The sequence below is a fragment of the Oncorhynchus keta genome, chromosome 13, assembly GCF_023373465.1.
Source record: "Oncorhynchus keta strain PuntledgeMale-10-30-2019 chromosome 13, Oket_V2, whole genome shotgun sequence".
NCBI classification, from domain to species: Eukaryota; Metazoa; Chordata; class Actinopteri; order Salmoniformes; family Salmonidae; genus Oncorhynchus; species Oncorhynchus keta.
Genome location: NC_068433.1, coordinates 50436069 through 50565933, shown reverse-complemented (window position 1 = coordinate 50565933; position 129865 = coordinate 50436069). Strand labels below are relative to the sequence as shown.

Here is a 129865-nt window from a genome sequence, read left to right as displayed (position 1 = left end):
TTTGGCATGGGTCCTCAGATCCTCAAAAGGTTCTACAGCAGCACCATCGAGAGCATCCTGACTGTTTGCATCACTGCCTGTTATGGCAACTGCCCGGCCTCCGACCGCAAGGCACTACAGAGGGTAGTGCGGACAACCCAATACATAACTGGGGCCAAGGTTCCTGCCATCCAAGACCTCTATATCAGGCGGTGTCAGAGGAAGGCCATAAAAATGGTCAAAGACTCCAGCCACCCTAGTCATAGATGTTCTCTCTGCTACAGCACTGCAAGCTGTACCGGAGTGCCAAGTCTAGGTCCAAGAGGCTTCTAAACAGCTTCTACCGTCTAGCCATAAGACTCCTGAACATCTAATAAAACGGCTACCCAGACTATTTGCATTGCAAATGACATATTACCCCAATTACCTCGACTAACCTCGACTCTGCACCGGTTCCCCCTGTATTTTACTGCTGCTCTTTATTTATTTATTTAATGTATTTTTTCTTAAAACTGCATTGTTGGTTAAGGGCTTGTAAGTAAGTGTTTCACTGTAAGGTCTACTACACCTGTTGTATTCAGCGCATGTGACATAACATTTGATTTCATTTGAACTACAGTGCTGACTGTCAGCTTTAATTTGAGGCTATTTTCATCCACATCGGCTGAACCCATTTAGAAACTACAGCACTTTTTGTACCATAGTCCCCCCATTTTAGGGGACCAAAAGTATTGGGATAAATGCAGTTATATGTATATTAAAGTAGTCAAAAGTTTTGTATTTGGTGCCATAGTCCTAGCACTCAATTATTACGTCATGCTTTTGACTTTACCAACTTGTTGGATATCATACCCTCAAGACATGCTAACCTCTCCACATTACAATAACAGGGAAGGTTGGCATTTTGGGGGGGTATGATATTTGTAACATTCTCATTCATCAATATTCACAATAAATTCAATACCTTTGGAGCTCAGTGTAGTTGCGTTGCCTTTTCACCATAGACAACATGACATTAAAACTCGTCTTCTCAAACAGTACAGTGCCCATTACAGGACTGGCCTTTCACTTCATATACCAGGCAATTTAGACAGTCTCCCCTGTAGTTATATTGCATGGCTATTATGGTCCCAAACAATCCATGTAACTACAAGGTTCCATAATTACTTAGCGTATGTATATGTAAACTTAATTGGGCCCCGCCCGGCCACTGACCACACTCATATTCACTTAAATAGAAGTTTATTGTTCATCAAAGTTCTTGTGGACTAATTATTTGGATTACTTCATACATTCTCCAGTAACTTGGTTGGGTAAAACATTTTGACATTCAACAATGCTGGATTGAATTGTGCCTATTTGGGGGGATTTCTTCTTTCTAGACATTGGATTTTGGGTGTCATCATTATCCCTGCAACGTTGAAGATCTTTGGCTGTTACCAAGGCTGTGTTTATTTAATAGCTACTGCGTTTACAGGCAACTCTATACCTTGTGCGCACTCTTAATAACTTAACCCTGATCAGTTTGTTATGTTACACAGACTGCCATGACTAGGTAAATAAAGGCTTGGCTACCCTGTACTTTTGTCTTCACATCCTCCACATCTTCCGCCTCTCTTTAACCCCTCCCCTTCTCTATTTAACCCCTCCCTTCCTCACTGTAACCCCTCCCTTTCTCGATTTAACCTCTCCCCTACTCTATTTAACCCCTCCCTCTCTTTCACCCTTCCCTTTGTGTTTTTAACCCCTATCTTTAACTCCTCCTCTCTCTCTTTCTTCCACGTCCACTTTCACCCACTGCTCTCCACTATTCTCTCACGCCCTTCATTATGTGTTACAGTTGCGGTCAAAGTGCACCCTTGCACTTTACAATGATGTGCAATGGAGAGGAATGTTACGTTTTGTCTTTTAGAAAGTGGTTGAATGGCTATTTTTACCCTGTAGGCATCTGAAATGTACCACTGGTGAGATAAGTTACACATAGATGAGAATCACTTATATCCAACCAAATTCATGATCATTTTTAATAGTTTAGTCCAGGCCATTTTATCACTCCTTTTTTTTCTTGGCCCTGTGCAGTTGCATATCAAACAAATACATACAGTATGTGAAATAAATAAAAATCAACTTGTTTAAAAATAAATAGTGAATTGTGCAAGGGTGCTCATATATTTAACCACAGCTATTTTTCTTATACCTCATCCCTCCATATCCCTCTCATCCAGTTTGTCTATCCTATTTTCCAATGTCCCTCTCCCTTCCTCTCTTCCTCCTCTTCCACTTTAACTTTAGACATTCTTACCATTTGTGCCTATTTATTTTCCCCCTAAAGTTTCTCTCCCTCTATCTACCTTCATTTCTTCTCATTCCTTCCCCTCCCTCCCTCCCTCAGATCATTATTTTATGAGGATTAACAGTCCTGCACGGTGGGGAGAATTCCAGGAAAACTGTCACCTTTAATAATCCAGTGTCCATGTTTGAGATGCCCTCGGTCAGATCGCTTAGTCCTGCCACTCTCGTGTGGCCTGCAATAGGAACATACCGTATGTAATGGAAACGTCTGGGTCATATTCACTAGGCACCAAGTGGAAGAAAACGGACGGAAACAGGGAGGCACTAACCTAAACATGTCCAATAAAAAACTTTAGTTTTCATTGCAAAATGTGTTCCGTTGCGGTGCGTTTTGCTACGGTTTGCACTAAATGACCCTGATGGACACAATCACAGACTAACTGGAGCAGTTCAGTTTCTCCCACTTCTGTTAACGTTTACACAAAGGTTGAACGTCGGATGTAGGGTTGTCTGACAGCGATTATTTGTTTGAGTTTGGACAACTGTTGTGATGACGGCCTGTCTCTCTAGTTCTGTTAGCGACAACTGCTGAAACGTTTTCATCAGCTATTTTGGAGATATCAGTGATGATCAGTTATTTTAGATATAACCGTTGAAATGTTATCATTAGCCTTTAGAGATATCAGTTATTATGATCAGCTATTTTAGTTACTTATAGCCTATACTGTACATGATAAGCTATTTCAGTATACCCCGTTTGATCTGTTTTGGTGGAGTTGAACGGTTTACTGCTCCTACGTCCTTTACTGGAAGTTGTTGTGTCACACACAAGTGGTGGTCAAGACCCTGTAAATGGCGATATGGTGAGAGAAGCAGCCACTTGGTGTGAGAGAGCAACCTTTGACCACCACCTCCACTCAGAATGACCATGATTCTGACCTCTCAGGAACCCTTCTTACCTGGTCAACATGTGATTGACAAATGGTCCAATCACAGAGACACAGGCTAAGGCGTAATGAGAAGCCATTGGCTTTTCTGAAGCCACGAGAGCCCATAGGCATTTTCCCGTCCCTGGGCTAAACAATCCTAAGAGCACTTCCATGACTATAGGCTACAGATATGTAGAAATAAAGTATTATTTGTGTATGAAAATCCAATGCGATGACATTGCCTCCAATGTTTACTGTTGACTGTTGCTAAACGAGTCTCACATGCATCAGACTCTGGAGGTCAAGGCAAACAAACCGGCTTGCTTTCCGTGTTTCTAAATTTAAGTACAACTCAAGTGGAACCGTGAATAAAGCAGGTTTGGGCAATGGCCTTGGAAACTAGGCTAGTTGGCCAATTCAATGCCACAGTCTTGACACCTGCAGGGCACCAGCTACCACCGGCCTGAGGAGAGACACATGAAACGAGCGGTTAATACGATAATAGGAAGGGAGTTGTAATCGATAACACACCTCGTTTATTCTCCTCAGGACTTTAAAGGGCCCTACACACTGCGGACCCAGCTTCCGGCAGGGCAAGCGGAGAGGTAAGTTTCGGGTCGAGAGCCAGACCCTGTCCCCCGGTACAAACACGGGGCCTCACTGCGGTGGCGGTCAGCACTCCTCTTCTGCCGTCCACTCGCTTGTCGTAGAGAATCCTTGACGGCCCTCCAGGTCTCCTTGGAGCGCTGTACCCATTCCTCCACCGCAGGAGCCTCGGTCTGGCTCGGATGCCATGGTGCCAGGACCGGCTGGTACCCCAACACACACTGAAAAGGGGACACGTTATTAGAGGAGTGGCGTAATGAGTTCTGAGCCATCTCAGCCCAGGGAATGTATCGTGCCCACTCCCCTGGCCGATCCTGGCAATACGACCGCAGAAACCTACCCACCTCCTGGTTCATTCTCTCCACCTGCCCATTACTCTCGGGGTGATAACCGGAGGTCAGGCTGACAGAGACCCCCAAACGTTCCATGAACGCTCTCCATACCCGAGACGTGAATTGGTGGCCCCGATCAGAAACAATGTCCTCGGCACCCCGTAGTGCCGAAAGACATGGGTGAATAAGGCCTCCGCAGTCTGTAGGGCTGTAGGGATACCGGGCAATGGGAGGAGACGGCAGGACTTAGAGAACCGATCCACAATCACTAGAACCGTGGTGTTCCCCTGAGACGGCGGAAGATCGGTCAGGAAATCTATGGACAGATGTGACCATGGCCGCTGTGGAACGGGGAGAGGTTGTAGCTTCCCTCTAGGAAGGTGCCTAGGAGCCTTACTCTGAGCGCACACTGAACAGGAGGAGACATAACCCTTAACGTCCTTAGCCAACGTAGGCCACCAATACCTCCCCTGAAGGCTCCCCACTGTCCTCGTCACCCCAGGGTGACCCGAGGAGGGTAGGACATGAGCCCACCGAATCAGTTTGTCCCGAACACCAAGCGGCACGTACCTTCGCCCCGCTGGACACTGGGGAGGCGCGGGTTCAGACCGTAACGCCCGCTCGATGTCTGAGTCCACCTCCCATACCACTGGGGCTACCAGCTTTGAGGCGGGAAGGATGGGAGTAGGTTCGGTGGACCCATCCTCCGTGTCGTAAAGGCGGGACAGTGCGTCAACCTTCACGTTCTGGGAGCCCGGTCTATAAGACAAAGTAAACCGGAAACGGGTGAAGAACATGGCCCACCTTGCCTGACGTGGGTTAAGTCTCCTAGCTGCCCGAATATACTCCAGATTCTGGTGGTCAGTCCAGATGCGAAAAGGGTGCTTAGCCCCCTCAAGCCAGTGTCTCCACACCTTCAGAGCTCTAACCACTGCTAGCAACTCCCGGTCCCCCACATCATAGTTACGCTTCGCTGGGCTGAGCTTCCTTGAGAAGAAAGCGCAGGGGCGGAGTTTTGGTGGCGTACCCGAGCGCTGTGATAGCACGGCACCCACCCCAGCCTCGGACGCGTCCACCTCCACTATGAATGCCAGAGAGGGGTCCGGATGCGCCAACACGAGCGCATCAGTGAACAACGCCTTCAACTTGTTGAATGCTCCGTCCGCCTCTGCTGACCACTGCAAATGCACCGGCCCCCCCTTCAGCAGTGAGGTAATGGGAGCCGCTATCTGGCCAAAACCCCGGATAAACCTCAGGTAGTAGTTGGCAAAACCCAAAAACCGCTGCACCTCCTTTACCGTGGACGGAGTCGGCCAATTACGCACGGCCCTAATGCGGTCACCCTCCATCACTACCCCCAAGGTGGAAATGCGATATCCCAGAAAAGAGACGGCTCGTTTAGAGAACACGCATTTCTTAGCCTTGACCTACAGGTCATGCTCCAGCAGTCTACCAAGCACCTTGCGCAACAAAGATACATGCGCGGTGTGAGTGGCCGAGTAGATCAGAATGTCATCGATATAAACAACCACTCCCTGCCCGCACAGGTCCCTGAGAATCTCGTCTACAAAAGATTGAAAAACGGCTGGAGCATTTTTTAACCCATACGGCATGACGAGGTACTCATAGTGGCCGGATGTAGTACTAAATGCGGTTTTCCACTCGTCTCCCTTCCAAATACGCACCAGACTATACCCGCTCCTGAGATCCAGTTTTGTGAAGAACTGCGGGTAGAGGGTAACTATACCCCACTGTGATGGCGTTTAGACCTCTATAATCGATACACGGACGCAAACCTCCCTCCTTTTTCCTCACAAAAAAGAAACTCGAGGAGACGGGTGAATTGGAGGGCCGAATGTACCCCTGTCCCAGCGACTCCGTGACATATGTCTCCATTGCCAACGTCTCCTCCTGGGACAGCGGGTACACGTGACTCTTGGGAAGCGCAGCGTCTACCTGGAGATCTATCTTACAATCCCTTCCCGGTCGATAAGGTGGTAATTTAGTCGCTTTCACTTTACTGAAAGCGATTGCCAAATCGGCATACTCGGGGGAATGCACACCGTGGAACCCTGGTCTGGACTCTCCACCGACGTGGCACCGATGGAAACTCCCAAACACCTTCCAGAACACTCCTCTGACCACCCCTGGAGAACCCCTGTCTCCACGAAATTTTAGGATTGTGCCGGGCCAGCCAGGGAGTCCCCAGCACCACTGGAAACGCAGGCGAATCAATAATAAAGAAACTGATATGCTCCCTATGATTCCCCTGCGTCACCATGTCAGTGGGACCGTGGTCTCCCTGACCATCCCTGACCCTAATGGCCGGCTATCTAGGGAGTGCACGGGGAAAGGAGAATCTATCAGCACCAGCGGAACCCCTAACTTAAGGGCGAGTCCGCGATCCATAAAGTTCCCAGCTGCGCCTGAATCGACTAGCACCCTATGCTGGGAAGAGGGGAAAAAGTGAAGGAAAAAGGTTAAGACAAACATGTGGCCAACAAGGGGTTCTGGGTGAGTTTGATGCTGACTCACCTGGGGTGACCGAGAAGCGTTCCGCCTGCCATCTCTACTCCCAGACGGACCCCCCCAGCACCGATCAGACGTGTGTCCTCTCCGACCACAGTTGGTGCAGGGAAGGCCTCCTCCTCCGGTACCCCTCGGCGCAGCCCCTCCCAACTCCATTGGAATGGGAGCTGAGGGGCTGGGTGGTGGAACGCACAGAACCCTCTCTGAACGCCCGTGGGCAGCCAGCAGATTATCCAGTCGAATGGACATGTCAATCAGTTGATCCAGTGACAGAGTGGTGTCCCGACACACTAGCTCCCGGCGGACGTCCTCTCGGAGACTACACCTGTAGTGGTCCATAAGGGCCCTGTCGTTCCACCCAGATCCGGCTGCCAAGGTCCGGAACTCCAGCGCGTAATCCTGGGCGCTCCTCTTCTCCTGCCTGAGATGAAATAGTCGTTCTCCCACCGCTCGGCCGTCTAGAGGGTGATCAAATACGGCACGGAAGCGGCAGGAAAACTCTGTGTAGTGCTCCCGCACTGAGTCTGGGCCATTCCAGACTGCGTTCGCCCACTCCAGAGCACGACCCGTGAGGCAGGAGATGAGGACACTCACCCTCTCTGCTCCTGAGGGAGTGGGTCTGATGGTGGCCAGGTATAGCTCCAGCTGAAGCAAAAACCCCTGGCAACCCGTCGCCGCTCCATCATAAGCCCTCGGTAGCGTCAAACGGAGGGTGCTGGAGTTGGGAGATGGGGAGTCCGGAACCGTGGGTGCCGAAGGTGGAGAGAGGAGACCCTTCCTCTCCCGTCTGTCCATTCTCTCCATCACTTGATCCATCGCGGATCCGATCCGATGGAGGACGGTGGTGTGGTGGAGAACCCGTTCCTCCATCGATGGGAGAGGGTTGGCTGCTGCTCCTGCTGACTCCATTTGATTTTTTGGTGCGGGATTCTGTAATGCTCCGGGTGTCGTGGGTGTGAAGTCAAATGCAGGAGACAGAGTTCAATGCTGTGCGTCTTTTAATAGCACCAACACACCACAGGGTGCTCACAAAAGTTACGTTCCCAAAACACAGGGAATCAAAAAAATACAATGGAAAAATACACAACCAGGCACTAACACGTACCTTACAACAGAGCCGAAGGTTACAATGAAATAATCCCTCACAACAACCAGGCGGGCCGGCTGACTAATAAAGACAATCGAATTAACATAAACAGGTGCTACCACTAAACATACAAGGAGGGGGAGGAAAAACAATCAGTGGCAGCTAATAGGCCGGTGACGAAGACCGCCGAGCTCCACCCGCCCGGGAAGGGGAAACACCCTCGGTCGAACTCGTGACAGTGTGTTTAGACTGATATGTTCATTATGGTTATGTAGGCTGAAGGGGAATGTTAATGCCAATAGGGAGGCTTGATAGCATTACGCTCTTTCACAGGATATGCAATGCTTGGTGCTGCCACATGGATCTTCCAGGAAAGTAGCAGTAAAGCAACTAGATGACTGTGGAACCAGGCCTATCTCTATATAATGCTGTGGTCGGAACCATGATGTTATAACATGAGGGTAACCTGTTTGTTGTGTTCCCAGACGCTACCGATTACTGTCCACTGTGCCAACCTCTAAGGAATTGCACTGTTGCGTCTTTGGCTATGCCGGATTAAGTGATATGACATGCTATTCTATAAAATAATTTATCTGTAATTAATATTACCTGATCAAGCTAATCATGTAAATGTAATTAACTAGAAAGTCGGGGCACCACAAAATAATGTTTATACAGATGTTATCTTCTGAATAAACTCTTAAAAGACCTGGTAATCTTTTACCTCAATAGCAGTCAATATTTCATCGTCACCTTATTCAGTCTCATCTGAAAGTTGTAAATTCTTAGTTATCTTCACGAACCCTGGCTAACAAGTTGAAAAAATGTTGGTTTAATTATTTATTGACTAAATACCTCAATAACCACACAGAATTACATTGACACAGAATGGATCATACATTGATTACAAATTATGTCATAAAGGAAAACGCCCCTTGTGGCCGGAACAGATATGACGGCTGGTTACACAAAGAAAGGGGTTTGGGTTCTGAATGAAAGAGCGGGAATACTAAGGAACAAAAAGGTTTTGTGTCTATATCGGGCCGTAGGCAGCTATGCTATTGTAAATACAGTATCTTATGCATTCTAAATAACTGCCCATTTGGAAAAGGAAAATGCAATAAATATTTACTCTGAGCTGCGCTTCGTTAGATTGGTCGTAGATAGAAGGCCTGGTTGCCCAGCAGGGCTCTCTTGTCCTCTGAAGAATTTATCTGGTGGTAACCTGGATACGTTGTAGTATCGTTATGTGTGTTAGACTAGATACTTTGTCCGTCCTTTCCTTGCCCACGTTTACAGCGGCTGCTGCTAACTCAACGGCTAGGAGGTATCACTTCTGGAGTACATAAGAGTTCAAAGTTCATACCAAGTTGCCATGCCTTTAAGCTCGTGCTATATTCTGGCTGGTATAGTCGAAATTCATCCTTTCGGCGTGTCGATCGTCACCTTTACATTGAACACGATGCTAATTTTGTTAGGTTATTATCTGAGCCCTTTAAACATAGGTCCGTCGTCCTCACGTCCTCGGAACAGAAAGTTGGATTTTCGTCAACGGGCTTATATCGGGGTGAAGAGAATGGTGCTTCATAGTTTACAACCAATGTCTGTTCACTTGGGCGGTGCCTCTGAGTGAGCAGAGTTTCTCTATGACAAACCGTTTTCTCATTTAAGAAGCTAAAATTACATTTAATCTTTTCACAAATAGTTTCATATTTAAACATTTAATTTGTACAACAATTCCATGTGATTCTGATAACTAGAATGTGTCAACTTTCCAAGATACATTTTATGTCATTCTGTCATTAGTAGTAATGTCTATGACAACAACTGATCTGAGATCATATTCATTAAGTACCAACGCATATTTTCAACTGGTTGGATTACTGAAATATGGTTCAGTTTCCCACCTTTTGATGTTACCAGACTCTCTATGTTACAAAGGCTTTACAAGAGTCAACTCTATAAAGTAGAGAGAGAGAAAGCGGGAAAGGTATTTATGGGGGTCATAAACCTCTCCAACCGGCCAACGTCATGACAGCACCAAAAGGGAAACATTTTAAGATATACTTGACTTTTCATCTTTACCCTCTACTATCATTTAAGTAACTGAATCCATCTTTGAAAGTAGCTAAAGTTTTTGCTTTTTGGGGAGGGAAAACTGCAGGTAGGGTCCCTATACTTGCTAGGTCATTCTGACAATCAATATGTTGTAATACTTCCGGCGCCGACAGAGATGGCCGCCTCGCTTCGCATTCCTAGGAAACTATCCAGTTTTTTGTTTTTTTACGTGTTATTTCTTACATTAGTACCCCAGGTCATCTTAGGTTTCATTACATACAGTCGAGAAGAACTACTGAATATAAGATCAGCGTCAACTCACCATCAGTACGACCAAGAATATGTTTTCCGCGACGCGGATCCTGTGTTCTGCCTTACAAACAGGTCAACGGAATTGATTCCATGCAGCGACCCCCCAAAAAAACGACTTCGTAAAAGAGGGAAACGTAGCGGCCTTCTGGTCAGACTCAGGACACGGGCACATCGCGCACCACTCCCTAGCATTCTTCTTGCCAATGTCCAGTCTCTTGACAACAAGGTTGATGAAATCCGAGCAAGGGTAGCATTCCAGAGGGACATCAGAGACTGTAACGTCCTCTGCTTCACGGAAACATGGCTCACTGGGAAGACGCTATCCGGGGCGGTGCAGCCAACGGGTTTCTCCACGCATCGCGCCGACAGAAACAAACATCTTTCTGGTAAGAAGAGTGGCGGGGGCGTATGCCTCATAACTAACGAGACATGGTGTGATGAAAGAAACATACAGGAACTCAAATCCTTCTGTTCACCTGATTTAGAATTCCTCACAATCAAATGCAGACCGCATTATCTACCAAGAGAATTCTCTTCGATTATAATCACAGCCATATATATCCCCCCCCAAGCAGACACATCGATGGCTCTGAACGAACTTTATTTAACTCTTTGCAAACTGGAAACCATTTATCCGGAGGCTGCATTCATTGTAGCTGGGGATTTTAACAAAGCTAATCTGAAAACAAGACTCCCTAAATTTTATCAGCATATCGATTGCGCAACCAGGGGTGGTAAAACCTTGGATCATTGTTACTCTAACTTCCGCGACGCATATAAGGCCCTGCCCCGCCCCCCTTTCGGAAAAGCTGACCATGACTCCATTTTGTTGATCCCTGCCTACAGACAGAAACTTAAACAAGAGGCTCCCACGCTGAGGTCTGTCCAACGCTGGTCCGACCAAGCTGACTCCACACTCCAAGACTGCTTCCATCACGTGGACTGGGACATGTTTCGTATTGCGTCAGATAAAAATATTGATGAATACGCTGATTCGTTGTGCGAGTTCATTAGAACGTGCGTTGAAGATGTCGTTCCCATAGCAACGATAAAAACATTCCCTAACCAGAAACCGTGGATTGATGGCAGCATTCGCGTGAAACTGAAAGCGCGAACCACTGCTTTTAATCAGGGAAAGGTGTCTGGTAACATGACCGAATATAAACAATGCAGCTATTCCCTCCGCAAGGCTATTAAACAAGCTAAGCGTCAGTACAGAGACAAAGTAGAATCTCAATTCAACGGCTCAGACACAAGAGGCATGTGGCAGGGTCTACAGTCAATCACGGACTACAAGAAGAAACCCAGCCCAGTCACGGACCAGGATGTCTTGCTCCCAGGCAGACTAAATAACTTGTTTGCCCGCTTTGAGGACAATACAGTGCCACTGACACGGCCTGCAACGAAAACATGCGGTCTCTCCTTCACTGCAGCCGAGGTGAGTAAGACATTTAAACGTGTTAACCCTCGCAAGGCTGCAGGCCCAGACGGCATCCCCAGCCACGCCCTCAGAGCATGCGCAGACCAGCTGGCCGGTGTGTTTACGGACATATTCAATCAATCCCTATACCAGTCTGCTGTTCCCACATGCTTCAAGAGGGCCACCATTGTTCCTGTTCCCAAGAAAGCTAAGGTAACTGAGCTAAACAACTACCGCCCGTAGCACTCACTTCCGTCATCATGAAGTGCTTTGAGAGACTAGTCAAGGACCATATCACCTCCACCCTACCTGACACCCTAGACCCACTCCAATTTGCTTACCGCCCAAATAGGTCCACAGACGACGTAATCTCAACCACACTGCACACTGCCCTAACCCACCTGGACAAGAAGAATACCTATGTGAGAATGCTGTTCATCGACTACAGCTCGGCATTCAACACCATAATACCCTCCAAGCTCGTCATCAAGCTCGAGACCATGGGTCTCGACCCCGCCCTGTGCAACTGGGTACTGGACTTCCTGACGGGCCGCCCCCAGGTGGTGAGGGTAGGCAACAACATCTCCTCCCCGCTGATCCTCAACACGGGGCCCCACAAGGGTGCGTTCTGAGCCCTCTCCTGTACTCCCTGTTCACCCACGACTGCGTGGCCACGCACGCCTCCAACTCAATCATCAAGTTTGCGGACGACACAACAGTGGTAGGCTTGATTACCAACAACGATGAGACGGCCTACAGGGAGGAGGTGAAGGCCCTCGGAGTGTGGTGTCAGGAAAATAACCTCACACTCAACGTCAACAAAACTAAGGAGATGATTGTGGACTTCAGGAAACAGCAGAGGGAACACCCCCCTATCCATATCGATGGAACAGTAGTGGAGAGGGTAGCAAGTTTTAAGTTCCTCGGCATACACATCACAGACAAACTGAATTGGTCCACTCACACTGACAGCATCGTGAAGAAGGCGCAGCAGCGCCTCTTCAACCTCAGGAGGCTGAAGAAATTCGGCTTGTCACCAAAAGCACTCACAAACTTCTACAGATGCACAATCGAGAGCATCCTGGCGGGCTGTATCACCGCCTGGTACGGCAACTGCTCTGCCCTCAACCGTAAGGCTCTCCAGAGGGTAGTGAGGTCTGCACAACGCATCACCGGGGGCAAACTACCTGCCCTCCAGGACACCTACACCACCCGATGTTACAGGAAGGCCATAAAGATCATCAAGGACATCAACCACCCGAGCCACTGCCTGTTCACCCCGCTATCATCCAGAAGGCGAGGTCAGTACAGGTGCATCAAAGCTGGGACCGAGAGACTGAAAAACAGCTTCTATTTCAAGGCCATCAAACTGTTAAACAGCCACCACTAACATTGAGTGGCTGCTGCCAACACACTGTCATTGACACTGACCCAACTCCAGCCACTTTAATAATGGGAATTGATGGGAAATGATGTAAATATATCACTAGCCACTTTAAACAATGCTACCTTATATAATGTTACTTACCCTACATTATTCATCTCATATGCATACGTATATACTGTACTCTATATCATCGACTGCATCCTTATGTAATACATGTATCACTAGCCACTTTAACTATGCCACTTTGTTTACTTTGTCTACATACTCATCTCATATGTATATACTGTACTCGATACCATCTACTGTATGCTGCCCTGTACCATCACTCATTCATATATCCTTATGTACATATTCTTTATCCCCTTACACTGTGTATAAGACAGTAGTTTTGGAATTGTTAGTTAGATTACTTGTTGGTTATCACTGCATTGTCGGAACTAGAAGCACAAGCATTTCGCTACACTCGCATTAACATCTGCTAACCATGTGTATGTGACAAATACAATTTGATTTGATTTGATTTGTTGTGAGAAAAACGATCCAAAGACTTGTGATGACAGCTAAGTTTGTGTGTGAACAAGTTTCTATTTTCCTACAGCACATACCAAGAACTTGAGTGAATGTGAGTGCCTATGTAATAATGAGACTGCACAAATAAACTGTTTCTACCCCCTGTACAGCGGTAGAGATCACTGGCAATATGTATCAGTATATCATATGCTCTATCTCAGTGGGTGGGTGAACGGACACCGTAGACTTATATAATCAACGTTGGACACAGAAACAGACAATCAGAGAGCCAGTGGGGTCTGAGGTAGAAGCGACTGAGTGGACAGAAAGCTCCAGGTTTTCATGGGTCCCTGACCCCTATCAGATTCCACAGCCTCTCCTGACCCTTCCATAACTGTGGCGACGGCCCCTTGCCACCTGGTAACCCACCTCTTCTTTCTCACCCCTCCAGAGGTTCACGCAACTCAAGGCAACCCAGTTCTCTTGGCTCATCTTGGTTTTAGAAGCACTTGATGGTCGTTGCAATCCATACTTTTTGGTTCTTCCAGACTATGTTCTGATTTTCATAGACTTCCTCAAGGCAGGTCATGAATAGTCACATATGGTATCCTCCATTTTGAACTAATAGCTACAGTCTCACTACCAAGTCTGCAAATGCTGCTGGAATCGGTTTGAACTTAACAATAATTTATGACTGAACAGCATTAGAAGTGAAGTTTTAGAATGAACCCCCAAGTAAAGAAACAATCATGAAATTCCAAACAAAACTCTTATCAAAGTATGGTCCACTGTAGAAGTTCAAAGATGCTAGCTATGGTAAGCCATGAAAATGCATAGTCACAATCATCTTTTTTACATTCTTTTAAAATTTTTACTCCTGAGCCCTTTTGTCAATTACATTTCTGCATAGAATTTTACTGTATCGTGCTTATCAGTCTTTCTACAATAAAATGGAAAAAAAGAAGTGGATAATGTAGCTTATATTAGAGTTTACTAGAGTTTAAATATGGCTGAAAGTGGGTTTAGGTCCCACCTGCCGTGTGGAAAGGAGGCAGGGTGGAGTGTCTGTGTGTGTCAGGAGCTCCGAGTGTGATGGCCTTGTGAGTAAAGTCCATAGAATCTCCTCTTGAAAACCATGAAGGTCAGAAACCAAGGAGAAGAAGAAACAACAAAGATGGGAACATGTCTTACATGGATCAACCTGAAGACACTAGGAGGTTGAAACAGTCTACACTGGGAGGTTGAAACAGTCTACACTGGGAGGTTGAAACAGTCTACACTGGGAGGTTGAAACAGTCTACACTGGGAGGTTGAAACAGTTTACACTGGGAGGTTGAAACAGCCTACACTGGGAGGTTGAAACAGTCTACACTGGGAGGTTGAAACAGTCTACACTAGGAGGTTGAAACAGTCTACACTGGGAGGTTGAAACAGTCTACACTAGGAGGTTGAAACAGTCTACACTGGGAGGTTGAAACAGTCTACACTGGGAAGTTAAAACAGTCTACACTGGGAGGTTGAAACAGTCTACACTAGGAGGTTGAAACAGTCTACACTGGGAGGTTGAAACAGTCTCCACTGGGAGGTTCAAACAGTCTACACTGGGAGGTTCAAGCAGTCTACACTGGGAGGTTCAAACAGTCTACACAGAGGTTCAAACAGTCTACGCTGGGAGGTTTAAACAGTTTACACTGGGAAATTCAATCAGTCTACACTGGGAAGTTCAAACAGTCTACATTGCCAGGTTCAAGCAGTCTACACTGGGAGGTTCAAACAGTCTACACAAGAGGTTCAAACGATCTACGCTGGGAGGTTTAAACAGTTTACACTGGGAAATTCAATCAGTTTACACTGGGAGGTTCAATCAGTTTACACTGGGAGGTTCAATCAGTTTACACTGGGAGGTTCAATCAGTCTACACTGGGAAGTTCAAACAGTCTACACTGGGAGGTTCAAACAGTCTACACTGGGAGGTTCAAGCAGTCTACACTGGGAGGTTCAAACAGTCTATACAGAGGTTCAAACGATCGACGCTGGGAGATTTAAACAGTTTACACTGGGAAATTCAATCAGTTTACACTGGGAGGTTCAATCAGTTTACACTGTGAGGTTCAATTAGTCTACACTGGGAAGTTCAATCAGTTTACACTGGGAGGTTCAATCAGTCTACACTGGGAAGTTCAAACAGTCTACACTGGGAGGTTCCAACAGTCTACACTGGGAGGTTCAAACCTACAATACATTCACACCACTCTGTAAGTAGGTCATTTTGGAATTATGACGGATATACTATCAGCATGCCGTCATGAATCTGCCTCCATGTTTTATGTAGGAAGTTGATGGTCATATTTTTTGGATGCAATTCACATTACTATGATTATTATTGTCCATTTACATTTCTTCACGTTTCTCAACAATAAAACATTAAATTGTCTTTTTTGTCACAATCCATCACCCACGTTACACAATTACTTTAACATTTATCATTAGAACTGTTGTGCAAACCACAAAGCAACCTTTTAAATGTTTTCTGTTCATATTTTGGAAGCAAAGTGAGCACTTAATATGGTTCAGATTGAATTACGGCATTAGACACTATGTTTAGAACATCATTGTTTTATACATAGATTTTTAGACAGGAAATGAATCCAACATGCCAATGTCCAGCTCTAGTAACACACTCACACAATTTACCCATGTCGGCTTGTCAACACGTCTTTTCCAAGAAAAGCTTGTCTACTCTAAAGGATTGTACTGCTCAAATAAAATAAAAGAGTTGTTCAACAAAAAAATGACATGTAAACAATGAGAGAACAGGAAGTGTTGTGGATTGAAATGTGTTCAGAAGTGATTTGAAACTAACCCCAGACTAATGTGGTGCTGTTTTCATTCTGTCTGATGTGGTTAGACACTGTCTGACTCTGTTGAAGAAAAGAGCACTAACCATTTGCAATGAGGAACTATTGGTCTACTAGTTGTAGAAATAGTAGTAGTCCGGTCTGATGTTTACGCCACCATTTTAGCCACTGTTTCAAGCAACATTTCAGCCACAATGAAAAATGTGCTTGATTAACATCACAACACCACATTTCCTTCCTCTTCCCAGAAGACACTTGAAAACACCTCTTACAGTTCTTCATGATCATTTTTTTTTAAAAATCTTCTCAAATGCTGATGCTATTTCAGACAGGAAGCTGTGTCATAATGCCCACCTCATATTGTCCCCTTAACCTCCTGTCCTCCACAGGAAATTGTCATGGAGATGGTATTTCACAGCACTTCCGGCATGGTGCACTGCGGCAAAGAGACCAAAATCATGCAACAACGACTGGAAGACAGGAACTTTGACTGCCGTTGCTGTGGCAGAGGGAAAACAGTGCACTCATCTGTAAGTAGACCGAGTCTGCATGTCTTCTTCACAGCCTTGTCTCAGTGTCTCTGTTGATGTTTCTTTCATGCTCTACCACTTGTTGAGTGTATCACTTCTGTGTACACCTCAGCGTATGCTGTTGGATCTTGTATTAGTGGTCTAATTGAGTCTCATCTTAAGCCTGTCTTTCTAGTGTCGTCTTATGCCTGTCTTTCTAGTGTCGTCTTAAGCCTGTCTTTCTAGTGTCGTCTGAAGCCTGTCGTTCTAGTGTCGTCTTAAGCCTGTCTTTCTAGTGTCGTCTTAAGCCTGTCTTTCTGGTGTCGTCTTAAGCCTGTCCGTCTGTCTCTCATTGAGTCTCATTGTACGCCTCTCTCTCTCTCTCTCTCTCTCTCTCTCTCTCTCTCTCTCTCTCTCTCTCTGTCTGTCTGTCTGTCTGTCTGTCTGTCTGTCTGTCTGTCTGTCTGTCTGTCTGTCTGTCTGTCTGTCTGTCTGTCTGTCTGTCTGTCTGTCTGTCTGTCTGTCTGTCTGTCTGTCTGTCTGTCTGTCTGTCTGTCTGTCTGTCTCATTGAGTCTCATTGAGTCTCATTGAGTCTCATTGAGTCTCATTGTCAGTGGTGTAGTGGTGCTTGGAGAAGTGGGTATACTCTAATTTTGCCTAACATTTTCCTATAGTTGTTTAATGTTTTCACTCTCAAAATTACACTTTTTAATAGAAAAACTTCAGAAATGTGAAGTTTGAAGTCTATAACCGGCTACTGATGTCTTTCAATTCTATGAGCTGCTCCATGCATCAACAACAAGTTGAGAGCTATGTGCTCTTGCTGCCTGATATTCTGCTAAAACTAGCTATGTGTACAGTGTGAATGTGAATAGCCTATATTCACATACTTTGCCATTGTGTAGGCTACTTTGTGCATGATTTCACAATTGTACTACATAATTGATATGGTGTTTACCTTCACTATACTACTTTGATACACATTAGTGCGGATTAAGAAGTAATATGCAATTCCCACTGAAAAGAAAGTGGGTATACATCGTATAGCCCCCACTACACCAATGCTCATCGTAAATCTGTCTCTCTATCTCTCTGTCTTTCCCCACCTAAGGACATCGTGTCCCAGCGTGGGCTGCAGAGAATGTTGCGACTGACATGCCCTGATTAGTTGTGTGTGTACATGTGTGTGTATACGCTTGTGTGAGTATATGTCTGTGTGTCTGGCCACCTTTCCTGCTCCTGATCCCCTTAATCCTCTCAGCCACCATGGCTCAAACAACCCTGCATTCCCGCGGCAACACCATTTCCCTGAGTTTCCCGTCCGGATTGAACCCAAACCACCCCCCACCACCCCGGCCCCCACCTCCCCTCGCTCCCTCCCTCCACCCCTCCACCCCTCCATCCCATCACATCACACACTGATGCAGAGATGTCAGCGGGTTCACTGCGATGCAGGAGGGCGATCCCATCCCAGGAAATCTTCGTGGAAAGTTTTGAAGAGCCTTAGAGGGAGTGGCCTACTCTTACCCAGGCCCCTCGGGGCAGTGATCCCCCCCCAATTTGTGCTGCTGTTATAAAGAATGCACCTCTAAACCACTTTCCCACCACTAAGAGGATTACCAAGGTAATGCTTCATATCAAAAAGATGCTACGGCCGATCTAGCCGCTGGGAGGCTGAATTTAATTATAAATATAGAAGATTGGTGTCAGACTTTTCGAACTGGACATGGACGCCACTGTCCTGTACTGTGATGAAAACCTAATGTAGTATGTCCACGTGACGGTCAAGACCATGTTGCAAACCATGTCAGTCCACAAACGTAACTGATACTATAGTAATCACTGTAAAAACACTTTAGCCTGCATAAGTATACCTTTTCAAATCACCCAAGTTTAGGTCACATGCTGGGAGAGATAAGATGGGTGGAAGCAAATTACAGTTATTAGCATAGAAATTGAACAGGATGGAAATGAATATTGAATATAGGATGCTTAGCCCTGAAGTCAACGGTCAAAAAGTCTAAATGTGTTCTATAATGTCCATGACCTAATGTACAGACCTTAACATTATCAATATACTACACATTGTTTTTAAAACTCTTTACTGTATTGCTGTTAAGTATCGACAACCAGTTGATGGTCCATTCTGAAAATCAAACTTTTCCACTGCGTCAAATGATTCTTCCTTCATTTTAGCCGTCATCCCACCTGGCAGACAGTAGTGTTGGTGTTGTGGGTCCCCTCATGCTTTGGTTTTCCACTCTTTGTAATGGTGTTGATGTAGGCAATGTTTACGCACTGTGTCCTGGCCGGCACAGACATCATGACCGATTAGGATCATCGTGCGTGCGTGCGTGCGTGCGTGCGTGCGTGCGTGCGTGCGTGTGTGTGTGTGTGTGTGTGTGTGTGTGTGTGTGTGTGTGTGTGTGAGATACCAAAACAAAACTCACTTCCTCTTTGGCGACATGTTTGCCTTTCAGTCTGATGGTTACTAGCCCTTTGTGTCTCCAATGTGGAATGCCACTCACTAACCTATTTTCTCCCCTCTAAACATGACAAACTTGACAAACGGTGTTCAAAGTAGTACATCCTAAATGCCTAACCTCATCACCTCATCACTGAAATGTACATGTTTTGGAAAGCATTGCTTCGGTCACCTGCAAATTAAATCAATGCTATGTCTGTTGTAGAATTATTTGAAAAATAATGAAAATTTTACAGAACAATTTGAGCTTCTACTTTTAAAAATCCACCTTTCCAGAAAGTCTCTCACCGTTGCCACTTGCTATAGATCACCTTCTGCCCCCAGCTGTGCCCTGGACACCATATGTGAATTGATTTCCACCCATCTATCTTCAGAGCTTGTGCTGTTGTTAAGTGACCTAAACTGGGACATGCTTAACACCCCGACCATCCTACAATCTAAGCTTGAAGCCCTCAATCTCACACAAATGATCAATGAACCTACCAAGTATACATTCTGTATACTTCTGGCCCTTCCGTGGACACTGTGTTAACTATCCTCAGATGAGCTTCAATGCCATACAACTCTCCTTCCGTGGCCTCTAACTGCTCTTAAACCGATCACTGCTCACCCGTCCAGCAACACTACTCTGGACGGCTCTGACTTAGAATACGTGGACAACTACAAATACCTAGGTGTCTGGTTAGACTGTAAACTCTCCTCCCAGACTCACATTAAGCATCTCCAATCCAAAATTAAATCTAGAATTGGCTTCCTATATCGCAACAACGCATCCTTCACTCATGCTGCCAAACATACCCTCGTAAAACTGACCATCCTACAGATCCTCAACTTCGGTGGTGTCATCTATAAAATAGCCTCCTTAACTCTACTCAACAAACTAGATGCAGTCTATCACAGTGCCATCCGTTCTGTCACCAAAGCCCCATACATGACCCACCATTACAACCTGTACGCTCTCGTTGGTTGGCCCTCGCTTCATACTCGTCGCCAAACCCACTGACTCCAGGTTATCTACAAGTCTCTGCTAGGTAAAGCCCCGCCTTATCTCAGCTCAGGTCACCATAGCAGCACCCACTCGTAGCACGCACTCCAGTAGGTTTATCTCACTGGTCACCCCCAAAGCCAATTCCTCCTTTGGTCGTCTTTCCTTCCAGTTCTCTGCTGCCAATGACTGGAACGAACTGCAAAAATCTCTGAAGCTGGAGACTCATATCTCCCTCACTAGCTTTAAGCACCAGCTGTCAGAGCAGCTCACAGATCACTGCACCTGTACATAGCCCATCTGTAAACAGCCCATCTATCTACCTACCTCATCCCCATACAGTATTTATTTATTTATATTGCTCCTTTGCACCCCAGTATCTCTACTTGCACATTCATCTTCTGCACATCTACCATTCCAGTGTTTGATTGCTATATTGTAATTACTTCATGTCCCTTATCTTACCTCATTTGCACTCACTGTATATAGACTTTTAGTTTTCTTTTGTTCTACTGTATTATTGACTATGTTTTGTTTATTCCATGTGTAACTCTGTGTTGTTGTATGTGTTGAATTGCTATGCTTTATCTTGGCCAGGTCGCAATTGCAAATGAGAACTTGTTCTCAACTAGCTTACCTGGTTAAATAAAGGTTAAATAAAAAAGTTAAAAAGTAAAAATGCAAAAATGAGAGGCATAGAAATAGCACACAGAACAGATCTGCCACTTCTTTTACTTGCTTTCAATGAGAATGGCAAATCTATAAGTCACATTTATATGTGAATTTGGTCAGGTCGCCCTAAAAGTTACATATTGCAGCATTAAGTAGATAAAAAACTGTCTTTGAACCGTTGTGCAGTGTAAAGGAACCTCAGCTGCTCTCAGTTGCGTTACCAACTCTGTGGTAGTGTCCTCAGTTACCCCATAAACATGGTGACCCCAGTAAATCTCCTGAAACTGCCTCTGGACGCCAACAAGAGCAACAAATCCCCTTTACTTGACAGGCAGAATTTATCGTCCTTAATTTACTTTCAAAAGGCATCCAAATTGAAATATCCCTTACTTAGATGAACCTTTTCGGAATCTGAGTTTTGGGAAGGTGGATAAAGGCTTGGAGTAGGAAAATCCTTAATTTAAATTAAAACCCAGGGAAAATGAAAAGTCTTTATAAAACAGAGAAGGAGGGGGCTCTCGTGCTAGCCAGCTATGTGCCAAGGTTAGCGATCGGACTTTGAAGCCAGTGAGTGTGTGTACGTGTGTAGAGAGGGGGGAAGGGGGGAGGGGGAAAGGGGGGTGCCATGAATGAGTCGGAGGCATTGAGAATAACTATTTATCTAGTATCCTTGTGGATAAATGGGTTACATGATAACGAAATGGGCCCTCTGCCAAGACAATGGGGAAATTATCAATGGCGTGGACATGGGGGTGACTGGTTCGAGGCTGTTCTACCCCTATTGGCTGCCATGAGGGTAACAAACACATTGCAACAAGTGGCACATAAATGATATGCCATTTTCCTCTGTGCGAATAAGGGGTTGGAACCGAAATGATTTCCCAATCGTTTCGTTCTGAACATAACCACATTATTTTTCTCGTTTCGTTCTACTATTCCGATCAGCAAATTAAAGTTCTGAACCGTTTCGAGCCCCAAACAGTTGTGGTTTATATGGTTCCTTTCTGTTCCTTGTTCAACCTGTGAAAAGCAACAGTTTTTTACATTTAGATCATTAAATTACTTCACAATCAGTGCGGATTGAGCAGGCGAGCTAGTTATTTACATGTGTGATGGACAGACAAGTGGAGCCTTATTTAGGGCGCAAAATGCAACTGAAATTTTGCAGGTGGGGAGAGAGTGAGAAAGGCTTTAGGAGGAGGCTTGAAGCGCCGGGCATCTTGTTATGACATGCATTATCTGAATTAGGTCCACAGAATTATACCTGGGAGGAGCTGATTTTATGGAGGGTCTTTGAATGTCATTTGATATAGCTAGCTAACAAGCTTGTGTGTGCAGAGCAGCAGCATAATTAAAAACACGTCTTACCTTTTTGTTGTTAATAAATCCTATGTGAAACGTGATGACTAGGCCTATAGTATCCTTAACTAGCACTGAAAAGTAAATTCATTCTTCTCTTGCTAATAAAAAATCCCTTTGCCTATCTTCTGAATCAAGCGTGTAACATCAGTACAGTAGCCTGGGGGAGGGGCAGGTAGACTGAACATTTTCAGCTTGCAAGATTTTCAGCTTGCAAGCAGGCACTAATATGTTCCTGAGTGGAATTAAACCAAAAGCATCTCTTACAGTAATATACTATATTTGCACTTCATGCAGATACTTTTAACAGTTGCGGTTTTATTTATATGATATTAATGTGTAATAATTCATATGAACCCATATTATTACAAAATATATATATATATATATACAGTACCAGTCAAAAGTGTTGACACACCTACTAATTCAAGGTTTTTCTTTCGTTTTTGCTATTTTCCTACATTTTAGAATAATAGTAAAGACATCAAAACTATGAAATACCACGTAGTAACCAAAAAAAGTGTTATAAAATATATTTTATATTTGAGATTCTTCAAAGTAGACACCCTTTGCCTTGATGACAGCTTTGCACACTCTTGGCATTCTCTCAACCAGCTTCATGAGGTAGTCACCTGAAATGCATTTCAATTAACAGGTGTCCCTTGTTAAAAGTTAATTTGTGGAATTTCTTTCCTTCATAATGCATTTGAGCCAATCAGTTGTATTGCGAAAAGGTTGTATACAGAAGAAAGCCCTATGTGGTAAAAGACCAAGTCCATATTATGTCAAGAACAGCTCAAATTGTCACGAATCCCGTTTCCTGAGTCTGTTTTTTGCCTGTGTTCTGTCCTGGAGTGTTTTTTTCCGGCGTCCTGGAACGCACCCTTTATGGTTGCCGGGCAATGTAGCCAGTTGGGAGTTCTGATTACCCGCACCTGTATCCCATCAGCTATCTGCACACCTGGTCCTGATAATCATCTCTCCTCTTCATAAGCCCGGACCTGACATCCATTCCCTGCCGGATCGTTAGCCATGAACAGTATGTTGTGCCATAGTATCAGCCTCAAGTTGGATAGAATTTGTTTTGTTGTTTTTTACGTATTGCTTGCCTTAAACTTACCTCCGTTTGTTCTGTCTTCAGTTACTCACCCGGATCATTTACCCCATTCCCGCCTGGTCGTCAGATTCCGCTACCCCATTGGATCCACCTATTTACCCCCATCAACTCACCACCGCTGCCCGCTACGCCATCTGGATATATCTACCCATTCACATTCACTTGTAAATAAATACTCACCTTCTTCCTACTCTCCTTGTCCTGGTCTGCTTCCGGGTTCGATTTTGAAAGAACGTGACACAAATAAGCAAAGAGAAACGACAGTCCATCATTACTTTAAGACATGAAGGTCAGTTAACCTCTCTGGGATATTCGGGACGGAGCGTCCCACTTCGCCAACAGCCAGTGAAATTACAGGGCGCCAAATTCAAAACAACAAAATTCCTCAAACATACAAGTATTTTACACCATTTTAAAGATAAACTTGTTGTAAATCCAGCCAGTGTATGGTTTCAAAAAGGCTTTACGATGAAAGCACACCAAACGATTATGTTAGGTCAGCACCTAGTCACAGAAAAACACAGCTATTTTACCAGCCAAAGAGAGGAGTCACAAAAAGCAGAAATAGAGAGAAAATGTATCACTAACCTTTGATCTTCATCAGATGACACTCATAGGACTTCATGTTACACAATACATGTATGTTTTGTTCAATAAAGTTCATATTTATATCCAAAGATCTCAGTTTACATTGGCGCTTTACGTTCAGTAGTTCCAAAACATCCGGTGATTTTGCAGAGAGCCACATCAATTTACAGAAATACTCATAATAAACATTGCTAAAAGATACAAGTGTTATGCATGGAGTTTTTCATCCACTTCTCCTTAATGCAACCGCTGTGTCAGATTTCAAAATAAATTTACTGAAAAAGCACACGATGTTGTGGAGTCAACAGAAGTCAGAAATAGCATTATAAATATTCACTTACCTTTGATAATCTTCATCAGAATGTAATCCCAGGAATCCCAGTTCCACAATAAATATTTGTTTTGTTCAATAAAGTCCATAATTTATGTCCAAATACGTTTAGTACACAAATCTAAACTCAGGAGGCGCGGGCAAGTCCAGGCGAAAGTTCAGACGAAAAGTCATATTACAGTTCATAGAAAGATGTTAAACAAAGTATAGAATCAATCTTTAGGATGTTTTTATCATAAATCTTCAATAATGTTTCAACCGGAGAATTCCGTCGTCTGTAGAAATGCAATGGAACGCAGCTAACTCTCACGGGAGCAGGCGAGACTGAGCTAATGGCACTCTGCCAGACCCCTGACTCAAACAGCTCTCATTCCCCCCTCCTTCACAGTAGAAGCATCAAACAAGGTTCTAAAGACTGTTGACATCTAGTGGAAGCCTTATGAATTGCAATATGACCCCATAGACACTGTAAATTCAATAGACAATGACTTGAAAAACTACAAACCTCAGATTACCCACTTCCTGGTTGGATTTTTTCTCAGGTTTTTGCCTGCCATATGGGTTCTGTTATACTCACAGACATCATTCAAACAGTTTTAGAAACTTCAGAGTGTTTTCTATCCAAATATACTAATAATATGCATATTCTAGCTTTTAGGCCTGAGTAGCAGGCAGTGTACTCTGGGCACCTTTTTATCCAAGCTACTCAATACTGCCCCCCCAGTCCCAAAGAAGTTAATGTGGAAGATTTCAATAACTTTAAAAGATTCTTCAAGTGCAGTCGCGAAAACCATCAAGCGCTATGATGAAACTGGCTCTCATAAGGACCGCCAAAGAAAAAGAAGACCCAGAGTTACCTCTGCAGCCCAAATAAAATCTTCACAGAGTTCAAGTAACAGACACATCTCAACATCAACTGTTCAGAGGAGACTGCGTGAATCAGAGCTTCATGGTTGAATTGCTGCAAAGAAACCACTATTAAAAGACACCAAAAATGGGCCTCCCGGGTGGCGCACTGCATTGCCGTGCTAGCTGTGCCACCAGAGACTCTGGGTTCGCGCCCTGGCTCTGTTGCGACCGGGAGGTCCGTGGGGCGACGCATAATTGGTCTAGGGCCGTTAGGGAGGGTTTGGCCGGTAGGGATATCCTTGTCTCATAGTGCACCATGACTCATGTGGTGGGCCGGGCGCAGTGCACACTAATCAGGTCACCAGGTGCACAGCTGGCTTCTGGGTTGGATGCACGCTGTGTTAAAGAAGCAGTGCAACTTGGTTGGGTTGTGTTTTGGAGGAAGCATGGCTTTCGACCTTCGTCTCTCCCGAGCACGTACGGGAGTTGTAGCGATGAGACAAGATAGTAACTACTAACAATTTGATACCATGAAAAGGGGGTAAAATTCAACAACAACAAAAAAGACACCAATAATAAGAAGAGACTTGCTTGGGCTAAGAAACACAAGCAATGGACATTAGACCGGTGGAAATCTGTCCTTTGGTCTGATGAGTCCAAATTGGAGATTTTTGGTTCCAACCGGCGTATCTTTGTGAGACGCAGAATAGGTGAACGGATGAGAGCCGCATGTCAAATTAAATCAAATCAAACTTTATTTGTCACGTGCCAAATACAACAAGTGTAGACTTTACTGTGAAATGCTTAACAAGCCCTTAACCAATAGTGCAGTTCAAGAAGAGATAAGAAAATATTTACCAAGTAGACTAAAATAAAAAGTTATAATAAAAAGTAACACAATAAGAATAACAATAACGAGGCTGTATACAGGGGACATGTGTGGTTCCCATCATTATGCATGGAGGACGAGGTGTGATGGTGTGGGTGTGCTTTGCTGGTGACATTGTCAGTGATTTATTTAGAATTCAAGGCATACATAACCAGCATGGCTACCACAGCATTCTGCAGTAATACGCCATCCCATCTGGTTTGCACTTTGTGGGACTATCATTTGTTTTTCAACAGGACGATGACCCAACAAACTTCCACGCTGTGTAATGTCTATTTAACCAAGAAGGAGAGTGATGGAGTGCTACATCAGATGACCTGGCCTCCACAATCACCCGACCCCAAATGCAATTGAGATGGTTTGGAATGAGTTGGACCGTAGGGTGAAGGAAAAGCAGCCAACAAGTGCTCAGCATATGTGGGAACTCCTTCAAGGCTGTTGGAAAAGCATTCCAGAGGAAGCTGGTTGAGAGAATTCCAAGCGTGTGCAAAGCTATCATCAAGGCAAAGGGTGTCTACTTTGAAGAATCTAAAATCTAAAATATATTTTGATTTGTTGAACACTTTTTTGGTTACTATATGATTCCATGTGTATTTTCATAGTTTTGATGTATTCACTATTATTCTACAATGTAGAAAATAGTTTTAAAAAGTTTAAAAGCCTTGAATTAGTAGGTGTGTCCAAAGCTTTTCACTGGTACTGTACATATACATATAAACTCAGCCAAAAAAGAAACGTCCTCTCACTGTCAACTGCGTTTATTTTCAGCAAACTTAACATGTGTAAATATTTGCATGATCATACGATTCAACAACTGAGACATAAACTGAACAAGTTCCACAGACATGTGATTAACAGAAATGGAATAATGTGTCCCTGAACAAGGGGAGGATCAAAATCAAAAGTAACAGTTAGTATCTGGTGTGGCCACCAGGTGCATTAAGTACTGCAGTGCATCTCCTCCTCATGGACTGCACCAGATTTGCCAGTTCTTGCTGTGAGATGTTACCCCACTCTTCCACCAAGGCACCTGCAGGTTTCCAGACATTTCTGGGGGGAATGGCCCTAGTTCTCACCCTCCGATCCAACGGGTCCTAAGACGTGCTCAATGGGATTTAGATCCGGGCTCTTCGCTGGCCATGGCAGAACACTGACATTCCTGTCTTGCAGGAAATCACGCACAGAACAAGCAGTATGGCTAGTGGCATTGTCATGCTGGAGGGTCATGTCATGTTGAGCCTGCGGGAAGGGTACCACATGAGGGAGGAGGATGTCTTCCCTGTAATGCACAGCGTTGAGATTGCCTGCAATGACAACAAGCTCAGTCCGATGATGCTGTGACACACCGCCCCAGACCATGATGGATCCTCCACCTCCAAATCGATCCCACTCCAGAGTACAGGCCTCGGTGTAATGCTCATTCCTTCGACGATAAAAGCGAATCCGACCGTCACCCCTGGTGAGAAAAAACTGCAACTCGTCAGGGAAGAGCACTTTTTTCCAGTCCTGTCTGGTCCAGCGACGGTGGGTTTGTGCCCGTAGGCGACGTTGTTGCCGGTGATGTCTGATGGGGACCTGCCTTACAACAGGCCTACAAGTCCTCAGTCCAGCCTCTCTCAGCCTATTGCGGACAGTCTGAGCACTGCTGGAGGGATTGTGCGTTCCTGGTGTAACTCGGGCAGTTGTTGTTGCCATCCTGTAGCTGACCTGCAGGTATGATGTTCGAATGTACCGATCCTGTGCAGTTGTTGTTGCACTTGGTCTGCCACTGCGAGGATGATCAGCTGTCCATCCTGTCTCCCTGTAGATCTGTCTTAGATGTCTCACAGTACGGACATTGCAATTTATTGCCCTGGCCACATCTTTCTTTCTTTTGGTGTTTCTCAGAGTCAGTAGAAAGGCGTCTCTGGTGTCCTAAGTTTTCATAACTGTGACCTTAATTGCCTACCATCTGTAAGCTGTTAGTGTCTTAACAACCGTCCCACAGGTGCATGTTCATTAATTGTTCATGGTTCATTGAACAAGCATGGGAAACAGTGTTTAAACCCTTTACAATGAAGATCTGTGAAGTTATTTGGATTTTTACAAATTATCTTTGAATGACAGGGTCCTGAAAAAGGATATATATATATATATCAGAGACAAAGAGGCACAGTCTAAAAGTAGATCTCCTTTGCTATGCCTTTTTGTTGCTTTACTTTCAAGTTAGTCACTTCTTTTCCGAGAATGTGAACAGGAAATGGTTGATAAATAAAATATCTCTCACCTCTTGCAGCCAATCAGCTGACAGTAGGCTATTGGTTTATTAGCACACCACTGAACTAGAATACTCAGCAGCATTTTAATTAAGGTGGTAGAAATGCTTTACGCTACTCATACAGGTATTTGGGACAGTAACAGGGTACACAGGTGATAAACCAAACAATTGTTTATACTACATTGTCCTATAGAAATACATAATTGGATGCATTCCATCCAAATCCATAGACAGACATTGACAACATTTAGGCTTCACACTCTCGTATATCAGTCAAATGTTATGTTCATTTAAGATAATTTCCACTCCTGAGGTGCCTACCCCACGGCCTGTGTCTGGACGCGTCAGCTTAAATTATGCGTTAATGTAGCATGGGGCCATGGCGAGGCTGGGGAATCGGCCCAAATCCAGGCCCTGCTCCACTTTCCTGATCCGTCTTAGTTTGGCAGGGTCACTCTAAAGCCCCAAACAATGGCTCCCACAGACCTATACACAAACTAACTCATGTGTGACTGAGAGGGGAATAATGTGTGTGTGTGTGTGTGTGTGTGTGTGTGTGTGTGTGCGTGCGTGCGTGCGTGCGTGCGTGCGTGCGTGCGTGTGTGTGTGTGTGTGTGTGTTTGTGTGTGTGTGTTTGTGTGTGTAGTGTGTACATCTGTGTTGCTACGTTTTGGTCTATAGGCTGGGAGGCTGTTCATACGTACACAGGGTTAGTATGTTTTACATTGTATACCGTTCTACTATCACGTGGAAATGAACCTGGCACGAATAGTGGACGTTGTAGACGAGTGGTCCTTTAACAGTAATATCTCCTGAATAAGCAACTAACCCTAACCACTGAGGTCCAACTGGTCTCATACCACCAAACAACATTAACTTTGTTCATCTGCAAACTTGTTCTCAGAGATCCTTATTTTCTAACAGTGCCATGGGTTAATTTGTATTTGTGTCACAAGTTCATGAAGCCAAAGTAAAGACCAGAAGGCTAGACATAAAGACTGCTGCTAATATGGTTGCATATTGAATGGAAACGGGGTCAATGTTGCGAAACTGTGTGATTACACCTCAATGTCAGACACCCCAGCTGAATCAATCTAAAATGTGTAGCATACTGAGGAACATTGACCCTGCTACGGACAATAATAAAGTGATAGCCTAATACATGTGTAATAGCCTAACATGTATGGGCTACAATGAAGAAACAGCTTTGTGTGTGTGTGTGTGTGTGTGTGTGTGTGTGTGTGTGTGTGTGTGTGTGTGTGTGTGTGTGTGTGTGTGTGTGTGTGTGTGTGAGAGAGAGACACAGGTAACCATAACAGGGAGTCAGAGCCTGTGTGTGAAGTAGGGGGTAGCTTAGTGTGCTTAGAAAGAGTGTGTAAACATAACTTTAACAGCATGGGTGAGAGAACCAACGCGCTGCTTAGACTCGCAAAGGAGCAGAGTGTGAACCTAAAGCCGATGCGAGGGAGTCACTTCATGACAAGGGGATTGGGATGACACGGATTCCTGGCGCGCTCACTGAACCGTCGTCACATGATTCGTTTGCGTACGTTAATCTTCTTGATACTGGGAGGTCTTCTTTGAAGCGTTGGTCGCATTTTAAATTCTACTGACACACAATCTCGTGCTTTCTCATCAGTTAATCGTCTGGTCAATTTCATGTCCGGGAACCAAGTAAAAACTGTCCAGAAAAGGAGCCATGGCCTAATTATCGGGGTGGGTTAAACCAAAGGAATGTAGGCCTACTATTGGCTATAGTTTAAAGTATAGACTATTGGCTAGGCTATTTATTATCTTCTCAGTGCAACACACAACAAAAAACTAACGAGAACACAGTGATCCAAATACATGATCTGAATTCAACTTTTTCAATGAGCAGAAATCAAGATAGTCGAATGCACATTGTGAAAGGCATTCAGAACCATCCCCTTTACTGGACCGTGTGTTTGTACACAAACCGCGTCATTCATTCTGGCGTGTGTGAAGTCTATGCCTTTCGCAAAGCCAAAAAGCCACTCCCCTTCCTCCTCGGGCTGATGCAACGCTGGATAGATATAAAGGTGCAGACAAACCCCACCTCGTTTAGAACAACGTAAATTCAAGTTGGGTATCACATCGTTGGCAATTTGATTTATATAACATCTTAAAATTGATCTTTTAAGCTATTCTTATACAATTGTATCCACATTGTAAGTTATTTTCCTATTTAATTGGGACAATTGAATTGTATCTTAGATACATTTATTGTTACTGAATAAAACTTCAAGGATAAATAGTTTCTAGTAGAATATTGGAGACATTCAACGGTGAAGGAATTGTTTCAAATTAAAATTGAAAAGGATCGCTACTTTTTCATAGGGATTTTATTCGTTTTCTCAAAGGTAAGATTCTGTCTGCGCCGCATCTTTTACTGTCTTCCGGGAAATATGCTGGGTTACCGGGTGTAGGCTAATTAACTTGTAATTCTCTATAAACTATACATTGTAATTTACAATTCTATAGGCCTAGTAAATGGATGTATTGTTAATAATTAAGTCTATTCTATTGGAAAATAGGTTAAATAATTAGCCTATATATTGTGTATTGAAATAGCGGGCCGATTTATTTCATCTCTTGCAGGTTATTTCCCTAGTCAATTAGCCAAGATCAATTAGGCGCAAATATCAGATTTATTACGTTATAGATGTGTTGTTTCTGTATTCTTTATAATATTTATGATGCTATGCTATAGGCCTAGGCTACACAGCGCAATGGGCCAGACTCACAAGGAGATAAATAAATAGCACTGACGCTGTAGGCTCGTGGGCTATATTATTTACAGAGGAATGTCGGGGCGGTAACCAATAAAGGAATGTAATGGATTTGATGGTTGAGTCTTTCCCTTATTTAGGATATTTGTAAATAAAAGACATCAATGATGCAACCCAAATGAATGCCTGTAAGCTACTGCTGAGGATATCTAAAACAGATATAGGACTACAGCTCTGCGCAAAATGGTGCCATGCCCATAATAGACAAGCACGTGCCTTTTGTTTCCATCAGTCAGTCATGGAAGAAATCTTATTAAATGGAGCCCAAAATCTAATTATTTAACAGTCCCATGCCTATAATGTTTTAGATTAGGCTGTGCTCTATAATTGAAAACCCTAAACTAATAACACGATCTCACATTCTGTTTAAATAAACGGGATTTGTTAGTTACATTTATCGGCCTATTACAATGTCCTTGTTTAACACGTTGAAATTGGAGATCAGAAGACTTGCGCAATGCTTTTGTCATTCATATTGGGAATGTGACGCTGCGCTGATGTGGATAGACGCGGGTGCCGGGCGGCTGGTATTTTTCCACTGGCTCCCGGGATGAGTCAACCCCCCTTCGTCTGGTCACATGACTTCAGATTTATGAGGTAGCTGCAGCGCATTGAGTAGCCTAGTCTCTCCCTTTCTAATATTGATTATTCAACGTCCCTGGTAGAACTCACGGTCATATGAAAGATGAGAGTTGGAATGGCACAGGCAAGAAGTTCACAAATAAACACACATTGATTCAAGGTTTTCCGTTTGTTTATTTTTATAGCATGAAACAGGCCACTGCAAAAACAGAGATGAGCCGCTTCAACATTTCCCCGGATGAGGATAGCAGTGTCAGTTCCAATAGTCATGAATACAGTTCCTGTCCCACCAAGAAGGTTCCCATTGACAGGTGAGGCACTGCAGCCTGCTGGGTCTGAAGATGCTCTGCAGTAGACTTATGCCTGTTTCTAACCACAGAAATGTCATCAACTTGCTTATTTTTGTAGGACTTGTATTATGTTTGTTTTAACGGCTGAATTGGAATGGGATGAATCCATGAAATAAATGCTTTATGCGTGTTTGATTTCCAGTCAATATCCCGATATGGATGCGGAGAGTCAAAACTTCCTTCCAGACTACCATCTGGACAAGAAGAAGTATGAAACAGATTATGTAAGTGCTGTCCTGATAACATATAGGTTACCCAAGTTGAGCCTTATGGTTTACTGTGCATTTACTTGAGTTTTTTTTTCTCTAACTGGGTATATTTTACTTTATTCTCAACAGCATCCAGGCACTGCCTCTTTTGGAATGTCAGTCTTCAACCTGGGCAATGCTATTATGGGCAGTGGCATCCTTGGTCTCTCCTATGCCATGGCCAACACTGGCATTGCACTCTTTGTGTGAGTACTGTTCTAGTGTTCCTGTATGCCAGTGTCAGACTTGGGTTTCATTGAAATCAATTGCAGATTATTTCTACATCTGCATTGCTTGCTGTTTGGGGTTTTAGGATGGGTTTCTGTATAAGCAGTTAGTGACAGCTGCTGATGTAAAAAGGGCTTTATAAATACATTTGATTAATGAAGGAAAACTGCACTGCGGGTTCAATCAGAATGTTCACACTGTGTCATCCAATGGCAATGTCCGCAGCTTGCAAGGTGTGACGAAGAGCTAGTGGTGTCTGTTTTAAAGAGGTCAACACCAATGATATATCCCAGGATTGCTGAAGCCACCGGTCGGTCATATCGGCAGTCCCCAGATAGGAGTAGTCCTCTATAGGAATGAATGGAATTCTATAGTATTTTAATACACATTTTCAAGCACAAAATGACATGTATTTAAGTATTTTGTTGTTGTAGTGGGTACAGTAACATTAGTACTTTCAAAAAATGATACTTTGTGGAAAAACATTGTAAAGAATTTTTATTTTTTATGTTTAGCTCACATTTCGATTATGCATTTTGGTGTCAGTAAACAAATAAATGTGGCAAAAACAAATGTACACATTAATACATTTTTATTTTATAGCTACCAAAATATTTTTTACAATGGTGGAGGGTGGTGCCAAGATGAAGGCGCAGTGGCTTCAAAACAGTCAGTCAACTAGTGTATATATAAATAATTGGAATGAAAATACACTTCCACAATTGAAATGGGGCTCAGCTTTATGAATCTGGGAAGTAGGTAGTAGGAATTAGGAGTGGCAGGTAACCTAGCGGCTAAGCGGGTTGGGCCAATAACCCAAAGTGTGCTTGTTCGAGTCCCTGGGTGAAAAATCTGTCGACGTGCTCTTGAGCAAGACAATTAACCCTAATTGCTCCTGAAAGTCGCTTTGGATAAGAGCGTCCGCTAAATAACTCAAATGTAAGTCAACATCACATTGAATAGAATATAATATAGAATATCACTGTATGTTGTTAGTGTGGAAGATAGTTTGTGGAACTGTCTTGAGTCTGAATGCACTCCGTCATATCAGAGACAATACAGCAAACTAAACTTGGCAGTGTGATATACCACCAGGTAGAGCACAACAAGGTCACACATCTCAATATCTACCCATGTGAGGCATAGATACTGTACATACAACCTGAGCACAGCATTTATCCACAGTCTACTGGAGATGTGTCCTTGTCTAAGACAGGGCATTGGATAACCCTGAAGGGAGTTCGAGTAAGCTGTTGAGACAGCCTACAGAGATCAAAGCTTATGCTACCGCAGGGCACGGTAGCTAGTAGCCACGCAGGCCAGTGTTTACGAACAGTGGGCGTACGAGTGTGAGCGCTGGGGTTGGGTGTGTGGCGCACTAGCATCAGGGCCTTTCATGTGGGCCAGTCACTCAAAGCCGGGGGGAAGCCGCTTAGCAGCGCTAATCTTTCTGCGAGGGGGCCAGAGATATATAAAGGTGTAAGGTACGGGAAACGGGTCTCGCATGAGCTCATTCCAGTAGACTCTTCTTCTTCTCGCCATTACACTCATTACACGTCATTTCGAACGACCTTTAACCTAAATCCAATGACATGGTGTCATTTTTTTTTGTTGATTTCACGTTAGTTGACAAATCAACCAAATGTAAATCAAAACTAGATGTTGAAATGACTTCTGTGCCCCGTGGGTAGCCAGTTTGAAGGGCCACTTGCTCCAACAGCTTATGAATATGAATTATGAATATAATACCTCTGATTATTAGTGTAGCTTTGTGAAGTAGGAGAAATTCTGTAAAATATATAAACCATACTGAAAAATACTTTATTACTTTGGCTTATGCATTTCCGTAACATACCTTCTTCGGGGTATAAAAGCTTTTGTGTATTTTCACAAAGGCCTCTGTTTAAAAAATATCTTTGTTTGCAAAAGGTTTCCACACCATGGGACTTGCAAACACTTCACTGTTGGGTAGATTCAGTATTTACAGTGTGAAAACAATTACCTTGGGGTCATCTAAGGTATATTTGATGAGTCAGTGAAGTGCATATGACGTGATGAGATGTAGACTAAACTATTATGGGCAGAAGTGTAAATGGTGACAAGTAAATCTTGGCCATGTTCTGTTATAATCTCCACCCGGCACAGCCAGAAGAGGACTGGCCACCCCTCATAGCCTGGTTTCTCTCTAGGTTTCTTCCTAGGTTCTGGCCTTTCTAGGGAGTTTTTCCTAGCCACAGTGTTTCTATATCTGCATTGCTTGCTGTTTGGGGTTTTAGGCTGGGTTTCTGTACAGCACTCTGAGATATCAGCTGATGTAAGAAGGGCTTTATAAATACATTTGATTTGAAGTAGCCGAGTCGACAGAGCTGTGCTCGGATATAGTTGAGTAATCGTCTCTATACCACTGTGTTGTGGTTCTGAAGTTGTGTGAGTGAAATGATTTGCACAAAGCCTTCATAACGTGAACCTAGCTCATATCTCTTAGAGAATTTTTCTCAGTGGCACAATTTCTACTATTAATACAGTGAGTCAGTGTAAGCTCTGCACAGCTGGAGCCCATTGTCCAATCACATCCCTGTATCTGGATTGTGCATAGCTGTGTTGCATCAAAACTGTCCCCATGACAAGGTCTTTGCAGATCAGCTCGCAGACAGAATCCCTGTGTTTGGGTGCTACAGTACAGTAGAGAAGGTCACTTGTATGTCACTTCCCCAGCCTCAACATGGTCAACATGAGATGTGTCCTTGCAATGGTCAGAACACATTTTCCATGTGAATTTAAGCCCTGCGTTGACATTTGGTGTGGTTTGTCTTCACGTTCAGATGGAACCATTGGGAGATCAAGTCAAAATAATATGTTTGAATTGGGACTGGTGAAATGCACCAAACGGAAACAAAGCTTGTTCTTATCCAGTGTGCACTTATCAGTAGTCAACCGTGTTACTAGGTGTCAGTGCGGTTAATACCAGTCGATAATAGTCCTTACCAGTCTTACAGGCCTGGTTCCGTACCTTTACTCATGATACAATGTTCCTCTTCTCTCCACAGAATTCTACTGGTGGCTGTGTCCATCTTCTCCCTGTACTCTGTGCACTTGCTTCTAAAGACAGCCAATGAAGGAGGGTCGCTGGTCTATGAACAGCTGGGTTACAAGGCCTTCGGCATGCCCGGGAAACTGGCTGCATCCATCTCCATCACCATGCAGAACATCGGAGGTGAGAACTAAGGACACTTCAATGGTCATTCAGGAAGGCCGATCAAAGTCGGGGAGACAGTCTCATTGATCCACTAGGAGTTGACTATGTGGAAAAAAAGTCCAAAGTCTAAATGTCAGTGATGTCACACATAGAAAAGGAAGAGCAGCCAAATAAACCAAATGGTTCTGTAAATGTTTACAATAAATATTTGCAAGGGTACTAGACTTTCCAATGGAACAAACATCCCTTCTGCGAACCAATAGGCCTATTCATCCTTGGTTAGTGCTACTAGAACATTCTCAGAGATGTCTGTTTTGGAACAAAATAAGGCATGTTTTGATGCAAAGTCACTGATTCACAATATGACTTTGACTAACCGTGACTTTGCTTTTACCTTTGCAGCCATGTCCAGCTACCTCTACATTGTGAAGTACGAGCTGCCGATCGTTATCCAAGCCTTCATGGGAGCTACCAACGGGTAAGCAGCTTTGTCACTAGATTCTGTGTGTCGGTTGGTGTGTGTGTGTCTTTTAGTCTGCTGTTACTTTGGTTTGACAAATGGCCCATGGTTGTTTTTGAGCGGTCGACCCTCGATGTGAAGCAGTGACTTTGGTGTCATTCAAAATGGCGGCGGGTTGTTTTTGTGTGCTGTGCTGGAAAGATGTGAAGAGGCCTCTTTGTCCCTCTCAGCAGAGAGAGAGAGAGGAGGGAGGTGGGACGGTGTGTTGTCGGCAGCCGTTCAAAGGGTCCTTTTAGAAGAGCCAGTGCCGCACCGAGACAGACCCCTGGATGAGCTCATTCAGACCAACCAACTGGCCCATCAAACATTCATGTAGTGTTGCCAGCATGTAGCTAGACCACCCTAAGAGCAGGCTGCTATTTATGTGTGCATTGCAGATATTCTGCCATGTTTGTATTTTACAACAACAGTCAAACGAGAAACGAACGCTACAACAGCTTTGATATAGGTCATATTTCTTCACAAAAGCTAGATAAATGTTGGGATATGAATGTGTGTAAGTGTGTGTGGGTGTAACTGTGTGTTATTATATTAAACTGTGTGGTGATATGTGTGTACAGTGTATGATGTGTTCTTGTCTCTCCTGTGCGTTCCAGAGAGTGGTATGCGAACGGGGACTATCTTGTGATCTTGGTGTCAGTTGTCATCATCCTGCCACTCTCACTTCTCAGGAACCTTGGTAAGACACAATAGTGTGTGCGTGTGTGGTAAAATGCAGCACTTGTGTAAAATGTTTTGAAAGGGCAGGGGATGGTGACGCACTGTGGCAACGTATGTGTGTAGTAGAGGCCAGAACAGTTTGTTTACATTAGATTCCTTTTTGACTGATAAAGTTAATATATTGCCTTAGAGTACATTCTTATTCATTGTAATATAGTTTTAATATGTTATAACGGATATTACACAGTTGTTAGTATATTTCCTATCTTACATTTCCACAGTATATGAAGTACTCAATAGTTTTCTCTCTCTGTTACCTTACTTCAGGTTACCTTGGTTACACAAGTGGTTTCTCCCTGCTTTGCATGGTGTTCTTCCTGATTGTGGTGAGTCAACATCCTAAACTACTCTGCTGTTATGGTCTTTATAGTTCAGGTTATTGTAGTGAATGGCTCACCTATAGATATGATATCTTAATTTTATAACTCTGTTATCGAAGATGATGTTCCTGCACAGTAGGAAATGCAAATTGTAGTGTATTTAAGGTTTAAAGCGGCTTCTAAAGTTAGTAATTTCCACTATAATACTGTCAATCTTGATTTATCCTAACTAAAATGTATCAACCACATTTCCATTAATTATAATCCATACAATAATTCACATTTCCTGTCGCTGCAGGACTATTTTCCTGCAGTGAGAAACTGGTCAAATTAAGATAGAACACCCGAATAACTGTGACACATTGGTTTACAATTCAGACCTGCTCACACTAGCCGGACCATGAGCAAGCATTCTAAAAGTAATGAGTTTTAATCTGTAGTAGTTATAATATTGGCAATTAGCAATGTATGTAGCCAATAGTCTGTACCTTTTGTATGGGAATCTAAATGGGCTTGGTTTCTTTTCCAGGTTATCTATAAGAAGTTCCAGATACCGTGCCCTTACGTCCCTAACATGGACGTGATACTGAATGAGACGGTTAGCAAGGTCCTGAACAACACGGTGGGCTTCCTCAACACCACCGCCGTCGTCTACAACGAGGACGTCTGCACACCCAAATACTTTGTCTTCAACTCTCAGGTGAGAAATGGACAGATATGTTGAGTGGTAAATCGATAAATAGAAAGACTTAATGGATGTCCAAGTGCTTTCGTACTTGTCTTTATGTTTGTTTTTTGTGTGATCTAATGTTTTTTTTGTGTCTGTGTGCATGTGTCAAATGTCTAACGGTCTTGTCTAACGCTCTCCTTCAGACTGTGTATGCTGTTCCTATCCTGACGTTCGCCTTTGTCTGCCACCCCGCCGTCCTGCCCATGTACGAGGAGCTTAAAGAGTGAGTCTATCGCTGTTTACCCAGCTGCCACATTGTCAAGGCTACACACACACACACACACACACACACACACACACACACACACACACAGAGAGAAAATGTATAGCTGTAGTACTTGTGAAGGAAGGAGAAATGAACAGTGGTTCTGTGTTGTCTCAACCTCCTCTTCTTTCTCAGTCGTTCCCGTAGAAAGATGCAGGGCGTGGCCAACGTGTCTTTCCTGGCCATGTTCATCATGTACCTGCTGGCTGCTCTCTTCGGATATCTGACCTTCAACGGTGAGCCACCCCCGCCCCTCTTAGAAACATATTCATCCATTTTTTAACAGTCGGATACAAAACTAGTTTGAGCTCATTACAACCAGTTGTTATGCAAATACTGTCCCCCATGAGAAAACAAGAAACAGAGTCATCTGTCCAATACACCAATGGTCCTGTATATTTGTTATGGCAAGGACATCGCAGCAGGTGTCCAGCCATGTTCCAGACTTCCCTAAAAGTATGGCTACGCAATGGCCCTCGTTAGCAAGGACGACATGACGAAAATGAATGAACTAGGGTGTGAAAGTTACGCACAACCTTGAATAATCTAAACTGTATTCCAATTGATCTCTCAATCTCAGTTTGATTTGGCTGGACATGTAACATGCAGGTTACAAAGACATTTCTGAACGAACACCAATAATACAGCTAAATGAGTGAATGTTGACCGTAGGGGTTATTATAGAGCATTGCTGACCAGAGTTCGATACCCAGTTGGTCACACATGGGCCCTATGTCTGGATATCTGAATATCTGAAAGGTGTGGACTCGTCAGGCTAAGGGAAATGAATTGAATATGTGGCCTTATAAGTGAAAGGAAACAAGCATACATTAAATGACCGTATTGGATTGGCTTTACAGTGAATGTGGAGCCCGAACTTCTGCACACCTACTCCAAGGTCTACAAGTCTGACGTGATCCTACTCATCGTTCGTCTGGCCGTGCTGACAGCTGTCACCCTGACTGTCCCTGTGGTGCTGTTTCCCGTAAGCCTCACATCTATCTATCTATCTGTCTGGCTGGCAGCTTGTCTGTCTGTCCATTGTCAAGTTCGGCATTGCCACCATGTTGACCTTGGTCCCCCGTCTCTGTCTCTCTGTAGATCCGCACGTCGGTCAACCAGCTACTGTGTGCCTCCAAGGAGTTCAGCTGGATCCGCCACACCATCATCACCGTGGTTCTGCTGGCCAGCACAAATTGTCTGGTCATCTTCGTCCCCACCATCAGAGACATCTTCGGCTTCATTGGTGAGTGAATGTGTTCAGTTGGTCAGGTGCAGTTCACAGGATCTAGAAGTTGTAATAGAGAAAGAAAAGAGGTGAACATCCCCACTGAGCCTGTCATCTTCCTCCTCAGGTGCATCTGCGGCAGCCATGTTGATCTTCATCCTGCCCTCTGCCTTCTATATCAAACTGGTCAAGAAGGAGCCCATGAAGTCTGTGCAGAAAATTGGGGTAAGAAAAAACCCTGCTCCTTTTTGATCCATGAATTGATGTGTTTGTGGGTGTTGTGGTCTGTGACTCCTGGCAAGGAGCAGCAATCATAGAGTGGAGAAGAAAGCCTTGTTATGCTAAAGGCCCAACGGTCTCGTCCTCCCTCTCTCTCCAGGCATCCATCTTCCTGTGCAGTGGTTTCTTCGTCATGATCGGCAGCTTGACCCTCATCACCCTTGACTGGATCAACAACGCCTCACAAGCCTCCGACGGACACTAGGATACCTCATCCACCGGGGGGGGGCACCACACCATCCGCAGCTCAGCCGCTAAACATCTGACCGCTAAGACTGCTACCCAAGAAGAAGAAAATGACCTCACATACAACAATGTTCGGCTTTGAACTCTAAGCAAGAGACTATACCATTCCAATGAGAATGTACTAAACTTTGTACAGTATGCAGTTAAGCCACACAGGTGGTGATGATCCTTTTTCCTTTCGTTGTGCTTTCTTTGTTTCGTTTCCCATTTTGGACGTTTTCTCTCTTTTTGTTATTCTGGTACAGTTGAAACATTTGACGGTGCCTCAAACAGGGATGGTGTAGTTGTAGAGTTCCACTGCAGCTCATATTCAGGTACTGCGTGTGAGCTCAGCTTTTTGGGCACGGCGACAACCTTTCTCAACCAGGGCCGCACGCAACCGCGGACATCCTGGAATCGCAGAACTCATTACAGGTGGAGAACATGACAGCAGACTCTACTCGATGTGAATAATTTAGCGTTCAAACTTCTTATTTTTTAAAACATTGCCAAAAAGGTATTTGTAATATGTGTTTATATATTTAAAAAGCACTTCATGTTCAGCACACTCGTGAGGAAATTGTCTGTTCACGGACTACTAGACCGCTTATCAGTATTTGTACCAAGGCTGTGTGACCTAGCTAGTGGTGTCGGCTTAACTTGTAAAATGCTTAGTAGGAATCAACGAAACCTGCCTTCTCAAAACCCCACACTGGAAGTTGCAAAAGATCTCTTAGGAGAAATCTCTTTTAAAGAAATGTATTACGCATTATAATGTATTGAAAACCTTGTTCAAATCTTATACAGCGATGATACTACTGCTTGTAGATGGGGCATGCTCCCTGTCAAATCCCTCGGATGCTAAGGGGAGGGGGACGTTACACTTTTTTTCTTTAAGGAAGAATATTTGAATTTGACCACATGCGTGGTTGTAATGTACCTGTTTAACTTGCAAAATTAGTTTGTTTTCTGACTGTTTTGAGACCGCACATAACCAAACGTCACATCAACGTTACATAATGGCTTCCATGCAGAACTGAGAGAAGGCGGAGGAATGTCGTGTGAGCTGCTCAGTGTCTGTCAAAATGTCAGTGTTTTTCTAACGGTTGGCAGCTTCTCCTTATTAAACATAACCGTAGTTACAAAAAAATAACGAAATGATTGATAAGGATAGTGTAGAGTTGGCTCGTCACAAACACGAGGCGAGTGGCTCACTGCTTCCAATGTTAACCTCACACATCATCCAAACTGTTATTGTCCTGCGATTATTTATGGAAGAACATGAAATCAATGTAATTTTATCTATTTTACTATATTTATATATTGTACATATATGTGTAAATATCTATGAGTTGAACTACTGTATATATGCTCTGTTTTGTTTAACCTTCTATTGGCATTTCACTAAAACTAGAGCTGTAAAAATAGCTGGTGAATTTGGTCTTTATCAATTTACCCCCCTATGATTCAGTATGGAGCTGTTCACTTTCATTTCTGGAACCATAGTGAGAGAGTTTTCCCTCTTCCACTTGCTGTAATTCTGAAAGACGATGTTTAAAGTGGAACCTACCAAAACATAGTGGCAGTGGTCTTTGTGTAACACACTTCACACTTGTTCTATTTGTGACCCTGATAACCTTTTCTCACATGCTTTATGCACGTCTTGGTTAGAGAGTATGTGAACCATCTCTTGACCTCAGGAGCAGAGAGCATCGCCCACCAGTGTTACACTCTTGTTTCAATGAAACACTATGTACATCATGTAATTATTGTCAAAATAAAGTCAAAGATAATCCCACACATTGTCGGGTCTTTATTGTGTCAGTTCTATTTTGCAGACCAGCTGATTGTGGTGTGGTTTTGCATGGAGCCCACCATATGTTGGGAAAGTGATGGCAACTCCTGAGACAAAGAACTGTAACCCCCTCAATTTTGATTAATAAACTGCACAAAAACACAATTTCAGGAGAGAATATTACATTGTCTAAATATTGTGGTGGGAAATTATGCATTTTTCAAATGTTGGCATGAATGAGATGTATAGTCCAGAATCATAAGTCCACCAGTTTTTGGACAGTGAAGTATATATAACTCCAGCAATTTGGGATCAAATGATGAATATGAGGTGACAGGAAGACACAACCTTATTCTAGACATGATGTTAAAGTAGTGCTGTTGATTGGATTTGAACAGCCAAAGATGTGTAAGACACATCTTTACTCTGCCTTGCTGAAATAAATAAAAGCACAACTCATGCAAATGACCTCATTAACCACGTTTCCATCCACCCTATGAAAAAAAAAACACGACAGCTGTGATGGAAACAGGAAGTTTCGATGCAATTGTATAAATGTTGAGAGAGATAATTTGTTTGTTCGACGTCTTTAAATTCAATTATGCGAGAAAAGGCAGTGGAAACGACTTCACGCGCAAATATTGATGTAATAACAATCATTCACTGAACTATAAACCTCAACTAAATCTTGTAATGAATAATGTTGAAATATAGTAAGTTAAGGAGACTAAACTGCTTGGTGTAACCCAGGAGGGTAAACTGTCATGGTCAAAACATATTGATGCAACAGTAGCTAAAATGGGAAGAGGTCTGTCCGTATTAAAGCGCTGCTCTGCTTTCTTGACCCCACTATCAACAAAACAAGTCCTACAGGCCCTTGTTTGGTCATACCTGGACTACTGTCCAGTCATATGGTCAAGTGCCACAAGAGGGCTATAGACAAATTACAATTGGCCCAGAACAGAGTGGCATGGCTGGCCCTTAAATGTACATGGAGAGCTATCATTAGTAATATGCATGTCAATCTCTCCTGGCTCAAAATAGAGGAGAGATTGACTTCATCGCTTGTATTTGTGAGAAGTATTGACATGTTGAATGCCACCAGAAGCTTCTTCACAGTCCCCAAGGCAAGAACAGACTATGAGAAACGCACAGTGCTACAAAGAGCCATGAGTAACTATATGGAACTCTATTCCACATCAAGTAACTCATGCAAGCAGTATATTCTGATTTTACAAAAATCTGATTAAACTACACTTTATGGAACAGCGCGGACTGTGAAGAGCCACACACACACAGGCACAGACACAAGCATATACACACACACGCTAACACAAGTACTCTACACACATTACGTATTGATTTTGTATTGTAGATGTATTGTAGTAGTGTGTGTGTGTGTGTGTATTAATGTGTGTATATATAAATTCCCTTAATATTGCTGCAGCAGCGAATGGGTATCTATAATAAAATACATATATTGAAATCAACAGGGAGTCACGCGATGACATGAGTAGTCATCCCGCTATGAAATAAATTATGATGAACTTTACAGGGTGGTGAAAGTGCACGGACCGGTATGAGTTTGAGGCTCCATTCCAATAAATATCGAGGTTCTTATTCTGGTGACATGATGAACTGCCGTTTGACAACTAAAAAAGTATCGCGTTTATCTATGTATTGTAGACTAACCTACCCGCACAGTATCTGCGAGCTGTTTAGCGAAAGGGCATGTGCCAATGAAATAGTATTGCCCCTACCTGGGCTCGACAATAGCCACCCTCGAAGCATCGTTACCCATCGCTCCACAAAATCCGAGGACCAACACCGATTGAAACGCTATTACCGCGCACACCCCAAACTAGCTAGCCATTTCACACCAACACCAGACTAGGTACATTTGCTATTTAACGCAACACTTTTGTGTAAAAACTATTGGTATAGATGAAAATGGATAGAAACACATTGAACAGTACATTTTTATTCGGTACATGAAAACCTAAGCAAAAAATAATTAAATTGTGTGCACTATGTCAACACGCACTGATTTTTTATCAGCAATGAATCCGTTTGGTGGAAACACCACCGGTGCGAAAATCGCATATTTTATTTATGCGTATTTTTAAAAATATTCCCATGAAAATCTGTCGCCAATTGGATGGAAACCTATCTATTTGAAGTGATTTCTGTAAATGAAACTAAATCACTGTGACAGTCAAGTGGGGTCAACCACAAGCCCATACGATCAAACCCAACCCCCCAACCGCCCTGTGGGTTGTCCCTGCCAATGCGTTCCAGACACAGTATTTTGGGAGCCCTAAACCAGATTTGGTTGAGCGGCCTCCCCACCTCGCAGCAAAACATTTTAGTGGCCCCCCTGTGTGGGTGGAGAGAAAAATATAAATCTACACATTTTGCCATGGGGCGTATATAAAATAAATTCCGTTTTCCAGCTAATTTCCTGCAATTCTACCAATTTTTCCATAGGGTGGAGAGATATTTTGGCAGTTTTAAAGCACATTTTCGGCAATTCTACACATTTAGTAATGACTTATGCCATGTTAATAAGATATCTGAGTGAGAATGACTAACAAAATCAATGGGTGCCTCCTGGAGGTAGGTATTCAGCCATGATTACTACAAGTTTAGATAGCTGGCTAACTACCAATAAAACGTTTTTTTTTATGACATGGCTAATTGAGTGACTGTCGGTAGCTGGGTTTCCGCGTGATGATGTATTGCACATAAAAAAACCTTTTGTGGTTAAATTCCCATGTACCAAATAAAAAATACGAGTTAAATGGGTTTCCATCACATTTTCAACTCTACTGTTTTCTCACAACAAAAAACTCTGGTTTTGGCACGTTGTGCACCAGGGAAAATCTGATAATGACACAAAATATATGTTTTTGTTTCAATTGTTAGTAAATATATGTAAGACAGTAATATTGAAAATTATATGTATCATATTATCGTAGAACACGCTCAGCACCATGAAAACAACTTAGAGCCAGGAGTCATGGTTTAGTGACATATTTTAAATGTCATAATACAAATTAAAGTATTCGAGCTGTTAAGGGAATTACTTAAAATATGAACTAAATATTATAAATAATTTACAGGAAATAGTTGTCCCTCAATTTCATGTCACTGGTGTTACCCTTAATAAAAAAACACCACTTTGAAAAAATGACACATCCTTGCCAACTTTTTCCTGGGTCATGAGAGGCCGGGCTGTTTTAAGAGCACATGGTGAGTCTGCACTCTCTCTTCATATTAGCAATTTGATGATGCAAAGATGTTAAATCCAATTAAAAGAAAATAACCTTCACTGGTATTATAGTTTATAGTATGGGGAAAGGAAATATGATTGATATAATTGATCCAATCATATTATTAAGTGATTTATTTACAATTTAAGAAGTGTGGTTTGAGCTACTGTGGCCCCCATTTTAGATATGCCATCTTGTCAGCAGATTTGTCACTGGTGTTACATCCCTGGTGTTACATCCCTGGTGTTACCAGTGACTTGACATTAACACCAGTGAAAATCAATCACACTGATAACTTTTTATATCAACATAAGGTTTTATACTGTTTCAATTTTGTGATTTGTATGGCTTTCCTTTTAATAGATACCGCAAATTAAAAAGTGCTGTGGAAAAGCAAAGACTCTACAGAGAGCGCAGGGATGCTGCCCAGACCGCAGAGCAGCCGGCATTACAAAAACAAATTATTTAAAGGATTGAGAGAGTCAAAAAAGAAAGAGAGTGAATGATCTCACAGAAAGAGGAACAGGACAGTAGCGAAAGCAATGTCGGGTCAGTCAGAAAAACACAGAGAGATGTTGAGAGCAGGAGAGAGAGAGCACTTCTTTTGCAGGTAAACCCCCTTTTGGGTGGTGACACCGCAGGAGAGAGACTGAGAAACTTGCCAGTGCAAGACTCCTGAGAACTTGCAGTTTACAATGGATAAAATGCACAAACTTGGTCTTTCACAGTCCAGCAACCTGGAGGAGATTGCAGATAGCACAGTTTGTAACAATTCAAAGCCACAAGCCAAGAATGTGAATACTCCACCGGCTAGACAGAAATCCAATGAAGAGGTGGAGTGGGGGGCTCACTAAAGTGGACAACTGACCTCGGTCCACCATGTGAAAGACAAAGGATGCAATGTCTTTCGATGAGGAGGTAAGGGACTCTGGCACTCAAATAGAGTTATATTATGTTAGTGAGGAAGAAGTGGAAAGTAAGGCACAGACGATTTATGGAGAAACCATAAAAGGAACCATACGAATGCACCAGGTTCTGAGTAATCAATCACGCCTGGCATCCTAAAATACAGAGACATAAGTCGTCTCTGCCATGCAGCGCAAAGCATGTGGGATTGCCCATGTCATGGACTCCAAGAAATCACTCTCCCGACAGTGTCACTCTCCAGACAGGGGTGCATTGTGAACCACGTGAACCACCATACCCTGGGGTTATACTGGAGGTCAAAGAACATAATGTCAAAGTGAAGTGCATGCACATGGAATGAAGTCAACAAGTTCTTCTGGTCAAGCCCAAGAGATGATAACAACTGGTATGGGGATGACCACATTGTGTGTCTGATGCCAAAGCCACTGCCAGTGAACAAAAGATCAGCGCAGATTGGCCACAGTATCTGGAAGTACTTGGAGGAGCACCTGAATGTGTGAAAGTGGAAGATGTGAACTGGCTCCCAGAGAAGAAGGCGTCAGTGGTTAGAAAGCAAGGGAGACTGGCTGGGAGATGCTAACAGATGGATGTGATACAATAGCATAACAAAGACAAACATATGGACAAACTTTTCTAAAGACAAACAAATCTCAAGTAAAAGTGAAGTTAGTATGGGAAATAATTAGTACAGGAAAAGTTAGTACAGGAAATAGGCCTGTTCCATGAACATGTTTTACTGGGTACAATATGTCTATATCCATGCTTTTGGGAAAAGTTAGTCTTAGTTTACATTCAATGTTGTGTTTCTACAGTTCTAATATACATATTTTATGTTTGTACGACAATGTGTTAGGGAATACATTTGAGGCAATAGGCTTAATCTTTTGGTCTTAATCTTTGACCAATAACATTTATTTTATTGTTCATATAAAATCAACACATTCTAACATGATTTATATATTTTTTTAAATGACTAAATTGATAAAATTTGTATGATATAATTTATATGTTAATGTCAATGGTTTCGCATCGTGTCACTGGTGTTACTGCATGGATACTTGTGTTCTGGCATCAGAGTTGCCCATTTTCATAGAATATGTTAATCTTTATCTACCCAACTGCTGCTGCATTCATTCGTAAGCATTTTAAGGATCTGATAATCCAATTTTGATGACCCAACTTCAATTATTTCTGATGTTACAACACAAAACACGTGGTAGAAATATAAAACTGTCACACAATAGAACTTTCTACATACAGGTTTAAAGTTAATTATTACAAATCTATTACAATGTATTAATATTTGCATTAACCTTTTGTCTTTGATTATCTATGCAAATTAAAATGTGAAATTACATTCAGGAAAGCCTGAATTGTGATCTAAAATATAGGGAGCACCAGAGAGGACAAGGCAGCACTAGCATTTTTTTATGTTATGTATTACAGATATGAAATGTAATTAAACAGGCATGCATGTTGATTTACAATGGGTTAACTATTATCTGACAAAGTTTTATTTACAAATAAAAATTTGCTCTTCAAAATCCACCATTTCCGTAGAATCATCCACATAGCCTACATGATGAGATTGTTATTATGATGGACAAAAGAGCAAGATTATTTTTGTCAAACGGAAGCCAAAAATCGATCATCTTGTCACAAGAATAAATCCCTCGATATTTACTGGAAAGGAGTATCAGTCATCACCTTGTTACGTTAATCATAATTTATTCAAATCTGTAACCTGATTTCTTTCCCGACGAGTCCTAACGGGAGGACCATCATACATGTCATCGCGTGACTCCAAGTTTACTTCGATATGTTTATTAAGCATATCAATATTTGCGCAAAAAAAAGCGTTTCCACAGACATTTTCGCATAATTAATTTTCCCAACACAAAAAAATCCCACTTTGTCCAGTGTATTTTTTGCCGACATTTGGAGCTTTTACCGAAAAATTGTTTCCATCTAGCCTGTCATGACATCTTTTATCCGACATGTACTTTACTCGCATAAAAAGGTTGGATGGAAACCTGGTGCGTGTCATAAGAGAAAAACAGCAGATGCACAACCAAATTTCGAAATTGCACCTGGCGTATTCTACCATTTTTACTAGATTGAGACCCCGGCCTAAGCAACCGTTTATGTCGCTTATAACTGGAAAAGGCCCTGATTGCCAATGTTCTGTTGATTGTCATGTTAACTGTTCATATCTTTTCTATGAAATGGTGGGTTGATTTAAAAAAAAACTGATGATGGTTTTGACAAGCTTGCCCTGCTGGTGAAACTAGTGAAGCACATTTTCAGGTTAAAACCTCTTATGGCTGAGATCCCCGTACAGGGAAAATTTCAGACGTCGTGTTACAACATCATAACATTAAACATTCTTGAAAATGCGAGTGTTTTACATCCTTCAAAAGATTAGGATCTTGGTAATCAAACTATGTTTTCCGATTTAAAATAGCTATTACAGAGAACAAATACTGTGCTTTTGTTTGAGAAGAGCAATCAACAACAAAAACATTTTCCTCCATGACAGTTTTTACACATTCACATCTGAAGGTAAAATTATGACTTACATTCTGATATCTTGCTCTTTTTTCTCTTCCTGAGGGTCCCAGTGATCAAATGAAGTGCCATTTTTATAGCCTAAATCGAAACATTTTGTAACCGTTTGTGCCGTGAATTCCATTTCTATCAATTTTTTTACAGAGCATTCGACGTAATTACAAAGGTAAACAATCGTTTATCTAGTCATGGTTGGTTTCAGTGCATTCCTCTGGATGTTTGCAACACAGCCTAACATCATTGTTTTTTTTGCGGGGAGTATTGACCGAAGTGAACTGATCTGAAGACAACGAGCAACGACCACCTTGCGCACCAATAATTTTAGCGAAGCTTCGTTGATTGACTGTATTTCTGCCCAATGACCACTGACCTTCTTGAAATCTAGCTGGGTAGATAGCCAATGAGCTGAGGTAAACGCCAGTATGTGATGGTTTTGGTTTGGACCACCATTCCTTGTTTGTAAATGCATGCGTAACGAACTCCATTCTCACCTCGACTATCAGAGGAGTTGCTGTTACACGCAGCACTATTTTGGAAAGTTGCATTTTCAATGATTTCATTGAAGACATCATGGCGAATAAATCAGGAAAAGCAAAGTCAAAGTCTAAAGTGAAAAAGTGAAAGTGAGACAGATTTTTTGTTTGAGGAATCTTTGAGTGTTATGATTCAAACAGGAGCTGAGGAGATGTTTCTGCAAGGACAGGACGTACTTCTGGACGGGTAAGTGCTAATGCCGTTTTATGAAATATAAATATATATATTTTTGCAAAAAAAAAATATATATATATATATATATTTTGCAATTTTCAATTTGTGTGGTTTGTTTGTGTGTGCGTTGGTTTGTTTGGGTGTATATATATATATATATATATATATATTCCATTTTTTATTCAAATGGAATGGAGTAGAACAACAAACACACACATGGCCACTGCGCCTGCTACTCCTCTCCATTTCCATATGAAATAGCCATTGGGTGCTGTTCAGAGGAGGGCAGGCCCACATCAATGGCCAGAGTTGAATGGAACAGCACTTCACCTTAGTGACTGTTCCCTCTGCTCTATACAATACATATGTTTATTTTATGTGATGATAAAAGGCTCATACAATACAAATATTTTCTTTCACAGTGATAGCGACTCCGACTATGCACTTTTAGTGTTAAGAGCTGTGTGAAAAGCACCTGAAATTTCAGTCTGTTTTGGTGGGATGGCCTTTCAGTTTTCCCCTCCCCACACAAACCTCTCACAGACAGTCCTAGTTAAATTCTTGATTGAGAAATTGCTCTTTGCCAAGGTATTTACATACATTTTCTTACAATTTTTATTGAAAACAACCACAGTAACAGTAACTGTTACCCAGAAATGATTTGATAGAGAAAACAGCTGCATTGGACCTTTAAAAAATAGAAATTCTGATGTTAAAATTGATGGATGGGGTCAATAACTTTTCCATGTATGACCACAAACACACACACATAGCCAGACATGAAGCAGCTCATTTATTTCATTGCTCTAGTTATTTCGCACGTTTACGCAGCACATTTAACAAGTAAGGGACATGGCCGTTTTCACCTGATCTGCCAGACCCATACCATACGCTACAAATTCACTGCTGATTGGACAACTGATCACCAACTCTCAACCAATGAAGTCCCTGATACAATTACACTCAAGCTTTGAGCTGTGATGACTAAGGCCGAGTTTACACAAGCAGACCAATTCTGATATTTTTCGCACCCTCTTTTGACCAATCAGATCTTTTCCAGAGCTGATCTGATTGGTCAAAAGACCAATTAGTGGAAAGAGATTAGAATTGGGCTGCCTGTGTGATGCAACCTAGAGTCATAAAGGCAATGCACATTTACCTAGGCTTTCTCCAGAATAATCATAATATAATATTTATAAAACAAAAACAAAATGAGAAACAATTACAATATTTTTTAACTAAGAAGTCATTAGGAGGTCCCCGGTGGAGAGAGGGAGAAATTCATCATACCAGCTGGCTCCACGAGAGGGTGCTCTCCTCTGTACTACCCATAGCACCATGTCCATCTCACCAGAGAACAGGTGCTAACCTTACTGCTCCAGCTTCTCTGGGCATCTATCTCATAGTAGTTCCCAAGCCACAAGATCTACTTGAAATAACGGTCTTCTCACACTACAGTTTCCGATTGGATTATTTCTAAACAAAATAAGAAATCTATAGAAAAATCTTCAAGGTAAAATAAGAGATATCAAAAGTCGGGCTCCAGTCTGTCAGCCGGGAGGCTGTTACACCTGGTAGAAATTGCACTTAAGCAGATGGGCTGAGACCGTTTCCCCCTCAGCAGATGTCAGGGTTCATTTCTTGCGAGCGTGTTTGTATTTGTCCACATAGGCCTTCACCAAGTTTGCCACTTTCCCAGAGTTCACCTCTCCACTCTTGCTGTGGCAGACCTGAAATATAAAATACCCTCAGGAAATCAAAAAATATAAACAGACCGTTTTGATTTCCTAAAAGCTAAGTCGTTTTAATACTCCTAAAAGCTAAGTTCAAATACCAATGTCAAAATGTTACTGGAAGTTTTTAACCACTCACTTTTTCAACTGCTTTGCGTACAATCTCCTTATACTCGTCCTTGGTGATGTCCTTGTTTTGGTAGTAGGGTTTCATGGCTGCTTTCACTTCATTGACAGCTCTCTCATGGATCTGTTGTTTCCAAAGCAGATATCAAGTTAAGAAATCTAGTTCTAATCTAATAAAAGGATCATTAATTATCTGGGTCAGAATGAAAACACAAATCATTCACGAGCGAAGTAGCTCTCCACAGTATATACAAAACAGAAAGTATAGGAAGCCACTTGAGAATAATACCTGGTGCTGTGGTTGTTATTCGTGGCGGTTACATTACCTTTTCTTTCTTGGAGCTGTCTGGGGGGGCAGCCCTGCTGTGCTGGGTGGTGGAGGATGGCATGGCCATGCTGTGGGCCTGGACTGTGTTGGCGCCACCTACTTTGGTCATGGTGGGCATGAAGGGGGCTTTGCCATGGCCTGCCATGCTGCTCATCATCTGGGAAAGAGGCATGGAGGTATTCATGGGGACAAAGTATGAGAGAAGTGAACATTTTCAAACAGATTGCTTGGGTCCAGAAGATTATATTTTGACAAAGGATGCAAAAATACTCCTGTCTTTACCTGTGTTGTGCGGCTATCTGCCTGTATGGCCATCATGCTGCCCTGCTGCATGGGAGGTGGTGGTGGTGGTGGTGGTGGGAGGCCCTGGGCAGCTGTCACAGGGACCTGCAGGAGAGGCACTGAGGAGTGGTGGTGCATGGGGACCTGAGGAGGCATCCCGAAGGGGGGTGGTTGCAGGCTGACAGGTGGGCCTCGCGGGCCCATTGGGTAATGCAGGACATTCATTTGGGGAGGCATGACGTTCAGGGCGGGTGGAGCTTCTCCACCCGCATTGGGCTGGGCATTGTTCTCACTCTGAGCTGGGTCTGAATAGACAAAAACAAATATCAAGAATAATATTAGATTACCTAATGTACATTCTGGGCTTTTATTAAGATTTACATTGGTAGCAGAAGTGGGATCCACATCAACTGCGCAACAGGCATCAGCAATACCATTTCGATATGCACAGTGAAACTGGTAACAGTAATGAGTGCATACACGCCATGTTACACAATCTAAGGGTTCTGACCTGCTGTTGACGTCTCCTCCTGCCTGCTCCAGCTGCCAGAGCCTGCACCTCCCCCTCGATCTCTCCTGGAGTAATAGTTCTGCACATCTGCCGGGAGTGTCCTCCGCACAGCCCAGCTAGAAGCTGATGACCAGCCAGAGCGGTCCATCATCGATTCGCCCATCTCAGGCTCCTTCCTGCGGCCGCCACGGTTCTCGTTGAATCGGCTGTACGCGTCGCTCCCTGAATTGTTTGAGGTCCCTGAGAATGTGTTTCTGGGCTGCCAGCGGTTTTCTGTCTGCTCCCCCTGTTGGTTGGAGGTTCCGTAGGCGCCCCGGCCTCGTCCTGTGCCTCGTCCACGATCTCCACCCCAGCCTTTATCTTCCCAGCGAGGCCCACTTGTCACCCTGGCCTCTGTGTCAGCACGCGCCTTCTCAATAACCCAGTCAGGATTTTCCCTGCTGGGGGAAACATCTGCAAAGCCGCCGTTTTCAGAGCGGCCCGCGTCCCTGGCTGGCCTCTCTGGGAAATTCCTTCGAGAGGGATCGCTACCCGGCCCAGCCCTCCATCCATCTCCAGTCCAGCGATCTCTCTTCCGTGGTGACTGTCCCCCTGAGTCTGGGCGCTCCGGGGATGACCCTCTTCGGTAGGACCTGTTTCTGGACCTGGAACTAGATCTGGAACGGCTCTTAGAGCGCTTCCTGTTTTTCCTCTCACGGCTACGGTCACGGATACGGTCCGTCCTGGGGGCGTCCCTCTCAGCGTCCCGTTCCCTGCTACGGCTGCCCGAGGCCTGGCGCTCCTTGTTGCGCTCCTGAGATCTGGAGCGCGACCTCCTCAACGAGTCCTGCTTCGACTCTCTCTTGGGAGACCAAGTGGTGGCAGCAGAGTGGAAGCGTGACTTGCGCTGCCTGCCATTCTTCCTTTCCTCTACCTTTTCCTCTCTGACCGAGCTCTCCCGCTCCTGCCTGCTACCATTCCTCTTGTCTTCCGTGGCCTGGCTTGTGGACTCGTGAGCTGTACTTTCAGTCTCTTTTGGTGGATCAGAGGCCAGGTTGGTGCTGCGCTCACTGCTGGGTGAATCACAGTCCATTGGTATTGCTTCTGAGTCATCCTCAGACAGACCGTCCTCTTTGCTGCCGGCTGCTGGTTTTTCATTTATGACATCCTTTGGATCATGCCTGTCCTCCTCGGACATTTTTGCTTCTGAGGCGCCTTGAACTCTCTGGGACACATTACCGTCTGGAGATTCACAACGAGTCGAGCCAGTATAAGATTCAGGCTCTGCAGTGGGGCAGGGAGAGACCTCTGCTTTCTCCTCCTTCACTGAGTCTTCATCATCTGATTTCACTTCTGTTGGATCGTTAGTGGCTTCCACGGCATCAGCATCTTCCTCCCCAAGTTGTCCTGACTGCCCAGACTGGGGGCTCTCCAATGGTCTCTCTGGTGAGTTGGAAGAGGTGGATGAGTTGCTTTTCTCTGGGTCTTCTATTTGGTCCGGGTGTTTCTCCCCTGCACCTTGGTCGCTGTCGGGGGAGAGCCCAGGGGTATTCAGCTCTACATCTGACGACGATGACTTCCGGTCCTCTTCCTCACCATCCTCCTCTTCTTCTTCTTCCTTCCCATGTTCCTCTTCCTCAGAAAGATCATCTTCATCCACGCATGGATGGTCCTCAGTGTCCTTCAGGGCATCACACGCAGAAGGTTCGGGACGGCCTTCCTCCTCGGTAGGGCTGGAGGTGCGCTGCACAGCCTGTGGGCTCACTGCAGTGTCTGAGAGCTGCTCCCTTTCCTCTACCTCTTTCCTCTGCTGCTCAAATTCCTCCTCCTCCTCTTTGGCTTTCTCTTCCTCACTTCCTGATGGACTACTGAGGATGACTTTGGAGGCCTTTTTTCTCACTTGGGCCTTCCTCCTGGCGCTGGGCTTTCGCTGAGCTGCCCATTTGCCCTTCTTCTTACCAGCTGCTGCGGTGCTTTTGCCCGCTTTTGTGGGTGGGTTTGTGGAAGTGTCGGAATCTGAAGAGTGGGACTGCGAAGATGCAGGGTCTTGTGTAGGAGCTTGTTCCTCAACCCTGCTGTGGCGGCCAGAGCGCCTAGTCGTCAGGGCCTCTGTCTGTTTGGAGGGGCCTTTGGAGCCAGATCCACGTGTGCCCTTCTTCTCCTCTCCTTTGGGGCAGGTGACTGCGCAAACTCTTCCCTGAAAGACTTATTATGAGACATAATCATGAATATTAGAAGTATTGTGAGAAATCTAAATGGTCCAATGTAGCATAAAATTAGGCATAACCTATCGATTAAAGGTTTGGATTTGGTGCCTTCACAAAACTGAACTCCTAATGCCAGGGTACTGCACAACCCACACACATGATGGAAATTATTCAGAAAAAGTAGCTTACTGCCACAATGTAGCTTCATGTAGCCAGGCAGCTTACAGTCAGTCACCTTTCGTGACCTCATTCAAACTCAGTGATTCAAGTTAACATTTATACCGGGTTTTGGGAGGGGGGAAAACCTGAGGGGGTTCATTTGAACAGACTCACTAAATGGTTGATAAGCATTTCAAAGCTGGACTCACCAAAATGCCCCGAGCCGAGAGGTGAAGCAGTAGTAGAGAACGGTGAGAGGGGTCTCAGAGGAAAGGGGCTGCTACTCCACTCAGAGGGATGGAACAACTGCCTGGGAGGGAAATATCAGATCAGAGCTCTACAAATTATGCTGACCAATATTCAATCATACTGTCAAAAATGCACTCAAAATCCCTTTCTATTGAAAAACTCACCCTACAACCTCTACCTACAATATATACACACACTCCATCTACATACATTACTTGTGTGCGGACCAACTCACCTCGAGTTGCCACTGGCAGGAACGGGTACAGCAACAGGCAGAAATTGGCAGTCCTGTGTTTTGCGGCTACACTGTTTACAGTCATCCTCAGGCTCCTCCTCGGGCACCCAAAGGGGTTCTGCACTGCAGAGTAGACAAAGGACACAATATACAAACATTGGTTGTCTTTAAGTCAAAAACACAAACTTGAGACAGAAAGAGTCCATCTATTTCAACTTTGTTTGGACAATGATTAGAACAGGGTTTCCAACAAATTGTGAAGTACCATAAGAAGTAGTTACTGTGTCTCTGCTCGGTGAGCTGCAAATCAAAACGTTAACAAAGTGGCCTACTCACATGCACTGTGTCATAGTCCCCATTGCTGTGCCTGTCTGGGCCGCAGACCAAGAGCACAGATGTCCTCTCACCTGGAAAAGAGAGAACCCCGTTCAAAATGAGGCTTGGCTGTTGCAAACACCAGACAAGCGCCCAGTGGGAACAAATAGGCCGATGAGGACATGGGGCCACGTTGATACTACTTATTCTATGCCAGAGTATTATCGAAAACTCTTGGCTGAGCAAATTCAAACATGGGAAAGGCTAGATTTGCTGAACATATTTCTAACCAACAATCTAAAATCAATTGTTATGTCAAATGCGGCGAATACAACTGGTGTAGATTATACCGTGAAATGCTTGCTTACTAGGCCTTCCTAACAACGCAGAGTTTAAAACAAAGTAGTAACACAAGAGGAATACAAAATACACAAAGGAGATGTATACAGGGAGTACCAGTACCAGATCAATGTGCAGAGGTACGAGGTATTTGAGGTAGACATGAACATGGAGGCAGGGTAGTGACTAGGCATCAGGATAGATAACAATAAGAGTATAATAAAGAACATAATAGCAGCAGCAAATGAGGTGTGTGAGTAGGCATGTGTATGTACAGTGCATTCGGAAAGTATTCAGACCCCTTGACTTTCTCCACATTTTGTTACGTTACAGCCTTATTATAAAATGGATTAAATTGTTTTTTTTTGTTTAGACATTTCTGCAAATGTATTACAAATAAAACCGAAATATCATATTTACATAAGTATTCAGACCCTCTACTCAGTACTTTTTTGAAGCACTTTTGGCAGCGATTACGGCCTTCAGGCTTCTTGGGTACGAGGCTACAAGCTTGGCAGACCTGTATTTGGGGAGTTTCTCCCATTCTTCTGTACAGATCCTCTCAAGCTCTGTTAGGTTGGATGGGGAGTGTCACTGCACAGCTATTTTCAGGTCTCTCCAGAAAAGTTCAATGGGGTTTTTATTTTATTTTTTATTTTACCTTTATTTAACCAGGCAAGTCAGTTAAGAACAAATTCTTATTTTCAATGACGGCCTAGGAACAGTGTGTTAACTGCCTGTTCAGGGGCAGAACGACAGATTTGTACCTTGTCAGCTCGGGGGCTTGAACTTGCAACCTTCCGGTTACTAGTCCAACGCTCTAACCACTAGGCTACCTTGCCGCCCCGGGTTGATGTCCGGGCACTGCCTGGGCCACTCAAGGACTTTGAGAGACTTGTCCCGAAGACACTTCTGCGTTGTCATGGCCGTGTGCTTAAGGTCATTGTCCTGTTGGAAGGTGAACCTTTGCCCCAGTCTGAGGTCATGAGGAGGTTTTCATCTCTCTGTACTTTGTACCGTTAATCTTTTCCTCGATCCTGACTAGTCTCCCAGTCCCTGCCGCTGAAATACATTCCCACAGCATGATGCTGCCACCATCATGCTTCACCGTAGGGATGGTGCCAGGTTTCCTCCAGATGTGACGCTTGACATTCAGGCCAGAGTTCAATCTTGATTTCATCAATCTTGTTTCTCATGGTCGGAGTCCTTTAGGTGCCTTTTGGCAAACTCCAAGCAAGCTGTCACGTGCCTATTACTGAGGAGTGGCTTCCGTCTGACCACTCTACCATAAAGGCCTGATTGGTGGAGTGCTGCAGAGATGGCTGTCCTTCTGGAAGGGTCTCCCATCTCCACAGAGTTCTTCTGTGGAGATCGTGGATTCAGAGCTATCTATCTAATAGAACTCAAAGGGTTTTCTTTAATGGAAGCATCTCCAATGTCAAACATGTAAAGTGTGGTGTACTGCAGGGCAGCTCTATTTTTACAAATGACCTGCCACTGGCATTAAACAACGCATGCGTGTCCATGTATGCTGGTGATTCAACCATATACGCATCCACAACAGCTAATGAAGTCATTGAAACCCTTAGAGTTGCAGTCTGTTTTGGAATGGGTGGCCAGTAATAAACTGGTCATGAACATCTCTAAAACTAAGAGCATTGTATTTGGTACAAATCATTCCTTAAGTGCTAGACCTCAGCTGAATCTGGTAATGAATGGTGTGGTGGTTGAACAAGTTGAGGAGACTAAATTACTTGGCGTTACCTTAGATTGTAAACTGTCATGGTCAAAACATATAGATTCAATGGTTGCAAAGATGGGGAGAGGTCTAGCCGTAATAAAGAGAAGCTCTGCTTTTTTAACAACACACTCCAAAAAGCAAGTTCTGCAGGCTCTTGTTTGGTCTAATCTTGATTATTGTCCAGTCGTGTGGTCCAGTCCTGCAAGGAAAGACCTAGTTAAGCTACAGCTGGCCCAGAACAGAGCGGCACGTTTTGCTCTTAATTGTAATCAGAGAGCTGATATAAATACTATGCATTCCAGTCTCGCTTGGCTAAGAGTTGAGACCGACTGCATCACTTCTTTTTATAAGAAGCATTAATGTGCTGAAAATCCCACATTGATTGCTTAGTCAACTTACACACAGCTCTGACACACACACTTATCCCACCAGGTGTCTTTTCATAGTCCCCAAATACAGAACAAATTCAAGAAAACGTACAGTATTATATACTGCATGGAACTTCCTTACATCTCATATTGCTCAAATAAACCTAACCTGGTTAAAAAACAAACAGATAAAGCAACACCTCGTGGCACAACGCCTCTCCCCTATTTGACCTAGATAGTGTCTGTGTATCCAATGATTTGTAGGCTACGTGTGCCTTTAAAAAAATGTATGTAGTTCTGTCCTTGAGCTGCTCTTGTCTAATGATGTCCTGTATTGTTTCATGTTTTGTGTGGACCCCAGGAAGAGTAGCTGATGCTTTTGCAACAGCTCATGAGTATTCTTATAAAATACCAAATAAAGCTCTGCCAGAGTGACCATCGGGTTCTTGGTCACCTCCCTGACCAAGGCCCTTCTCCCCCGATTGCTCAGTTTGGCCAGCTCTAGGAAGAGTCTTCATGGTTCCACACTTCTTCTAATTAACTTCACTAGGGTAGGGGGCAGCATTAAAGCATGCCCAAATTAAACTGCCTGGTACTCAGGCCCATAAGCTAGGATATACATATCATTTGTAGATTTGGATAGAAAACACTCTAAAGTTTCCAAAACTGTTAAAATAATGTCTGTGAGTATAACAGAACTGATATGGCAGGCGAAAACCAGGGGAAAATCCAACCAAATCAAATCAAATTTTATTTGTCAAATACACATGGTTAGCAGATGTTAATGCGAGTGTAGCGAAATGCTTGTGGTTCTAGTTCCGACAATGCAGTAATAACCAACAAGTAATCTAACTAACAATTCCAAAACTACTGTCTTATACACAGTGTAAGGGGATAAAGAATATGTACATAAGGATATATGAAAGAGTGATGGTACAGAGCAGCATAGGCAAGATACAGTAGATGGTATCGAGTACAGTATATACATATGAGATGAGTATGTAAACAAAGTGGCATAGTTAAAGTGGCTAGTGATACTAGTGATGTATTACATAAGGATGCAGTCGATGATATAGAGTACAGTATATACGTATGCATATGAGATGAATAATGTAGGGTAAGTAACATTATATAAGGTAGCATTGTTTAAAGTGGCTAGTGATATATTTACATCATTTCCCATCAATTCCCATTATTAAAGTGGCTGGAGTTGAGTCAGTGTCAGTGTGTTGGCAGCAGCCACTCAATGTTAGTGGTGGCTGTTTAACAGTCTGATGGCCTTGAGATAGAAGCTGTTTTTCAGGCTCTCGGTCCCAGTTTTGATGCACCTGTACTGACCTCGCCTTCTGGATGATAGCGGGGTGAACAGGCAGTGGCTCGGGTGGTTGATGTCCTTGATGATCTTTATGGCCTTCCTGTAACATCGGGTGGTGTAGGTGTCCTGGAGGGCAGGTAGTTTGCCCCCGGTGATGCGTTGTGCAGACCTCACTACCCTCTGGAGAGCCTTACGGTTGAGGGAGGAGCAGTTGCCGTACCAGGCGGTGATACAGCCCGCCAGGATGCTCTCGATTGTGCATCTGTAGAAGTTTGTGAGTGCTTTTGGTGAAAAGCCGAATTTCTTCAGCCTCCTGAGGTTGAAGAGGCGCTGCTGCGCCTTCTTCACGATGCTGTCTGTGTGAGTGGACCAATTCAGTTTGTCTGTGATGTGTATGCCGAGGATCTTAAAACTTACTACCCTCTCCACTACTGTTCCATCGATGTGGATAGGGGGGTGTTCCCTCTGCTGTTTCCTGAAGTCCACAATCATCTCCGTAGTTTTGTTGACGTTGAGTGTGAGGTTATTTTCCTGACACCACACTCCGAGGGCCCTCACCTCCTCCCTGTAGGCCGTCTCGTCGTTGTTGGTAATCAAGCCTACCACTGTTGTGTCGCCTGCAAACTTGATGATTGAGTTGGAGGCATGCGTGGCCACGCAGTCGTGGGTGAACAGGGAGTACAGGAGAGGGCTCAGAACGCACCCTTGTGGGGCCCCAGTGTTGAGGATCAGCGGTGAGGAGATGTTGTTGCCTACCCTCACCACTTGGGGGCGGCCCGTCAGGAAGTCCAGTACCCAGTTGCACAGGGCGGGGTCGAGACCCAGGGTCTCGAGCTTGATGACGAGCTTGGAGGGCACTATGGTGTTGAATGCCGAGCTGTAGTCGATGAACAGCATTCTCACACAGGTATTCCTCTTGTCCAGATGGGTTAGGGCAGTGTGCAGTGTGGTTGAGATTGCATCGTCTGTGGACCTATTTGGGTGGTAAGCAAATTGGAGTGGGTCTAGGGTGTCAGGTAGGTAGGGTGGAGGTGATATGGTCCTTGACTAGTCTCTCAAAGCACTTCATGATGACGGAAGTGAGTGCTACGGGGCGGTAGTCGTTTAGCTCAGTTACCTTAGCTTTCTTGGGAACAGGAACAATGGTGGCCCTCTTGAAGCATGTGGGAACAGCAGACTGGTATAGGGATTGATTGAATATGTCCGTAAACACACCGGCCAGCTGGTCTGCGCATGCTCTGAGGGCGTGGCTGGGGATGCCGTCTGGGCCTGCAGCCTTGCGAGGAACCAGGAAGTACTATTATTTTGAAAGGCTGGTTTTCCATTGAAAGCCTATCCACCATACAAAGACTTAGGACCCAGTTCACGATCTCTATGGCATCCTAAACATGTGACCAGTCTTTCTTTAGGCATTGTTTCAGGCTTACTCTGAAAAATGAGGGAGATACACCACTTTCAATGAGAGGACAGTGGAAATTTCCATCCATGAACCAAGCACGTGATCGGGAGCGTGCATTTCTTGTTTACCTTTTCCATTGACAAAGCTTTTGTCCGGTTGAAATAGGATTGATTATTTATGACAAAAACAACCTGAGGATTGATTTTAAACATCGTTTGACATGTTTCTACTATCTTTTATAGTACCCTTTTGACTTTTTGTCTTGGTTTTGAGAGCGCATATTGTGCCTTTGGATTTCTGAACTAAACGCACCAACAAAACGGAGGTATTTGGACATAAAGTTTAACTATCGAAAACATCTGGTGGGAGTGCCACCAGATGAAGATCATCAAAGGTAAGTGATTCATTTTAATGCTATTTCTGACTTTTGTGACACTCTCCTTGGTTGGAAAATGGCTGTATGGGTTTCTGTGGCTAGGAGCTGACTTAACATAATCACAAAGTGTGCTTTCGCTGTAAAGCCTTTTTGAAATCTGACACAGCGGTTGCATTAAGGAGAAGTTTCTTTATTTTTATGTTTAACACTTGTATCTTTTATCAATGTTTATGAGTATTTCTGTTATTTACTTTATCGAACAAAACACACATTTATTGTGTAACATGAAGTCCTGTGAGTGCCATCTGATGAAGATCAAAGGTTAGTGATTAATTTAATCGCTATTTCTGACTTTGTGAGCCCTCTCCTTGGCTGGAAAATGGCTGTATGGTTGTCTGTGACTCGGTGCTGACCTAACATAAACGTTTGCTGTGCTTTCGCCGTGAAACCTATTTTAAATCGGACACTGTGGCTGGATTTACAAGAAGTTTATCTTTAAAATGGTGTAAAATACTTGTATGTTTGAGGACTTTTAATTATGGGATTTCTGTTGTTTTGAATTTGGTGCCCTGCAATTTCACTGGCTGTTGTCGAGGTGGGACGCTAGCGTCCCACTTGTACCAGAGAGGTTAAGAATGATGGAGGCCACTGTGTTCTTGGGAACCTTCAATGCTGTAGAAATGTGTTGATACCCTTCCTCAGATCTGTGCCCCGACACAATCCTGTCTCAGAGCTCTACGGACAATTCCTTCGACCTCATGGCTTGGTTTTTCTCCGAAATGCACTATCACCTGTGGGACCTTATCTAGACAGGTGTGTGCCTTTCCAAATCATGTCCAATCAATTGAATTTATCACAGTTGGACTCTAATCAATGCAAAAATGTCTAAACCTGTTTTTGCAAAAATGTCTAAACCTGTTTTCGCTTTGTCATTATGGGGTATTGTGTGTAGATTAAGGAAAACAATTTATTTAAACAATTTTAGAATAAGGCTGGAATGTAACAAAATGTGGAAAATGTCAAGGGGTCTAAGTAAATACTTTACGAATGCACGAATGTATTTGTGTTTGTATTGTGTCGGTATGCGTGTGTGTGCGTATGTAGTGTGAATCTAATGCGAATCTAGCATGCTAAAACAAACTTTTGTTTCTTAGTTGCATCGCATGCATTACATATCTTTCACAGTTGGACTCTAAACCCATAAAATCTTGCATGAACCGTACATATTATTTGTTATGAAATAGATGCCTCTACAAAGGGGTCTGAAATTACTAACCTTCTTCTTGCTCAACACAGAGGGGTCATCATCGCTGCCTGGGGAACACAATTTATCTTGTTACATCTGAATAAAATGCCAATAAAATGCCAACAAATGAAGGAAAGATGATTTATATGAGGAGAATAAGCACATACATTTCCGAATAAGGCCTTTGGCTTCTGATGTCCTCTCCGTCTTCGGTCTCCTCCATCTTCCTCCTTTTTTCCTTAAATATAAATGTGGTTTTTACATTTGTCATAAAAGGTGGCATGCATTGAAACTTGTGGCTTTCTCGTGAATTGCTTTAGCAAAATATCTTCACGTTAACACTTACACTTGGACAGTTTATTAGGTACACCACCCCGTTCACGAAATTGGTTTGCTGCTACAAACAGTGAGTCAAGTGGCCGTGGCTTGCTATATAAAGCAGGCAGACCGGTATCGAGGAATTCAGTTACTGTTCGATTGAACATTAGAATAGGCAAAACAAGTGACCAAAGCAACTTTGAGCATGGTATGACCGTCAGTGCCAGGAGCGCCGGTTCCAGTATCTCAGAAACGGATGGCCTTCTGGGCTTTTCATGCACGACAGTGTATATGGCAGGGATCATCAACTAGATTCAACCGTGGGCTGATTTTCTTTCTTGAGCGGCTGGTCAGGGAACCGGAACAAAATGACAAATTTGTAGACTGCAAATTAACTGCAAGAATCCCAAACAGATATTTGATCTGGTATAGGGTTTACAGAGAATGGTGTGACAAACAAAAAACATCCAGTCAGTGGCAGGTCCTGTGGGCAAAAACAGCTTGTTGATGAGGGGTCGAAGGAGAATGGCAAGAATCGTGCAAACATGCAGGCCACAAACAGGCGAATAACGGCACAGTACAACAGTGGTGTGAAGAACGGCATCTCAGAACCCACAATTCGTTGGGACTATTTTCCTGGCACACATAAGGTCCCTTGATAGCAATTGAGCAAGGTTTCCATGCCCCGAAGAATTCAGGCTGCTCTGGAGGCAAAGGGGGGTCCGACCCAGTACTAGATGGATGTACATAATAAACTGGCCACGGAGTATATTTTAAAATAATTGTCAACATATTAACACCATGTTAAGGTGGAGAAACAACTAGCAGGTGGGAACAGAAAGAGTTGGCTGCTACTATGCAAGAGATTGTTTGTGGGGAAATTACGGCTGCCCTCGACTTGCAATTAAAACCAGTAAATTAATCCCGTCATTGCTCACTTCTAAAGTGGATACCTACTCAACTTGTCAAATGTTCTAGCTGTCTTGATATCCTAGCAATAAACCATATTGATATAGCAATGCTCCAAGAAATAATCATCATCTTGGTTAAGGTGAAGACCAAGAAGGCAGAATCACTTTCCTTAAACGTATCCATAATGGACAGAAAATGGCCTTTATTGATGTGTATGCTCCAAATTCGTTTGAGCCCAAGTTTTTGGATTCTCTGAACAGCCTATTGTTAGAATTAATTGAAATCCAACTAGTTATTGGGACAGACATGAATGCCATTTTGAACATGTGGGACAAATCTAATAAAGACCAACTACATTCCACATGTAACCTAGGCCCTCCAACCTATACTCTCTGATTATAACCTCAATGATGCCTGGTGAGCACATACTCCTAAAGCAAAAGAGTAGACTTTCTCCTCAAACAGATTACTCAATTTTCTCTTATCTAAACCTTTATTTTCTAAAATGAAGAAAATAGAAAATATTCAGACCACTTGACTTTTTCCACATTTTGTTACGTTACAGCCTTCAAAAATGTATTAAATTATTTTTTCCCCTTCATTAATCTACACACAATACCCCATAATGACAAAGCGAAAACAGTATTTTTTTTTAAACAGCCCATTTGCTATGAGACTCGAAATTGAGCTCAGGTGCATCCTGTTCCCATTGATCATCCTTGATGTTTCTACAACTTGGAGTCCACCTGTGGTAAATTAAATTGATTGGACATGATTTGGAAAGGCACACACCTGTCTATATAAGGTCTGACAGTTGACAGTCCATCTCAGATCAAAAACCAAGCCATGAGGTCAAGGAATTGTCCGTAGAGCAACGAGACAGGATTGTGTCGAGGCACAGATCTGAGGAAGGATACCAAAACATTTCTGCAGCATTGAAGGTCCCCAAAACCAAAATGGGCTCCATCATTCTTAAACCGAAGAAGTTAGGAATCACCAAGACTCTGGCTGGGCGGCCAGCTCTAGGAAAACTGAGTAATCGGGAGAGAAGGGCCTTGGTCAGGGAGGTGACCAAGAACCTGATGGTCACTCTGACAGAGCTTATAGTTCCTCTGTGGAGATGGGAGAACCTTCCAAAAGGACAACGATCTCTGCAGCACTCCACCAATCAGGCATTTATGGTAGTGGTCAAACGGAAGCCACTCCTCTGTAAAAGGCACATGACCGCCCGCTTAGAGTTTGCCAAAAGGCTTCTAAAGACTCTCAGACCATGAGAAACAAGATTCTCTGGTCTGATGAAACCAAGACAGAACTCTTTGGCCTGAATGCCAAGCGCCAAGTCTGGTGCCAGCATCATGGTGTGGGGGTGTTTTTCAGCAGCAGGGACTGGGAGACTAGTCAGGATCGAGGGAAAGCTGAACAGAGCAAAGTACTGAGAGATCCTTGATGACAACCTGCTCCAGAGTGCTCAGGACCTCAGACTGGGGCAAATTTATTTTTAATAAATTAGTAAAAATTTCAACCTGTTGTTGCTTTGTCATTATGGGGTATTGTGTGTAGACTGAGGGAAAAAAAGTAAATCAATTTTAGAATAAGGCTATAACGTAACAAAATGTGGAGAGAGTCAAGGGGTCTGAAAACCTTCCGAAGGCACTGCATGAGCTTGTCTGATCATCACCTTTACTTCAAATGTCAGAATTCTATGGAATGCCATCAAAGTTTTATAAAAATGTATGCAACTGCATTTGCATCTGTGTTGAATAAATCACAAATGGGAAATGTTAACTGCATTAGATCGTTTTCAACAAACCCTTTTTTTCAGACCAGGTAGCTATTACTATTTCCAAAGTCAGACAACTTAATTTATTGACAAGACGAAGCAGAATTTGCCATCCATCGAGTTAGACTCAACCATGACGTCCATGGTAATCGTCCCAGTCATTTACTGGCCCACAAGCTAAGCCGTAATGCTCAATTAGATTATATAGCAACTATTGCATCTGAAACAGGGGAATTACTATCAGAACCCAAACTAAGCCAAGATTCTTCTATAAATAACTGTACATCTCAATGCAACGTCAGGTTTACTATGTAGAGGGCCTATATGCAAAGCTGAAAGACTAAAAGGCCAATATTGGATCGGCCGTTCTCTATGATGGACTCCATCTCTACTTATGAAATCTCAAAAATATGGGAGTAGATAAGACCATTGCCAGAAATTTTAACAGAACGTTCAAGCCAACCTCAGATTAACCAGCAGAATATATATTGTCTAAATGAATATTGCCACGGCTGAATTTCTGTAGTTCAATGCTTCCCATGTCTCGCCCTTCTGGCTATTGGGATAAAATTCATAGTGTGGTTTCAAAATGAATATGGCAAGGTAAGCGATCCCGGTTAAAATTAACTTACAAAGAGAGAAATACGTGGGAGGATGAACTGTACCAAACTTTAAAATTTATTTCCAGGGACAAGCATTTCCCACCATCCTAAATTGGTTTAGACATGATTCCTCCAACCCCTGGCTGAGTATAGAGAGAAATATGGTATATCACTGTAAAACGCTCCCTGAAACACTTCAGCGAGCAGGCCTTTCTAATCGACCTGGCCGGGGTATCATGGAAGGATATTGATCTCATCCCGTCAGTAGAGGATGCCTGGATATTTTTAAAAAATGCCTTCCTAACCATCTTAAATAAACATGCCCCATTCAAGAAATTTAGAACCAGGAACAGATATAGCCCTTGGTTCTCCCCAGACCTGACTGCCCTTAACCAACACAAAAACATCCTATGGCGTTCTGCATTAGCATCGAACAGCCCCCGTGATATGCAGATGTTCATGGAAGCTAGAAACCGTTATACACAGGCAGTTAGAAAAGCCAAGGCTAGCTTTTTCAAGCAGAAATTTACTTCCTGCAACACTAACTCAAAAATGTTCTGGGACACTGTAAATCCATGGAGAATAAGAACACCTCCTCCCAGCTGCCCACTGCACTGAAGATAGGAAACACTGTCACCACTGATAAATCCACCATAATTGAGAATGTCAATAAGCATTTTTCTACAGCTGGCCATGCTTTCCACCTGGCTACTCCTACCCCGGTCAACAGCACTGCACCCCCAACAGCAACTCGCCCAAGCCTTCCCCATTTCTCCTTCTCCCAAATACATTCAGCTGATGTTCTGAAAGAGCTGAAAAATCTGGACCCCTACAAATCAGCCGGGCTAGACAATCTGGACCCTTTCTAAAATTATCTGCCGAAATTGTTGCCACCCCTATTACTAGCCTGTTCAACCTCTCTTTCGTGTCGTCTGAGATTCCCAAAGATTGGAAAGCAGCTGTGGTCATCCCCCTCTTCAAAGGGGGGGACACTCTTGACCCAAACAGCTACAGACCTATATCTATCCTACCATGCCTTTCTAAGGTCTTCGAAAGCCAAGTCAACAAACAGATTACCGACCATTTCGAATCTCACCATACCTTCTCTGCTATGCAATCTGGTTTCAGAGCTGGTCATGGGTGCACCTCAGCCACGCTCAAGGTCCTAAACGATATCTTAACCGCCATCGATAAGAAACATTACTGTGCAGCCGTATTCATTGATCTGGCCAAGGCTTTCGACTCTGTCAACCACCACATCCTCATCGGCAGACTCGACAGCCTTGGTTTCTCAAATGATTGCCTCGCCTGGTTCACCAACTACTTCTCTGATAGAGTTCAGTGTGTCAAATCAGAGGGTCTGCTGTCCGGACCTCTGGCAGTCTCTATGGGGTTGCCACAGGGTTCAATTCTTGGACCGACTCTCTTCTCTGTATACATCAATGAGGTCGCTCTTGCTGCTGGTGAGTCCCTGATCCACCTCTACGCAGACGACACCATTCTGTATACTTCCGGCCCTTCTTTGGACACTGTGTTAACAACCCTCCAGGCAAGCTTCAATGCCATACAACTCTCCTTCCGTGGCCTCCAATTGCTCTTAAATACAAGTAAAACAAAATGCACGCTCTTCAACCGATCGCTACCTGCACCTACCCGCCTGTCCAACATCACTACTCTGGACGGCTCTGACTTAGAATACGTGGACAACTACAAATACTTAGGTGTCTGGTTAGACTGTAAACTCTCCTTCCAGACCCATATCAAACATCTCCAATCCAAAGTTAAATCTAGAATTGGCTTCCTATTTCGCAACAAAGCATCCTTCACTCATGCTGCCAAGCATACCCTTGTAAAACTGACCATCCTACCAATCCTCGACTTTGGCGATGTCATTTACAAAATAGCCTCCAATACCCTACTCAACAAATTGGATGCAGTCTATCACAGTGCAATCCGTTTTGTCACCAAAGCCCCATATACTACCCACCATTGTGACCTGTACGCTCTCGTTGGCTGGCCCTCGCTTCATACTCGTCGCCAAACCCACTGGCTCCATGTCATCTACAAGACCCTGCTAGGTAAAGTCCCCACTTATCTCAGCTCCCTGGTCACCATAGCATCTCCCACCTGTAGCACACGCTCCAGCAGGTATATCTCTCTAGTCACCCCCAAAACCAATTCTTTCTTTGGCCGCCTCTACTTCCAGTTCTCTGCTGCCAAAGACTGGAACGAACTACAAAAATCTCTGAAACTGGAAACACTTATCTCCCTCACTAGCTTTAAGCACCAACTGTCAGAGCATCTTACAGATTACTGCACCTGTACATAGCCCACCTATAATTTAGCCCAAACAACTACCTCTTTCCCAACTGTATTTAATTTATTTATTTATTTTGCTCCTTTGCACCCCATTATTTTTATTTCTACTTTGCACATTCTTCCATTGCAAAACTACCATTCCAGTGTTTTACTTGCTATATTGTATTTACTTTGCCACCATGGCCTTTTTTGCCTTTACCTCCCTTCTCACCTAATTTGCTCACATTGTATATAGACTTGTTTATACTGTATTATTGACTATATGTTTGTTTTACTCCATGTGTAACTCTGTGTCGTTGTATCTGTCGAACTGCTTTGCTTTATCTTGGCCAGGTCGCAATTGTAAATGAGAACTTGTTCTCAACTTGCCTACCTGGTTAAATAAAGGTGAAATAAAAAATAAATAAATAAAAAATATCACATTGCCCTGGAAGCGACTCCTTTAAAAAAAATATGTACAAATTAGGTCATCTATGCCAATGACAGGATTTATAAATAAATTATCTGAGTCCCCAAAAATATTGAATCTCTATAATATATAAACAAGTTTTGGAAAGCTTATTCTGGGCTCGCCATTAAAAAAGTATGATCCAAAGACCTGAGTGAATCTGAACAACCATTTAACTGGAATAGAATATGGAAAAAACATGACCTTGGTGTCCTAACCATGAACTTATACATTTTAAGTTGGTATTTAACACCAATGAAAAGGTATGATGAAATTGGCCCAACTCCCAACTAGGGTTGTAATGACCGCAGTTAAATTCGACGTGACCATGGGGTCCTGGTAATCTCCTCTTTTGTAGTACCCAAATCGCTACTGACCATTAGGTCGCTAATGGCCTGGTACTCAGGGCTGTATTGTCCCTCTAACCACTGACATCAACGCAAATATCGAAAATCACATCAAACATAATTAAAACCTCACCATTAGGCTACATTCTTTGGACCTCACTGATGATCAATTTGAAGAAAGAAGTTCTTCAAATTGAACATGGTCATTGTTTCAATGTCAAACCACTAAATGGAGAGCGCTTTCTAAGGTGATGATTCATTCAAAGCATTTAAGACGTTGCATGTAGAACATCCATATGAATATTGGAGCCTATGCATAGGCATATGCCTTTATGAGCCCATACCTGAAAAAAATACCCTGAATTAAAATAATTACTGTGCTGGTATACAACAATTTCTGCACAGCAGAAAAATAATATTTTATAAAAACCCAGATTTACGATGTCTTGGTACATAATTGGTCTAGACTCCCAACCATTTTTTGGGGAGTTATCGCCTTGGAGTGTGGACTATATTATTATGCATACTGGATGGACTGGTTACCTTATGCTACACTCCAAACTATCCATGAGTCTGGGAGTGAACGTATTATTCCTAGGCGATGCTGTTGGTTCATTGATTGTGCAGGTGGCTTACAGAATTAGCCTACAATTATAGTGACTTTGTATTTGAATTTGAATAGCCTAGTAATAGGGTATGTTTAATATATTCATAATAAATAGGCTGACAATAACTTTAGCTACAGAATAGATCACCATTGTGTGTTTCCATCTCCCCTCTCTCTCCTTCATTCCTTTCTCAAGCATGCAGAGATAGGGGCTGTCAACAGTTTAAATATGTTTCTTTGTTATCGATGTTCATGAACATATTTCACTTAGTTTCCCAAATTAAGCACTGGGTAGCTGCAGGAACATGTTTGGAGAGCCCGTGGCATACATAGTTTGTGCAGTATATCACCTGTCACGCAGTGAGGATGCATTCTCTTCAAAGAGTGGTTAATCCACAAAGTGAAAGTGTTCTTATAAACCCAGACATTTCTATATGTAATCCCGTGTGAAAGCAGGATTTTGATGGTTGCCACTAAAAAGAGGAGGATTCCAGCTGCTACTATATTTATTTCTCAGCTGCTCCGCTATAAAACAGGAATAGCTTACCGGGCATAATTTAAACTGTGGGAACGTGGCCTTCATTCGCTATTTGAGTGCATAAGGATGACATGTACATTTCCCCCTCCCCCTGTTCCTACCCATTTGATAATGTACCATTCTAAATCAAAACAAATGTGACATATTAGTAAAGACAAATTTAAACTGAAAATAGTCTGACGGGTGAAAATATGATCACTTGATGAGATAACAGGGTGAGCAGCCTGAGGCAAAGAAGAGTGCAATCTTTTTATGCAACTTTTTCTAATAGAATAGCCTAGTCGCATCATGCAGTCCACATGTTTTGATTTCTAAGACATTCTAAGGTTTGTATCAGTCACAACTAAATTTGCCAAATAACTACAGATAGAGAGATATATGGGGGAACTGACACCCAACCTGTGTTGCTAGGCAGGATGGGAAGGTGGGGGGCAGATAGAAATATGGGGGAACTGACACCCAATCTGTGTTGCTAGGCAGGGTGGGAAGGTGGGGGACAGATAGAGATATGGGGCAACTGACACCCAATCTGTGTTGCTAGGCATGATGGGATGTATTTCTTAGTTTTTAATCCTTTAGAGTACAGGTACATGTACATTTACACACTTAGTTTATACCACATGTATATTGTACCTGTAACCCCTCCTCCAACAAAAAAATTTGGTAAAAAAATAAATATAATAATGCACCGCAAAGTGACTGCCATTAAGCTGCACACCGTTTGAATGCTCTCCAAGTTTAAAGACAACCTGATAAAGAACCTTGGTCGAAACGTTAACTGTGCAGCAGGGCAACCCTTTCACTAACACAAGACCTCTACTCACTTCAACAAACAGCCACTGGCTTCCGGGTCTGTGCAGCCACACTTCTCTGGCTCTGATTGGCTGACTCTCTTCTTCACAGGAACCTGAGATTCACATCACAACTGAAGTCAAAGCACGTACTTTCTTCTTGCATAGTGACCAAAGCTATAATGTAGCTTCTGATGTTTCATGACATGCCATTTACGAATTGTGAAACAGAAGGTAGAGCCAGCGGAGAAACCCCTGTTTACCGTCACACATCCCAGCACAGCATCACGTTTGTAGACAACATTGAAAGGCTGCCTGTCCACTGGGCAGGATGGAACTGTCTGCAACTTAAACACAGAAGAAGAAAAAAACATCAGTCCAACACATCTTAGCCATGTATAGTCTCCTGAGCCTCACCGGGAGTAAGACCATGGCTTATCACAACAGACAACTTGCCAGTTGCAGCACTCTCTGTTGCCAATGAGAGTGATGTGTCTAGGGGGTAGGACAGTACATGGTGCTTACCTCTGCCCATCTGAGGAGGCAGCTGAGGCAGAATAAATGGCAGCAGCTGTCAGGCATGGCCAGGACACAGCGGCCCAGGGCACCCAGGCAGATAGGACACCGCTCCGCCTCTTCCGGCTCCGGGTCTCCCTCTGGAGTCTGTCCGTCTGACAACCAGAGAGAGGTGGCACAACAGCTTGTCATTCAAAAACAAACTTGAGGGTAGAGACTTTGAAATGAAATCATCACGCCAAAGCCCACTGAAAGATCTTATTCATGATGACTGGCTGGCAGTTACTTACCATTTCCCGATTCACCCGTCATCTTTGGCACAGTGTTGCTTTGTCCCTAATGACCAGATGACCCCTGGAAATAAACATTTATGAGAGATTGTTGTTAACCTCTGCGCACCGAACCCATTAGCAGGATGAAATTCGACAACATACGGTGATCGCTACATAAATAGTCATATTAAACATTCATGAAAATACAAGTGTCTCACATGTTTCGAAAGCCTAGAATCTTGCTTATCCAACTGCATTGTCAGATTTAAAAAAGGATTTACTGCAAAAGAATACGATGCGATTATCTGAGGATAGAGCCCCATAAAAAACAACTATTTCAACCAGCACAGGCGTAACAAAATCACAAACCGCAATAAAATAAATAGTTTACCTTTGACGATCTTCCTCTGTTTGCAATCCCAATGCTCATTGTTACACAATGCAGGGTATTTTGTTTGATAAAAAAATGTAATAGCCTAACATGAAACATTTTGTGAACCGCTTGTGTCGTGAATTCCGTCTCATTCCATTTTCTACGACACATTCAATGTAAATACACACAGTAAACGTGACTTCTCCAGTCATGTTTGGTTTCATTGCAATCAACTGGTTTGTTTGTAACACAGCCAAACCTGATGGGTCATTTTGCGGGACGTATTGACTGAAAGAAACCGATTTGAAGACAACAAGCAATGACATCATTGTGCACCAATGATATGACCGCTGTTTCGTTGATTGACTGTATTTTAACCCAATGACCACTGATCGTCTTGAAATCTAGCTGGGTAGATAGCAAATGAGCTGAGGTAAACGGCCATATGTAATGTTTATGTGTTGGAAGACCAACCCATGTAGTAAACTCCTGCGTAAAGACGGTCATTCACCATTGAAGATTCATACTGGAAGGAGCCAAGCTTGTGATGCACAGCCCTTTTTCGGTAACGCGCATCTTCAGCTGTTTATATATCGAGCATCATGGCAAATAAAGTCAGGAAAAGCTAAATCTAAGACTAGATATACGAATGTAGACAAAATATAGAGGAAATTGATCGTGACAGTGAAACAGATATTCTTTTGGAAGACGATTCAGCTAGCGACCATAGCTATGACTCCAAAATGGAAGCATAACGTTTGAACGGAGAGGACATCGTTTTGGACTGGTAAGTTCTTCTCATGCTAATGCCGTTGTTTGAAATTAATAATATAAAATATTATTTGTGATTTAAAAAAACAAACATTTTATTTGCAATATGTAAAAATGTAATGAAATGTGCAAAGTACACATTGGCTATGTGTTGTGGGTGGGGGTGTTTGTATGTATGTGAATGACCCATAGCCTGTTTGTCTCTGTCTGTCTGTCTGTCTGTCTGTCTGAATGGAAGACCCCAGTGCCAAGGTGTCCATCCCCCACTGAAGCTGGTTCATCCAGCCGGACACCTGTTGTCTCCGGCTCCACACCTCCCGGGCCATCTAGAGGTGTGAAGGCACTGACAAAGAAGCGGAGGAGGGGAAGTGTGGCACCTGCTAACGAAGGGACAGAAGGGCGTTGGCACACTGTCCTAGAAGATGATGTGGAGCCACCTCAACCAACATTTAGGCCAAAAAGGAAGCCAGGACCTCAGGTGAACATGACATCAACTTACAGCCTCCTTTAGCATTTTTCAGCTGTTTTTCACCCAATCCGTTGCCGATTCGCTCGTGTCTAACACGAATAAGTATGGGTAGAAGAAGCAAGCAGGCAAATAGGTAGCATGGAAGCCCATATCCATGTCAGACTTTTTCTGCTAACTTTAACTGGTCGTCTACATGGGGCTGGTGAAGCTGAAAAGCCTGAGGGACTACTGGAAAACATTGTCTCTCTACCAACTGCCTTTCCCCATGACCGTTATGTCTTGCAATAGGTTTCTGGTTATTGCACAGGCGCTTCATATCAGTGACCCAAAGGTTGATGAAGCGAATGACAAGAAGAGAGGCACAGCAACATTTGATAGACTGTGCAAAATAAAACCTCTCTACTACAGCATTGTTGAGGCCTGCAAAACCTACTTTCAGCCAGCCCAGAATGTGTCAACAGATGAGAGGATGATAGCCTCAAAGGCCAGAATTGGCCTCAAACAGTACATGAGAAACAAACCAACCAAGTGGTGTTACAAGCAGTTTGTGTTGACTGATTCTGTGTGTGCCTACACATTAAATGTTTTTGTCTATGAGGGGAAGAACAGTTTTGCTACGGGTAAGGGACTTAGCTATGACTCTGTAATGGAGTTATTGGATTTTCAACTGCTAGGGAAGGGCTACAAACTGTTTGTGGATAGCTTCTACAAAAGCCCTACCCTGTTTGCAGACCTTAGGAAGCGGGAAGTGTGGGCTTGTGGCACCATTCGTACCAACAGGGTGGGTTTTCTGAAGACGAAGGTGAACGACATGCCTAAGCGGGCTGAGCGGGGCACCATGCGATGGATCCGTGAAGATGGCCTGCTTTTTGTAAAGTGGATGGATACCAGAGAGGTGGTGATGTGCACAACAATCTACAAGTCCTTCAGTGGGGATCATGTCGTCAGATGTGTGAAGGACGGTGCCGGGGCATGGACCACCAAAAATGTCCCCATTCCAACTGCAATAAAGGACTACAACAAGAGCATGGGAGGTGTGGCCCTGTCAGATGCGCTGATAGGCTATTACAATGTTCTCCATAAGACGATGAAATGGTACAAGACGTTCTTCTATCATTTCATCGACATTGCTGTGGTGAATGGATTCATCATAAACAAAGAAATGGCTAAGAGCTATGGAAAGCCCTTCCTCTTACTTCAGAGAGCTGCTCATCAAGGAGCTTGCTGGCTACAGCACCACTGCACCACGTTCTACCTACTCTTCCTCTGTCCCTTCTGCCCCTGCCACAAGTGTTCATCTGCCAAAATTAATTTCTGCAGGTATGGATGTGCCTAAGGGCCAAAAGGGCACAGCATGGAGGCGTCACTGTGTTGTTTGCAAGATGAAGTCCCCCATCACCAGCACCACATGCTTGGCGACCCTCTGCTTTACAAATGGCACCTGGCATCAGCAGCACAATATTGTGTAGAGCTTTGGCAAAGTGGGTGGGGTTATATCCTTCCTGTTTGGCCCTGTCCGGGGATCTCATCGGATGAGGCCACAGTGTCTCCTGACCCCCCCGCCTCAGCCTCCAGTATTTATGCTTCAGTAGTTTATGTGTCGGGGGCTAGGGTCAGTTTGTTATATCTGGAGTACTTCCGTCTTATCCAGTGTCCTGTGTGAATTTAAGTATGCTCTCTCTAATTCTCTCTTTCGGAGGACCTGAGCCCTAGGACCATGCGTCAGGACTACCCGGCATGATGACTCCTTGCTGTCCCCAGTCCACCTGGCCTTGCTGCTGTTCCAGTTTCAACTGTTCTGCCTGCGGCTATGGAACCCTAAACTGTGCATATTTACTCTTGAGGTGCTGTCCTGTTGCACCCTCTACAACCACTGTGATTATTAGTGTCTGACCCTGATGGTCATCTATGAACGTTTGAAAATCTCGGCCATGTTCTGTTATAATCGCCACCCGGCACAGCCAGAAGAGGACTGGCCACCCCTCCTAGCCTGGTTCTAACCTGGTTCTAGGTTTCTTCCTAGGTTTTGGCCTTTCTAGGGAGTTTTTCCTAGCCACTGTGCTTCTACACCTGCATTGCTTGCTGTTTGGGGTTTTAGGCTGTGTTTCTGTACAGCACTTTGAGATATTAGCTGATGTACAAAGGGCTATATAAATAAATTTGATTTGATAGAGGACTGAGGGTCTTCCAAATATTGAAAGTGTGTAAATAGTTACCCATGTTATTTTGTAAATGTAAATATTTTTTTCCTCCATTTTGGGGGGGGCACTTGGGTACATTTGGGCTACTTGTATGGGACACCTGGGTGACTTCATGACAAATGTGATGTAGCACACTTGTTTTGGAAGTTATTATTCTGAAACCTTGCACAAGTACTGTTGCCCTCTTATGTTTTTCACTGAAATTGTCCCCATCATCCTATCTGAATGTTTGTTTTGTCTTGTTCATTTTAAAGATGATACAACAATAAAAATGAAAAAAAACGTGTGTTTTTTTCATTGTATTATCTGAACCAGATCTATTGTGTTATATTCTACTACATTCAATTCACATTTACACAAACTTCTGAGTGTTTTCTTTCAAATGAAATCAAGAATATGCATATCTTTGGTTCTGAGCCTGAGCTACAGGCAGTTAGATTTGGGTATGTCTTCAGGCGGAAATTGAAAAAAGCAGGGGGTAGCTCTATTAACAACCCAGTCACAGTGCCATCACTTAATTACATTAAACCTGAGATCTGTGTGTGTAACCAATTTGTCAAGCAAGTTTTCCATTGACTTTAATGCATTATTTACACGATGGCCAACTTAAGAGTCTATCGACACACCTGTTTGTCAGTTTAAGTAACAATTTATTACATTTTTCTCATCTGTCATTTTAAACTAGAGATATCAGTTTTTTTGCATAGCTTGCGTCGCAATCCACCGCATCCGCCTATGTCAGCCTTCCACATCTGCGGTGGAAGGTGGTCGAGCTATAGCGGTGTTTGTCAGACTATGAGACATCCCAAAAATGTGTCTTCTCACAAAAATGTCTGTAGCGTCCGAACGGCCGACAAACTATTATGACTGCTCCACGACCCCCACAAGTGTCACAGGACTCGTCTGAAGGTAACCAATACAAACCAATGGAAGTATAGAGGTACTTTTGTGCCAACAAATATAAGGGGTAATTATGCATCCAAAAAAAACTAAATATTTCATGAGCCTTCTTATATCTCCTAGATATAGGACAGACACTTCAAAACTTTATTTCTTATGATTTATTTTTGGACTGTCTTTTATGAATGTGTTACTCAATGCGTTTCTATGAGTTATAGTATTAAAGGCCAAATTCAATATTTTATCAAATAAATGACAAGTTACCTATCTTCTTCAGAATCTCATCAGATCATCCAAAAAACCTGCCAAGGTACCTAGCTAAGTCTAGCCCACCCTATTTAGATGTATGCAATACTTTTTAGCCAAAATACAGTAACGTTACGCTAGCTAAATTATTTTTGGGTTTAATATAGAATTGACTGGTGATGTTTTTGAGATCAAGTGATAAAATTAAACTGTCTTCAATTTTAACTTAATTTTCCTGCATTTTGGAGTAGAATGTCCTTTTATCACTAAGCGTTTTATTAGGTCCCACTGCTTTAGTAAGGACTTCTCACTTGTAAGTAATTGTAAAATACAGTTCTGGAGGTTGTATTTTTTTCTGATATATTCTCAAATGTATCTACCCCCTTGTCTGAACATCTGATGATACCTGGTCAGCCCATAATTTAAATGCATCATCAATCATCCTTAGCTTAAAGTCACTGTCCATTACAATTTCTCGCAGGTAGATAAGGTCTGTTTGGAAGGCTTTTTATTTTGGTGATCTTTGTCCAGACCTTTATGGTGTTATTTATACAGGTATTTTCTATCTTCCTAGTGTGTGCATTGATTATCTTCCTAAATATAGTTGCACCTATTGATTTTTCCATTTGGTGGATTCCATTTAGCTGTTGATGCCGGGTTTATCCAAACAATTATTTTAGTTGGGCGGCTATATAATAATGCATTAGGTTTGGTGATGCTTGTCCCCCTGCTTATTTACATTGTTTCAAAATCAATAGGTATTTCAGTTTATTTTGATCCCATTTAAGTTTAAACTTAGTTTTGATGTCTTGGGATATTGGTTGACCTACAGTAATTGGTTCTGATTTCCCTGTATTTAGTCTGTATCCAGATAGGACACTATGGTTTTATTGCATCTGGTTAGCATAAGCTATTTATGTTTTTTCTTGAGAGCGTGCTCCATTAGATTATGAATGTTTTTACTTAACTAGGCAAGTCCGTTAAGAACAACTCCTTATTTATAAAGATGGTCTACCCCAGACGATGCTGGGCCAATTGTGTGCCGCCCTATGGGACTCTAAATGACGGCCGGATGTGATACAGCCTGGATTTGAACCAGGGACTGTATTGACGCCACTTGCACTGAGATGCAGTGCCTTAGTGCCTCCTCCTTGCTGTCCCCAGTCCACCTGACCGTGCTGCTGCTCCAGTTTCAACTGTTCTGCCCTATTATTATTCGACCATGCTGGTCATTTATGAACATTTGAACATCTTGGCCATGTTCTGTTATAATCTCCACCCGGCACAGCCAGAAGAGGACTGGCCACCCCACATAGCCTGGTTCCTCTCTAGGTTTCTTCCTAGGTTTTGGCCTTTCTAGGGAGTTGTTCCTAGCCACCGTGCTTCTACACCTGCATTGTTTGCTGTTTGGGGTTTTAGGCTGGGTTTCTGTACAACACTTTGAGATATCAGCTGATGTACGAAGGGCTATATAAATAAATTTGATTTGATTTAGACCGCTGCTCCACTCAAATTAAATGTTTGTCTCACATTAATTTCTCAGAAGTCTGCTGGACAAAACCCATTTGGTCAGAGTTTATGATATCTGGGATTATATTACTGAATCTATTTGCAATAATTTATGTAAGCAATTTTTGGTCGCCGTTCAGCAACAATATTGGTCGATACGATGCACATTCTGCTGGATCTTTACCTTCTTTATGAATAACAGTAATAATAGCGGAGTTACAGGTTGGTACATACTCTATTTTTGAAGAAGAAGCATATGATATTATCATGCCTCGAAGCACTGCTTTGGCCCCCACCCATTCCATTATGGGAGACCTCTCAATCATCATCAATCTCCAGATATTGTTTCAGTGTTGCCCTGAGTCTATCCTTAAATTCTATGTCATGAAAAGTGAATTATTTCAACTCGACTGTCAAGCCTTTCTTTGGTCATATATTTAGTTTCATACTTAGCATGATCCGATATTTCAATTGGTCTAATGAGGAGGTTATTGACTTTGGCTAGGTCTGTTTTTAAAACATGAAAAAATAGTCTAATCTCGAGTATATTTGTTACGTGCTTTAAAATAGGGTGTAGAGTTCTACAAACATCTATCAGACCCACCGCCAAGTCTGCCCTTCTTAGTGTCACTGCAGCCTTCTCTGCCTTGTGTTTATGTTGACAATCTAACAAGGGATTCAGGAGAAGGCTGAGGTATCCTCCCATGGTCCTTCTGTGGCTCAGTTGGTAGAGCATGGCGCTTGTAACGCCAGGGTAGTGGGTTCGATTCCCGGGACCACCCATACGTAGAATGTATGCACACATGACTGTAAGTCGCTTTGGATAAAAGCGTCAGCTAAATGGCATATATACTATTGTCCCCTTCGGCCCCATGATAAGTAGGTTAAGCATTTTGGATATAAATTTGGGTCCTTGTTCGTTTGGGTTATATACATTTAATGTTATTTCCGTGCCCTCAAACTTTCCATTTACTACTATGCATCTTCAGGCTGTCTACAATGGTTCTTTATGTGAAAAGGGATATTATTTTTGGTCATTAATGTTACCCCTCTTCTTGCTGAACGGTAGGAAGAGGAAAACACTTGTGCTGATGCCAGTACTAATTATCTATGTTCTTCTTTAGATGTGTTTCTTGGAGAAAGATAATATCACCTATATCCCTCTTCAATTTTAACAATATTTTTGAATGGGACTATTAAGGCCATTTACATTAAACAAAGTCAATTTTATTTCAACAGCCATCTAAGTATATAAGTATTTAGAAATCTTCATAACGGGTGTCATTCTCTTTGTTTCTTGTAGTACCCATAATACACTGGTCCCCTCTCATTTCCCCATTATGCTGTATTTATTGTTCCATTGCCTGTTTAAAATATTATTATTTTTGATTACAATGTATTTATGAATTGTTTTGTTCATACTGGACTTCAAGACATACCCAGGCCCAGATCAAAGCCTATTCAAAATTATAAATTAAAATGGCCTCCAATTGTGCTACCACTTCCTTGGGTAGCATGGGTCATAGGACTCATAAATTGGGACCCTTCTCGTGAAAAGAGCTCACTTACAGCATATATTCTATAGATCCTTTAACTTGATAAATAGCAAATGCATAAGGTAAATGCACATATACATAATTATAAAATAACAAAGAAGGAGAATATTATAGCGGTAACCAATTGGGTAGACGAGCTGTAAATAGTAATAACACAATAAGACTGGGAGGACATATCTAGAAACATGTCCAAGACAACCAACTCTCTACTCCAGGGAATACTCATGAAAAATATTGACTGAATTTTCCAAAACTCCAATAACAGAATGAAATTACAACCATGACATCACACCAAGTTGCTGGCGTAACTTTGAACGAATAGGGCTAACCAGACGAGAGGTCGACCGATTATGATTTTTCAACGCCGATACCTATAGCGATTATTGGAGGACAAACAAAAGCCGATACCAATTAATCAGCCGATTTTTAAAATGTATTAGTAATAATGACAATTACAACAATACTGAATGAACACTTATTTTAACTTAATATAATACATCAATAAAATCAATTTAGCCTCAAATAAATAATGAAACATGTCCAATTTGGTTTAAATAATGCGAAAACAAAGTGTTGGAGAAGAAAGTAAAAGTGCAATATGTGCCATGAAAGAAAGCTAACGTTTCAGTTCCTTGCTCAGAACATAACATATGAAAGCTGGTGGTTCCTTTTAACATGAGTCTTCAATATTCCCAGGTAAGAAGTTTTAGGTTGTAGTTATTATAGGAATTATAGGACTATTTCTCTCTATACCATTTATATTTCATATACCTTTGACTATTGGATGTTCTTATAGGCACTTTAGTATTGCCAGTGTAACAGTATAGCTTCCGTCCCTGTCCTCGCTCCTCCCTGGGCTCGAACCAGGAACACATTCGACAACAGCCAGCCTCGATGAAGCGTTACCCATGCAGAGCAAGGGGAACAACCACAGGCTCAGAGCGAGTGACTTTTGAAACGCTATTACCGCACAGCCCGCTAACTAGCTAGCTATTTCACATCGGTTACACCAGCCTAATCTCGGAAGTTGATAGGCTTGAAGTCATAAACAGCGCAATGCTTGACGCACATCGAAGAGCTGCTGGCAAAACGCACAAAAGTGCTGTTTGAATGAATGCTTACGAGCCTGCTGCTGCCTACCACCACTCAGTCAGACTGCTCTATCAAATCATAGACTTAGTTATAACATAATAACACACAGAAATACGAGCCTTTAGGTCATTAATATGGTCAAATTGGGAAACTATCATCTCGAAAACAAGACGTTTATTCTTTCAGTGAAATTTGGAACCGTTCCGTAATTTATTATGTTATAACTAAGTCTATGGCATCCATTAGTCTAAATATTCCTGTTACACTGCACAACCTTCAATGTTATGTCATAATTACGTAAAATTCTGGCAAATTAGGCAGCCCAAGCTGTTGCATATACACTGACTCTGCGAGAAATGAACGCAAGAGAAGTGACAATTTCACCTGGTGAATATTTGCTGGTACGGCAACTGCTCCGCCCACAACCGTAAGGCTCTCCAGAGGGTAGTGAGGTCTGCACAACACATCACCTGGGGCAAACTACCTGCCCTCCAGGACACCTACACCACCCGATGTCACAGGAAGGCCATAAAGATCATCAAGGACAACAACCACCCGAGCCACTGCTTGTTCACCCCGCTATCATCCAGAAGGCGAGGTCAGTACAGGTGCATCAAAGCAGGGACCGAGAGACTGAAAAACAGCTACTATCAAGGCCATCAGACTGTTAAACAGCCACCACTAACATTGAGTGGCTGCTGCCAACACACTGACTCAACTCCAGCCACTTTAATAATGGGAATCGATGGAAATCAATGTAAAATATATTTTATTTTTACCTTTATTTAATTAGGCAAGTCAGTTAAGAACAAATTCTTATTTTCAATGATGGCTTAGGAACAGTGGGTTAACTGCCTGTTCAGGGGCAGAACGACAGATTTGCATCTTGTCAGCTCGGGGGTTTGAACTTGCAACTTTCCGGTTACTAGTCCAACAATATCACTAGCCACTTCAAACAATGCTACTTAATATAATGTTTACATACATATACATATGAGATGAGTAATGTAGGGTATATTCTGTACTCTACATCATCTACTGCATCTTTATGTAATACATGTATCACTAGCCACTTTAAACTATGCCACTTTGTTTACATACCCTACATTACTCATCTCATATGTATATACTGTACTCGATACCATCTCAAATCAAATCAAATGTATTTATATAGCCCTTCTTACATCAGCTGATATCTCAAAGTGCTGTACAGAAACCCAGCCTAAAACCTCAAACAGCAAGCAATGCAGGTGTAGAAGCACGGTGGCTAGGAAAAACTCCAGAGAAAGGACAAAACCTAGGAAGAAACCTAGAGAGGAACCAGGCTATGAGGAGTGGCCAGTCCTCTTCTGGTTGTGCCGGGTGGAGATTATAACATCTACTGCATCTTGCCTATGCCGTTCCGTACCATCACTCATTCATATATCTTATATACATATTCTTTATCCCTTTACACTGTGTGTATAATGTGGTAGTTTTGGAATTGTTAGGTTAGATTACTCGTTGGTTATTACTTCATTGTCAGAACTAGAAGCACAAGCATTTCGCTACACTCGCATTAACATCTGCTAACCATGTGTATGTGACAAATACATTTGATTTAATTTTGATAACCTGGATTTCTTTTAGCTAAATATGCAGGTTTAAAAATATATACTTCTGTGTATTGATTTTAAGAAAGGCATTGATGTTCATGGTTAGGTACACATTGGAGCAACGATACGCACCGCATTGATTATATGCAATGCAGGACACGCTAGATAAACTAGTAATATCATCAACCATGTGTAGTTAACTGATGGTTATGATTGATTAATTGTTTTTTAAAAGATAAGTTTAATGCTAGCTAGCAACTTTTTTATTTATTTTAATTTTTTAATCGGCCAAATCGGTGTCCAAAAATACAGATTTCCGATTGTTATGAAAACTTATTCGGTTGACCTCTAAACCAGACCCACATACTATATTCCTGCCAGGTCATGAATAATTTCTGTCTGCAAACATCAAAGCAGTGACTCGCTCCTGCAAGTTCATGCTCTACAACATCGGTAGAGTACGACCCTGTCACACACAGGAAGAGGCGCAGCTCCTAATCCAGGCACTTGTCATCTCCCGTCTGGACTACTGCAAGTCGGTGTTGGTTGGACTCCATGCAATTGCCATCAAACCCCTGCAATTTATCCAGAATGGAACAGCCTGCCTGGTGTTAAACCTTCCCAAGTTCACCCATTGTACCCCGTTCCTCTGCACGCTCCACTGGCTTCCAGTCGAAGCTCACATCCACTACAAGATCACTTGATTGAGGAAAAATATACTTACTATAACAGATGTGGTTGTCCCACCTATCTATCTTAAGATGAATGTACCAACTGTAAGCCGCTCTGGATAAGAGCGTCTACTAAATGACTAAAATGTAAATCAATTATAATCCTATGGGGGTGGGGGTGAAGGTGGCCCAGTACATCACTGGTGCTTCCACTCATCCAGGATATCAACTGGAAACCGTGCCTGAGGTGGGCACGCAGCATCAAGGGCCCCACATACGCGTTGTTCTCTCCCTTACCGTCGGTAGACGATATCGGAGCATGAGGTCTGATACCAACAGGCTCAGATACAGTTTCTATCTATAAGCATCAGACTGCTGTGATTCTCCACACCTTATCACAACTGCTGACACGAGACTCTTACTATATTTCTCAATTTATACACTTGCCCCTATCCCCAATACACATGTAAACATTGTACCTTCCTGAATTATACTTATGCTAAAATTTTTATTCTAGTCTACTGCCATTTACTTTATGTTCGTATTCTTGTTGCATTGTCGAGAAGGAACTTGCAAGTGACCATTTGGTTGGACGATTTATACCATGCCTATCTCGCACATAAGACAAAACTTAAAACTGTATCAGCATAAGCACAGTAACTGTGAACAAATGGTCTCGTCTTTGCCAGCATGTGTCTGGCGAGTAACTACTTGAATGCAAGGCTGATTTGGCCAAGGATTTCTCTCTGTCTCCACGTCCAATAAAAGAAACAAGCATAATTGAATAGTGGATCGCTAGATAAGCGGGTTCCCGACCAGCAGATGGAAGCAGGAGATGTCAGAGCTCTGGAGATCTCCCGAGTAGCGCAGTGGTCTAAATCACTGCATCTCAGTGCTAAAGGCGTCACTACAGACCCTAGTTCGATTCCATGTTGTATCACAACTGGCCATGATTGGGAGTAACATAGGGCGACGCACAATTGGCCCAGCGTTGTCCGGGTTAGGCCGTCCATTGTAAATAAGAATTTGTTCTTAACCGACTTGCCAAGTCAAATAAAGGTTAAATTAAATCAACTTGAAAAAACAAAAATAAACACTGTCACAAAGTGTACATAGCCAGTTGAGAAGTTAATGTCTGCTTGGTGAGTGGAGCAACGGGAAAATTTGTACAGTTGAATGCATTCAACTGAAATGTGCCTTCCGCATGAATCAAGAAACAAAACACTGTCCAGTGAAAGCCAGTGGTAAGAGTACAACAAAAGGTCTTGCTTAACCAGTGTGTCAGCTCTGGCTAAAATACAGGCAGACACAGTCGCAGATATTTAAATTAAATGGGTTATACAGGTCACTGAGGCCAACACTCTACCATGTGAGCTGCTAAAATAACAAACGTTAGCCATGTTCTCTATCATCCAATGCCATCTTGGATTATTTAATTTCATAGCTAGTCAGCCAACTACTAACGTAGACTAGCTAGCTTCCAACTATCTAGTAAATCCGGCGAGTTGTGGTCTTGTATTTTATGTCCAGCTAGCTAACCAAATACCCCGCAGCTAGCTAACCAAATACCTCGCAGCTAGCTGTCAAGTAAGTCATAAACATTAAGAAATGCCCTGCGGTCGCTGACGTTAACAGCTAACGTTAACAATTTAAACTTTGTGGCCCATGTGTGATGTAACACGACCCTTCAACTTATTCTAGTAGTGTGTACTAGTGCCCCTCAAACTTCCATGTTTAGCTGGTTAACTAGCTACTTGTTATTTCTACTAGTTTGATAACTAAGTTAAGTAGTTGGCGTTAGCTGGCTGGTTTGCAATTCAGATAACGATAACAAGATGGTCATGATCAGGCGCTAGTCAGCTAACTTAACTAATTTTGGTTGATATAGGCTAGTCAGCTGTTAGCTAGCAGGCTAGTAACAACGTAATTGTATTTAGCTAACAGAAACAAAACAAGTATGCTCATAGCTAGCTAGTTAATTATTCAACTTCATTGGCTAACGAGACTGGCCTGGCCTACAATACAGACGCTATATTAGCTAGGTAGCTGTTACCGTGGCTAACTAGCAGCTAACGATACTTTTGCTTGCCAACGGCTGCAGACTTGCTAAATTGGTTAGCTAGCTACGTGTTTGTTGACTTACCCGAAGCTAAATCAATAGCTAGAAAACTGGCGTGGTTGTTTATTTGTTGTCCCACTTATTTCCGTGTATTGGTTAGACTCCAAAGCTAGAAGATAACCTGAATATAGCCGAATAGATTGCACTGCTAACTCGTTATACATTTACGAACGTCTCGGCCACATGTCTCGATGTCTGTCTGAGACCTGTGAAGTTTAAACAGCACCGCACAGTGTCGCTGCAATACACTTTACACTAGGGAAAAAAATCCTTCAACTGTTTCCGGTCCCAGATATAACCGGAACACTGTTTAGTTGCCAATGATATTAAAATATTTTCAATTAACCATTGCTATTTTCCTTTTTCAATTCAACGGAATTTATATGCAATAGAATTACTAGAAACAATTATACCAGTAACTGGCATGGGGGCTAAAAGGTTGTCATTTCATAAACAGTATCAAGAGACTGACAACTTTAGTGATAGGCCATCAGAAGTAAAAGGGAAGCTACACTCAGAGCCATATATACCCAATTGAGGTCGTTTGGGATAGAAAATCATTCTGATCCACTTTCCACTGGGAGATGATCTAGGAAAGAAACGTTCTAAAACAGCTCAACTTTGTTGTAATTTGATCAATAGAATATACACATTTAGGGGAAAACATTTTCCATTAAAATGTGTGTATTTAAAAAGTGGATGATCACAGCCATGTAACATTGTGGAACAGAGGCACCCATTGCCTCCTCACACCACAAATCAAGAGCCCCAAAAATACAAATTGTTCAGTCTTTTATTTAAAAACTATAAACAGTCACCAAAGTAAATAAAGCCAATCTAACAGACTGTTATGTCTATGTATAATAGCACATCCTACTGACACTGCAGAAATGAGGATGGGTGGGCTGCCCCGCTCGGACGCTAACAGGCAGTCATTAATGTTACACAACACACCATAGAGAGGATAGTCTGAGGACGTGAGCCGGAATGTGGCATGGTATTAAGAATGAAAAAATAGTACAATAAAACGCCACACTATATTAACATAGAAAAAAAGTAGTGAAGAAAATATACCTGCACATAAAGCAAAGAACACAGGAGAAAACCTGTATAAAACTCCATGTATTTAAACCAATTTACAAATACAAAAAAAAAAAAAAAAAATGTACGCGCACTGTGCTCGTACAATGACAAACGTTTACAGTGGATACATGTTGGGGGTGAGGGGTGAGAGAATACCTTCAATATTATTTTCTTCTACAAAATGACATGAGATATATTATTCCATACTCTTTCAGCCAGCAAAATGAGTTCTACAAGGTATTATAATACAAAAAAAAGTCAGTTCCACAAAAAAAAACTGTTTCCCCCCCCTTAACTTTACAGCATCAGTACCTTTGCAGAAGTATTTACAGGTTTTAAGTACATTCATCCACTGCTGAGTATAGAATCACATTAGATACAAGTAACCAGGGATCATTAAAAAAAAGAAACTTAGATTCTACCAAAGTAATGCTTCTATTTCTCCACAGAGCAAGTTCCCCAGTGGCTGTATCGGCATGAGAGGATTTTCTTTATATATATATATTCACAAATATTTACAAGATTCTTTTCATTAATTGTAATGGTATTCATTTCAATAATAAATAAGTGAAAATATATTGACTCAAGTAAGAAAACCACGCTACCAAGTTGTAAAGAAAAACAATCGAGCCAGTCTCCTGCAGCTGTGTCTCCCTCCCCCATATCTAGCCTTTCCCCTCCCTCGGCAAAGCAAAACTCCTCAAAGTACTGCCGCTCCTACTCAAATAAGTTCTCTGCAAACAGTCCCAGGATTACAAAAATGTGCTCGTATTTAGGGTTTCATTAGTAGAGTCCCTCAGGGCAGCAGTCTAAAGAGCTCCCCCTCTTGGGCGGCTGGTGGAAGACCCCGTGGCAGTTTGTTTTGTGAAGGAGATGGGGGGGGGGGGATTTGAGCACAGTGGGGTGAGGGAGGGGAGTCCGAAGGGCATGGTCTGGTGTTACCCACCTGTGTGCCCCATTGTCATGACACCCCTGAAGGATGGTTCTCCTATTTTTTGGGGTGGGGTTGCCCTTTTGGACTCAAGCTTGGAGAGAGCGAGTCAGTTCATAAAGGCATTTGGCGAGCGTTGTGGAGACCTCCATGTTACTGAGTGCCAGCACAGAGAGGTGACTCTCATGCCTCTTCACCAACCTGAGAAGACAAGATAGGAAGCTGTCATTACATACTATCCATGAAACAGTAAATAAACATAGGTTTAATTGATTATGATTCATCCCGCCGATCAATCAACACGAGGAGTCCTCAGAAGACCCTTCTGTAGTTGTGAATGGATACAAAAAAAAGTTCTTACTTTCGACCGCAGTCTGAATACTTGGCGATGTTCTTTAACGTTAAGGCAGCAGTTAGTCGTATGTGTTTGGTCATTGGTCCCTCTTTTTCATCCTAAGGAAAAGGATTGTGAAATTCATCAGTTATAAGATACATTGATAACAAAAGATGTCCAAGTGGGAATATATGATAAATATGGAGTAGTCAAGGACTACAATGATTAACATCTTAAATCTTATTTCCACGTATAAAATCATACAATTCTGTCAAATGCCAGCCAGACACCTTCAGTGTAAACAAACAGCTAAGCTTAGCCATACTCACAGTGAAGTCCCTGAACACCAGGTTCCGAGAGCCTCTGCGTAGTGCCATTAGGGCTGCGCTCGGATGATTGACAATAGCTTTCTGTGCTCGCGGTGCCGGAGTGCTGCTTGCCACTGGCTGAGGCCTGTGGAACAATGCAAAAGAGTCTGCCACACATAGCGCATTCTAGCATCACCAGAATGGACATTAGCACTAGCATGCTAAACTAACCAGAGGGTACATACTTGGAAGTTTTCTGATTGGAGTCTTGCGTCTGTGTCGGTTCCTGCTCCAGTTTTAGTGCGGCCAATAGGGCATCTCGAGAACAATGTTTATCCTACAGGAAGAAAATAGGATAATTGTCAGTAAAAAGCCACAAACATGGACTGATAGATTGAGAAGGTGTAGTCTTTCTTACCTGTAGATGGGTTATGAAGGACAGTCTCTGTCGGGGGAAAGGTTCACATCCCTCCCAGAGGCACTGGCCTGGGTACAGCTCCTTGCCACCATGCTGCGTGGCTGCATGGTAGAACACCCTAGACGGCGTCTCAAACCACCTGGAAGAACAACACGGATAACAATGGGACAGTCAATGAACAGGCCACTTAGACTAAATTCTGATATTTTTTCCACTAATTGGTCTTTTGATCAATCAGCTCTGAAAAAGATCTGATGTGATTGATCAAAAGACCAATTAGTGGAAAAAATACCAGAATTGAGCTGCCTGTCTAAACGCAGTTTTAGTTAGCCATGATATGAACACACCTTTCACAACACAGGACTTCTTTCAGTAGGTCAAGTCAATATGGCCAGAGATTGACTCACCGTTTACAGGACTGCCACAGACACTTGAAGTTCTGTCCCGCTTTCCTGGTCTGCTCAGGGGGTGCCACCATGGCTTGTGGCCCAGGAAGGGGGGCGTTGGGGCTGGAGCTGCCAGCCTGCACAGGCTGAGCCACTGTTGGCGGAAGCTGCGTAAAACCAGGCAAAGCTTTATCAGACCAAATAAGCAAGTGATATTTTGTGTTGTGATTGTTTTACTATTTCCCAAATAAAAAAAACAAGTCCAAAACATTTTTTTTTGTATTGCTTTTACCTTTTTTAAAAGTATGACCAAATAAATTAAGCTAATTTTGAAGAAATTCATTTAGATTTTAGCCTAGCTAACCTCTGCTTACAATAAATATGATACAATAAATATGAATAACCTACAATTTTCTTATTAGTTATTCAGAATTGAATTAAACAAAATATGAACAGACTTTGAATAAATTATTCAAGGTCCTAGAACCTGAAGACTCATCATTAATCTTGTTTCATGCAAGTAATTTGCTTGTAAAATTAACAACTGTAAGCCTTGCATTGCTATACAATGACATGAAAGATCACACACACCTGCCAATCCAATAAGTGCAATATAAAAGTCAGTCTGTATAAATCATTAAATGGCCTCTAACCCTACTCATCACAATGCAGTTGATTTTCCCAAATAACAGCAACAGAAAAGCCTTGTAGTTGCATGTGATGGATAGCACCCTTCCACCTACAACTACACATTTAAGGACTTGACCGATTGTCCATTGGATAAGTGTGTTCAGATTTTTTACCTGTTCAAAAGCTCAAGCCCCCCCCCCAGATCCACTTTTCAAAATAAAATGCACGACTACCTTTTTTACCATAGAGAATCAGACAAATGTAGGCTACACTCTGCCAATAGGCTTCTTTGCATATTCAAGCCAGTCTCAAATTACAACACTGCCCCTTTAAGGCTCTCCTGGAGATTGGTTGGCCACCTTGGTAGCCTATAAAAAATTGCAATATTACAAATACAACCACACACTTTTTTTCCAAAGCACACCGCATGCGTGAGCGGTTTCATGTGACAGATGAAAATATGTTAGAAATAAGGGGGAGATCTAAAGATGCATCAACTTTAATCTTGATGGTTGTACAGTCGTCTCAAATAAAACTGAAGTACCTCGGCATTACTCTGGACCCTGATCTCTCTTGACGAACATATCAAGACTGTTTCAAGGACAGCTTTTTTCCATCTACGTAACATTGCAAAAATCAGAAACTTACTGTCCAAAAATTATGCAGGAAAATTAATCCATGCTTTTGTCACTTCTAGGTTAGACTACTGCAATGCTCTACTTTCTGGCTACCCGGATAAAGCACTAAATAAACTTTAGTTAGTGCTAAACACAGCTGCTAGAATCTTGACTAGAACCAAAAAATGTGATCATATTACTCCAATGCTAGCCTCTCTACACTGGCTTCCTGTCAAGGCAAGGGCTGATTTAAAGGTTTTACTGCTAACCTACTAAGCATTACATGGGCTTGCTCCTACCCATCTTTACGATTTGGTCCTGCCGTACATACCTACACGTACACTACAGTCACAAGACGCAGGCCTCCTTACTGTCCCTATAATTTCTAAGCAAACAGCTGGAGGCAGGGCTTTCTCCTATAGAGCTAAATTTTTATGGAATGGTCTGCCTATGACAATGTGAGAGAGACAGACTCGGGTCTCAACCGTTAATGATTTATTGAAGACTCATCTCTTTAGTAGGTCCTATGATTGAGTGTGAAAGTAAACGGAAAGGCACTGGAGCAACGAACCACCCTTGCTGTTGCTGCCTGGCCGGTTCCCCTCTCTCCACTGGGATTCTCTGCCTCTAACCCTATTACAGGGGCTGAGTCACTGGCTACTCTTCCATGCTGTCCCTAGGAAGGGTGCGTCACTTGAGTGGGTTGAGTCAATGACGTGATCTTCCTGTCCGGATTGGTGCCCCCCTGGGTTGTGCCGTGGCAGGGATTTTTGTGGGCTATACTCAGCCTTGTCTCAGGATGGTAAGTCGGTGGATGAAGATATCCCTCTAGTTGTGTGGGGGATAAGGTGGGTGGGGTTATATTCATCCTGTTTGGCCTTGTCCAGGAGTATCGTCGGATGGGGCCACAGTGTCTCCCGACCCCTCCTGTCTCAGCCTCCAGTATTTATGCTGCAATAGTTTGTGTGTCGGGGGGCTAGGGTCAGTCTGTTATATCTGGAGTATTTCTCCTGTGTGAATTTAAGTGTATATTTTTCTCTCTCGCTCTACTTCTACCTCTCCATCTGAGCCCTAGGACCATTCCCTCAGGACTACCTGGTCTGATGACTCCTTGCTGTCCCCAGTCCACCCGGCCGTGCTGCTTCTGTTTCAACTGTTCTGCCTGTGTCTATGGAACCCTGACCTGTTCACCGGACGTGTTACCTGTCCCAGACCTGCTGTTTTCAACTCTAGACAGCAGGAGCGGTAGATACTCTGAATGATCGGCTATGAAAACCCAAATGACATTTCCTCCTAAGGTGCTGACCTGTTGCACCCTCTACAACCACTGTGTATTATTATTTGATCCTGCTGGTCATCTATGAACATTTGAACATCTCCACCCGGCACAGCCAGAAGAGGACTGGCCACCCCTCATAGCCTGGTTCCTCTCTAGGTTCTGGCCCTTCTAGGGAGTTTTTCCTAGCCCCCGTGCTTCTACACCTGCATTGCTTGCTGTTTGGGGTTTAGGCTGATGTTCTGTACAGCACTTTATGACATCAGCTGATGTAAGAAGGGCTTTATGAATATATTTGATTTGATCGACTAACATGGGTTACTAATATGACTAGGATTATGCTTGGATACTTTGAAACAAGGTAAGACATTCGTCATAAAATGACAAAACATCCAGGATTCAAACAATTACGTTTATGGATCAAGGGCAACTCCACCAACCTCATGTTCATTATCTCCAGCACAAAACCAGTGTCAGCATATGTGAAAACACTGCATTTATACATTCGTAGAGAAAAAACCTAAAGTAAAAAAGTTCTACTAGATTACTTAACAGTGATTTTCAAACACAGATTCACAGTGATGTGGGGAGCAAGAAAATACCTCCCTTGGGCTAAAAACGCATTGCAGGTTGACAATTTAAAACGTTTAACCTTACCCTGTGATGTCACAGAGAAGCATTTATTTAGGACTTCTCTTCTCATCTTTGTAACCACAGATTGTAAAAACGTGTTATTTTCACACATGTATACACTGGAAATGATGAATGAAGTCAAAAAGTGGTGGGATTGCCTTTTAAATAGCTTCAAAATGCAGACGCCTCCACTCAGATTCAAGGTGGGTGATGTGCGGTGTGCAACAGGCCCGGTCTTGTGACCATTTGATCTGAACAAACCGTGCCTGGAGTATGTCAAATCAAGCCTTTAGACATTAATGACCCTTCATTATATTTGTCAAACATGACTGGTGTTCACCCTTTATTTATATAATTAAAAGTCTCATTAAAGTTCGGCTCCATTTTCAGCATCAGCATCGGTTTGGACGAGAGGCTGTAGCCAACATGCATATCATCTATACTTTGACACGTAGGCTTTTTTATTAATGTACATTAAAAAAATAGATTTTAATATTATTCCAATGTTGACCTTTGATCCAATTCTGATCTGAGTAATTGTTCGATGTGAAAAAATGTGTTTTATTACTCTTGTCTGAACATCAATCTACATTCTTCTTGTCCAAGCATTGTTTTTATTTGTCCCCAGACAAGAGAACAAGTGTTAATGTCGAGTCCTGCATTTTATGTTTGTGAAGAAAAACGGAGTCACATGTTTTACCAGCAGGAAAAGAATGTCAGTGATCCAATAAAGTATTCAAGATAAGTCAGCAATCTAATGAGCTTGCTAGCCAACTAGTTGACACAGCTTGCAAAACTGGGACAAGAAACAAATTGTTGAGCTATGTGAAACTCACCGTAGAGCTGGATGCCTGTATGGTGGAGCAGTTCCTCTGCTGCGTGGCATTCTCTATTGCTACTTTGGCTACTGTGCTCGGGTCGGCTCCAGCAGGCACGGCCACCATGGTGGCACTGCAGCCCGCCTTGTTGGGGTCGCTGATGGTGATGATCCTCACTCCCACCTTACAGGGAATCACAGACGCCCCCTTGTCCTCCTCTGCCGGCCTCTTGAGCGCACGGCCCTCGCCACTCAAACCATTGGCCGGCAGGGTCCCTGGCCCCGTGGCGCCCTGGGAGTTTACAGTGACAGTGGGAAACAGCTGCTGCCTGAAAGCAGGCAGAGTGTAGTTAGGCCCCGGCCCCATAGGTCCGTTAGAGAAGGGGCCTGTTGCCTGAGGCCCATTGGCAAGGCGCTCTGCCTGCTCAGCTTTGGCAGTATCCTGCTGGGGGACAGAGGGCTCCTGGAGAGCCCCATGCAGTTTCTGAAGAGGACCCACCTCCCCGTTCCCCAAGTGTTTGGAAGCGAAGTGATTTGGAATGTTTTTGCTTAAGTGGGAACCGGTGGAGGCGTCCCCTCTCTCAAAGTCACAGACCCCGTTGACGAGAGCCTTTTTGGGGTCGACGTGTCCCTCCTGTGGGTTAGCCGGGCCAGAGGGCTGCTTCCCGTTGGTGGGGCAGCTCTCGCTGGCCGGTCCATTGACGCAGGCCCCCTGGCTGTTCCCTGAGTGGTATGGAGGTAGACTGGAGTCCATGCACTTCCTCCCGTTAAGCAGCTTGGCCCCTGGAGCATCAGCCCCTGCCAGGTCTCCGTTGCTGGTTTTGGTGCCAGCCCCATCGGCTAGAGAGGAGTTCTCCATCACCTCGATCTTGCGTTCGTGGATGTGCAGACCCGTGGCGTCCTTGGCCTCCTCCTCCTTCTGGCAGATTATCTTGTCCCCTCTGAAGGGCGGCGGTGGCCCGTGGAGGGTGTTACCTGTCTGGACCGCTGGCAGGCCTGGTGCAGCGGCTCCTTGGCTGATCTGGGCGGCGGCTGCAGAAGCTGAAGTGGTAAAGCCTGTATTGGGCACCACAGTGAAGGTGACCTGGCCACCAGGAGCCTGGCCCTGGATGATGGTGGCGGGGCTGCTGGTGGAGATGAGCTGCACCGTCTGGAGAGGCCCCCCTGGGGACTGGAGCTGGCTGGGGACCAGCTGTACATTGAGCTGCTGGGGCTGAGGCTGACCCTGTGAGGCCACCTGGTAGAGCACCTGTGGGCTTGGGGCACGCTGCGTGCTGCTAGGGGGAGGCACCTGGGGTGCGGGCAGGATGAGTTTGCCGCCCGGCGTGGAGGGCCGCTTTGGAAGCAGTAACTGTTTGATCAGGCTGGACTCTGTGGAGGTAGGCTGGGGGGGCTGCTGAGGCAGGGGCTGGGCCTGAATCTGAAACTGCTGCTGGGGGTTCAATTGTTGTGGTTGCCGTTTGACCGACAGCATTTGACTGACAGAAGCAGAGCCCTGCATTGGGATCTGTGTGTTGGAAGGAGAGGGCAGGCCCTGGGGTAGTGGAGCGATAATGGGAGGGCAGGGTGTGGGGTTGGAAGGAGTGGGAGACTGTCCTGCTAGTTGGATGGCCTGGCCACCAGACATGGTGGAGGGGTTGGCCAGAACAATCTGATGGATAGCCGGGGCATAGGCCTGGTTCTGCTGGGGGTTGGGGCTGACGATGACCACGCTGGACTGCTGCTGCTGGTTATGAGTGGTTGTTGGTGATCCGCTGGCCTGCGAGGGTGCAGGCTTGGGGGCGATGTTCTGGAAAGTGACACGGGAGCCCTGGGCGTTGGACACGCCAGCGATGGTGAACACCTGTCCCCCGCCCACCTGGAAGTTTTGCAGTGAGGAGCAGGGGGCAGACACGGCGGCGTAGTGCGGGGGGGCAGAGAACACAGCCGTCTCCTGCTGGGTGCCTTGGGAGAGGGCCTGGGGTACTAAGGAGGAGGGAGTGTGCGGCAGGGGCGGCCGCTGGGCGATGGGCACCCCCTGAACCCGCGCCGTGAAGATGTGGCCCTGCTGTACCTGTTGGAACAGTGTGACAGGGGTCCCGGTAGGCGCCATGACCTGTTGATGATGGAGCTGTTGGGCCATGTTGGGGCTGTGGTTCTGGACCACCTGGCCAGAGGTGGGGATGGAGCTCTGGACCATGGCCGTCTTGAGGATATCCGCTGACTTGGCCTGCTGAGCTGAGTGGGGGTGCTGATGTGGTGAGGCCTGGTGGTGAAGGGGGAGCCGAGGAACAGTCTGAGCCACTTGGGGGAGGGGTACACCATCCTGCAGCGCTGCCGGGTTAGCAGTAAGGCTGGGGACTGGAGGCCGGGCAAAACCAGGATACCAATTGACAAAGTGTAAACACAGAGAGAGACAACAAAGAACACAGAATCATTGATTGAGGTCCAATTTGCACAACTACAAAGTATGTCTCACCATACTCCAAGACAACATGTACAGCAACTATGTCTGACGTTTGTTGTGATAACAATCAAGGTAGGTGGAAACTTGAATTTTAATGCCACTAACTACAAAAATGTAGTAAGTTGTACAGTGAGTTTACCTGACGGGGATGCCTGTGGGTCGACAGGGACGTCATGTTTGGGCCCTGGTGAGGGGCTAGCCTGCTGCTGGTAGTACAGCTGGATGGGTAGTGGGATGGCCCTCCGTTTGACCCCCACCACATGTATGTGTGCCTGCGCATTGGGCTTGGTGTCCTCAAGCCGCTTCACTGTGTGGTTTGGGAAGATGGTCCTACAAAATGAGAGACACGGTATGAGTGCAGTTGACACTAAGACCTTGTCAATCATGTTTCTCAAAGTCATTGAATTTGGACCACTACTGTCCATAGGGTGATTTCTTGTTTGAAAACATAACATGAATGAATACAAGGCTTCCAGGACTACAATTGGGAGAAGAAAAACTGTAAACTTCTAGTTGTGTGTTCTCTAAATGCTGACGATTTTCAAAGAAACCGATTGATTTAATATGGGATTATGCCAACCAACCGTAGACATTTGAGGAAGCCTTGGGAGGCCAAGATGCCAGCGCGTCCCATCTTGCTGCCGGTGGTGAGGTACTCCGAGTACATCTCTGAACGCGACACTGAGCTCTCGCCGCTCACCTCGAAGTGGGCGTTCAGCCTGGTGGAGACAAAGGGAACTCAGGAAGGTGTCACAGAGAGAGCATGACTATGAGAGGATGTGTGTGTGAGAGAGGGACTCACCACTGCATTGTAAACTTCTCCCCATCTAGCTCAACAATACCAGGAGGAGGAGTGGACTGGACAGGGACTCTTGCTGCTAAAGTGAGAAATGACATAATTAGTGAGTCTAATTTGATAAACTTTAGAAAAGGTTTTGAATAAACCCATTCTCGACGCTGGAAACACTTTTGTTCTGATGTGAGACTGAACGGTCAAATCTGCAGAACAGTGCTCAACTTCCTATATGGTGTGTTTAGTGTGCTGTTCCTCATTTTGCCCACTAGGGAGCAGCGACAGTACTGTACAAGCAGACTGCTATGTTTACCCTAACTTTAATTATTCTTAGCACCTCATGCCAACGTCAACTTTAGCTGATTGATTGCATACAACACGGGTTTACACCATTTTGCCTGATCACCCATGTTTCTAAATAACCAACAGATGGAACATCTCTACAGACAGGGTGGACGCAGAGGCTTATGGGAGGCGTAAACTGATGAGCAGTCAGCTTTCGATCAGACTCCAACGTACACGACAAGGAGCAAGGCTCCACAGAGCTGAGCCTATAATCTCAGGCCATTGTCTCGGGGAACTGTTCCTTTAAACCATATGGCTAATAATTGCCCTCACACAGCTTGCTCTGAATTCTGATTTTATGTACAACATGACCATAACCTGGCTTAGTTTAATTCCAATGTGCACCTGAAGATCAGGGGAAAGGGTTTAAGTGTTAAGATGCTCACCTGGGATGGGTGCGCCCTGCAGCGGAGCAGGCAGCTGTTCTACAAGCTGCGGCCGCACATCAGCCACCTGGCTCTGCCCAGCAGCCTGGTGCTCCATCAGCCTCACGGCCGTCAGAGCATCCGGACCAAACGTGTGCAGGTCCACTGACACCAGCCGCACCAGCAGATCTGCCCAGGGAGACAGAAATATACAGTTTAATAACATGCGTCTAAATTGTTGCATGACAGTTATTTTTGATTTCCCAATTCTGAAAATCATTGAATTTCCAATTCCTCCAAGAGACGACGAATATCTTCTGCGGAACGAGTTTGATTTTTAATTAATGCAGCTTGGTTGCTGTGCCATGCTAAGAGACTATACTTAATCAAACAATACCCAAACACTCGATTAGCCAAGTTGTTAATGCTATACTTACACTTTATCTCAGTTAGATGGTTCTCCAGCCCCTCCATTCTGGCCTGGTTGTTTATACTACTGCATGTATCCTCAATCCTGACTAGTGTCTAGGTTACTGGTACCCTGGTTAGAGCTAGGTTGTTGGTATCTCACCTATGCTCCTGTCCACAGAGGCGATCTTGCTGCAGGGGATCTCGCCCAGCTGGGCCAGCAGGTAGAGGACCTCCAGGGAGGACATGAGGAGCATGAGGTCAGGCAGCGACAGCAGGCTGATCACCTCCCGGTATGACTCCTGGTCCACGTACTCACAGATCAGCACGCTGTTGTCCTCCGCCTTGCTCAGATTACCCAGGATCTCCATGGCTGAGGGGAGGAGGAACAAATGGTCAGGCTCTAGGAAAATCATCTATACTTTTATCACAATTTATGCTTACTGTTGTTACATAAAGACATGAAGTACCATTCACATTAAAAAAGGACTGTGATATAAAAATATATCTGACATTTGTAATAAAAAGACCCAGACAATGAAAAAGATCAAGTACGGGCTCTGACACTCACCCCTCATCTTCAGGAACCTGTCCCTTGACATCAAACATTTAGTGATGGTGTGAAACATTAGGTGGGTTGTTCGAAAGTCAACAGGATCTAACTGAAGCTATTGTGAGAGAAAACAGATAATAACTCATAGAATCATCAATAACACAAATGCTTTGGAACAGCTACAGCCTTGTCTAACATTATACAATATTATACTGAATAGTAGTAATTCATGTAATGAAATAGCTCAATACTGCACAAAATATTAACTTTCAGAACATAAATATTCTAGCAGTAAAAACGCCTCACCTCTGCGGCCACGTTGCCGAGTGTATCCAATCCCAGCTGCCGTAGGGAGATGAAGTGGCAGTGGGCGCACAGTAAGAGGAACCGCAGACAGGTGCGGTTAGCAGCAAGCAGTTTGACGTTGGCCTCCTCGAAGGAGAGGTTGCGGAGGATGACTCCCACCTGCAGGACCCGCTGACCCTCAATGTCGCCGATGCCTAGGTTGCGTGGAGGGTGGAAGAGGGCGCCCCAGCGCTCATCCCCCGACGTAGTGTCTGTCACTGGGAGAAGAGCAGAAAGAACAGTGAATGTCTGATCCACCAAGGACATCTTCATGTCAGAGCAATGGCATTAAGAGTATCTTTTTTAATGAGAAATCTTCTAATAATTTATAACACAAAAGGTTTACTAAACAATGTCAAAATATTTATTTGACTTAATATTTTCCCCATTGTTGTGAAATAAATATTTTATTGTGCAATGGGTCTTTAAAATTTGGTCTGTCAGCATACGCTGCTTACCTTGTGTCAGGCTGGTCTTGTCCCAGATGAGGTCCCTGACTTCAGAATCCTCTACCACATCCTTCCAGAACTGTAGAATCATATTCACAGATTATTGTTGAAATACTGACTGCCGAAAAGATGCATTGCTATAAAAACAAGAGCGGTTAAGGCTGATGTACTCCCGCAAAGTCAGACATCACACCGTATTTCACTAAGATCCCTGAACGACTGGAGGCGAGGCAACTATTTTTTTTCTCCCTCTGACCAAAAGCCTAGTAAGTTACAAACCTATAATATAGATATATAGTGAGTCTTTCAGTTAAATCTACCTTCATGAAGTCCCGGGAGGTTTGCTCCTTCCAGTCCACCCCAAATACAAAGGAGAAGCTGCCTAGTGCTGCAAATTCACAAGAGTACCGTTAGAGAGAACATTCTAACCCTTACATTCTGAGACAGAAGGTATTTTCACACCTGAGGGATCACAAAAAAAACAAAAAAAAAGGTTCTGCCATGGCAGTGCCTTGAAGGGAATGCAGTGTTCACATTTTGTTGCACTGAAGCCTGGATTTTTGCATTTTGCTTCAAACTCTAAATTAACAAGTTTACCAAGGAGGTAATAACTAATCTAGTCTCCATACAGGCAAATGAAAGGGAATAAACAACTTTCTACCCATTTCCACTTTGCCCAAAAGGGGAAACTGAGCACATTAGTGCGAGTGTCAACAGTTCCCCCACCAAGTTCCCACAAGACAAAGATTACAAAAAACACCCATACATCTCTAATTACTGTCCTGAAAAAATACATTTGGATCCTAATGAAGAATATTTAAAGGTGTTGAAGACGTACAGTCATCGAAGACGCCTGCATGTGCCAGCAGCAGCGTGATGAGTTTGGGGTCTTTCTCCAGCTGCATGGCATGCTTGCTCTCGTTGGAGAGGAGAGTGCAAACGTTGATTGCGAAGTCCACTTCATTGGGCAAGCCCGACAGGAGAGAGAGCACCAGTTTGTTATAGTCGCATGGGGCCGTGAACTCCATGGACAGCCCATAGCTTTGGCGGAGATAGTCTGGGGACAAAAAACAACCACAAATCCAGTTGTAATTTCATCCTCAAAGTGAATGTAAAGAAAGCCTGATGAAAACATTTGTAAAAATGTACAATGTTGTGCTATAAAGACCTTGAGAAATTATGATGAGTTTATTTAGACTGTTCAGAAAAATTATTACAACTGCACGCACTGGGACACCTGCCTGATAATGAATATGCATTCAAAAGACAGGAAACCGTGATTAAAGTCACATGCAGGGGTGGAGTTAACAAGTGCAACTTCCTGAAGCCTCAGTCTCTTGGCATAACTTTGCTGGGATGGCAATGATTGTATGGCATATTTCAGTTATTTGAAATTGATTACAGTGCAATCAAACGGGATATAAATAGCCAACTCCTCACAGCCGCCAGCTCTGCATCTGTTTCACACGTGTGGGTGTGTGTGTGTGTGTGGCTGACAGGACTCCTGAACTAGAGCTACTTCACACACAGCGGGTATGGTGGTAATGCACCATCACACAGCACCATGGTAACACACGGTTGCAAATTGCCTGCATGCCTGGGGACATGACAACCTCAGTTCAGATACACTCTTACTGATGGGGGACTCTCAGGCCTGGGCAAGATTGGACAAATTCTAATACAAAGTCAAGATTATTCAAACAATTATCTCAACCGCCATATGAGGGAGGATATGATCTTCTGGTGGCAGAGCTCTAGTTTAAAGGCCCATATGTTTGTGCATAAACAAAAGGAGTATAAATGTAGCAGACCTAATACAGTAAGGAAGTATATTGCATCTCAGTTCTGAAGCACACCATTCAACAGCTCAAAGACAAATCCTATATTAGCTACTTTCATCATACATTTTAAGAACTTGTTGTCTTGCTAACATCCTCCTCTCTTGAGCTTTCTTTACCCCCCCCCCAAAAATGGAGGAATGAATGTTCAGCACCCACTTGGCCATTTCAAGCAACTGTATAACCGTATTACCATAAGCTCTCACTTTAAGGAGCAGGCTTTACCATAGGAGCAGGCCAGCAGCACCATTATGACTAACTAAATTGCAACATTTGGAGAAGAGCTGCCAAATCCTATCTTGATGAATCTATGATTATGTTATGAGGCGCAATAAACTGTCTGAAATGACAAAGCAAACAAGCCTGCAGTATATGCACATTCAGATGACTAACAAATGTGAGTGCTATGAGTAGAGAGACTTAGTTGAGAGGAAGTTCAATGCTGAAGGTGGCCATAATGTTGACTCCATTTGAGTCGTAAAGTTGACTCAAATTCAGAGTTGGCGGTGTTCTTCAACAGCCCCATCACTCGATACTTGAATAAATGTACTCTGACCTAAGGATACTTTTATTTATTTCACAGCATCCCAAAATCCACCAAAGGGTGGTCACGTTACCTCACAGTATGGATACAGTAGAGTATCGCAATATCATTTTTGCCGGTTTTACATAGTTACTGTCACTATAATTGTTAAACGTAACCTTGTTTATTAACGCTAGTCAGGTGTACCTGTCCCACAACTCAGGTATTTATCATCCTACAGCTTTTTCTCCATCTTATCCCCCCCCCCCAAAAAAAGTTGAGCCGAGCACTTTAACCTCCACAACTACATTTCTCATGGCTTTCTCTTGTGTCTCTGCAGCAGACATACAGTATAGTGAGCATGTGTTTGGAACATCGAATTGCGATACATATCGTATCGGCACCTAAGTATTGGGGCGGCAGGTAGCCTAGTGGTTAGAGCGTTGGGCAAGTAATCGAAAGGTCGCTAGATCGAATCCCTGAGCTGACAAGGTAAAAATCTGTCGTTTTGCCACTGTACAAGGCAGTTAACACATTGTTCCCAAATAATTGAGCATTAACACTGGAATGATAGATGTGCAGATGATGTGCAAGTGGAGATACTGGGGTGCAAAGGAGAAAAAAAAAAAAGAGTAACAATATGGGGATGAGGTAGTTGGGTTGGCGATTTACAGATGCAATGATCAGTAAGCTGCTCTGACAGCTGCTCTGACAGTTAGTTAGGGAGATAAGACTCCAGAATCAGTGATTTTTGCAATTCTTTCCAGTCATTGGCAACAGAGAACTGGAAGGAAAGGCGGCCAAAATAAGTGTTGGCTTTGGGGATGACCAGTGAAATATATCTGCTGGAGCACGTGCTAGGGGTGGGTGTTGCTATGGTGACCAGTGAGCTGAGATAAGGCGTGACTTTACCAAGCAAAGACTTATGGAGCCAGTGGGTTTGGCAACGAATATGAAGTGAGGGCCAGCCAACGAGAGCATACAGGTCGCAGTGATGGGTAGTATATGGGGCTTTGGTGACAAAACAGATGGCACTGTGATAGCAAATTGGATGAAGTCTGAGTAGAATGTTGGGGGCTATTTTGTAAATAACATCGCCGAAGGATCGGTGGGATAGTCAGTTTTATGAGGGTATGTTTAGCAGCATAAGTGTAGGAGGCTGTGTTGCGAAATAGGAAGCCAATTCTAGATTTAATTTTGGATTGGAGATGCTTAATGTGAGTCTGGAAGGAGTTTACAGTCTAACCAGACACCTAGGTATTTGTAGTTGTCCATATTCTAAGTCAGTGCGGGCAGCGATGGGTTGAAGAGAACGCATTAAGTTTTCCTTGCATTTAAGAGCAGTTGGAGGCCACAGAAGTAATGTTGTATGGCATTGAAGCTCATTTGGAGGTTTGTTAACACAGTGTCCAAAGAAGGGCCAGAAGTATACAGAATGTATACAGAATATGGGGCCATCCCTTCAAGAATCCTAATTGTATTTCAAGTCTTGGCCCGACCAAAAAGATTTGGGCCAAACTTATGTAGCTAATTATTGCTTTGTGGTTGTTTGAAGACACGTTGTAAAAGAGAGAAAGCTTTACCTGATACAGTGTGTTGCTGGTAGTTATAGGAGCAGGGGATTGCACCAATTGGAAGAGATGGTTTCGGGTTCCCAGGCTGCACCTCGTCATCATCCTCGCCGAAGTGATGGACCTTTTCATACTTTTCTAAATATCTGTAGACAAAAGAGAAGTTAACGCTCAAAGGGTGACTGATCCAAGACACCACCTATTCCCAAAATCTAATCTGAAATGGCTTCTATAGCAAATAATCCTGTTTCACCCGATCCTCAAATCTGCCAAACTAGGATAAGTCCTGCATCCTTAGACTATGGCAAAAACACCAACTGTTGTGCCTCCAAATCCCTGAGAACAAAACTGAACACCCTGGCACATTCCCACCATATAATTTGCCAATGGAGTTCTTTATGAAAGCAACTCTGAGGAATTTGGTTAATGCTTGCAATCACACAAGTAAACTGGTAGGCTACACTCTGGCCTATAAAGACTCACAAGCCTACTTCTGTGAACTCCTACCATTTTCAAAGTTCTCCCACAGTCAACACTAATGTTGTCAGGCTATCTGTGCCCACATCCTATTTCAACCCGAGCTGCAAAGCAATTCCACTACTCAGCCGCTGCCGACTGGAACAAACTACAAATGGGGCTAACAACACAACCAATGTCTTTCGCCTACTTCTAATCGACAGAGTGAATATGAATGACTACACGACAAAGCATGAAATGAAAAACACTGCCAGAGGGGGATACAATCCGATCCAAGTTTGACATAGAGACCATCGGTTATGATTAAATAATTATGTTTACGCCTAGCTGACTCAAATCAAAAGACATGTGTTACACCATCTGCATGACAGTGCAAGTGTTTAAGCAGAGTACAAGTCATGAATCCTTTGTACCCTATTGGACAGGGCAAACTAGTTTATCAAGAGTCACAACCAATACCAGTCTTCCTTAATATTTTTATATTCAGCTGGGATGTGACACAGTTGTGGATGATATGATCTTATCACCAGCACAGACATAATATTCTAGACACTGGGGTGATGTCTCCATTCAAATGACCACCTGCTCAGCTGGGGAGAGGTGCAGAAAGGTAGAGGGAGTTAACGAAAAAGACTGATTGCTTTCGGTCGAAAGACAAAAAAAATAAAAAATCTACCAAAAAACCTGCAAAACCTTACTTGAGTTAATGTCTAACAAGTGTTGCAGCCATCTCTCACATGTTTAGGTAGGACCAACACATCTGCACATTGAATATTTGTTTACACAGACACACATGCCGCGGTGGCAGCAGGAAATACCTCACCAGTGGTAGCGTGAAAAGCCCTGGCTAAGCGCGGAGTGTGTGTGCTACCGTGAGTCAGAGTGAGAGCTCCAATCTGAACGGAGTCCCAGTGCTGCTGCCTGTTCGCAGCGGCCAAGGTAATCCCCCGTCCACGGCGCGTGACACACTGGACTATTAATACACCAACTCTCCGTTTGGAGAGGAGGGGCCCCGGCTCTGCATAGCGTCATCACACGCTTGTCTGGGCACATGCAGAAGGGGAGGCTGCATGGGGGGGGGTTCTGTTGCAGCTGCTAATGTCTGCACTTTTCATACATGGCTGGCAAAAAGCTCCCATTATTCTGACAAGACAACAGCCAGTGTGCCACAGAAAAGCATCACAGAATTAAGAGGCCTTCTCATTTTATCAGTGTCTAATCAAGTTGACATATACAAATCGTGTCATCGCAGGTGTCATACGATCAGCATGTAAAAAAATACATTTTAAAAAAGCAATTAAGGTGTAACAGGGCTCTTACCTGTTTTTTTGTCCCCAGCAAAAAAATCTAAACAAGATGAGCCTTTTTCAATTAACATGAACGGCACACAAAAATGTAAGCAACTGAAGCCATAGATCTAACACTGCAAATGGTGACTGTTTGCAAACTGATGTAATTTAAGGTCATCCGGATCATACAAGAGCTGATAGGACATAAGAGCAACCCTCTCAATAAAGGCTGCCTCAGTGTGTGTGTGAGAGAGAGAAAATTGGGTGCCCTCTGTTGGACAAGCACACAATCAGATTGAGTAAACTGGCATTACTACTGTTCTATAAATAGGTGTATATATATTACTATACCATTAAAATTAAATGCTTGCAGATTCATTTGAGCAGACAGAGACAACTTCTTAAACATGGACCAATGAGCAACACTAGAAATCCAGATTATGTAGCCTAAAGCTACATCAAGCAATAGGCTGGTTTTATTGCTGATAAAATAATAAATGGAAGCACTATATACAGATCACTACTGAGAGTGGCGGTGAGTGAAATCCAAATACTCGGTTGAGGACAAGAAACTAGACTGGGGGAGAGGATGGTAAACTACACTGAGAAGAACGTTAACAACTACAATCAAGGTGGGAATCAAAGGTAAAATAATGCCATTAGACAAAAAAATAAACATTGAGCTCAAGACTATGCTTAACATAACGAGAATGGTGGGTAAGTTTATTTTGTCAGTCCCCTAAATACATTTTCTGCTGGTGTAGTTTGCTTGATGCAAAGTTAAAAAGTTTGTCTCACTTTCAAACATTTCTTTGTGTGATCTGCAGAGAGCTTACCGCAGTCAACGAAAATTGGGACAGCATGCCCAATCCTAGGCCAATAGTAGTAGTGTTGCCTACCTCAGCTAGCTTTCTCTAGTCACAACATCTCCAATCCCCACCTCTATGGACTGTTTTATCTGTGATTCAAAACCTCTGCTAGCTATTGTTGCTGACAAGGTTTTACAATGTATTTTTTTTAAGTCAAGAGAAAGACATTGCAAGCAGATAACTACTGACAAAATAAGGGGGTATACTGAGGGAGAGAGCTAGCTGTGGCCTCACGCTGTGGCAGAAAACCAGAACAAAACCTAAGCAAATGGCTCTTCACCTGTAATCAAATTGCAAACAAGCAGACTTTCTATAGTTTTCTTTGTCCAACACACAAAGTTAGGTCCTACTTGCCAGTCAAGTCTCGCGATACGCATTATTATTGTGGCAAGGAAACAGAACAGAGCGGATTTAACTTGTTTAGGAAAACAGCCCAAAAGTTGGAAACAAACATCCTTATGTCATCCAGATTCACATGTATACTTAACAAATATAAAAACGCAACATGCAACAATTTCACTGTTACAGTTCATATGAGGAAATCAGTCAATTGAAATAAATTCATTAGGCCCTAATCTATGAATTTCACATGACTGGGAATACAGATGTTCATCACAGATACCTTTAAAAAAAAAGAGTAGGGGTTGAAGGTTGGAAAACCAGTCAGTACCTGGTGTGACCACCATCTGCCTCATGCAGTGTGACATACCCTTTGCATAGAGTTGATCAGACTGCTGATTGTGGCCTGTGGAATGTGTTTCCACTCCTCTTCAATGGCCGTGCGAAGTTGCTGGATATTGGTGGGAACTGAAACACGCGGTCATAAACGTTGATCCAGAGCATCCCAAACATGCTCAATGGGTGTTGACATGTCTGAGCTTCCAGGAATTGTGTACAGTTTCTTGCGACATGGGGTTGTGCATTATCATGCTGAAACATGAGGTGATGGCAGCAGATGAATGTCACGACAAATGGGCCTCAGGATCTCTCTATGTATGCAAATGGTCATCAATAAAATGCAATTGCATTCGTTGTGCGTAGCTTATGCCTGCCCGTACCATAACCCCACCATGAGGTACTCTGTTAACAACGTTGACATCAGCAAACCGCTCGCCCACGATGCCATACATGTAGTCTGAGGCCAGTTGGACGCACTGCCCAAATCTCGAAAACGACTTGGAGGCGGCTTACGGTAGAGAAATTTCAACAGCTCTGGTGGACATTCCTGCAGTCAGCATGCCAAGTGCACACTCCCTCATAACTTGAGACATCTGTGGCATTAGATTGGCCCTTTATTGTCCCCAGCACAAGGTGCACCTGTGTAATGATTATGCTGTTTAAATATCTTCTTAACATGCCAAACCCATGAGCTGGATGGATTATCGTGGCAAAGGAGAAATGCTCACGAACAGGGATCTAACCAAATTTGTGCACAAAATGTGAGAGACACGCTTTTTGTGTGTATGGAACATTTCTGGGATCTTTTCTTTCAACTCATGAAACATGGGACCAACATTTTACATGTTTTGTTTATTTTTGTTCGCTGTGTTTTCCAAGCTATAAAAACACAATACTTCACAAACAGCAAGTTTTTAAAGGACCAAAGAGATGTCTGCTTTGCGTTTCCATTTTCGCCATGGAACAAATATCACGATCGTTGTATTGTCACAGCCCTAATTTATATGACACTGGTTTAGAAATCAAACGGACTTTTAATAAAAATGAACATGGTATAAGCAGCTTGGGTTACACCAGGAAACTGTTGACCATGTCAAAAAATAACATGCATTTCCAAAGTTGCAGCAGACTCGCTTGCAGACTGCGTTTTCTGTAGCTTGCTGATACATGAGTTTTGCTAAATAATTTTAGCACCCCTCTATTTAGCATCAGAGAAAGGCATACCCTGCTGTCCCCTGATATCTGTAACTCTAGATCTATAGACGCTGTGGCCACGTTTCACCTTTGTTCAGGTGCCAAGGCTAATCTCACTAGCAAACGCTGTGCCAATGAGACAACTTGATTGTCTCGGACTTCACGTATGCAAGAAAACCTTCTGTAGCTCAGTTGGTAGAGCATGGCGCTTGTAACGCCAGGGTAGTGGGTTCGATTCCCGGGACCACCCATACGTAGAATGTATGCACACATGACTGTAAGTCGCTTTGGATAAAAGCGTCTGCTAAATGGCATATATTATTATTATTAAAACAGCTATGTAGTTCCAATCCAGCTCTTATTTTGGCATGGGCATCACAGTGTTAACAACATCATGTTGGGTACAGTCTATTCACAAGCAGCATCTCAGTCTTAAGAGACATCCTCTCCTGCACTTGAACTAAGGTTTTGCTCAGGTTCCCAGGTTGCAGGATTATTTACTATTTTCAATGACAAGTGCCTTGCCCTTGGCAACGTTCAATTTAAGTAGTGGTACAAGAAGACCAACAAGCAAACAAAAGGACTCCCTACTTCCAATACATTTGACTATTCAGTGTTTGCCCTTAAGACCGCGTTGGTATTGAGATACCCCTCCCAGCTAAACCAAAGGGCTCTTTGGTTCCAATAAGTTTCACCGTTACAGGCTTGCTTGCCCTATAACAGAGACAACATACATAGTTCCACTTAAACCAGTTTGAGTTGACAGTAGAAGGCGGTCTTAACCTGGTCAATTCAATTTTTTGTTTGGTAAAGACACAGGAGTATGGTCAAATAAATCTATAGATATATATACCTATATAAGCTGTGAAAAAAAACTTCCAAGGAATAGAAGTATGACCATTCTAGTCTACAACTAACATGTGGTTTGAGTGGGGTGTGTCATGGGGTAAAACACAGGAGAAGTTTAAGGGAGCGAGGTCAAATGCAGGCTTGAAATGGGTTAGGCCTGTGCATTTGTTTGAATATATGAAGCAAAATAAGTAATGCATCTGGGCAGCTCCCAACAGCTCCTTCCAACCTGCTGTCAGTTAGGCTATTTACAGCTCCGTGTTTCAGTCAAACATTGTTTTACAGGGCTTTACTCTGACATGTGTTAATTAATTTTTTACAAAGAGCACATGTGCACCTAAATTGGAAAATGTAGCCAGGTAAACACAGAAATTTAGGAGCGCAACAAAAAATATTTGAAGTAATAATGTTAGAATCCTTCGTTCTCCTCGGCACACTGGTGCTCCTAAATAAAATATCACAATACTTGTATCGTCACAACATATTTGCTGTGCCAATACACATATACGAGTAAAATAGTCATTGCAGAGCCCTGCGTTGAGCTATAACATAAGTTAGCCTATGACTCTTCAAATGACGATTTGAAAGGGGGAAAAAAAGTCTCACTGGGTGCAGGCTTTTGTTCCCGGCCAAGCAGCAACACACCTGTTTCTTGGTTGAAGACCATTTAGGCCTTGTTCATTGGTAGAATCAGGTGTTGCAGCTGGGCTAGAACATTCTGCACCCAACCTCACAGGGTGAAATTGCCTACCCAATATCAAATCAGGAAGTTAATGTTCAAATACTTGAATTCAATAAACTCTTATAGGGTATCAAGTGTTAGTATTGTTCATCTGATGCCAATAATTAAATCCTTTGAGAAACATGCTGGAATAACCAGCACCATTTGGAAACACTTCATTACAATGCTTGGCCTATCATTGGCTCTGCATGTTGGGCCTATATAAAATCCCATGATGACTTAAGAGAGGAAGGCAATAACATCTTCAGGCCTATGCCAAGTTGTTCAAATTCATAAGCCATATCTGTAAGCAGGTATGCCACCTAGGTAGTCTGAGTGAACCTTGTTTAGAATTTAACATGCCTACATGATTGGATACTTGTAGACTATGTTGACCTACTGCTCTTTCAACCATTCCCAAAAAGTGAAGGTGATTAATGCAACAGGATTACTAAAGATATGCCGCTTCAACTAACTGGCAAAGCAGGGTTATATAAGCAGCCTCCAGGTTAGACTGGTAAATGTGATCCTTCCTCTTAAAAGCAGGTGGCCGTGGCAATGATGGCAATATTTTGGAGGGAAAAGGAGACTTGAGTAGAGAAGCAGCTCCACACTGTCCACAGGCTTGCTGCTGGTGAAACATCTACACTGAGGGCAAAAGGTGAAACATCTACACCGAGGGCAAAAGGTGTTTAGGGTAATGTGCTGTTGATGGCATAGTTATGGCAACGGCGAGCCTATTCAATGACAAATGACCAGCCAGCATTCAGTAACACACCAATCACGGACCATTTAAAAAGCATTCCCAGTTCATGTCCCTTAGTAATAGTTTAAATCTACAAAGAGAAGATGTATGGCAGAATCCCCAGTAGTAAGACGGCATATAAAAAACAATATATATATATATAAAATAGTGATCTGCATTAACCCACTAAAATGTACTAAATGTTACATCAAATCATACTGTTATGAGGCATAAACATTGCAGCCAGTGTAAGGTTCAGTATAGTGTTTTTGTTTTCTGTGTTCAACATCTTTAAAACTGTCAGCGATGCTGGATTGTTGCATAGTCCTTTCCTGTTTCCAGCCTCTCACAATTTGTAAACATTTGCCACATGCTGCCTGAGTGTAGTAGCTAATGCAAGACCATGCCACTTACCGAAGGTAGTACTGTTTTAAAACAAATGCTGCATTTGAACAACTCCTTGGGAAGTTAAAATCTTCACCCAGCTCAGACCACTGATTTTTGTCAGAAACCTGTAAAGTAAATGAGGCTGTTATACATTTTTCAATTAAGCAATATCAGGATGCATAAAGTATGGATAAGACAGTCAAACAATCTGATTAGCATCTAATAAGATGTTAATGTTAGCTACTTTTATTAGCTAGAACTGTGTATTTTATTCCATGTTTGCAAGCCATCTAGTTATCACCGCAAGCAACAACTCACAGCTAGCTACTGCTTGAACTGGATGGCTTACTTACTAGCTAGTGTTAGCAATCTGGCTAACATTACTTTTCTGGCAAGCCAAGCGTGCAGACTAAATGTGGTAGCTACCAAAGCCCGAGACAACGATGACCCGCTTCAGCACAATACTAGTAACAATTATGGCGAGCAGTCTTTATTTGAGTAATTGTTTTCACGTTTACAGTGTTCAATAAATAGGCCTGTGTGCGGCCTACATGTGTCTTCGGCCATTGAGCCAAAGATGGCTAATGCGAATAACTAGCTTCCCCCAAATTATCGTAAAAAAATATAGCTGCACAAAATGTTAACTATCGCCCGCGGCGAATAGTTCTTCCTAGCCAGTGCTCTGTGCCGATAATCGATGTTAAACGTGCCCGCTAATTTTGAGTTGCTCTAACTGCACTCAGACTCCGAGCAATGCAGCTACCGTACGGACTTTCAATTCAAACCATACACAACACAAGCCACCACATTGCATAGATGGCAAACTAGCACAAGGCCGACCGCAATCCTCTCTCTTCTACCGCGGTTTTAGTATGAAATAGCTCTTCGGGATGCCGAAAGAGAGTTCTCTAGCGGTTCACTGAAGACTTCACTGAAAACCGAGAGTGCGAAAATGCACTTTTAGTTGCACTCACCTTAGCAAATCCACCTAACGAAATGACTCTGATATAGAGAGCATTAAGATCCAGCTCTTTCCCACCCACGATAGGAATCTTCTTGAACGGCGATCTGAAGGAAAAAATCATTAAATACATGGAGAATGGTATTACTAATTGTTTGTAAGCATCCATAGTCATATGCACATGATGTTTAAAGGTGTATTTAAACGCCCCATTCTCACCCTCTGCTTCGGTGAAATTGCCGCAGCTCGTCCAGGAAAGCCAGTCCTTTCCTTCGCTGATCTAGTACATTTTTCCCCGTCGAATTTGCCATTGTTTTTGCATGTAAAAACGGTTAAAACCCCACTCACTCGCTTCCTAAGACACCAAGGATCCCATACTCCGCCGGCGCTCAGTCATTCGCGAAGCTGAGTGTTTAAAAAAGTTAAAGAAATAGCTAATAGCAAGAAGAGCGCCAGCTCGCTAATAAAGACTGATGCACAGCTACACACAGAAAACAAGCCGATTCAGTAAGTTGTAATAAACACTTAGCCAGAATAACGACCGATTTCAACGGCAAACTAAAACTGCCATTGTAAAATATGTTAAATTAATAGTTTTGGTATCAAATGTGTTCGTTTGGAGTGGTTTGACAGTGTGTTACGGACGCGGCTCCAAGCAATCGCACACACTGTAGAGCGGCAGCGGGATCCAGTTCCAGACAAAAAGATCTGAGGCCTCGAGCTCGTACTGCCACGCAGCGCCCTCTACTAGAAACAACGGTATTGCACTCCAAGGCGGTTTATTGGAACAATAGACAGTGTTGTTTTTTTTAGAGCTCATCTGAAATTTACAAGACCCGTTCAAACAGAACAGAATTACTACTGTTCGTGGGGGAGGGGAGACCTACTTTATTCTTAAAGTTGGCTATATGTTGATCAATATTGACATTCAATTAATTTCCTAGTAGTGTAATGGTTTCATATAAATTGTAAAGTTTGATGAAGTGACTGCTTTCTCTGAATATTCTTAACTATTAAGACTCATCTTTACAGTTAATAAAGTCACCACAGTAAATTCAGTTTTGCTCATTTCATCCACAAAATGAGTGGTTCATGATATTAGTTATCTCAACGCCAAAAACAGTATCCCATTACACCACATTGCTTTACACCTGTGTCAAAGCTGTGACAGTTCATAACTAAATTGTCTGGGCGGTACTCTAATCTGTCAATGTAGAAATGAAGACACGTTATAATAATGTATCATTAATGTACTGTTTGTTCACAAATACTTTCTCTTTGTTATATTGTGATAACGAAATCACCTGGCCGTTTCAATAGCCGCAACTCTACTTTCTACCAAATCTAGCTACAATTTCAAAGTGATAATGCCATATTGTGTCATAGCTTAATTGGAGATAGCTAGTAATGTAACTTTATTCCAGTATCTGCAGCCCTTGCCTGAGAGCAAACAGCTACCAGGTTATCACCGGTGTTGGAACCAATAGCCTAGCAGTCAGAAATTACTTTTGTCTCCTGAGATGAATGGAAATTGCTCATGATCCCTTTTCTGTAACTGCCAGACGGATATCTACTTGACGAGGTTACTACATTCAACCATTACACGTACCCCTGTGCTCAGAGAGATTTCTGTCACAAAATGGCGGAGACACACGTTAATAGACCCCATTTTGTGGAGTAGAAAGTCTATGGGTGCAGCTAACTTTACCCACTGGATATCAACGAAACAGCTAAATAAAATAGCAACAATACTGAGATTAGCGGCTCGTCAACATTGAGGCATTCGATTTCGGATTTACTAGTTGACGGTGGCTGCTTGCTAGTTAGCCACATTTAGCCAGAAGCTAACGTTAGCCACATAGCTGGCCAATTTTAGATCCAGGACAGTTTATGAATGGGTTTGGAGTTAAGCAAATATTCAGTGTTTCCTTCCATGAGCAGAATGGTTTTATTTGCTGGCATGGCGGCAACGTAGCGAGCTATTATTGGATAGCTAGTTGTAACGGTACCTATCTTGCTAGAGGCATATTGGTTTTGAACAGATATCGTTAGCTACGTCAACGTTCCTGAAAACTCAACTAATAATCGCTAACCCCGAGGGATTATTTAAATAGTCTACCCATTACTTTATTTCAACTGCCCAGCTAACGTTAACTAGCTAATTTATCTAACAACCATGTCGACTTTACGAATCGTTAACTAGTTAACGTTATCTAACTGGCTAAATTGTCTATCTTCTAATTTAGCTAACATTCGCAGAAACTGGGATGTGCGTATTCGTAGTAACTGGCTAACTATAATTTCACAATGAATATAAACAACTGTAGCTAATAATTTCACGTTTTGATACAAGACAGTTGCTAGTTACAACATGGACGTGTCCTCCCACAGGCTGGCCAGATAAACTGAAAGGCAAAGTTTCGCGCGGTTAGCGAGCAGCACGCGCTCTTGAAATAGAACACAAAAGCCCTGGATTCGGATACAATTTGTAGTAAGATCTAGCTACTTGGAAGGCCTGCTAAAAAATGTATAATGGTGGATGCATTGTAAGAAATTCACATAACTGATGGATCAGTATTGAAATGTACTTTTGGATACTGAATCAATCTAAAAATACAGACAAAAAAGTATTCACAGCAAATGTCCATTGTGTCAGCTTGGGGGGCTCAGATCAGGATAATGTCATAAAAATGTTTCAAGAGAGATTGAACATGTGCACATTGTCTCTCCTGTAAGGCCATGTGAATATTTATTGTAAAGTATGTTGGCCCCCAATCATTGTTATAAAAAAATGTGTGGAAAGAAGCAGCCTTATAGTCAAGCAACACAGACAAGGCACAGTAAGACCTTCATGTTGGCACCACCCATTTCACTACATTACATGTTTATTTTATTTAACCATTATTTACAGTACATGTTATATTATTTAATTATTTCTCAGTGACTTCCTTATAGCGCAATACTTTTGTAATGCAATGATCTATGACATGTAGGCACGCATTGTAGGGTTTATAAGATGTAATAATGTAAAATAAAATGCATATATCCAGGCAAACAACTGCCTGTTATCCTAGGCATGAACGTTTTAAACAATCATGTTCTCTTTGTTGAACAGGATACTGCTTAAAATGAGATTTCAGATGCCAATATAATTTGAGAAGAGAATACATACAGTAAGCAATAGCTAGCCATTTTATAAAATAAATACAATTCTCCTCAAAATCCCTGACATTATCAACATTTCTAATGTGATTCTGTACTGTATGAGCAGTGCTCTGTAGCTTTGTATTGGTTTCAATAAATACATTCAGGTGCAATATTTTGCCTGATATTAAAAAGCTGATCGGCCATCACTGGTTTGAGACATGAAGCTGAAAGCAGTGTCCATCCAGTGATGAACTGCATGCATGGTCAGTTGTGATGTCACATGTTGGTCTTTATTAGGTCTGACAGACCTTTTATAGCATATGGCGTAAATGGGGCCATGGGCCACGCTGCCTCTGCACACCTAGACAAAAGATCTCAGCAGGGTTCTAATTGCATGTAACGTCCTTGCCTTCCAGGTCCTTGACATTTCCTGGATCTCAACTGGAATAAATTTTATTACTGATGGTAAACCCATAACGTGGAAAATAGCTTCCCCTTGTGGAGATCTTACTTGCAAGAGATTCCTTGAATATTTTGTAATATATTGTGTTTCATGTTCAAACATATGAGATGTTCTATGTCCTATGTAAGAAACATTACTAATAAATATCAAACCAATACATTATCAGGGAACAAATAATTAGCAGAAATGTATTGATTTGTTTTAGACATACCAGCAACATGTACAGTTATAAAGGCCATCTGTCACATGGTGTATTTTTCATGGAAAATCTGTAATATATGCAAAAATGTATATAATACAACTATATTTTATCCCCCCCAAAAAATCCATATCCCTGGAAACTTCAGCGGGTGACTATCCAGGATAATTAAGAAAAAGGTGCATTCTGTTTCTGCATAGATCAGAAATGTATTAACGAGACATACATTTTCAAGTCCTTCATAATAATATAATAATAATATATGCCATTTATCACCTGATTCCCTTTTTGTTCAAGCTGGGCTGAAGCGTGCTTTGGTGTACTTTCCTGACACTATAATGTTATGTATAGAATTACATTTTGACATATTTTATGGGATATAAAATTAATTTTCTTATTTCTCGTGTTTTTTTCTTCTAGTATTACATTGTTATTGATTTTTGCATTGTTGGGTTTTGAGTTTGCAAGAAAGGTTTTTCATTGTACTTGTGAATGTGACATTAAAACTTGAAACTGACTGTAAGTCGCTTTGGATAAAAGCGTCTGCTAAATGGCATATATTATTATTATATATTAAACTGTTCAGAAAAAAAGTTGTGTCTTTTGCATAAGGGTGAAGGACGCTTCTTTTGTGTGGGTGTTTGTGGAGACATTGCCCAACCTTATCAGATGGCTGTGTCATTGTACAGACAGTACACCATCTAGAATCATTGTGTCTGCACTGTGTGAGAGTGCTCATTGCCCATCCAGCCACACTGGCTCAATTCCCTGTCCAATTTAGGTCTCCCTCAAACCAGATGTCTGCTGAGCCTGATTCAAGTCCCAGTAGTTGTTCCAATGGTCTCTCTCTCTCTCACACACACACACACACACACACACACAATTGGTGCGCCCAATTTCAATATATTTTATTTAGCCTATCTTTAACCAAGAGCACACATTTTCTTTTGGTTGACTTAAAAAAACAACGTGTAAAAGCTAAAACTGCAAGAAGTAGAGAATATGTCATTTGTTTATTGAGTTCACTCAATTTAAATTTCCCTCAGAAAAGTCTTAGCCTGTAGTAACGACTAACAGCCTTGGAGGGGTAGTATATATCTGCTTTTGATCCAGAGACAGAGAGGAGGAACTTTAGCCTCTTTCTTTCTCTCAATTCAATGGGCTTTATTGGCATGGGAAACATATGTTTACATTGCCAAAGCAAGTGAAATAGATAATAAACGAAAGTTAAATAAACAATAGAAAATTAACAGTAAACATTGCACTCACAAAAGTTCCAAAGGAATAGAGACATTTCAAGTGAGTGTCTGTGTCTCTCTCTCTCATTTAAGGGAAAGGGGGATACCTAGTACAAAGGCTTTCAACTGAAATGTGTCTTCCGCGCTAACCAAGGTTGCCAGCCAGCCAGGGGCTGCCATAATCGACATCCACCGCGCACAGGAACAGTGGTCTTGTTCAGGGGCAGAACGACATATTTTTACCTTGTCAGCTCGGGAATTCGATCCTGCAACCTTTCGGTTACTGGCCCAACGCTCTAACCTCTATGTGTGTAATTTACAGTATTCCAGATCTGTGACAACTTGGCACTGACAAGACTTGAAGATGTGTGCAACAAGAGGTCTGCAACAACAATAATTATTAAAAATATCCCAGAAGTCTCCATAAATGTCCAAAGTTAGCCTATGATGGAAAAGTAATTGAGAGCTGAAAATATCGTAAACAAATATGACAACATAACATAAATGGGGTTTGATTTGTCACAATATATTCACGAACCAGGTCGCAATTGTAAATGAGAACTTGTTCTCAACTTGCTTACCTGGTGAAAGGTGAAATATATATATATATATTTTTTTTTAAACACTATTTATTTGTCTATATTATTCGTGAGTTTAGCCAAACCACCTGGAGCGTAATTTGGGTCCGCCTACCTGCTCTTCCAGCAGGAGCTTCACCACGCCCCTTTTCCATGAAGAGCTTCGGCTGTGCTCTGGTTGGTTGTTTCGAACAGTGCATGCACGTTTGGAGAGAGGGTTAACTGACAACTAATGACAGAGAACTCAACCTTTTGGGAACTTTCAAAGAAAACTATACGAGAGACGGAACAGGTAATGTATATGCTGCTGGTGAGTAAACACTAGACTATTGTTTCCGTGGCGTGAACGAATCTGTCCTTTCCTCTCTCAGCCCACGAGGAAGCAACAAGTGCCCCGTGGCTGATCTCTTCTCTCGAGTGGAAGACTATTTCATGTAGTTGCTAAGTTCGTAAACCCTATTATAGTCTACACAATAGACTAGATTTTGTCTCATGGTTTTAATGAAAGGCGTGTAATATGGTAGCCTGCTTAGGTTACTGAACTTGTTTTACATTTAATGTACAACTAGGCGTACACATCTGGAAAAACCTCGGTAAAGGATTTTAAAACACAAATTTCGAAATGAGCGAAGAAGTCGAAAACTCTAAATTTGCCGACGTGTCCATGTATGAACTTGCATAATGAGCATCATCATGTCACACAGGTTATAGACGCCCTACTAATGACTGCGTGTTTGAAAATGTTGCCATGGATACAAACTGCAAGGAACAGAAATGCTTGGCCTTGGACAACCATCCACCTTGCCAGAAGATACCGACACTGCCTTTTACCCTTGTGTACACTGAGGTCGGAACACAATCGTGGTTACATTAATTAAGTATGGTAGTCAAACATTCATCCTGCTGGACAGACCCTATGGACGCTCTAGTCTAGAGTGCCTGGTTAAATTGCGTTTACGGGCATTTTTAAACTCCATGGTTAAAAGTAGTATGATAATATATTAGTGTTGAATTACTTTGACGTTGAATTATGTTATATTACTAAAATGTACTCATGATGGACATAATGTGTTACAACAGAATACAACAACAAAATTGACCACACGAATTACAGGAAATACCCATCCTTTTTCATCTCAGATTGGTGATGTTAGTATTAAAGTTTATAGTAATCCGTTTATGATGACTATAACAACTGCGCGCACAGTTTATAGGGCTCCAGAGTGGCGCAGCGATCTAAGGCACTGCATCTCAGCGCTAGAGGTGTCACAACAGACCCTGGTTCGATTCCAGGCAGTATAACTGGCTGTGATTGGTCCCTTAGGGCGTCGACCGGGTTAGGGTTTGACCGGGGTAAGCCGTCGTTGTAAATAATAATTTGTTCTTAACTGACATGCCTAGTTAAATAAAATAAATCAAGAAGTCACTAAATCTATTCCTTAAAACAGATTATTATCTTTGGTTTAGTACCGGTCTTTGTCATAAGCGCCAGTCCATAGGAGGACTTAGAACATAGCTGTCATTTTCAGGCTATGGTGGCTAGAAAATAAATTGCGTGCTCCTCCCATAAAAGTCTGGCCTCAAAGGTCAAATCATGAAGTCAGTGAACTTCAGGTCGGAAAGTCGGAGCTCTGTAAAGATGTCTGAGTTTCCGAGTTGGATGGCCGTTCAAAAACGATTTCCCCCAGTGGGTTCTCTTTTTTTTTTTTTTTTTTTTTTTTTCTCGAGTTCCCAGTTGTTTCAAAGACAGCATTAGTCTCAGCGGAGGTAGGGTGAGAACAGCAGAGGGGTCCACTGCTCACAGTCCCTGCTCTCCTTCCTCCAGTGAGACTGATCAGAGAGAGGGGACAGGCTACCTTCCACCTGATGGAAAAACTAAAGTCGCACCACATCTGCCTCAGGCACAAATTGTTCCTATGACCAGAGAAAGTTAAATACTCGATATTCAAATAGACACAACGAGCTACTAATAATAATAAAAATGCAGGGCTATCGATACACTTGGCTACTCATTCATTGCAGCTGCAGTGCGAGTGGAAGTAGAGTGCTCTTTGTAATAGAGTTGAATAAAACTAATATGAACAGCAGATATTTGCTTTGTTCTTTGACAGTCACTCTCTCTGGTCATGGGTTTAAAAGTTATGAAGTCTCACGTAGGCTAGTATCAAACTTTTTTTGTGCCTAGTGTCATGGAAGCTGTAGTAGGCACAGTGAATTGATCTATCGGATTGGTCAGCACATTCTGCTCACTCGATGTAGTCACAGATCTCCTGGTCCGCAGGATTGGCAGAGTTAGTCTTTTCAGACAAATGAAATGGTTGAAAATAGAAACACCGACCCTGTGCACCTACCGCCAACAGTGCAACTCGGCGGGGGGGAAGAAGCATTGCAAGCCAGTGTGCCTTTAACATGAGCTTTTCTACAGAAATGTTTAGCGATCGACTAGGAATGCCTTAAAGATCACAATCGACTAGCTTGTGACCACTGTTTTTATGAATAGAAATGGTACTTTTGACATAATTCGACTTTATCCGGTAAAAACTACTGAATAAGCCCAAAACCATGCTATGATTTATTGATTTTGATGATATTAGTGAAATCATGAAAATATGTTTGTCCTGGCTACATTCATGACCCTGAAGAAGACACAGTGATGCTGAAACGTTGGTGGTTTACCCAAAATATTACTGGGAGCTTGTATATAGTGTGTGACTTTTTGATACATTTTTATGTCCTGGCTACATTGACACAGTTGAGCCGGAGTGAGATATGAGTTGGAAAACGTGCATCAATGCAGGAATGGGATATGCCACTGTACTCCAAATTTGACCTTTATCCACATGCTCCATCAATAAGATTAAAATACTACTTGTGTTCCCAGAAAATTTCCCATTTTGGCTGACTGTGACTAATGGTAGCAAGCACGAGGATGAAAAGGGCAGTTTTCAGTGGTATTTCTTTCTGCTCGGTGTATCCTCGTGTTCATCAGCATGCTTCAGTTCGATGTATCATTGTGTTCGTCAGCATGTGTTCGTCAGTATTTTCCAACAGATAAAATGTGCATGAAAACAAGTCATCTCGTTGAATGACAAAAAAAATACTTTATTGAAGAGTCCCTACTGTTAACAAATCACTGACGAAGGGACGTAGACTTCGGCTCAGAACTTTGGCTTACCTCCAGAAAAAATATGTGCCCGAACTGCTGAAAAAACACTCACCGAAGTACAAAACAGGGAAAAAATGCCACAATTTCATCATAATATATGCACAAATTCTACTGAACTGTTTCAGCTGGGAAGCATGTGGACACCTTTTAGGAAGTAGAGACAACGCTGTTGTGCCCTCTTGAGAAGGGTGGTGGTGGTGGTGTTGTTGGTCCATGACAAGTCCTCAGTGATATGCACGCCGAGGAACTTAACTCAGGACTCTCTCTACTGCAGTCCTGTTGATGTGGATCTAGGCATGTTTCCCCCCCTTTGTGTCCTGAAGTCCACAATCAACACCTTTTTTTTGCTGACATTGAGGGGGTTGTTGTTATCATGACGCCACAATGCCAGTTCACTAACCTCCTCCCTATTGGCTTACTCGTTGTTGGTTATCAGGCCTATAACCGTGGTGTCGTCAGCAAACTTGATGGCGTTGGTGTTGTGCAACCATGTAGTTGTGGGTGAAAAGGGAGTACAGCAGAGGACTGAGGACACACCCCTGGGGGGGCCTCTGTGTTAAGAGTCAGGGTGGCGGTGTTGCCAATCCTCACAGCCTGTGGTCTACCCGGTAGGAAGTCCAGGATCCAGTTGCAGAGGGTGGTGTCCAGACCCAAGGCTTCGAGCCCTGGGTCTGTATCTTCTGGCAACCATCCACCCTTTCTCTGGAAAGGAGATACCCTTGATTTTATGGCTTACTTTCAGGCTACATGATGTTAGGCTATACCAGAAAATACATTTTTCTGGCTATGTAGCCTACTGTTACAACTTGAGATGGATAGAACATGTTTGACTACAGACTGATTTTATGTCCATTTAAATCTCCTGTTCCTGGTTTTCTGCTAGAGGAATACCGTAATAGCAAGGTTGTGCAGGTGCTTCCCTTCGCTTACGTGTGTGCTGCTACCTCTGAGGAAGACTATTTCACCAGCAGCAAAGGGATCCAAAATACTATACCCATTTTAGAAACTCAAGTAGACCTGCTTATTGTTTCTTTAACATACGTATTTCTGTATCTGAATTGAGCTGTAATGTAGGTATTTCTCATATGTAGGCCTACCACACAAATATTATTTTTTCCCTTTGTGCTGCTTTTGTCAGGCAACTGCAACTGTGCAGAAATAATAAAAATGAGGCATAGGGTCATACTTGAGATCTGGACTGGATCCAGACGCATGCATGCGCGAGGAGTGCGCCCCCAAAACAGCCCTGATTCTGCCCCTCTACCCCGTAATCACCATCTGGCTGATCTCTGGCATTATGCCTCACATTTTGGGGAAGTGGAGTCTCCAGAAGGAGGCCAAACCAAAAAAACACTGCCACAGATAAGATATGAACAGCTTAATGGGTTAAACCCCCACATGAGCCCATATGTGCTGCTATCTGCCATGGACGCAATGGAGATCATGAAGACCGCTTGGTTTTCCCCTCATTTATTTAGGGTACTGTTGACTAATGGCCAGACTGGGACCAGTGGGAGAGTGGCAGAGGAATAGTTACAGGAGAGGGAGAAGTGACTGAAGAAATACAATCAAATTGTATTGGTCACATATACATTTTGCAGGTGCAGCAAAATGCTGATGTTTCTAGCTCCAACGGTGCAATAATACCTAACAATACACACGTCAATTAAGAAATATCAGTATGTGCAATTTCAGTCTGGAATATATGCACTGAGTATACCAAACATTAATATTGAGTTGAACCACCCCTTTTGCCCCCAGAACAGCCTCAATTTGTCTGGGTATGGACTCTACAAGGTGTCAAAAGTGTTCCACAGGGATGCTGGTCGATGTTGACTCCAATACTTCCCACAGTTGTGTCCTTTGGGTGGGGGGGTGCAACTCAATATTAGGAAGGTGTTACTAATGTGTGGTATACTTTGGACAGTATATGAATAGAAAATGTGTTATAGGAAAGTTACTTATAGGATGAGCCTTGACTACAATATAGTATATACATACAGTTCAAGTTGGAAGTTTACATACATCTTAGCCAAATACATTTAAACTCAGTTTTTCACAGTTCCAATTATTTCTTTCAGCTTTTATTTCTTTCATCACATTCCCAGTGGGTCAGAAGTTTACATGCACTCAATTAGTATTTGGTAGCATTGCCTTTTAAATTGTTTAACTTGGGTCAAATGTTTCGAGTAGCCTTCCACAAGCTTCCCACAATAAGTTGGGTGAATTTTGGCCCATTCCTCCTGACAGCTGGTGTAACTGAGTCAGGTTTGTTGGCGTCCTTGCTCGCACACGCTTTTTCAGTTCTGCCCACAAACTTTCTATAGGATTGAGGTCAGGGCTTTGTGATGGCCACTCCAATACCTTGACTTTGTTCTTAAGCCATTTTTCCACAACTTTGGAAATATGCTTGGGGTCATTGTCCATTTGGAAGACCTATTTGTGACCAAGGTTTAACTTCCTGACTGATGTCTTGATGTTGCTTCAATATATCCACATAATTTTCCATCCTCACGATGCCATCTATTTTGTGAAGTACACCAGTCCCTCCTGCAGCAAAGCACCCCCACAACATGATGCTGCCACCCCCGTGCTTCACGTTTGGGATGGTGTTCTTCAGCTTGCAAGCATCCCCCTGTTTCCTCCAAACATAATGATGGTCATTATGGCCAAACAGTTATATTTTTGTTTCATCAGACCAGAGGACATTTTTCCAAAAAGTACAATCTTTGTCCCCATGTGCTGTTGCAAACCGTAGTCTGGCTTTTTTATGGCTGTTTTGGAGCAGTGGCTTCTTCCTTTCCGAGCGGCCTTTCAGGTTATGTCGACAATAGGACTCGTTTTACTGTGGATATAGATACTTTTGTACCTGTGTCCTCCAGCATCTTCACAAGGTCCTTTTGCTGTTGTTCTGGGATTGATTTGCACTTTTCACACCAAAGTGCATGTCTCCTTCCTGAGCGGTATGACGTCTGCATGGTCTCATGGTGTTTATACTTGCGTACTATTGTTTGTACAGATGAACGTGGTACCTTCAGGCATTTGGACGTTTCTCCCAAGGATGAATCATACTTGTGGAGGTCTACAATTTTTTTGAGGTCTTGGATTTTCTTTTGATGTTCCCAAGATGTCAAGCAAAGAGGCACTGAGTTTGAAGGTAGGCCTTGAAATACATCCACAGGTACACATCCAATTGACTCAAATGATGTCAATTAGCCTATTAGAAGCTTCTAAAGCCATGGGGACATTTTCTGGTCAACTTTGTGTATGTGAACTTCTGACCCACTGGAATGGTGATTAAGTGAAATAATTTGTCTATAAAACAATTGTTGGAAAATGTACACGTCATGCACAAAGTAGATGTCCTAACTGACTTGGCAAAGCTATAGTTTGTTAACAAGAAATTTGTGGAGTGGTTTAAAAACGAGTTTTAATGACTCCAACCTAAGTGTATGTAAACTTCCGACTTCAACTGTATGAAGTGGGTAAAATGGTATGTAAACATTATTAAAGTGACCCGTGTTCAATAACTATGTACATAGTCACTTACTTGCCGGCAGCCCTAAGGTTCAAGGCAGGGTATTGGGCGGAGGCCAGCTAGTGATGGCTATTTAAAAGTCTGATGGCCTGGAGTTAGAAGCTGTTTTTCATTTTCTCGGTCCCAGCTTTGGTGCACCAGTACTTTCCGTCTTGTAGATGGAGGTCCTTGATGATTTTCTTGGCCTTCATGTGACACCGGGTGCTGTAGATGTCCTGGAGGGCAGGCAGTGTGCCCACAGTGATGCATACATTCATGATAATTTAATTTTTTCATTTCCAGGATAGGTTGGTTGGTGTGGTAACTTTGGCGTGTTGCCCTAGGGCAGTCATTTAAGCTCACTTTGTTCAGCAGAAGTTCTTCTCTTTCTGCCAAACATATGGCATGCTAGGCTACTGGTTCTCAAAGTACACATTCAAAGGATGCATTCACCAAGGATTTGAATATTTCATAGTCTCCCCAGCACAAATGTTTCTCTGTTGGCTTAAATGTCTTCTCCTTGGGCCAGGTTTCAGCTGGGCTGTAGCCTGTCTGGCTAACAGCGAACGTCTCCATTGTCTCACTCTCTACCTGCCGAACCCTCGTGGCTAATGACCTCATTCAATATTACATTTCTCAGTTCTTCTGATATAAAAACAGACATGATTTGAGTGTCATATTTTCCTGGAGTCTTCTATTACAAGAGTTGACTTACTTCTATAGGTAGGGCCTTACTGAAATTACCTTGCTGACCTGAATCAATGAACATCGATTAATTGACAGAGTGAGAGGAGTTTCTTTTAGGCGTCCTGTGAATATATACAGTTTAATTCTAGAGGTCTTTGGACTCCTACGACAGTTGATGAGTCCAGTTTCAAAACAATGAACAGGATGAGAGGAGGATGCTGAAAGGGTGTTGAGGTCATTAGTTAATGACAACAGGGTCTATGGTAGCTTTTGTTTTTACTGAGGGCTGAGCTTTTTTCATGTTAAGGTGAAAAGGTTTACCCAGTCCCACTCCCCTCTACCCCTGGGATTATCATACAGGCAAGTAACCCTCCTTACCTGACCATCTGTGAGGGTCTTCTTCAGGGCCTCGGACGTCTAGCAGCTTATCTGACCACTTTGATAAAGCCGGTTACAAATTAGCCTACACGTCTTAGGCCCATATTTGGTCTTGCATTGTGTTCCAATTTCCTTTTTTAGGATTTTATTTTTTGAGTTTTAGCACAATGGAGAACACTAGTCGTACAATTTGAAAGGTACAACTAGTCTTGTATACCTTTTAAGATAACCCCAAAAATATGTATGTTCCTGTCATCAGAGCATTTCAGCATACCCTAATACACACAGAACATTTCCTCAACACCCTCTTTAAGTCAAACCCCTTTTTTTATTCTGTTGACATCATCCAGTCACAGTTTCAGATGAGGTCATTAACTGCCTTGTCCTTACAACTGACCCATTTTTGAATACAGCAGCTTCTGCAGTTGTTGCCATCACTGCAATGATCAGATCACAACCCTCTCCTCGGCAATCAAAGAAGGCTTTCCTGATGGGGACTTTGTCAGTATGGCCATGGAGCCCTATTCATTCTGGAAAATGTATTTAAAGCAAATGTCAACATTTATGAAACTGTCAGGTTAGATCAGTGCTCTTGGCAGTCTTCGGGACATTCTTAGCTACTTCAGTTGGGATATTGTTTTCTGAAGGGATGATGTCATCTGCGTTGACTTGCTATTCAGTGGCCTAGCTAGCCTATGAGCCTATGTTAATCAGCGAGCGAACACCCCCCGATGAATGGGCAAGCTGCCAGTCCTTCCTCAGCTTAACTGGCACAATCACCCTATAGGAGATCTAACTCAATGCTGGCTCCCTTTGATAACTTTAATTTGGTTGCCTCAATTTCGGACTTCAATAAATCCACACATTTTTACTCCCTACCAGAAGTGCGACTGTCTCCATTCTTTTTTTTTTTTTTTGAAAAGACAAACTTCCCAGCAGCCTCAAAGTGCATGCTGTAGTAATAGACTAATCAAACCAGGATGAAGTGGGATTGGCAGGTGTCTCCTCAGTTCACACCTAAAAGCCGATGAGGGGCTTTCCTGGCGACCCGTCATCTTCAGGACAACTCTAATTGAAGGACATGGGTTTGAGCCTAAATGATGTACGCTACACTTAGGCCTAATCCTGCCTGAATGCACCTACTCCCATAATGGATACAAGGTCCATTTCTGATGGAGAGGCACCGAATGAAACCTTCAACTGACAGGCCAATTAAGTTGAGACACAAAGGTCTCAGCGGGAGAAGTTAAATGATTGAGAAGTTGGTAGTCTCTGGGAAGAGTGGAGCAGACCCCGTTTGGGCAGGAGAGCAGGGTTCAAATGAAAAAGGTTATGGCCCCATGTGCTGGCTTACAGCCCCTTTACACTCTTACGTTAGACTTGTGCAGCTGCTCCATGCTATTGGTAAATACGCATATCACCCCCCCCCTAACTCACTAATTCGCACACACTTTACAATCCACTGTGAATGCACATCAAACACATGATGTACTCCGACTGCAGCTCCATCCATGTGCCACGTGCTGTCTGTAGTATTGTGATCGGTGAGGGTGGATCGTCCATGTCTGGAATAGCCCCTGATCCTCTTAAATGATTACTGATCCCTCATCCATCTGTGTATGTTTATCTTCAGGACTACAGAGAGGCTTGGCTCATGTCCCTCTACTTCGTTAAACCTTCCCATTTACTCACTCACAAAGGGAGACTCACCATTTCAATTAATTTAAAGAGCTGTCAGGTTTTTGATTTGTAATTTTACACCCCGGTTCTATCAGAAGCAAAACACATGAATCAACATCAAATAAAATGTTATTTCACATGCGTCGTCGACTAACAGTGAAATGCTTACTTACTGGTCCTTTTCCAAAGAAGATAAAGACATCTAATTTACCCAACAATGTGCCAATGTATAATAATGTACCTAACAAGGTTTACATTATGAAGCAAAAACTAGCTCAAATGCATGCTGGACCCAAAGGTCATTGTTGGAAGACCAGTTTGATTGAACAGGGCTGCCAAGAGCGAACAGGCATTGTTCAAGTGTTTCAGTAACCACTGTGGAATGTGCGAGGCAGCGGCCCTTGTCAAGTGTCGAGCCTTGCCCTTTCCTCAGACACTCGCACATTCACTTCAGCCAACCCAGCAGCATAAAACACATTCTGTTTTTGAATGGCTATCTTTTCATTTCTCGCTCCCTCCCTCGCATTTTGGTGGTGGTGTGGACGCACATGCTGCCCTTTTGGTCCCCACGGGGAGGCATTCTCTCAGCTCGCGCATTGGGGCCCCAGATGCAGCACATTCTAGATTCTAGTGCTCCCTTTGTCCTCTGCTGTCAGCCCCATACGCCTCCCTACTCAAATTGAAAGTCACCCCGTTCTCTCTTTCTCCCCCTCTTTGTCTACTGTCCAGTAGTTTAGACCTACTGATCTGCTCCAGGAGCAAGTCTTGCCAGGGTTCCAACTATGGCAGTGCTTGTCACCTTCTAGCAAATCAGGACATGTGCACTGACCTGGGCACCTGCATAAGCATTAGACAATGCAAACTTTGGGACAGTCACAATGTGCAATTTGAACCCTGGCCCTTGCCCTTTCCTCTTCAGTCTTCCCCACACCAAACTTTCCCCTTGCGATCATGTTTTTTAGAGTGGGGCTTGGGGAAGGAGGATGGGATGAGGAAGTGGCTGGTTCCCCTGCCCCTAGCCCTCCATTTCCACTAGCTCCTCGCAGGGAGCTCCCAGGGCAGGCTGCAGAGTTGGGATGATGGATGTGTGGGGTGGCTGGAGGGGGGTGTGGTGTGTAACAATGGGTGCTTTGTGAGAGGAGGACTGGCTGTGGCAGGAGTGAGGGGCCTCCGCAGCGCTGAGCAGAGCCACTTCATTAGTGAATGTTCTCCCTCCTCCCTCCATTCTCTCCTCCCTCTGTCATTCTCTCTCTGGCTGTCGACATTACACACTCTGAAGTCTGGAACCAGCCAGTAGGAGCCTGCATGTTTTGTGCTGCGCTTTCTGCTTTCCGGTCAGAAGCAGGGTGGAGACTGGTTTTTCCGACTTTCTGGGGGTTCTACGCAGCTCTTTTCATACATGACTACTGTCTTCCTCCTGTCCTAAGGTAATTCTGCTTGTCTGCACTGCTGTCATCCTGTTCTCTGCCGAGAGCAATGCATCACAGATGAGACATGGATTGATTTCTCTCACGCTGTGTCAGAGTAACTGAATGCACATTTTTGTTTGTGCACGTAAAGAGCTGTCTTTGAAATGACAACAGCGTATTAAGTAGCTGAAATGTGGATCTATGATTAGGGTTGCAAACTTCTGGGAACTTTCAATAAATTCCTTGGTTTTCCAGAAATCCTGGTGGAGGATTCTAGATATTCTGCTTCTTCCCTCCGGACTCGGTGAATCCCCCATCTGGGATTTCGGGGGAAACCAGGGAATTTATTGAAAGTTCTGCAACCCTATCTATGACATTGAAATGCGGTCATAGTGCTAGGGTTTTAGTTTGTGCTGCCTGCCACTCGGGTCTATGGTGACGTTTGAGTACTGGAGCTCGGCCCAGTAGAGAAGTTTACATTCTCAGTCTCTATCCTATAGAACAGACTGGGAAGAGGATTTGGGTGGATTGCTGAGGGAGAAAGGGAGCAATTTTTTTTTTTTGGGGGGCTGTGTTTTCTTGTGGACTAAAGTGTCAGAGACTATTATAGCTCATTATTGTTTCTCGCTCTTTCGTTCTCACACACACACATCCTTTGGGCCAAGGGGATGGGTCTGGGTAATCCCCTACATCCTGGGAGGAAGAGGGAGAGCTTTACATTCTTAATTGTATATAGTTGTGCGTGTTATATACATACATACACACACACACACACACAGTTGAAGTCTGAAGTTTACATACACCTTAGCCGAATACATTTAAACTCAGTTTTTTACAATGCCTGACATTCAATCCTAGTAAAAATTCCATGTCTTAGGTCAGTTAGGATCACCACTTTATTTTAAGAATGTGGCATGTCAGAATAATAGAGAATGATTTATTTCAGCTTTTATTTCTTTCATCATCGTTTACATACACTCAATTAGAGGTTGACCGATTAATCAAAATGGCCGATTAATTAGGGCCAACAATCGGAAATCAATTTTTTTGGGGGGGGTGCCAATTTGCTGATTTTAGTTTTTTTTTTTATATACCTTTATTTAACTAGGCAAGTCAGTTAAGAACACATTCTTATTTTCAATGACGGCCTAGGAACGGTGGGTTAACTGCCTTGTTCAGGGGCAGAACGACAGATTTTCACCTTGTCAGCTCGGGGGTTCCAATCTTGCAACCTTACAGTTAATTTGTCCAACGCTATAACAACCTGCCTCTCTCTCATTGCACTCCACAAGGAGACTGCATGTTACGAGAATGCAATAAGCCATGGTAAGTTGCTAGCTAGCATTAAACTTATCTTATAAAAAACAATCAATCATAATCACTAGTTAACTACACATGGTTGATATTACTAGATATTATCTAACGTGTCCTGCGTTGCATATAATCTGACTGAGCATACAAGTATCTGACTGAGCAGTGGTAGGCAGAAGCAGGCGCGTAACCATTCATTCAAATAGCACTTTTGTGCGTTTTGCCAGCAGCTCTTCGTTGTGCGTCAAGCATTGCATTGCTCTGCAAGGGTAACGTTGCTTCGATGGTGGCTGTTTTGTTGCTGGTTCGAGCCCAGGGAGGAGCGAGGAGAGGGATGGAAGCTATACTGTTACACTGGCAACACTAAAGTGCCAATAAGAACATCCAATAGTGAAAGGTTAATGAAATACAAATGGTATAGAGGGAAATTCCTGTAATAACTACAACCTAAAAGTTCTTACCTGGGAATATTGAAGACTCATGTTAAAAGGAACTACCAGCTTTTATATGTTATGTTCTGAGCAAGGAACTGAAACGTTCCTTTCTTACATGGCACATATTGCACTTTTACTTTATTTTCCAACACTTTGTTTTTGCATTATTTAAACCAAATTGAACATGTTTCGTTATTTACTTGAGGCTAAATTGATTTTATTGAGTTAAAATAAGTGTTCAGTATTGTTGTAATTGTCATTATTACAAATAAATAAGTAAAAATCGTCAGATTAATCAGTATCGGCTTTTTTGGTCCTCCAATATTCGGTATCGACGTTGAAAAATCATCGGTCGACCTCTACACTCAATTAGTATTTGGTAGCATTGCCTTTAAATTGTTCAACTTGGGTCAAATGTTTCGGGTAGCCTTCCACAAGCTTCCCACAATAAGTTGGGTGAATTCTGGCCCATTCCTCCTGACAGAGCTGGTGTAACTGAGTCAGGTTTGTAGGCTTCCTTTCTCTCACGCACTTTCAGTTTTGCCCAGAAATTGTCTATAGAATTGAGGTCAGGGCTTTGTGATGGCCACTCTAATACCTTGAGAGAGGTATGTATGTATGTATGTATGTATGTATGTATGTATGTATGTATGTGTGCTTAGTCATAAAAAAAACATGTCAATCTTTGAGTCATAATCTCTTAAGGTAAAGCACAGCGCTTTAAAGCTAATCTAGATAGTTTCATTCGTTTGTCACTAACCTATATCATGTCATTTACTTGGCACATGGTCCTTGACTCATGTCCTTTACAATCAAATCAAACTGTATTTGTCACATGCTCCAAATGCAACAAGTGTAGACCTTCCCGTGAAATTCTTACTTACAAGGCCTTAACAAACAGTGCAGTTCAAGAAGAGTTAAGAAAATATTTACCAAATAAACTACAGTAAAAAGTAACACAATATCGAGGCTATATATAGGGGGTACCTAGTCAGTGTGCGGGAGTACAAGTTAGTGGAGGTGATTTGTACATGTAGGTAGGGGTGAAGTGACTATGCATAGATAATGAACAGCGAGTAGCAGCAGTGTACAAAACAAATTGAGGGGGGGTCAATGTAAATAGTCCGGTGGCCATTTGATTAATTGTTCACCAGTTTTATGGCTTGGGTGTAGAAGCTGTTAAGGCTGGAAGGTGTAATTGATAGCATGGACTGATGCTGAATCAGTGTTGTCCCATCCCATTCTTG

General features: G+C 43.0%; 4 protein-coding genes and 1 long non-coding RNA gene across 9 annotated transcripts in view; 3 read left to right on the top strand and 2 right to left on the bottom strand.

Annotated features, from left to right (window-relative positions):
- Positions 1-16622: 16622 nt before the first annotated feature.
- LOC127906901 (uncharacterized) lies at positions 16623-23677 on the top strand. Of its 2 annotated transcripts, none has more exons than XR_008063071.1 (3): positions 16623-16829; positions 23166-23349; positions 23452-23677. It is a non-coding gene; the product is annotated as an uncharacterized LOC127906901 (long non-coding RNA). The 2 variants fall into 2 exon arrangements; XR_008063072.1 differs by having other exon boundaries at positions 23260-23349; positions 23452-23672.
- Positions 23678-30405: 6728 nt separating this feature from the next.
- Positions 30406-41840, top strand: LOC118392514 (sodium-coupled neutral amino acid symporter 2-like). The gene is made up of 15 exons (XM_035784559.2): positions 30406-30722; positions 31919-32044; positions 32226-32307; positions 32422-32537; positions 35607-35773; positions 36158-36233; positions 36872-36954; positions 37263-37321; positions 37845-38015; positions 38189-38268; positions 38446-38546; positions 39171-39295; positions 39412-39556; positions 39666-39763; positions 39918-41840. The coding sequence occupies exons 2-15, from the start codon at positions 31920-31922 to the stop codon at positions 40020-40022; spliced, it is 1533 nt and encodes a 510-aa protein (XP_035640452.1). The 5' UTR covers positions 30406-30722; position 31919; the 3' UTR covers positions 40023-41840.
- Positions 41841-50092: 8252 nt separating this feature from the next.
- scaf11 (SR-related CTD-associated factor 11) lies at positions 50093-85425 on the bottom strand. Its single transcript, XM_035784558.2, has 15 exons — positions 85197-85425; positions 71689-71752; positions 71408-71553; positions 71146-71229; positions 70916-70998; positions 62388-62458; positions 62251-62288; positions 55458-55528; positions 55122-55244; positions 54847-54947; positions 52293-54476; positions 51782-52086; positions 51498-51656; positions 51185-51295; positions 50093-51042 (listed from the first exon to the last, which is right to left on the bottom strand). The coding sequence occupies exons 2-15, from the start codon at positions 71708-71710 to the stop codon at positions 50947-50949; spliced, it is 3594 nt and encodes a 1197-aa protein (XP_035640451.1). The 5' UTR covers positions 71711-71752; positions 85197-85425; the 3' UTR covers positions 50093-50946.
- Positions 85426-85951: 526 nt separating this feature from the next.
- LOC118392596 (AT-rich interactive domain-containing protein 2-like) lies at positions 85952-111214 on the bottom strand. 2 transcript variants are annotated; one of them, XM_052460604.1, is made up of 21 exons: positions 110631-111214; positions 110425-110518; positions 109478-109575; positions 102254-102387; positions 99148-99366; positions 98630-98697; positions 98319-98388; positions 97822-98078; positions 97534-97630; positions 97126-97335; positions 96576-96743; positions 95854-95926; positions 95636-95770; positions 95191-95381; positions 92625-94945; positions 88654-88799; positions 88247-88385; positions 88074-88165; positions 87850-87973; positions 87548-87639; positions 85952-87387 (listed from the first exon to the last, which is right to left on the bottom strand). In XM_052460604.1, exons 1-21 carry the CDS (start codon positions 110720-110722, stop codon positions 87276-87278), a joined length of 4932 nt encoding a protein of 1643 aa, XP_052316564.1. In that variant the 5' UTR covers positions 110723-111214; the 3' UTR covers positions 85952-87275. The 2 variants fall into 2 exon arrangements, with proteins under 2 accessions (XP_052316564.1, XP_052316563.1); XM_052460603.1 differs by having other exon boundaries at positions 95854-95929; positions 110631-111212.
- Positions 111215-116170: 4956 nt separating this feature from the next.
- LOC118382306 (GAS2-like protein 3) overlaps positions 116171-129865 on the top strand; it is a 24734-nt gene continuing 11039 nt past the window's right edge. Inside the window, exon 1 of one of the 3 annotated variants that reach the window (XM_052460602.1) lies at positions 116171-116346. The gene's annotated coding sequence lies outside the window, so the exon portion shown is untranslated. Of the gene's footprint in view, positions 116347-125325; positions 126892-129865 lie in introns of those variants that run through there. The other 2 variants (XM_052460600.1, XM_052460601.1) reach the window with 2 other exon arrangements.

Excerpts from the sequence above, each read along its gene's own strand:
- LOC118392514 (XM_035784559.2), top strand. The coding sequence starts at position 31,920 with ATGAAACAGGCCACTGCAAAAACAGAGATGAGCCGCTTCAACATTTCC. Across the intron at positions 32,308-32,421 it reads AGAAGTATGAAACAGATTAT|CATCCAGGCACTGCCTCTTT; the intron begins GTAAGTGCTGTC and ends TATTCTCAACAG. Across the intron at positions 36,955-37,262 it reads CTCACTTCTCAGGAACCTTG|GTTACCTTGGTTACACAAGT; the intron begins GTAAGACACAAT and ends ACCTTACTTCAG.
- scaf11 (XM_035784558.2), bottom strand. The coding sequence starts at position 71,710 with ATGACGGGTGAATCGGGAAATG. Across the intron at positions 62,459-70,915 it reads GCCAGTGGCTGTTTGTTGAA|GAAAAAAGGAGGAAGATGGA; the intron begins GTGAGTAGAGGT and ends TTTATATTTAAG. Across the intron at positions 54,477-54,846 it reads TCTCGGCTCGGGGCATTTTG|TCTTTCAGGGAAGAGTTTGC; the intron begins GTGAGTCCAGCT and ends TCTCATAATAAG.
- LOC118392596 (XM_052460603.1), bottom strand. The coding sequence starts at position 110,722 with ATGGCAAATTCGACGGGGAAAAATGTACTAGATCAGCGAAGGAAAGGA. Across the intron at positions 96,744-97,125 it reads CTCTGTGGACAGGAGCATAG|ATCTGCTGGTGCGGCTGGTG; the intron begins GTGAGATACCAA and ends CTCCCTGGGCAG. Across the intron at positions 88,386-88,653 it reads CTGTGGCAGTCCTGTAAACG|GTGGTTTGAGACGCCGTCTA; the intron begins GTGAGTCAATCT and ends TTGTTCTTCCAG.